The 116466-nt window shown below is 38.8% G+C and overlaps 2 protein-coding genes across 2 annotated transcripts; both read right to left on the bottom strand.

Moving 5' to 3' along the window:
- Positions 1 to 12123: 12123 nt before the first annotated feature.
- Positions 12124 to 40730, bottom strand: LOC139708791 (inositol oxygenase-like). Its single transcript, XM_071620740.1, has 7 exons — positions 40572 to 40730; positions 18384 to 18524; positions 17658 to 17747; positions 14794 to 14886; positions 14193 to 14330; positions 13139 to 13479; positions 12124 to 12313 (listed from the first exon to the last, which is right to left on the bottom strand). The coding sequence occupies exons 1-7, from the start codon at positions 40728 to 40730 to the stop codon at positions 12205 to 12207; spliced, it is 1071 nt and encodes a 356-aa protein (XP_071476841.1). The 3' UTR covers positions 12124 to 12204.
- LOC139708805 (serine/threonine-protein kinase unc-51-like) lies at positions 40638 to 111791 on the bottom strand. The gene is made up of 26 exons (XM_071620756.1): positions 111240 to 111791; positions 101675 to 101767; positions 100221 to 100262; positions 82808 to 82877; positions 79551 to 79601; positions 73524 to 73649; positions 70037 to 70110; positions 68996 to 69156; positions 66975 to 67057; positions 66165 to 66218; positions 63383 to 63648; positions 62025 to 62067; positions 60301 to 60361; positions 59099 to 59221; positions 56046 to 56178; positions 54355 to 54459; positions 51595 to 51667; positions 49551 to 49748; positions 47836 to 47975; positions 46592 to 46793; positions 45586 to 45767; positions 44416 to 44582; positions 43560 to 43678; positions 42836 to 43029; positions 41725 to 41815; positions 40638 to 41117 (listed from the first exon to the last, which is right to left on the bottom strand). Exons 1-26 carry the CDS (start codon positions 111327 to 111329, stop codon positions 41035 to 41037), a joined length of 3024 nt encoding a protein of 1007 aa, XP_071476857.1. The 5' UTR covers positions 111330 to 111791; the 3' UTR covers positions 40638 to 41034.
- Between the last annotated feature and the right edge of the window lie 4675 nt (positions 111792 to 116466).

Here is a 116466-nt window from a genome sequence, read left to right as displayed (position 1 = left end):
TGATCTAGCATTATGTCATGCTCTGGCAATGAATGAAATGATGATTTGTAATGGTGCATGTGAACTTAATGGTATTAGTACTAGCACTGCTCTTTGCTATTTCACATTGTTCTCAGCAAATAGAGACTACTACATGTAGTACCTTCTGTAATAAGCCGTGTACTTGGGAACTGGTGGATGTTATTGAGCAGTGTTGCATGAAAGGAGTTCAGAGTCCTTCTGGCAGAAATACATGCAGTCTTGGCTTCTACCTACGATGACTTTGGTTCTTGTGTAAAAGTCACATATTGGTGATGAATGTTAGAGGCACATGGACTCTTGTGCTGTGAGCTGATAATAAGTAGTGCTATGTCTTTCAGTTCATAGTGGCTGTTGTCAGTTTGCCCAGCTGCATACATCTAGCGGATTGGATCCATCAGTCAGTACATTTCACTTTGGCTCGCAGTTCTTCAGAGCTTCAAGTTAGTGGTGGACTGGTGCCCTGGTGGCCCAGGGCCATTAAAATTGATGTGGGGCCACCAAATCTTTTGGTGATACGATTGAGCACTTAAGATATAAAATGGATCATTATGTTTCCATTTATTTCAGTCCACCAAAATCTCAGATTAAAGAATTTTGGCCACCAGAGAGGGGGAAAAAAATTGACATCAAGCCCTGCCTTACCCCAAAAATACACTTGTGGCTAGGTCGCTACAGAAATATTGCATTCTTTTAAAACAAAGAATATTGATTTATATATTTCAGTTTACTGTAACATATTGACATTATGATTATTTGTTCAATTTGTCTGTGTATTCAAAATACTGGATATTGTAGAATATTATGTATATATGTAGAAATTTAAAAAAAAATCAAAAGTGTGTACAAGAAGTATATAGATTGTTTTAGAAACGTGCTCATTTAATCCATGTTTTGCCATAATTCATAAAACCTAATTGGATTATTTGTTTATAAATTGACAAATTGAATGATTGTATCCTTTAAATTGATTCCTAATTTTTCTCTCTATCTCCATGTTGTGCCTGAGACAAACACATCAGACTTGTACATTTGGTAAGGTTTTCTGGTTATAAATTCTTCTGAAATGCTTGCAACTTTGTGTATGCAAACAGCTGACTAACTAAAAATTAATGCAAGTGTGCATGTTTATCCCATGGTTGTGAACATATTTTACATTCTCACGTAAGTAGAACAGTATGTTATCTTCTTATGTGCACCTACAGCAAAGAAGACCGCAGTTCAAGGGTCTGAAGGTGCTTGTGATGAGATTCTTATCTATGTAGGAGAGAAATTAATCCCTAAACATAAACCCAAATTGCCCCAAAGTTTCATCAGTAGGAAACATCCATGGACTAGAATTGAGGGTTACATACAATAAGATCACTGTTCAATGAGACTACATATTTTAGCCAATAAGATATCGTAACCCTGCACGAAAATTGCACAAAAACACTATGAGTAATCCCTCTCAAACAAGTACTTCAATCACAACTGTCAAATATTTTGTGATAGTTTTCTCCTAATTTCACCAACCTATGAGATTTGATATTACAACTCTTTGAAATATGTGTCTCTCTGCATTTAATCCTCTTATCATGTGTATGGATCACAGCATAAAGTGTCATAGCTTATATACATCTTTCACAGTATTACACTGTTATCCTGTACAGAGTACATAAATACGACTTACACTTATGTAGAGAATCCAATGTATGTGCATTAAATGCTACATGCTGAATTCAGCCATGTTGTGTCATTGTCTGTGCATGTCTTTGCTTTCTTTCTCTACTCCCAGTTGTCGCTGATCACTGTTTCAACAAACCATATCTATGTAGCCCTGCATTTTTTTATCGTTTTCACCATTAGGTGTGGAGTACAGTGCCCGTCCAACCACCTGCTACCCTTTTATGCTTACGATCTCACGACCTTGGCCCAGTTGCATAAAACCATGGCAACTTTTCAATTAATGGTAACTATACAATCAATTATGACAACTACCATAGCAACTCTATTTCATAGCCAATCAAATCCGAGAACTCACTGACGGTTACCACTGATTTATAGAGTTACCATTAATTGTAAAGTTGCCATAGTTTTACAATGGGGCCCTGGTCAGGTTAATAATTGATAATCAGTCGACATCATTGATCACATTTCAGAAAGGAATCCAAACATATTTGTGCAATTTAACTGTTTGCATACATGCAGCGTCCAAAGAACATACGAGGCAGAAAATTCGAAAGCAACAAAGGACGCCTCGTCTTAGAAATTGAAATATCTATGTCTGAAGTATTTACACATAGTCACACACATGTGTGCTTGTGTGTGTTTGTGTGTAATATCATACCTATAATTGTGTGTATATATGCAAATAATTATGTATACATATATATATATATATATATATATATATATATATATATATTGTTACGACCAAAATCACTCAGAGAATGATCGCACAAAAGAAACAATCAACTAATGTTCAGGCTGTTTATTAACAGTGATATTGTGGGTACAGACTCGTAATCGGTTTTCACATCAGAAACAAATATACTGTAAGTCAGTAATGGAATCACACGTATTCCAGGCAAATCCTAAATCACAAAGTCCCTATAGTTCCCTGGTAGTGTATAGATACGATGTTCGATGCACAGGTGAATGGTCCTTGATGCACCGATGAATGACACCTCCGACGTAAATCCAGAGGTGCAGGTTATAATACTCCACGGTATAAATCCAGGGTATATGTCCACATTATAGGTTCACGGTATAATGTTCACAGCGAAATGTGCAGAATCCAATGTTATGACGACCACGTCCAGTTGATGCGGTGAATGATGATTCGCTCAATAATGTTCAGCTAGGAATCCAGCCCGTTACAGCTTTTCCGTAGCAATGTCCATTGACACAAAAATGGAGTCTATCTCCAATGTAGGCAAATTAATTATCTGCAGGCAAAATGTCTCCCAGGCCGTATCTCCACGAACATAACAGGTCAGCAGGTAACACAGGACTGACTATAACAAGTCGCTTCAGAGCCAGAAGTGACGTAACTCTCAGAGCAGTGGTGTTAGGTACTCTGCCTACTGCAGAATTTCTCTGGCTTATATACTATCCATTCACCCCCTTCTAGCACATTCTGTAACTCTCTCCAACCTGGGACCACACACCTGAACATACTGGCAAGTCCAAGTTCCAGGAATCCTGGATGACTCACTGCATAACATCATTGCCAAAATTAACTACCAATCACATTGGGCTACAGGGACAGTGCCTCAGCCAAACATGTAAGCACTTCCTAGAACATTCTGGAATGGGTGGAATCATTCTAGATTGAGTGAGCTATAATGTATTTCCTGTAACATGCATGTACTGTATAGCTACATTGTATACCACCTAGAAAATTCTCCACTGATCTGGTCAGCCTGTATGTACTATATCTATACCACATAGAATGTTCTCCATTAATCTGGTCAACCTGTGTACATACACATTAAAACAACCATATATACAGTACATCATACATGTACATAACTACTAGTGTGTACATTTGTGACAATATATATATATATATATATATATATATGTGTGTGTGTGTGTGTGTGTGTGTGTGTGTGTGTGTGTGTATAATACATGTAAAATCGTATAATTTAGATAGAAAGATAGATAAATGAATAATGAATATTATATATTTACATGTATACAAGTATATTTACTTTTACATGCATCGTCAATGGCTAGCAGCATCTCCGAAGCAAGAAGGTTTTGGCTTGATAATAATGAAAAGAAAAAAGAGAAATTAAAACATGGCTTCATTAGAAATCACCATGATGTGAACCTTCATCACGAAGACAATAAATTATTACAACAGAACAGGCGATTTCAAACGCATGAGGTGTGTAGGGATAACACTGTCGTTTCAGCAAGAGAAAACTGCCCCGTTAATAAAGTGAGCACTGCCCAGTAGAGGGCGTTGTCTAAATGACTCGCTGAGAGTAGCCATGGGCACTGGACTCGATCGCCTTGAATTTGATCTAACCCACTGCGTGGCCGGCGGCAAATAAAATGTTACAATTATATTCCCGTTTAATTGTGCGTTACTCTTAGATACTGTACATATACCTTTATCTGAGATAGATCATTCACCCTTTGACAGACATGCCATCGCATATTGTAAATGTCAGGCTTTATGTATTAATTAATAATTCATACTAACACAATTTCGTAGTTAACAATGATCAAAATGAAAAAAAAAGAGATTATTTTGATGCAAATTATTGGCTATCGTACGATAAGGTCGTAATTTATAAACACAAAGACTCAAACACACATCAATTAGTTCGCGCGCATACACACACTCACACACACACACACACACACACACACATACGCATCCAGGGCCTATACGAACTCATTGTTTACGCAGGAATCAAGATATCATTATTTTTTTTCTACTCCCTATGTATTGACTAACAAGGCCAGAAACGAGCAATGAATATATATTCGATTTCAATAATAAAAAAAAAAGACCACTCGACGGCCGAGAATAATGTTCTGATCCCTTTTTAGGAAAAGACTAATATTTCCTTTCTGCTCATGGCTCCTTTGTTTAAAAGTCATTCAACTACATTTTTAGAAGCTGAGTATAAGTATGGCAGAATGCAGCCACACACACACACACATACACACACTCACACACACACACACACACACACACACACACACACACACACACACACACACACACACACACACACACACACACACACACACACACACACACACACACACACGCATAATTGTGTATCAAGTACTCGTCGGTTGATTGTCTGGACGCACGTTTACATTTACCTGGCACAATGTTTAGCTTTTCGAGTTTCTATATGTTCCAATTTTTACTATTTTTTTCAGCCCGGCCACAAATCGGTGAGGACTGGTTTCAACCGGTATGACCGTCACAGTGAACCGCCTCCATACAAAAAAAATACAAGTGACGTACTGTGAATTAAAGACGCTATATACAGTCACTAGAGAAAATGTTTGCTTTCAGAGACTATGACGGTACAATATTCAGTCAATATTGTTATTCATTGGCTTCCGACTTACACAAGCACATGATTGCTACCGAAAGGAAATCTCTTGGCGTTTTGTGTACTGTTGTACCTTAGGACCATCATTATGAGTAATAAAAGCTTTGTTAATGCATTATTACAAGTTTTTTTTGTGTGTCTGTTGGTTTAGTACTTTGGCGATACACTTCGACACTGTCTTCTATACGTATATGATAATATAGGAAAATACGTTAAGCATGTGTGTTGGTGTAACTTGTAAAAATTGATGTAGAGATCAAAAAGTAATAAGATTTCTTGAGTAATGTCACTTACTGCCTGGGTCACTGACGGGAGACCTAATTGTGACGCGAAGTGTACTAATACATAATCTGTGGACCTTTACGTCTTTCTTGGAGCTAGGCCTGTGCAACAAAGCTCCATCTTTAGGCATTGTATATCGATTATGACAGGGTGTTGGGCAGTGTCGAAGGAGGCCATTTCTATTGGTTTGTTTGTTTATTTATTTGTTGTTGTTGTTTTTTTTGGAATTGTAGCGGAAAGCTAAAAGAATCGGTTTAAAAAGTCAGCTACAAAAGTGACTCAATAATAACTGTTTTAAATACACTTGTTACATAGTGTACTATCTATAATAAACTTGACGCCTTCGAACGTAGGATTTATATATATATATATATATTATATATATACACACACACATGTATATTTATATTTGTTGGAATGTGTCATAATAGTTGAGAGACACACAAAAATGTGTTACCAGCACAAGTGAGGTGTTCTTGATCTCCCTCTCTCTCCCTCCCTCCTCTCTTCTCTTTATGTATGCATATATTATATATATTATATATACATATGTATATACACACATATATATATATATATATATATATATATACACATATATATATATATATATATATATATATATATATGTATAAACTTTTCTCTGTGGTGACCCGTTTGGGCCACGAAAATCTTTAGATATGAAATTTTGTTGACTCGGAAAGAAATGTAGTGGACCGAAATAAACGGAAACATAACAATCCACTTTTTTTAACCTTAAGTGCCCGATTAGGCCAACAAAAGATACCTTTTTGAAACACTGGCGTAGCCAGGGGGGGGGGGGGGGGGGGCGATGGGGGCGGTCGCCCCCCCTAAGATTTGGACCGGGGATTTGGGAGGCGGAAAAAAAAATGCGTGTATACTGTATGCATGCACATGAAGCGGGTCTCCTTTGCAACCTTTCATCAAATAAGATATTTTTTTTTGAATATTTCACTCAAAGTGTGCACCAGATCGTTGAATTTCAATTCAAAATATGCAAAATCTCTCGTGCTTGGGAGGGGGTATCCCCCTCCCAAACCCTCCCCCTCTGTGCCTCTTTCCCTAGCTAAGTACACTTTTTAGATTTACAAAAAATTATGAATAATTCTGAGTGCACAAGACTTATCACTTATATTCCGAAAACTCAAGGTTCCCTCATGTATTAGGGGAATTTCCCCTTTTAATCGACCCTTTCCTCCCTCAGCCCCCCCCCATCAGTTTTTTTATTTTTTTTTGGTGATTTCCCAAATGTTGATTCCATCAAATATGCGTATACGAGATATCTCAATTTCAACCTTCAAAAGGAAGGGAAGAGTGGAGATAACACTCGCCCACGCCTTCTCCCTGCTCGCCCCCCCCCCCCCCCCCCCCCCGCCATGCATAGAAGTAGACTGTGGCTATACCCAGATCGCTTTATTTCAATTCTAAAAACGCAAAAGCTCCACGAGCGGGAGGGGGAATCCCCCTTCCCCTAAGCTCTACCTCACTAGACTTTATACATACACACAGATGGTGCACATTCGGAATAAGAGCTAAATTCCATGATTTTAACACTTCGATGAAAAAGTATGGCACCAAAAATTTGCACCAGAAAACGCAAAATTACCTTCGTGTGGCAGGGGATATGCCCCTATCTACACCCTCGTGTGCATGCTTTTTCTGTTTGATTGCTGAACAGACAGCGTTCATGATATTCAGTGAATACAAGAAGACTAGTGTATTTAAATTATACCATTTTATAGGCAAATTGTTCAATAATAATCTACACTAAAATATACTGCAACCTTAAACAAGTGGGACTGTTTCAACTCGTTAAAACACGCAAAAACATGCATCAAATTGCACCATTTGCAACATCAAAATGCAAAAAGTTCTCACCGTGGAAGGGGGGACACTCCCCTCCCACACCCTCCCCTCCCCCCTGGCTCGCTCCACCCGCTCGGGTTCAGTCGCGTTCATGATATTCAGTGAAAAGAATTAATACAAGAAGTGTATTTAAATTATATCATTTTATAGGCAAATTGTTCAATAATAATCTACACTAAAATATACTGCAACCTTAAACAAGTGGCACTGTTTCAACTCGTTAAAATACGCAAAAACATGCATCAAATTGCACCATTTGCAACATCAAAATGCAAAAAGTTCTCACCGTGGGAGGGGGACACCCCCCTCCCACACCCTCCCTTCCCCCCTCGCTCGCTCCACCCGCTCGGGTTCAGTCGCGTTCATCAGTGAAAAGAATTGATACAAGAAGTGTATTCAAATTAGATCATTTAATAGGCAAATTGTTCAATAATAATCTACACTAAAATATACTGCTACCTTAAACAAGTGGGACTGTTTCACGTCGATAAAACGCGCAAAAACATGCATCAAATTGAACTATTGCAAAATCAAAATGCAAAAAGTTCTTACCGTGGGAGGGGGGAAACCCCCCTCCCACACCCTCCCCTCCCCCCTCGCTCGCTCCACTCGCTAGGGTTCAGTCGCGTTCATGATATTCAATGAAAAGAATTGATACAATAAGTGTATTTAAATTATCCCATTTTATAGGCAAATTGTTCAATAATAATCTACACTAAAATATACTGCTATATACCTTAAACAAGTAGGACTGTTTCACGTCGATAAAACGCGCAAAAACATGCATCAAATTGCACCATTTGCAATATCAAAATGCAAAAAGTTCTTATCGTGGATAGGTCCCCCCTCACCCTCCCCTCCCCCTTCGCTCGCTCCGCTCGCTCGGGTTCAGTCGCGTTCATGATATTCAATGAAAAGAATTAATACAATAAGTGTATTTAAATTATCCCATTTTATGGGCAAATTGTTCAATAATAATCTACACTAAAATATACTGCTATATACCTTAAACAAGTGGGACTGTTTCACGTCGATAAAACGCGCAAAAACATGCATCAAATTGCACCATTTGCAACATCAAAATGCAAAAAGTTCTTATCGTGGGAGGGGGGACACCCCCCTCCCACACCCTCCCCTCCCCCTTCGCTCGCTCCGCTCGCTCGGGTTCAGTCGCGTTCATGATATTCAGTGAAAAGAATTAATACAAGAAGTGTGTTTAAATTATACCATTTTATAGGCAAATTGTTCAATAATAATCAACACTAAAATATACTGCTACCTTAAACAAGTGGGACTGTTTCACGTCGATAAAACGCGCAAAAACATGCATCAAATTGCACCATTGCAAAATCAAAATGCAAAAAGTTCTTACCCTGGGAGGGGGGAAACCCCCCTCCCACACCCTCCCCTTCCCCCCTCGCTCGCTCCGCTTGCTAGGGTTCAGTCGCGCTCATGATATTCAATGAAAAGAATTAATACAAGAAGTGTATTTAAATTATACCATTTTATAGGCAAATTGTTCAATAATAATCTACACTAAAATTTACTGCTATATACCTTAAACAAGTGGGACTGTTTCACGTCGATAAAACGCGCAAAAACATGCATCAAATTGCACCATTTGCAACATCAAAATGCAAAAAGTTCTTACCGTGGGAGGGGGGGGGGGGGGACACCCCCCTCCCACACCCTCCCCTACCCCCTCTCTCGCTCCGCTCGCTCGGGTTCAGTCGCGTTCATGATATTCAGTGAAAAGAATTAATACAAGAAGTGTATCTAAATTATACCCTTTTAGAGGCAAATTATTCAATAATAATCTACATCAAAATAAACTGCTACCATAAACAAGTGGGACTGTTTCACGTCGATAAAACGCGCAAAAACATGCATCAAATTGCACCATTTACAACATCAAAATGCAAAAAAGTTCTTACCGTGGGAGGGGGGACACCCCCCTCCCACACCCTCCCCCCCTCGCTCGCTCCGCTCGCTCGGGCTCGGTCGCTTCGCTCCCTCGCAGACTAACCGCCCCCCCTAAGATGAAATCCTGGCTACGCCGTTGTTTTGAAAATTTGGTGGCCCGGCATGCAAATGTCGAGCCCTGATATATAAATTGTAAGTGCGTGTGTGTTTGTGTGTCTGCATGTGTCAAAAGAGTGTTAGAATATATAAACGAGCGTTAGAATATATAAACACTCCATCACTCAATATTCAAGATTTGTTAGTTCATCCAAAAATATTTTATTGACAAAATGGTGTCAAAAGTATTTCATATTATTTACAAAAAGAACAAACACAAAAAGAACGGTTTACATTTTGCCATGATGAATATCAATCGTATCAAATACCATAGATATGTCCCAATTAATGGCGTATAAAAATACATGCAACGTATCATAATATATCCTCATGATTTTATATAAAGTTATTCCTCGATGTTATAAATTTTAACTTTCCAAACTGCATATACTCGAACAAACTGTGGTACACAATTTATACTTTCTGTCCTGAGCAGACGGAAAAGTTAGTCCATATTACACTCATAAATAGATGTTTCGTAATGTACGATATTATCAACAAGAGATAGAAGGTGCAATGTTACATACAGAGATTTACAAACCATTGAATTGTTGAGACATATTACACAGTAAAGTGTTGTTTGTATTCCTATTATTCTATCTCTTAATAAGACAGCTACGCGTACAATCTGGAAAGTTTTAACTTCTCACAGCAACAACAACAACAAACATAATTCAACAGCGAACAATATGGGGGCAATAATATAAGATGCGGAATGACGATCCTATAGCTAAACATGGATTGCATGCGTAAAAAACAAGTCAACCTTGTCTAGCCAGTGATTGTTCAAATCTTGACATAAATAGATTTATTGGGTACTACAGTACTTTCTATTGTAACCTGTGTTGCTGCTATTGCTGTCGTTACCCAATTCTTACCATGACTATCATTCGTCATAAATCCTTGCACTTGTAATTCACTTTGTACAATTAAAAACAAAACTCACACAGCTAAACATAGACAACACAGGGAAAGTATACGGTTTATTTTCTGCGTTGAAAGTGCAGGGTATAGCGCGGGAAACGCTCAATACTAAAAAGTCGAAGCGTGGACCGTATTAGTCAACGCGTAAGTGAAAGAGATATAAAAAAAAAATCATCTCCCACAAAACGGATCCGAACTAAACGGACAACCTTCTTGATCTAAAGAGGTGCCTCGTTCTGATCCAACACCGATTGCTAAATCAGACGTAGTGGCAGTAGGCCTACACTAACAGTAGGCCTACACTAACAGTAGGCCTACGCTGTATTTTCAATAAATTTGCTGCTTTTTTTTCATACAGTACATTGTATTCTGATTTTTTTCCTGAGGCGATCACAGAAAGGAAAATCATCCGCTTCTTTGAAGAAATTCATATATAATTCGATTTTTCACCACGCAAAGCGAATTTGTGAATTTAACCCTGAGTATTAACAATTCCCCGAATCGCTAACACTGTGTACCGTCATCACACACTTCCATGAAATACTCGCTTGCAAACTTTGGTATCATGCACACACATAAGTATTTCAAAATGGCTGACCAATAGTGAAGCCATTTTTCTCCTTTTATATTTTTATCATTTTATAAAAGATTTTATCATTAATAGGTCAACGTCTTCTTTACATGATTACAATGGCCATAGGGCAGTAATTAAAATGTCCATACAGTAGACACACACACACACACACACACACACACACACACACACAAACACAAACGTGATTATCAATGGTACCCTGATTTACTCCGTACAGGTATAAGAATGATTCAACATGTAATATATTATATAAACCTGACATTATTTAGCAGCATATTGCCTAATGTGTTATGTACAGATATCAGTGGAAACAAAACAGATCGAATTAGTACGGCTTCAATACCCACACTTTAACTCGCAAGACAAGAAGACATGATAAAGGTACAAATTCAATAACGAAGACAAAACATCATACACCTTTCTTGGGTAGACCAGGGTCTTACTGAAACAAGACATTTTTAGACCAGATTTGGACCTCCATTTTGCGATCTATGGGTCCAACATGAGAGTTGTCTGCTTCTTGTATCCCATGTATGCAAAAATAAATAAATAAACTTAAAAATGATTACAAGAGTTTTTTTTCTTTTCTGGTCAATTCACTTTCACACAATAAGAGACAAAACAATCAGCCACTTAAACTTTACACTTGTCTTCTTTCAAAGAGAAGAAGACATATTCAAAGTACCGAGTATACCGGTATCGTGTGGGGCCATAATATTAAACTGTGTTTAAAACCCAGACAACACAAACGTAAGAAAACCTCAACTTTTCGAGAAAGGAAGCATACTATGTCTTATCAGCCAGGGTTTTTGTTTGCTTTTCTGCGTTTTTTTTTTTTTCAGGCACGTCTGCCATACAGAAGGGCGTGGTGGTGTCACAAAGTTTTCCTGTTTAGCCTGGCAGGAAGTTCAGAAATGGTTAATCTCTCTCAGAGAACGTTACAAGACACATTGTGGATGCCTGACCGGATACTACGGAGGTACTTGTATTATTGTAGCCACACTCGTCTGCGTTGGAATCATCAGGACAGAATGTTGTAGACTTGTGTAAAAGCGAGCTTTAGACCGGCAACGCGAACGCTATAGACGGCGCAGCCTCCCTGGTGTAATACTGGAAACAGCTGTCTCGCGAATGTACAAAACACCATTATTTTAGCCTAACAGCGCCGCCTTTAGCGTTCTCGTCCAAATCTAAAGCTCGCTAATAACTGTGGCAGACTATAGGTGCATAGAAGATTGTGTCGACGCTGATGTTGTAGACCGAGGCTTGTAAGAATTGGCAGACATGTACGTGCATAGAAGATTGTGTCGACGCTGATTTGGAGGAGCGGGCGAAGTGTTGCGGAATCTACCACTTGAGCTTCCCGGGTAGGTACTTGTCGACGAGGGACTGATAGTACGGACGAAGAGCGTCAATGTCCGGGACAGAGTCAGATTTGGAGTACAGATCAAATTGACTGCGGGACAAAGAAAATATGAAAGGAGACATTATGAGACATTTGTTTATTGAGTCCATTGGAAGAAGTACTTACAGTAGAAGCTCACAAAATACAACTTGCGCAAGACATTATTCAGGCATTGATTATGGTTTATATAAGTTGCCATTTCTGGACTTTTTTTTGGCAAGCTCCATAAATTTGAAGGAAATGCCGCATCATGATTGTCTCACACATGGCAATATTATTGTTTACAGGTCTCTACATAACTGTTAAATCTCTCTCATGCTAAAGTCTATAAAAATCTTATGTGTCATTGAACACTACGCAGTAGGACGAATGAAATCTACAACAATCGCCAGCTACCGTGCATCGAATGGACAGTTGTGGAACTTGGTCCCCAAAATTATCATGCCGAGTAGAATTGTTGGCAAAGATGATTATATAATCAATCCAGGTTGTAGGTAACGAGTGATCTCGCGACAATCTGCAATCAGTGTTGTAATGCCTCTACAAGTTTTTTTTTTTTTCAAATTTCCAAAATTATCATGCCTAGTAGAATTGTTGGCAAAGATGATATTATGGTAATCAATCCAGGTTGTAGGTAACGAGTGATCTAGCGACAATCTGCAATCAGTGCTGTAATGCCTCTACAAGTGTTTTTTTTTTTAATCTTCGAGCTCTTCTACTTCAAAACGGTGCTTCTCATCCATCAAAGATTGTTCAGCAACTGGATGAGGGTTTGCAGTGTGGTGTTCCTGACAGTGGATGCAATTTGCTTTTTTGTACTCTTTCGGGTGTATAATTCTTTACGGGACACTACCAGAAGAGTGGAAGTCAACTCACTTGAACTCAAGAATCCACTTGAGCATCTCTTCGTCCCTGTTGTCCATGAGGTACGTGTACTCGCCGCTCCGGTGCCATGGGTAGAAAGAATGGAAGCGCACCATGTAGAGCCCCTCCTCCGGTAAGGTGGTCTTGTTCTTGATGAGCACGTGGTACATGTACTCGTCGTGACCCCATGACATCATCACGTTGTTGAGACCGCAGTTCTCCTTGTACATGCCGAGGCGCGTGTTGTAGCGGGGGTCTTTTATGTCCGGGTTATCTGCGAAGCTCTTTAAACCGTAAGCCACGGATTCTACCGGCCTGCAACCCACGGGGAATGTGTCGCCGACAGTTGACCACTGCACAAATACAACCCAAAGCAATGATATAGCATCGTAAGGTCAAATCTACATTACATGAAACCCACATTCTGCCCGAAGATTTTAAATAGGCCCACCCAGGATAAACAATAATTAAGCGTAAAATTTCCAGACTTAAAATGGTCATACAGATACACTTCCTTTCCGTCAACTTTAACCCAGTTGAAGCCATATATTTTTCTACATCAACAGCAAGGGAATTCTCTTTGCCTACACAACTTTGTGTCATGTTCGACGTAATATCGTTCAGGCTACTAGTGGGAACCTAAGCATCTCAACATTCCATGCTTGATCCTAGTCCTTTCCTGAAAAGACAGCACAGTCGTCACTCGACACTGTGTAGCTTGGTCTTTGAGATACTCCCGATCGAGTCCGTTCATTTAGTCGTAATGTAGGCCTATAGCTGGAAATCATACATTTGCCTTCATATGAGAATGAGAATGCGAAATACATGCTTTCGATATATTCAAGTCAGATGTATATTATCAAGAAGGTAATTAATTTGCTTGAAAGTTCATCCCTGCGCGTAACAGGTTTCAATTCTCAGCTAGATCACAATACATGCATTATGAAATAACTTAGCGTCGGACATGATATGGAACAGATTAGATGACGGTACAGATTGTAAGAGTGAAAACTATCGTAAAATCTGACGAGTGAACTGACGATGCGATGGGTCATTCCATCCTCACCTGTGGTTGACCATCCATGATCATGACTTTGCCCAAATCGTGAATGAGACCAATGAGGTGGAACCAGTCCTGATCCGGGTGCTTCTCCCGAATTCGCTCGGCCGTCTGGAATGCGTGGTAGATGTTTGGCAGCGACGTCTGCAGGAAAATACGATAAAATCGGTTTTATTCAATCCAAAGAGAAATTTGACGTGTAGAAAACTCGGGGGCAACTACACGCAATTTCAACAATTAGAAACACGCAATGACGACAGGTCATACCAATGAGGCTTGTTGATACAACACTACGATCCGTATTCTGTTCCCTACGTCGTCTGCTTAAAGTATGAAAGGCGAGAGTCGAGCGAAAATATTGCGAAAGCAGGAGCGGATTCAGGAATGCCGTAAAGGGGAGGCGTCTTTACAAAATTAAGGGGGCGCACGCATCCCCATTTTTCTTTTTATTTCTATTGTTTTAACAACAAAAGAGGGGCGCCCCCCCCCCCCCCCAAGATCCGCCACTGCGAAAGAGTCGTGCGCAATTCGTCGACTGTACAGGTATTGGCGACGCTACATACTGGTGCCACAGTTTAATGGACTGCGATATCGACATCAAACTTACATCGGGGTCGCTTTCATCGACGACGCTGTTGAGGAACTCCAGGGCTTCCATGACCGTCATCTCCTTGTGACTGAAGCCGAGCCATTTCTCGTGCTGTCAATGGGAAAAGAATGTTTGGATGAAAAAGGCAGAAAGGCAGCGTGAATACACTTATCCAAAACACTCATTAATAACCTTTTCATGATTATGCACTGTGCATAATCATTCGCTAGCAAAGGTTACAACATAATGTCAAAGTTTACAGCATTACCCGTATTGGATATAATAAGATAAGTGTGCGAATATTTCTCAATGCATCGGGAACAACAGTTCGGTGCATTATTAATGTAATGTTATTTGATTCTGAGATAAAGGGGTTTTAAATTTAACGACTCTGTGAACTCAAACGATCTTTCTTCATAAATTTGTCATTTCCGTTTCTCCGGGAAATTGATATCGAAAGGATGAATGAGGATTATTAGTGATGAGTATTGCATGGTGTTAGAAAATGACTCGTGTACATAAAACGCTTATTATCGTCATGATACAACATGAATCACATACTGTACAGACAAACGATGTCCACACGAATCCCAGACACATGCAATCTGAATTCATAACGTGTCATAAACCTATCAGGTACTATAAAGAAACCACATTCGTGGTGCTTTGGTAATGTTTCCGTTTTTGGTTCTACTTCTTACTTATCACTGGTGGGTGAAACAGAGTAAAATGCTCTCTTTCATGTTAATCTTTTGTTGTCCATAGACAATAATTCTGTTTTGCTCACAGTATGTATTCAAAAACCTTATTAATGTCAAGTTTATCACAGATTTTGAAATGAACAACACATTTCGGAAAAAAGAAGAAAGTTCCAGTTTTCCCTGCTATATGAAATTGCAATGAAAGGCAACATAAGGGTTACACCGTTGATGGCAACTGAGATGGTGGTAAAGTGCACTCCCGTTATAGCGAACACGGCTGTAACGAAATTCTCGTTACAACGAAATAAAAATTCAGGTATATATCTTTATGCACTATACTGTTTGCAGGGCTCGACACAAACGGTGGCCCGTGGCCCGGGGCTACCAAAAACGCACGTCGGGCCACCAAAATTTCAGAAATTAAGAATTTGTTGGCCTGATCGGGCCACCAAAAAAGGTCGGATGTTTGCCTTCGGGCCAACAAAAATAAAAGTTAGTGTGAAGCCCTGCTGTTTGGTTATAACGATATATCGATACAACAAAAGAAAACAACCGGTACCGAGGACTTCGTTATCATGGGAGTACACCGACGTACTCGGTCGGTATACCTTAAAAAAAAAAAGGAGTTTGAGAGGAGGGGTGCAATACTGGAGTGATGTCAAAAAGTTATGATGACTCATTTATGCGTTGGGATGGGGGGGGGGGATGACACACGAATAATCCATGTAAATGATAACTGAACAAGAACGGTTTCCATGGCAACACCTTTACCCCGTGTGCACTTTTAAGTATGATAAAAATGGTAAGTCTGCTATTCGCTGATCGTTCACAAGAAGCACATCGATGATGACTATTATCATTTATTATCATCAAACGCGAAAAATACTGATTCATTTTTTCGCTTTGATAGCCTGCCTTCGAGATACTACATAAGCAGAATTTATATTTACACTTAAATTTATAATTCATCACTCTTATGGTCTTTCTGTTTCTAAAGGGCATTATGATAGATTTATTTCCAGCTCGTCTTACCCGAATGGACGTATACAGGTATAGGCTCCATACTCCTTTAAAACCAAGAATGATTGTTCTTTCACTTGCCCGAAAGCGAGTTTTGATAGCAATGACAAGCGGGTAAATCGGTTTGCATAGCACGCTGACCCGAAACTTAACAAAGTCCCTCAGCGTATATGCTTATAATGGTGCTAAAAGATCGTGAAGTGTGCATGACCTTCTATTCGTTGTTATGGAAACGCTCTGAACTTATTGTTCTCCCTTCCAAATTTGTGTTCTTCAGTGGTTTTTAACCACCAATACGCAATTACTCTGAGCGCTTTGGTGAAGTTGCAGACGACCAGCGAAAAGCAGAATTCAGTGCCACACATAGAATCTCTGAAGCTTACAAAATGACTAACAGATGCATCCCGATGGAAGTATGAAATTAACTCGGAAATTAAAGGGATGGTAGAGTTTCGGTTGAAATGGGATTTTGAGATTTAAAACGTTTTATGATCATTTTTTTTTTTTGGGGGGGGGGGGGACAATGAGAAAGCTATGTAAAATAGTATGAAGGAAAGTACAATTTAAGAGGAATTCAAAGTTACTTGATGAAAATTGGTTTTGAAATGGCTGAGATATCTAAAGCAAAGCAATCCTAATAAAAGATGGGACCCACCCTTTATTAAGACTGCTCTGTTGTACTTTGTCTTCGGATATCTCAGCCATTTAAAAAACTATTTTCATAAAATAGACTTGGAATTCCTCTCAGAATTGGAGGCTTCTTAACATTTCATAAAGTGATTTCTAATACACGTATCTCACAAAAAGTTGAAAAGCTGAATTCTCACTTCAACCAATACTATACTATCCCTTTAACTATGGTATATATACCTTGATTCTGAGTATATTAAGCACTGGTCCTTTCCGCGCAGGTACTCCATAACAAACTAGCTTCCAATTTGCTATTTACATATTCCACACCACCGATCTATAACTGCCAAAAGACATACAAAATTTTCTTCGCCGTCAAAGTTCGAATTGAAAATTGACAGGAAGAAGAAAAAAATTGACAAGTCCGAAAAATATAGGTGTGAAGCACAGATCTTTTTGCAATCTACCGTACCTGAGACTATACAGAGGAGCTAGAGGGAAAAATAGACGTCATATTGACGATGTATCTACTTGTTTCGTAACGTAGTCGACCGTCTGGTGGGTGTGCATCTGGTAGTAAGTCCTCTTCACCGCAGCCATGACAGGATCAGTCTCATCATCCTGGGTGACGAAAAACAACAATATACTTTCACCTGAAAATTTCATCTAAAACCGAGTAAAATAAGTTTAAATATACATGAATACTATCGTTTAGATAGTAAAACGAAGTTGCATACCATTCGCTTATCACTCAAGTGAGCACGGAAAAGGGAATTTCTTATCATCTCTTTTGGTTAGAACGTTTACAAACTTGCTGAAAAGTTTACATGTCGGTGGTCATTTCGAGACTCGACTTTTGAATAACAAACGGAACATAAAGAGAAAGGTTGATCCTAAATATTTAACAGTTTTATGTACCACTCGCACACTCCATTAGGTAAATCTTATAATCCAACAAAAGGTGTTTAACAAATACATCCCTTCTGTATAACACATCTATCAAAAATTCTGGTAAGTACTGGCAAATCAAACTGACACAATTTTAAAAACTTTAACATGAGGATTAAAAAAGAACATGAAAAAGAAGCAAGTAAAGACACCCTTCCCCTCCCAACCAATTAGAGCAAAATAAAGTAAACATAGGCACTGCTATTTACAACAGAAATTCATAGAACTGTTTAGCTTCAATCGCGGCTTTAAGACAGCTCAGGCACCTTACCCACCTTTTGGGGCAGACACCCAGCACAGTCTACTCACCGCAAATACTCTAAAATCGTCTACTTTCTTGCCGGGCTCAAAGGTTCTCTCGATCCCGAGATATTTCTTTTCCTCGTCCGAGATGTCCGGCCTGTAGATCGGTGAGGGATCGATGATAGTCCTTGTCTCAGGTGTGTTCTCCTGCATGATGTGCACAACAAATTGGGGTAAGACAAAAGAAAAATAGGGACAACTTCCAGAATGCGTTGAATATTAAAGTCGCGGAAAACAATGAGATTAAATAGCGACGACCGGATTCAGTGCTACTTGTGTAAGAAAGTATATGACCGTAGTTCCCCGAACATCACATGACAACCAAGATGTCAAAGAAGAGACTGTTTTTCGATACCTGTGGATGTTTTCTTGTTGTTTTGTTTTCTATTCCCATCTGAACAAGGGAGTGTGCAAAAGCAAAGTGAAAGAAGCCATAGTGTGGCATCTTTGTCACAAGTAAAGCTTTAACCAAGGAGTTATACTCGGCTCGCCTTATTTATCTCCTTGCTTTAACAAACACACCAGTACGCGGTCTTTAAGATATTTCCAGGTGAGCAAGGTCAAATTATCTCTCTATTTTTTTCAGCGACTTTTATAACCGAGGAAGCCATGAGCTTGCATGCAGTATTTGGTCGTTGCTGTTGCTACTATTATGCTGGTATGTTTAATTTGTTTTCTATTCACGAACCAGCAACGGTACGGAACAGGTTCGAACCGCTTCCCCGGGTGAAAGAGTGTCAGTGATCACTGTCTTTTAAACCCCATGAAGTGCGTTCACACTTTGCCGAAGACGGGAACAGACAACGCACACGTTGGCTCGTAGGCCTACACTGCAAAAGTTATACACTGTGACTGTACTACTCATGATCTGAAACTCTAAAATCGGGTATCGGAAATTGCCGCACAACAATGAAATAGTGCAGTTACATAGCACTGCCGATAGGTCTCAGATAATGACGTTGCATTTCCTTGACATGAGGGAGCCACCATTAAACAAACTCGATGATCATTGTTTCACTGGAATTGGGAACAATATATGCAACAATGTAAAGTCATGCACCTTATATCGTAACCTTTTATATCCTAATAAATGTCTTCACACATCGGCAGCTTATGATAATGCAAAGAATGACAGCTCTAAGCTATAGCTATATACCCACGCTCAAGAGAATAGACTTGACGTACCATGAAAAGATGATTATTTGCATTGTGTATGACATCTTTCATAAATATGAATTGTATTTGTATCTCTTATATCAGCTGGATTCTACATTTGGTTGAATTATCAAATCTATCTGAAAAATATTGGCTATTATTCATCACACCACGAAGACGTTTTATACAGACCTGGAATCTGTTTATAAATTCAAATTCAAATTCAAATTCAAAGGTTTTATTTTCACTTCTTTCAACAGAATGTACAAAAAATATAAATTCGACATACGTTTGAAGGAATGATACATAGATAGCAAAGGATAACATTTGTCAATAATCATTACAAATTTCTGAAAGGCATTTTTCATACAGACATATTTATACATTCTGCCAAAAAAAGTGGAGGTACCCACTCAAAAGACTATGCTTGTACAACGTGGGCACCTCACAGGAAGAAAAAAAAAGGTGAAAACTTAACTACAAGTGTGCAGGATGAAAAAAGAAGTGGAAGGGGGAAAGGGAAGAAGCATAAATACAAGTAAAGAGACGAGACAACTAAGAACAAAAAGCCTAGATCAATCGGTACATTCAAGATCAAACCAACAGAGACTATTAGCCATATTAGAAGTGTAGAGCGTTAAAAGCGACGAGAAAGTGATATATACAATTGTATGGTATTGCTGATAGCAGAACACATTATCTGTTCTGTGAAGGCACGTAAGTTTGCAATAGGAAAAACAGGGGATGCAATGCGGAATTCCGCGAAAGACGCGACCTAACAAGCCTATGAAAAATCAATAGCATCCTGGTGCTTACAAAACCTACTTACTGAAAAAGATAAACAAACAAAATTAATTTCTTTCTGTTACATTATAAGACTTAAGAAGGAATGATTTCAATCTTTTTTTGAATGAAAACAAAGAAGGAGCATTTTTGATGTCTGGACTAAGGGAGTTCCAGAATCTTGGGCCTGTATATATAAATGTCTGCTGAGCTAAAACCGTTCTAAGCAGGGGCAAATGAAATTCATTAGACTGCCTGTTGGGTAACTATGGTATGTCAGGTTACGAGGAAACATAGAATCGAATATAAGCGGAAGACAGTTATTATTATAACTATACATAAATTGTCCTAAATGAAATAAAAACAAATCCTTAATTTTCAGAATCTTATTTTCAGAAAACAAAGAAGCTGTATGAGAGCAAGGAGCGGCATTACAAATGATTCGAAGTGCCTTCTTTTGTAACAATAAAACCCTATCTATATGTTTGATGCGTGTTTCCCCATGCCAAGATTCCGTAATTTAAATAAGGTAGTATCAAAGACGAATACAGTATGAATAATGAATGTTGGGGAAGAAACAATTTGAACCCGTTAATGACGCCTATATTGCGTGAAATAATTTCACAAACATAATCTATATGAAATTTCCAAGAAAGTTTATCATCTACTGTGATTCCAAGAAATTTTGTATATGAAACACTTTCTAAAACAGTGTCATCAAAATAAATATCCATATTCAAATTATCTAAAGTGTTACTAAAAAACATATACTTGGTTTTATTGATATTCAGGGACAGCTTATTAGCTCGTATCCAATCTCGTAAATTTTGTAACTCCGCATTTACTGTGTGCACAAGAATATTTGGATCTTCATGTGAATAAAACTCATTTGAGTCATCGGCGAAAAGTATGAATGATAACACTTGGGAGGAAGCACATAAATCATTAATATAAACAATAAACAACAACGGCCCCAATATACTACCTTGTGGCACGCCACACATTAATTCTCTCATATCAGAGTTATAATTGTTTATTGAAACATATTGTTTACGATCAGTTAGATAACTCCTGAACCACTCCAAGGCCTTCCCACGTATACCATAGTGGGACAACTTATAAAGCAATATATTATGATTAATAGTGTCGAAGGCCTTGGAGAAGTCCAGGAAGATACCGATCAAATGAGAGTGATTATCTAAAGCATGTGCTACTTTATCAATAAAATTCAAAAATGCATGAGAGGTGCTATGCTCTTCTCGAAAACCAAACTGGGAGTTTGTCAGAACACAATGCGTCTTCAAAAAATTCATTGTTCTTTTATATATAATTTTCTCTAAGATTTTTTATATACAAGATAATAAAGAAATAGGTCTATAATTACTAATATCCAGGTTGTCACCATTCTTAAATATAGGAATAACTTTTGCTATTTTCATTTGTTCCGGAAACTGACCGTTTGACATTGACAAATTGAAAATATACACCAAAGGATCCACAATAGAATATATTGCTCCTTTTAAAATCATATTGCTTATATCATCATAACCTGCACTTTTTTATTTTTCAAACCAGAAACAATATCAATAACCTCATACCTAGTGGTAGGAGTAAAGAATATAGAATGTGTATTATACTGATTCAAAAAATCAGTAAAATGTTTATCAGTATTGGGAATTTCTTGAGCAATATCTTCTCCAATAGTTGTAAAATATTTATTGAAAATATCTACAATATCTTGAGAATTATCAATAATCTTGTCATCAAATCGAATTTTTGATATACGGGCAATTCCGTATGGGAAGGGCAAAAACAGCAAAATTAAAAGTTAAGTAAATGCTCAGAAATTTAAGTTTCCCGTACAGACGGATTGTTGTATTTACGGAAACAAAAAACCCTTTACCAATAACTTTCCTCGTTTTTGTTGTACACACTTTTGAAGTTGGAAGACTATTTATTGTATTTATCTAAAATCTTACAATATTAAATGAAAATTTAAAATGAAACAACTTAAATATCTCTCTGCTTTATCCATACTTCCACATTTTTATTCCTATGCTTCACCAATCACATTTAATGAAGCATTCAGTCACTCTCATATGATATTTTTTGGAGAAATGTTCAAAATCTACTGACAAATTGACGTAATTCCGTTACCATAAAATTGAAAAAAGTTTTCTCCTGAACAAACTAATCACTGATTTTTTCTCCCCTTGTAAATTTTTTCTCTACATGTGACTCCCTGAAAAGTCACAAAACATTTTGTGAAATATCTCCTTCAGTTCTTCTGTAATTGTGGTAACGGAATTACATGGTAACGGAATTACACGCACATCTAATATGGAAGATAATGACATATCCTACTTTCGTGCCAATATGTATGTGAACTGTCCATGAAATAGCTTCAGGGCATTATTATTGAGCTTAACAGTGTTAGTGATTGGCAGTAAAGGAGTGAAAGTTGAAATAGATGTATGGTATGATACACTGACATGACTCAGCATACAGTGTAGCTGGATACCTCTGACAGTAAGTCCTGACATCAGGGTACACGCTTGACAAGACTTCTTGTGCTGAAAGTCTCCTCCCTTCCTTCACCTTCTCTCATGTACAAGAACTACATGTGTACATGGAGACTGTGCTAACTGATAACTTTATAGGGTTTGCTACAGATACTCATTCTCAATACTGAATTCTGAGATATCAATTTGTATATTTTCTTGCTAAAAAGTCTCATGGTTTCATACAAAATCTAAGTATAGTGATGAGGGACTATTAAATGGGTGTGATGCAGCATAAATTGAACAAAGGTTACAAAGAAGAGGAAGGACATAAAATTTCTTTAAAAGGAAAAGAGAGCACTGCTACTGACAGAGGGAAATGATTTTTGTGAGGAAGGATCAAGAATTTAAGAGAAGGATCATACACAATGTGATAGAAGTCATTACTTGACACGGGATGCCCACTGAATGTGACACCTTTGATCTTTATGTATGCTAAAGGCTTTATTATCACCAAGTCGATAGTCTGACCTTTTATTGAACATGTCCTGTTTTCATCCTCAAGTCCTTTATCTTTAATGGTAAGTGTATGACTATTACCTTCTTTCATTTGTTTCTTAGATCTTTCCTCCACAGAGACATGTATTTTGATTTTCATGCCCATTTGATACAGAGCATCTGCTACCCTTTGAAATTTGTTCTTTAATCCTTTCTTTTTAAAAGGAATAAAGAAAAAAACACCATTTGTGATGAACATTTACCCAGTCAGTAATTGTGATACAGCTCTAAAATGTAACATTTAAGCCTATACTTTCCAATCCTAAGAAGATTTTAAATATTAAAGTCAATGGGCTTCTGCTTCTACCTTTACTCTTCATGTTACCATTTGCTGTACAATCCACTTTCCTTTCATACAAGTGCCATTACAGTGTATTTACAGTGTATTTTATAATTTGCTTTCAGGCAGTCAAAATACAACTTACTGCAAAAGAGAAGATGCACACTTCTTGTGAGTAAATATATAGCAACACTCAGGATGAGAAAATAGACAAAGTCAAAGAAGAAAGACAGAGACAGGAAACTTGTAGGAAAATTATAGGCTTAGTCATGATTGTGTTTCTGAAGACGTCATTTGGAAATTTTGTGTGGTCAGAAGTAAATACTAACATTATTCACAGGTTGATTAATCTATCTTTAACACAGTGAGCTGCAGATGGATAAAAGAGGCCCTCTTACCTTTCTATGAATTAACAGAATTTGGTGGACTCACTCTAATGGTTCAAAGAGTTGTAGTTTGTCAAAGTTATTTTGCTGTTTTCTATTTCCTTTTAGTTTAGTTCATTTTATTTTGGTGGGCTTAAGTAGGACTTACACTGTAAGGGAATTATCAAATTATGCACTACATTATATACCAGGGGGCAACTTCAGCTATTAGTAAAATGTCACAAGTTTTTAGTGATTAATATATGCCACAACATATAGATGATAATGATTAAGCACTGGTGCAGTACCATATAAGAAAATTTTCTTTTCTATTTATGATTGAATTGTAATTTGTTATACTTGTCATTGAACCACAACTGCATCTCTTCACTTTCCAAATTAAAAGTTTCAAGCATCTTTAGCGTTCATCCTTAATATTAAACATTGTGTTCAATGATGGGGCTGCACATTGTGCTCTTCCACTGTAAATTGGCACTTTATGATTTAGATTTAAATTCAGTGTCAATCCGGACAGTTTTTTATCATTTTCTTATGCATGTGCACATCATATTTATGTAGAATACTTGTAAGTAATTCACACATATTGTCAATTATTGGCATATTTAGGAAGAAGAAACAGAGAAATCTGTCTTGCATGATATCAACAAAAGAAATACAAGAAAATTTGAGTATTGTTGACTGGATTTATAGAATTGTACTTGTGTAGGGCTATTCGAGCGTAATTCCGTTACCATGTGTCTTAGATGTCATTTACCTGCAGAGTGTGAAATTCTTAACTTAAAAGTAGACAAATTTTGATGGATGTGGTACTTAGAAGTTACGAGATCTTGATTGACATAGTTACAACTTCAATTCACAGTCGTTAGCATGAACATTTTATGTTTTTTGACAATAAAAACTCATTTGGCACCTATACACTTGTAGCAGTTCAAGGTCAAAGGCTAGAGAGTACTTATTTAGCGGTTATATTATAGCTAAAGGCATAAGCAATCTTTATCAAGACATTTCAAAATACATGAGTACCAAGAATGTGTATTTTTTCCAGTGTATTTCAGAAGGAGTAATTCCGTTACCATTTGTGTAATTCCTTTACCACTGACTTTACAGGAAAAAAGCGTGCTGCTTGGAAAATGTGATGAAATATTTGAAAAACAATACAACCGAATTGAAGTCGACACAATCAAAGATGAAATCAGATAACAAACTACAGTGTATGTGTTATAGATTTCAGAGAAACAACTCCCAAAGTCAGAGTTTGAGTTGTGACTAAATTCTCTGGTAATTCCGTTACCATCGCACATAGACCTCCTTTGTAACCAACCAAGTGAGAACATTTAACAAATTTGTATTTGGGGTGACAGTGTGAGTACCTCTGCATCTTTTAAATGTATCAAGAGAAGGCAAAGTAATCAATCCTGTATACAGGGTGAAAGAATATGAGCCAAAATTCTCTAATTTGTAATTCCGTTACCGCGGAATTGCCCATACCTGAGATTTCGGTAGATGTATTCATAGCTTGTTTTAACACATTCCACGTACTTTTTATATCATATCTATATCTCTGCAATTGCTTAGGATAATATTTTTTCTTTTCTATACGTAATATTTTTGTGAGGGTATTTTTATATGAAGTGTATTTCAAACGTGCTTGCTCAGTTTGATTGATTTGATAAAGATTGAGCGTAAGTTGCAATCAATCGCAAACTACGTTTCATAAACAACTTTGCGATTGATCGCAAGTAATGCTAATTGTACTGAAAGTTACTGATTTTTCTTGAAATCAAGCGTAAGTGTCTTTATGTAACAGGACTTACGCCCAATATTGAACTTACGCTCAATTCATCGAGTTTAGTACGCGGGCGTAAGATCAATCGCAACCATTTATGAAACAGTCCCCTGGTATTACCAAGGAGGTACTAGGCAAGCTTGCCTAGTACCTCCTTGGTATTACTTGATACCGCCCATAAGTTGGTCTAATCCAGATTTACTGAGTCAGAGTATTCATCATGCTTTCAGCCTAAAGCGCCTAAATTTATGATCATTTAATATGCCTGCATGATGAGGCGTAAAACGACAAAAGACAGCGCAGCTGCAAAGGGATGAATGGCAATACACGTAGAGTCTGATCATAAATGCAAAAGGTTAGAATTCCTAGACCTTTACATCATAGGCCTTCGCACGTTTTCACGTTTTATAACACAAATTGCATTGTGTATCAAGTTTTGCCCGAGATAAACACACTGTGTATCAAAGGGAAGGGGCCCTGAACTCACGGTGAGTTTCCGATACTGGACTCAGTGAGTGAGGCAGAAGAGATCTCTTTCACTTCTCTGCTTGAATGCTCATGATGGGATATCTCACTGAAATAGGATCGTTTCCGTTAATTTTGTTTACGCAATCATGCAACTTGGTAAAACCAGGGAACCACAGTCAGTTGGGGTCGCCGGTGCGGTTAGTGCAAAACGAGACGTATGCATCTTTACTCCATTCGTTTCGTCTCGTATTGATATCGACAGTCCTATTATCTATATAGATCAATGATTGTGCAACTCTGCATCCATGAACTGACCACGAACGGAAGAGCATAACCTGGACTGACATTGCCTGTTCCAGGCCTACATGATAGTTAATAACAGGAGATCAGATGTCTAACTATAGGCATATTAATATTTAACACATACGCACACAGAGCAAAACACTAAAATATAGGCCTAAAATTAGTAGACGGTGATGTCATTTTGGCCCTAGCTTTCACGACTCTTAATAATAATCTGATCCCGCATAAACATTCTCATACGCCATGATTTGGCGAAAAAAAATCCCTACAGATAATTTGATCACCAACCAGATTAAAGTCCACGTACATCAACATGTCGTATATATATCCCCTCCCTCCCCCATCAGAAAACATCGTATACATTATTATCGTATACACTGTATCGTCAGACCATCAAGGAAGTACAAAGAGACTACTCGCTTAGTTGGCATATTATATACCTCAATGGTTAGACCATGGAGCTACTAACCCTGTTAGTAGCTCCATGGTTAGACGAAAAACAAAATTGAATTTTGCATGCAGGTTCATAGGGCGGCCTACTACATGTTTTTATATGCTTATATGCCGGGGCAGGGAGGTGCCTGCACTTCCCTGATAGGGGAAGCACTAAATGCTCAGGTAATTCTCTCTCTGCATGGTCAGTACATCGGTCATCCTTTCTGCGTTTCGCACTTGGCTGCGTCACAAAGCGACGGAGATACTGAGCTCTGGGCAAAGGAGGTGCACCCGTACCATACCATGGAGCTACTACTAGTACTAGTAATCCATGCCCGTATAGCATAACTGGGCATCCTTCTTGGTCTGTAGTAGCTCCATGGTCTGAGCAGGAGGTGAGGTCTGAGCAGGGAGGTGAGGTCTGAGCAAGGAGCGGAGGAGCGTGCGTGTCCGTGCGCTCCCCTTTCACCCCCGGCCATGCCTCGGCCTCGGCCCTACTAGCTCAGCTGTAGTGTATACATGTTTATTACCTATGATTTCATATGCTGTATAGGATATGCCGGGGCAGGGAGGTGCCTGCACTTCCCTGATAGGGGAAGCACTAAATGCTCAGGTAATTCTCTCTCTGCATGGTCAGTACATCGGTCATCCTTTCTGCGTTTCGCACTTGGCTGCGTCACAAAGCGACGGAGATACTGAGCTCTGCGCAAAGGAGGTGCACCCGTACCATACCATGGAGCTACTACTAGTACTAGTAATCCATGCCCGTATAGCATAACTGGGCATCCTTCTTGGTCTGTAGTAGCTCCATGGTCTGAGCAGGGAAGTGAGGTCTGAGCAGGGAGGTGAGGTCTGAGCAAGGAGCGGAGGAGCGTGCGTGTCCGTGCGCCCCCCTTTCACCCCCGGCCATGCCTCGGCCTCGGCCCTACTAGCTCAGCCGTAGTGTATACATGTTTATTACCTACCTACCCCTCCCGCACAAAGACAAACAAAATAAAACAAAGTAAAAACGGGTTTGATAATCATTGCGATAATTTGGTTCTCAACACACGACCAACATCTTAATTCACAGGCCACATGCATTTATAGGAGAGAGTTTCGTCTGATCTGTGGTATAATATTCGTGTACACCATTTTCTTCACACCCATCACAAAAAGGGGAGATATACGTTAACGCTGCGATTTTTATGAGGATATAATCGTGTGGTATATATATTCCATATGCATATATGAGTACATCAATTTTCTTCTCTAGGTTTATGACCGCAAGCCTAAAGATCAGTATTATAAATTTAGGTAAAAGCCCGGAAATACATATCGAGACTCCTGCTAAACAACCAGGATCCAAGGAGTAGGAGGTGTTATAGCGGAGGAAGGAAGTATATCTCTTGAGGGTCAGGCTCAGTCATACTGCCTCAGTAACTGTACATACGAATGATATTTTCTTGACTCGAGCAATATACATTAATAAAATAGCCTGACCCTGTATTAAACGATAAAGATACAACACTGAACTTACCATGGTGTTACTTTTGTGGGATTCCAAGGGATTAATGGCGAGAAACGGTTGTTGCTGTGCGCAGGATGCTATTTAATACTGATCACGTACCACTGGCGCGGTGACAGGAGCAGTGCTGATTATGTATCTCACTGTAGCGGTCCTTTCTCCGTTATGCATGCCATCTGCAGTGAAATGTTTACAGTCGATCTGCCAATTACGATGCCAATCGGCGGCGACGAGTGTGCGGCTGCGCAGACTTTAGACGGGCATTCCGATCCGGAACCGGTTTTTTCTGGTTCTGTGTGGGAGGTTTCATTGGGCGTCGGGTGTGTACGTACGTACCATATTGACAGAATATAAATCCTTGGGGGTGGGGGGGGGGGGGGGGAAGCATGCGGCGAGGGAAATAAAGTGAACTGAATTGAAGGAATCATCACAAAGGGATCTCTCCGCCTCAGTACTAAATTATAGGCCTACAATATTTTGACATTATCAGTGGCGGATTCAGAGGGGGCGCAACCGGCGCACGCCCACCCCCTTTATTTTTCGTGAAAAACAAAAAGAAACAAAAAGGAAAAAATGAAATTTACCCGGAAGTGCCACCAGAAATATTAGTCACGCCCCCCCCCCCCCCTTTACAGAATTCCTGGATCTGCCCCTGATTATGGTCGTGGAATGTTGCTGCATTTATACTGCACTGTGTTTCACGAATGAGTCTATATCATTACTGTACTTCCATAGCAGGGAGGTGGAAGAGAGAACCCTCCACCTCCCTGCATGTCCATATAGTGAATTCTTGTGGCAAACCCATATCGCCAGATAACGAAGACTGCATTGTAAGCCTGTTCATATTATTCTATATAAGGCTACAAGATATCACTGTACACAGTCATCAAAGCATGAACGATTGTCTACTTTTTAAATGCACGTGTTCATTACGGCGTTCAGAAGGGTGTGAAGGGGGCGCAACCGAGTGTCACGAATGGCGCGATTTGATTGGATATTCGGTGTCCACTCATGAGTTATCATGTTATTCACATAGAGCTCAGCGGTCATAATCGCTTCGCGCAGGGTGCTCTCAGTATTTTCGCGGCGATGAAATTTTCGTGCATTCTGCGTAGCCAAATGCTATAAAGCGCAGAAAATAGAACACGCAAACATTTTTGCTTGCCTCATGTTCCAGTATTTGATGTCTTGATTCCGCTCGAAGCAAACCTACATTCATGCAGAATCAGTTTAATCATTATTTTAATCGGATCAGTATAGCGTACTATGATAGGCCTACACTACAGGTAGGGCCTGTACTATAGGCTATAAATGGAAGGACAAGGAAAACATATGGCAGACATGATTGTTGATCACAGACAAAAAAAGCATCAAGAGAACGCGGAATACCTGCCATTTTTTCTCACAGGAAAATTGCAAAAAATTGTCCCATATGTTCATTACCTGTCTCAAGTGTATTTGAACAGTTAAGTATATGGCATTCAGTTTGTTCCTGTGGTGTAAATGTTACTGTTATAGCCGCTATCTCTCATCAAAGAACAAAACTAGATGGAACCCGGCATTCAGAACCATAGTCCCCAAAAAGAAGTTTGTAACAATGGATAGCAAAACGGGTGCATATGAAAACAAAGAAAAACAAAAATATACCATTTTAAATGAAAATTAACTATCCCAATTAAATATATCAGCTGCAGAGAATCGAACTTTGTGTGATGTAGAGTAGTTGACTTGGAAAAACAAGTACTCTCACACAAGATTTCATCATGATTATTTTCATACACTATTTGATAGGCCTATGTATACCCAAGACCAGAGTTAAAGCAGGGAGTGGTCCTTAATTAGTGCAAATCTGGCGCTTACGTTACACAATCACGGACACGCTTCTCTGTTCTTTCCGGGGTTTGCGCACTCATGTCGTCTGTCACGAAGGTACGTCGACCGCGTGGTTGAGTCTTATTTAACATTAATCCAGATGTTACGTAACAATGCCAGAAACCGGATAATATGCAGGTACATGTACTAGCAATTTAATTCCTTTAGGATCCGGTCGTCTTATCATTCCCCCCCCCCCTCTTCTCGTACGTAGCCTATATTCAAGACTGCTGCGAAGCTAACAACAGGAAAGTGTGTGTGTGTGTGTGTGTGTGTGTGTGTAAATTTTATAGATTCGGATTTGTATCTGATAAATTATGTTCCTTTTGTAAAAAGGAGGATGAGACGTATCCACATGATATTTCTGTTTTGTGAACAAGTTCAAAGAACTTGTCAAGAAAAAATAGATTAGATTTGAGGGGAATAGATATTGGTGATTGGAATCAATTTTTTATGGGGATTCAAGGAAGCTCTCATAGAATCAAAATGTGTTATTCCATCGTTTTCGTCATAAAATATATATAATATACATAAAATATGCATAAAATATGTATAAAATGTATCTACAAATATATATATATATATATATATATATATATATATATATATATTTCCAGATCAAAAAGAGTGCTTCCTTCAATGAATTAAATTTTAATGATGATTACAGATTACGAAGATCAGGAAAAGGAATTAGCAACTAAAACTTGTAAAATGGGGTTACATTTATTGAAACGGGAAGAGTTAATTATCTAGGGAATGTAAGTGTAGTATTGTATTTTTGTTGAATTTATTTCTTATTATTCTGTTCGGTGGTCTGTAGGATGTGAGTGTTTGGGTTTTCGTTGTTGGTTGTAAGTTGTTGTTTTTTTCACCTTCCTACACACCCATAACTATTGCTTCCCTGGCAGTATCAGCACTGTAACTTTGTGATTAAAGTATGTGAGTGAGTGAGAATGTGATCGCGTTCACCGGACATAGGGTTGGGTGGGGGGAGGGAAGGGTACCTTGTTCCCTTCTGTTCGATGTGTTTGCCTGTTCTTTATGATTTGTTTTTTATGTACAAAATTCTTTCTTTTTCGTTCGTAATTTTGACAATGTGGAATGAAGTTGTCATAATGAAATTTGTATTATTTTGCAATTAACTAATTTGTGTAATGTTATTGTTCATTATTATGAAAAAGAAAGAAAAATAAGATTGACAAAAACCGCAAAAAAAAAAAGTGTGTGAGGGTGTGTGTGTGTGTGTTTGTTTGTATAAACCTTGACTGTAACTTTGTATACCGGTATATATGTTTTCTCTTCACTTGCGCCACAATAAGTATAACAAACATAGGCCTACATAACGTGCATGTTTTCCACAAAATCATTCCAAACACACACAGCTTCTTCCACAACATAAATGTACCTAATACTACTGCATGCCTCTTATAACTAGAATGCCCATACAACACCCAACTTACAAGCAGAGAAAACAGTGAATGATCAACACGAACACAAAAGTTAATTTTATTCCTCGATCACGTTTATTACGCCTGTGATTATTTCGACCATCGGCGTCCACCAAAAATTCGAGTTCATATCGCAGCAATGCGAGTCAGCAATGCTACAGAAGAAAAGATTGCCTCCGTTCTAATGGTAACATTTAGATAGCCACACACACATGATACATACAAACTCAATCTCTCTCTCTCGCTCAAACTCATTAACATCTAAAAATCTCGCTTCTAAACATCAACTTTTTGTATTCACAATAATATAATACACAAAAAATCAAGCAAACATTGCATAACACACGCACATGCGTATATACGCCCATATTACATTTCAAGCTGCATAAATAATTAAATACTCTTTCATCTTAAAGTGTTTACATTCTACAGTATTTATAGTCAAATTATTTGTAAAACACAAGCACCCCGAAAACTCTCCATTTCCGCAAGTACCGACTTAATTTACATCATCCAAGAATATACAGATTCGACACATAATGTTTTCAAAATAAAACAAGACGAAAACAGGACGAAACTGTACATCATGAACAGGGCAAAATATACACAATAACTTTATATAAAAGAAACCATCATTCCATAGCCTACACAGCAATCATGGACACAACATAAAGTCATTACATACTTATATCCCTGTATACAACGCAATAATAACAAACTCTTAAAGGACAAGTTCACCTTCATAGACATGTGGGTTGAGTGAATGCAGCAATATTAGTAGAACATATCAGTAAGAGTTTTAGCAAAATCGGACAATCCGTTCAACAGTTATGAATTTTTGAAGTTTCTGCTCAGTCACGGCTGGATGAAAAGACTACTATAGCATGTGATGTCACATGAGTACAACGATATAAAGAAAGAATAAAGAAAATTCAACATATTTCCATTTTTCTCGCATAACAAAAGAACACTCAACTTCTCTCTTTCAGAAGGCAGGGGGAATAATATTACCCTTAACATACGTCAGTACCAAGTCAAAGAAATGTGCACTTTATTCAAAAAGTAAAGTTTTGTGAAATTCTCCTTTTATTTTCCTTATATAGTTGTACGCATGTGACATCATACACTGTAGTAGTCTTCTCTTCCAGCAGTGACTGCGCAGATACTTGAAATATTCATAACTTTTGAACGGATTGTCCAATTTTCCTCAAACTTTCACTGATGTGTTCTACTAATATTGCTGCATTCTCTCAATCCTTATGTATATGAAGGTGGACTTGTCCTTTAAGTGTCAAAATCCCATCATGGATAAGAAATTACGCTTAAGCAGCAAGAAAGGTGGAAAGTGACAAAAATACCACCTATTACTTGAAGTATAACATGTCAGGGAATAACATGGGTTGATTTATTGGAAATGTCGATCATAACACAAGAGAAATCTGTAGAGCACAAGACGGTATAGTTAGCTGGAAAAAAGAGATGCCTCCACGATTGCTAGCACTCAAAAAGTCAAGAATATGAATGCAGCATACAATGGCAAGCTTGAAGTGACGAAAAACGAAACAAAACAAAACGCACACCAAAATAAACCACGAAACTAGTTAAAGATAACGTCTATTATGAACCCTGGTGCTTTACCACACTTCCGGCAGTGTATCGTACATACGCACGCAGGTACATTAACATAAGTAATCCCGATTCAATTCAATTCAACTTTATTTTCACTTCCATCAAATAAACAAAGAAATATTTGTAATACTTAGGTAATCCCGATGTCGTACACAGCATGTATACAGTAGTTTGAAGTCCTGATGAATATATTCGCAGAAGCAAACACGATAAGTTCAGACACATACAAATGGTTTTTCTTCAGACACATCCTTCAACTTGATGCAACATTTTTCAGTTCCTATCTTCAAAAATAAAAATCCTATGCCTTTCAGGCAATTTGTTTGCGTAAACTGGTTTGTTGAATGATAGTGCCCTGCCCACAACACACTATTAAAATAAGAAAGCGCATGTTAAAACTGCTGTCAAACACGCAGATACTGCAGACGAAAAGTAGACATGCAATTTTAGTACATACAGTGTACATCAGAATGGAATATCTTCGCTTGTAACCGGTAATAGTACATACAAAGTTTCGCACATTGATTAGACATTGATTGATTGACCTACAATCCTTTACATTGGGATTTTTTGTCCTTTCATTGTAAGAATCTTCACGCTGTCTACACGTCTGCTGGCTTGAATAATCTTTCTTTGCCTTGGATAGTCACAGAACACTGAATCTATTGTCTGTATTGGGTCGCAAGCCCATCTAGATTCTAGACTCTATACATCTCTTATCCCCCCCCCCCCCCCCCCCCCCCCCCGCCACTGACCCCTAACCCGGGACGTAAGAGACAAGAACAAGAACAAGAACGATAACAAGAGGAACAACGATTATTTGTGGGAGACTACTAAATATTCGAGGGTCGCGCTGACACATTGCTTCATCCAGTGAGTGTCACATTCCTACGATGGAAAGGCTGACATTAAAAAAAAAAAAAAAAGTTCTGGTGGACACTATGCAAAATGGAATTTCCTTATGATTACCAGTAAGATAATCTATGCTTATCATCAGATTACTTGACATGGATTTAGATATGTGGGACAGTTATTGTAGTAGGCCCTACCCTATTATGGGATAAAAATTGATATTTCAGTATTCATTACAGCAGAGTTCTGCACTGACTTCCAACCTCAATCACACCTTCTTATATCATGTTCAGCAATTATCTTTAAAAATAGGTACAACTTCTCATATTGTAATTTAACGATGTGTCCTGGAGTATTACCTCATCTCCGTCCATCGCAATAAAAATTCGACTATGTTACCATGACACCTAAAAGCTTGATAAACAACACTGCAGTCAAAGTGTTGTTTGACCCTTCAAACAATACTGAAAGAAATGAGGCAAATTAAACTTATTAAATTAAACAAATTAAAAGTGAGCTGCTGTTGGGCTTCTACTGTCAATATGTTGTGTGTTATGAGAGTATGATGCACAATTATAAGATGCTGAATCAGCAAGGTTATGATATAAGTGCTGGATATCCTCCATGTGTGTGTGTGTGTGTTTTTTTTTTTTTTGTTTGTTTGTTGTTGATACATGCGTGGTGGTACACATGCTTCTCTGTTTACACAGCACTTCAAAGGCCTTCTACAGATATACTGTTGACTCAAGCTCTCATCCTCCACCCACACACACACACACACACAAACACACACTTGTGCCATGTCATTACATTTTGGCAGTTTGTCAATGCAGGTTCCATACACTGATGAAGCGAATGCAGTCTCTTGCGAATGCACTAACTAAAAGGCAGTCGAATTCAAATTTGCGATCAATGAACTGAATAACATCTTTACCGCTATCGAGTAATGGAATAATAGACAATCGCATACTTCAAATTTTGTGTGGATCACACTTATACTTGCTATAAAAGTGAGGCCCAAACAATTAAAATGGCTGGTTATAACCACTGAGTGATACCTGTACTACACAAAATTGTGAGTTTGATGTGGGTTTTGATGGCATGTATTATCTTGTGCTGGGAATAAAAAGGTTTATAGAGATATATTTTTTTTTTTCTTCAAAACCATATTTCCTTGTCTTGGACAAGGGAAAACTTACCAAATATGTTGAAAACATATAATTTAAGAGTCCTACGCTTGATTCCATCAAAAGTGCACATCTTGCAGCTCATAGGGATCCCACTTCAAAACAGACCAGTGCAAATCACTTAACCTTTATACAATGATCGCAGCTACCCTAGTGATATAACGGAATGCCCCCTAGCTGATTTGTAGTTAGGCTTCTTAAGCTGCCGTCAGGGTCACAGCACAAAAAGTGTGCAATTGTTGTCACTGATCAAAGAGGCAGAGTCCAAAAGCACACTGCCAGAGTTTGCCCAGGGGATTGTAAAAGGCATTAATAAGGAATTATAGTATGGAAATCAAAGTTAATGTTATAAAAGTACTTTTTTTCACACGTACAGAAACATGAAGCAAAGTCTAAATCAGGCAGAAACCAGTAGGAATCACCAGAGTGAAATAAAAACATGAGGGACTTGACCCTTGAAGCCATTTTGCCTTGGTACCTGCCGTGGCAGGATGTTAGTGCGAACACTATAAACAAAGAACAGAAATGACTACTAGCAAATTGAAGGTTGATAGACGATGCAATGTGCAGTTATTTTAAGACCATATGTCCCTAATGGACTGCTAAGATAATCTTTGCTGTGCTTTAGTTCTCAAGTTGACACAGCGTACGAACACAGAGAATGATGGGTGAATGACTTTTCAATTCCTTTCCCTACATCAAACTTCCCTGGTGACAAAAGCAATAAAGGAGAAGACACTTTCGTCACGTTTCTTCAAGCACAGTTCAAGCTTGGTGTGACACAGTTGAGCCATGTCAAACACAGTTTATTCATGAGCTAAAAGACCTCTTCGCCGACACTTACTAGCCCACTACTTTCAATTGAACTTTTCTCCTTTACGCCCGCACTTTTAATACTTTTCAACAATTAGTCCTTGAGGCCTATCCAAAGCCTGCTATAAAACACTCTTGTCTTTTACCTCTTCTACCTGTCCTACAGGTCAATAAATAACACACCAACAAACATAAATACTTCCACCATTGTGCTATATGCTTTGGACAACCCATGCTTGTATTTCATACAAACCCAGACAGTTTCACACTGCTGGCTGAAAACAATGCGAAAACCAAACATACAGTCATTTTACATAAATTACAGGCAATTGCATATTGCAGGAATACTGTATGTAGTATAGTCACAGCTAAAAATATCCATCTTGTTAATCTCATCTCCTGAGCTCCTCTCAATCAGACCAAGCAGTTCTCTGCACACACGGCTCTTTCTTAGCTAGAATTATCTTAAACACATCACAAGAAAATAAAACAGATACATACTTTCCAATGTGTAGGGCCATGTAATACTGATAGTACTCAACTACTATACCTTGTTATGGACGTGTGCATTGTAAGACACAAAAACTCTAAAAATGCAGCCATCCAGCAAATACACTGGAGATCAAACATTTGCAGGTGAGCAACTTTCAGCAAAGATCATAAATCTGTAAAAAGTCTTGTTACCAATCGGGCAGTAAAAGAAATCTATCATAATCAAAACCAATAAGAACATAAGAATCAGTGTCTATAAGTCTCAGGGCATTATGGAACAAACACATAATCACTTGGTACGGCTCTCTGGGATAAATAAAATGAACAATATATAGAATACAAAATCTCACTTGTTCCAATAGATATATGCCAAAAAATGCGACACTGATTTCAAATTCACAACTTTTTGATGATTACAGTTCAGTTTCATAAATAAGCACAGAATTTCACCTTCCCTTCCGCTTTTCAAGTGAAGTATAAAACAGTTTTCACATTATAAAGAGAGAAAAAATTGAAACAGAAATATCAACACCATGTGTGTGTGGTTTCAGGACAGTATGATACTTCTATCAACAAAAAATAAAATAAATAAATTAACAAAATGATATGCCCTTGTATACTTGTAGATCATTGTTCTGGCAAGTATTCAAATCCTGCTATCTACAGCATCTCATCACCCTTTACAAACTGCGCCATAACTTGTTAACCTACGTGTACAAACTCTCATTTTTATCTCTGACATGGGCAATCGAGAACTTTGCGTGCCTACTGAACGCGGACTTTGAGATCTCTCTATGAACGTAATTTGCGTCTTATCACACAGCAGCTTTCCACGTAACAAGCACATCCTGACATTGAAGCTGGCATCATAACTTTGTGCAAACATTATTTATCACACTGGATACACAACAGAACATAATTATGTCTCTTTGGCAAAACTAGAGCAAAAGCGAAAGGGCAGTTTAAACTTCACTGATAGGTTAAAACAGTGCTAGGAAGTAGACAGAGAGCAACAGCAAAACAAAACAAAACACCGAAAATATCAGAGGAAAAGAGAAGAGTCCAATAACTTACTAGCATTATACCTTTATAAGTATAATCATACAGGAAGAAAATGTGTAATCAGTCAGTTGGGAACCTCAGCATGAATATGTTCCTTCACTGTCAAGTAATATTACAATGTTAAGTTAGACATCCTTGCACATATGCTTGGTGAAATAAATCTCACTCACACATACAGTATTTTACGCTATCAACTTGTCCACGCTAATAACACACAAACGAGAGGCGCCAGACGTACATCGTGCATCGTGGTGCATCAAAATTCATTCAGCGAAACACCCAGAAAAGTGGTGGAAGGAGTAAACACACATAGGTTTGATATTGCACAAGTGAAAGATTTAGTAGGCCCCATGATAGTTGCCCCACTGCACATGCTGGATGGGGTGTACAGCAAGAGTGACTTGACAGGAACAAGAATGAATGTTTGTGTGTGCTCTGTATTGCATGCCATTTCAGTGGGTGTGCATTTTTTTTTTTTTTTTTGCTCTTGATTCTGTGATGATCCTGCTTTTGAAAATCCTTTGGGTAGAAGTAAGCACAATTTGTTGGATTAATGACCTTCTGCTTCTAAGATGAAGACTGCCATTGTCACGAGACCTGTATAGGGGAGCTACACGCCCTCATCAAAATCAGCAACTCTTGCTGAGGTGGACTGGACGTAAAATTTGAGAGGAAACCCAAGCCTCTTTCCCTACTGCCTCATCCAACTCATCCAACTCAGAAGACACAGATGATGGAGGTATTGGTCTGACATTTCCTTCAAAGACGCCTCAGAATGCTGCCTATTACACCCTTTCCTTCATCTCCTCTATGTAATGTCTGCTTGGATAAAAACACAAGCCTGCTTTGGGAAGCTATCATCTTGGGAGACACAGGTCTACCATTCATCATCTATCTTATCATGACATGGACGACTCAGCAATTCCAGATCATTTTCTCTTCACAGATGATGACCAAAGATTTCAGTGACTCAATTCATGACACCCTTTCTGATTTCTGATTCTGAATGACCATAAAATGCAAGCTGCTGCAAACTTGTACGTTTACCTTCACCTCACGAAAAAAGAAAAGAAACTAGAAATGTCGCTATGGCGACTGGTATGCCTCCGCCATAATGCATGATTCTCCTAATAGGTCTATAGTACATGTGGACAATGTGTGATTACATTTTCACAAAATTGGCAAAATATTAAAATGACATGTTTGTCACAAATGTATTGAATGTTTACCTTCCTTGACCTATGTTTAATTGGATGAATAGGAGAGCATGTATTTGGGGATTTAAGAACTTTAACTTGACTTTGACCATTTCATAAGTTTATGCACTGAGTAATTTTCAAGGTATGGAGAAAAAGCGCAATTTCTGTATTGAAAGTTAAATTGTTATCATTTTCATCTGGCCTTTGATTTATAAGAGAAGCACTGTCAGGCAGAACATACATAAATTCAGCATGTGCTAAGTTTCAAGATAACTTGAGCCACTTCCGAGATATGGCGAAAAAAGTAAGTTCAGCACTTTCACTTGATCTTTGACCTTTTGACCTTTGACCTTCTTGGCAAAAAAAAAAATCCCAGAGAATCTCTATTGGGTTAGACATGCATACATCAAGTTTAAAAAAAAATATATCCTGCTGGCATTGCATAAATATAAGGAAAATAGTAAGATTTTGAAGTATTGCCCTTGACCTTTGACCCCTGACCTTTGACCCCATGAACCCTAAATTCCCTAGATAACCACTGCCAGTCAGTAGATGCACATACACTATGTTCCATGAAGATACCTTGAACAATTTCCAAGATACAGAGAAAAAAGTGAAATTTTAACATTTTACTTGACCTTTTGACCTTTGACCTTTTGACCTCATGACCCCAAACTTTCACCAGAGAATCTTAATTGGGTAGTACATGTATACACTAAGTTTCAAGAAAATATCTTCAGGCATTGCATAGATATGGGGGAAATAGTAAAATTTTAAGCATTTGACCTTGACCTTTTGACCTTTGACCTTGAGCATGTGCACCCAAAAGTTGATAGGCACAACTTCACCCCCTAATACACATACATGCCAAGTTTCATTAGGATACCTCAAAAGGTTTTGGTAGTTACCCTGTCCACAAAATTCATTACGGACGGACGGACGGACGGACGGACGGACGGACGGACGGACAACCCGAAAACATAATGCCTCCGGCACCACTTCGTGGCGGAGGCATAAAAACTCGGTTTGGAATCTGTACCGATGCAGCTGGCACAGAGAGAGACCCTTTTAGAAGCAGTGGAGTATAAAGCATAGCAGAAATGTGAAGAGAAAGGATTAAAAGTAGCAACAAGCCATGATATCCTTTATGTAAAGGTAGAAGGTCACATCTACCTGAAACGCCATGACTGAAATCTCAACTTTGGAGGCCAGGGGGTTAAGTACTGCTTGATGTACATTACAGCACAGTAGCACGCCATACCCACTATGTGTACATTGCATACAGAGAATACAGCATAAGTAACGTTATCATCCACCACATGGTACTATACCGGTAGACAGTTGTTAACATGTGCCTGCACTTGACACAAGAGGGCAGGAGACTGGCATAATGATGTTCACTGGATTTGGTCCCTGAGCCCCTTGAGAGCAGGTCTGTGCACAATCCTCCATCAATTTTTCAACTGCCTACAAAATACTGAGATGCGGGCAAATGGAACATGAACAAGACCATTTTTCCTCCATGGTAGTCTGAGGTGAGGATGGAGTTCCAGGTGGAAGCCTTTCTGGTTGCCATCTCCTCTTCCATCCAATAATCCTGGCACCATCTTGGGAGTGGTGTGTGCTCCCCCATCCATACTTCAGTGCTCTTCGATGCCACTCTACCAGATCTCCAAGCACACGTCCTCTCCCGTTCGCCTGACAAACCCACTTCACATTTAGACCTCTTCGGTCCCTATCTGCTCTGCACCTCTCCTTGAATAATGGCATCAGCGGGTGAATTAACTACCGGTAGTCATCATATCCCCTGAATCCTGCCCAGATCCTGGTATGAACAGGCCATGGGGGCAGAGGATTGCACTCACTGTAATGAGTGGAGCATTCACGTCCACAGTTCACTGCACACCTTGACAAGAGGTGGCGCTGTTTCTTCGAGACGTCCTATTGCACCCGTCCACTCACGGGACCTGCTCCTACTTGCTGTCGCTCCAGGAAGAGCAGTCTTTGGTCAAGGGCATTCTTATCTGAGATAAGGAGATAAAAAGATGAAATATTACCAAATTATGTTTAAAAGCCTGACCCAATAAGAGGCAAAGACATACAAAGCAGGTTTTCTTGCTGATGCTACCAATGTTTTGAGTGCCATTATGTGATGAAACAATGCAACATAGAACATAAATGTCTAGTAATGATAACAACACTGACAATGATGATAAAAACAACACCCTTGACACAACCTTTGTGTCAAGGGCATCGAGACGGGAATAACAGCCCAGCCAACACCAGGTTTATCTTATTTTTATCTCTCCATCCATCCATCCATCCATCCATCCATCCATCCATCTACATGTGCCTATCTATCTAGCCAGTTATTTATTTATTCACCTATCTATATGTTGTATTTATTCCTTTACCTTCTACAACAACACAAGCCAATTTAAGGTAAATCAAGAAGACATATTCCTGCAATGTGCAACGCCTTCTTCAAAACTTTCTTTTCTTTGGAACCTCCTTTTCTTCAAAACCTTTCAAACTCCTTCGGAAGCGACATAATAATCAGCTGGTTGATAGCAGTCACTCACCAGGAAGAAATGAGAACAGCAGACACCATGAGAAGGTAATGGTACTCACATTTCAGGAGTAGGTTCCTGTCATGCTCACTCCCAGCCTGTAGGCACAGACCATGTAGCAACATCTGAGCTGTACGGTAGCGACTCACGCACTGTCAACAGACAAATGGACAAACATACCTTTCATTACTACCTACCACTCAATGCCTCGAGTGCTACCAAAACAAGGACTAGTACCTTTTCAGTTCCTTTCTCTTTTTTTCCCCCCATCTTTTATAACAGTATGCTTCTTTACTTTTTGCAACGGCTTGTGTTTCATGCCTGAAAAATGTGGCGTAATAGAAATTACTCCAGCTGCTTGTTATACGAGCAAACATTTGAACTCTACATGCAGAGCCAAAGTATTTTTTTTCTATTCAGCAAGAGTTGAAAAAGCTCACTGATAGTAGGAAATATTCATAATTTTTCTATCAATCACCAGTACCACATGGTTTGATGTAGTAGCAGCGCTTAAAACCATTCCAAATGTTATTAATTTCAAAGTGAATTTGGCTGATCTATCAGCCACGACAATCTATTTCACCTAGGTATTACATTACCTTTGAATCAAGTACTTATTACACTTCACATAAATTCTAAGAGAAATGCACACAAATAAAGACACATGACATCTACTCTACTGTAGTCTTGATTTATACTTTCTACAGTCAAGCTATATCCCAACTGATCTAATTTCTTTCTTTTCTTTTCTTTTTCGAGCAAAACACATGGGCATCCATGTGACAGGCACTTCTCCCTGCTTCTCTGACTGTTGCCAATAATGGAATCAGCCAGGTGTTTAACTTCTGTTATCTTCTTCAGGTTCAGGATATTCAGGTTTAACTTTTTGTGAAATAATTACAAACCACTTATATGAAATATTGGAAAATATACAATTCTAGGAGGAATTAAAAGTTTCTGACACATATCTCAGCAATTTCAAGACTGATTTTCATCAAATAAACTTCCTCTTAAAATTGTATGCTCCTTAATATTTCGTATGAGTGCTTCTTAATTATCTCGCAAAAAGTTAAAACCTGAATCTCCATCCCAACCAAAACGATATCATTCCTTTAAAAGATCACTGACTTGTCCCAGCAGAGAGATGATGGTTCAGCCTGGGTTCATCATACCTCTTGTGAGTTGCCAAACATCTCATCCATGCCGGCCGACTGGCACTGCTCGATGGCGTAGCTGTACATGAGCTTGTCAGCGGTGATGAGGGCGGAGTCGAGGTCGATGTCGAGGGAGGAGACAGGCGTGCCTTCACACAACTGGCTGCATCGCGAGAGACAGCGGTGGTAGATGGCCTTCAGATCTTGGAGAACTGCAGAAAGGACGAGATAATCAGGAGTCAAAGGTCATGACTTTTTCTATTCAGGAGGAAAAGATTGCCATGGAAGGTGATATTCACTTCTTGTCAATTAAAAAAATGCTATTACTCCACAATGGATAGTGCAAATGTTCAGTTTTCCATATCTGTAAATTGAAATCCATTGCATTTTCTTCCTACAAATGAGGAATCTGGCATCCATATCATAGATTAACAAGGGTTTTAGAATGAGGAATCCTTTCTCTAAATTCATAATGGCTGGGAAATTTAAGATAGATAATGAAAAAAGGGACCTGTGGTGATCTGTATCATGGCTTTTTATGGGATCCAACAATGACACTGCATTTTTTCATGTCACATTCATAATCATACAGTATGTCTGTACCAGTACGCTATGTAACAATTGTAGTTTATAACATTATTGAAGGCACAACTGAACAGAAATGCACAAATTGCTACATTGATTGGTAAACGCTTGTGACAAGACCTCTCTGAATCTCCAGCAAGGCACGGAGCAGACTCACCTGATCTGACGGCATTGGAAGGTTTTAACCTCCCTGCGCTGATCTCCTCTTTCGCCATGGTGAGGGCGCCGTTTAACAGCTCCAGGGACCTGGTGTAGAGTACCAACTGCTCTGCTAATCTGCAGTAATTGTGAGGATTTCAAGAGGGAAGAGGTGATTAAGTTGAAATGTGACTCACGTCAAGGAGAGAATTCTCTTCTTCATCTTGAATGTCTCATTACAATGCCTCTTATATTATTCATTTCTCTTAAAAACATGAGTTCATGACTGAAAGAAAAATATGAAATTGGAGAATAGATGCATGGCCAGCGGAAACGGAGGGCCAGGGGGGCAAGGACCCCCACTTTTTTTGCACCATACAAAGGAATACATAAGGTGTCACCACTTTGGGCCCCCCATTTTTTTTCCCCGGAAATGCGTAAGTGGCACTAGAAAGAAATAGATAGAGACCTTGAAGTGTGAGAGAGGTAAGGTTATGTTTTTGCGCTGAAGACCTTTTTTTTTTTTTGCTTGTCAGCTGAAGAGACCCGAAAGTGGCCCCCCCCCCTCCACTTTTGAAAACGCTCAACCAGCCCTGAGATGCAGCACGTGTCCCAACTGCACTGAAAACCAACAGGCTTAGGAATAATCTCTACATGTGTATCCAAGCTTGCCATGCTTAAAGAGAGCATTTTGCTTTCCTCATTCTGCACAAAGATTTCCAAGACATCATTAACAGAGCAATATGCCATAAAAAATATTTTCAACTCTTCTTTACCCATATTACTTTTCTTCATTGCATTTAGGAAGACCAAACTCTACCAAAAAAAATTCATTTCTCTCAACCAAACTCTCAAACCCCAGTGAGATCAGCTACCTGTAGTTCTCACTGACGAAGCACACTTGGGAGTTGCTGAAGACCGAAGGACCCCTGTTGTACACAGACTCGGCTAGGGGGATGCTCCGTGACTCGGCAACCTCCACTGTCGCCTCGACAATGCCTAGGATGACGTTCAGCCTGTCGACTGTCTGTGTGTGCTCCGGCTGGAAAGATTGAACATGTGAGTGTGTGTGAGGGAGTATAAGGGAGAAGACAAAGAAAGAAATGAGAACTGAACAAACACAGTTAAAGAATGACTACTGGAAAAGCTGTTATTTTCACAAGGTTTTAATTGTCACAAATAGCACAAATCATGGTTGGGCCGCAAATTTAACAACAGGCAAAAACATTGCCACCTAATTTCGATCGCTTTTAGTTTACGGACAGGCATGCGTAAATTTACGATAGCCTCTTAGTCAAAATCGTGAAAACAGTACATCTCACGAAAATGTTTGTGACCTCCTCATTTGTGAAAATATCTGTACGCAAAAATAAACTAATTTTTCAGTATACCAGTCTAACAAGCTGCTATGATATGATTTTTTTCCAAATTAGACTGTCAGTGGGTTTAGAAACATTTCACTGATTATGGAATGCTGTATGCTACAAGAAAAAAAAAAGGCATATAACCACTGATGTGTCACAAGTGTGCCACAGGAGAAAGTGACGAGTAGAAACAACTCATGATGCCACAACTATCGTACCTGGTATCACACTGACAACGGCAATGAGAATGGCATCCTTTTAATACTAATATTATTACTGTGCTAACAACAGCGACTACTGCTACTACTACAACTACTACCACTACAGTAGGCTATACTTCTACTGCCACTACTAATAGTACTACTAATTGTACTGCTATCATTACTATTACAGGAGGTGATCATTGCTACTACTAATACCACTAATAACATTACCACTACTATTGAATGCTGCTGCTTTAATCCTACTGATATCATTAGTTTTAATACTTCTATTACTACCATTGTTATCAGTACTTCCACTGCTGCTACTACTACTACTACTACTTCCAAATCTCTCATTTCAGTGACTTCTATCAATATCACTATCAAAACTAATTCTACTATTACAGGCTGGATATCTCTCTCTAACTAAATCTGGGAGTCACATTAAAATCAACATGTATGCGATACTGCTACTCACTGCCAGCAGCGTCTCCTCAGGTAGCTCCGGGGCGATGAAGGAGATTGGACCCTCCATGTTTGGGGGTGAGGTCGCAAAGGTCAGCGACCCTTGACTTGACGGCGAACCCTCCGTCAGGATGGAGCTGCGCCGGGACTGGCTGCCGATGTAGAAACCAGTCTGGTAGACGGGAGGGCTGGCAGCTGAGAGTGACATTTAATATGCAAAAATACAATAGCAATAGCTGGGATTTTTTTGCATCAACGAAAAACACAGAAGAATTTGTTTGTGTTGAGGTTAACATATCATCTCTCTGATTATAACTGTAAAACCACAAATTTTCATGAGTATGAAGCTTTTGAAAATTTTGTGAGGAGCCAAGATTTGCAAAAATGTTTGTCTACAGGGTGCACTGAAGGGTAGTGGTGACTCGTGAAAGTTCCATGCCTCGAAAAAGGCCGTCTGCTCCAACTCACAAAAGTTTCATGCTGCGAGTGCTTCTGGTTTTATAGTACCTCAGCTATTTATTTGTCTAGATCAGTTGGTGAACACCAATACGCAAAGCAAGTACTCGGAAGTCATACTTCCCGAGACTGTATCCACAAGCTTAATCCCAAAAATGATTTTAAAGAAGGGGTACAGCATGAATGTAATGGCTATATTTTGCAAGGGTAAAAAGCTTGAGTGTCCACAGTGGATTAGTCCCCTTCACACATCTCTTAATCTCTTCATCTCAACCACAGAGCACCAATCCCCTCACATACCATCAAATTCCTTAACTCAATAGTCATAGTAAACAGAAAACATGATGTACAATACAGTATTTCACTTGTAAAGGCACAAAAACAACAATAGATTCAAGGGGTTTTTAAAAAGATGGGAGGCAATTAGGTCTTACAGTTATTAGACAATGATGTCTCTTTTGTCCTTGAAAATATAAATCCACAATTGATATATCAAAAGTATTGGACACAGTTTGCAAATGCTGGTCATGATGGCAAGGGTCAAAGGTTAAAGGTTTACACACCTTGGATACCTTCAATGCTGCCCCCTGGGTTCATGGCCAGGCTGTCAAAGGCTGCCTTGAGGGAGAAGGGCTCTGAGAGCCGGCCGTAGCTGGCGCTCCTTGGTATGAGGGCGTCCTTGCTGTGTAGCTCCGTGAAGTCCTCGTCCAGACAGCAGGAGTAGGTCCGCGCCCGCCGAGACCTGGCAAAGGGCATGTTCAGGGGCTGTGGATGGTCACAAGAAAACACAGACAATAAGAAAAACAAGAGAAAAGGATGAGCAGAAAATGAGCCAAAGTTTTAAAAATTGCTGACTGATGATGTGTGATTTTTCTTTTCTTTCTTTTTTTTTACTCTAAATAAGTTACTGGTTTGGTAAATAGTCAATAGTTCTGACTTCATAGGGAAGACATGCAGACGTTCCAGGAAGTTAAGCTCAAATTTTACTTGGTCCACAATTGTGTGTAAATAGCCACACGAGGGTGACATTTTCAACACTGACACACAGTACCGTATATAAAGAGAGTCTGGCCAACTCGTAAATTGGATGCCATGTCATTGCCCAGCATATTTCGCGGTAAAGGGTTAGCGTGTACGCCCATACGTAATAATGAAACCCTACCAAATGGGGTAGTGAACAATGGGCACTGCGTATGAGCGCACTTTGGTAACGACATGGCTCTGCAAAGATCACGGGACCACTTTTGACCAATCACAGGCTTCAAAACTCATAAGCTGAAAACCGAGTCGGCCAGACTCTCTTTATATATGGCACTGCACTGACATGGGAGTTCTGTATTCTGCTGACAGAGTTCTACCTGACACAGTTTACAGTGGCAAATCTGAAATCGTCTTCATCATCATCTTTCTTCTTTCCACCACATCTGAAATGGATTTTAATGTCCTCTTTCCACACAACTTACCAACAGGTCAAGCAAATCTTCCTGCTCTCTTGGAATAATCCTTCCTACATTTCCTTGAAGCATGGACAATGTCAATCATGAGCTGTTGTATACATTAAAAATTGCATCCTAAACCATGTTGACATTATGCAAACATTGATCATGGTACCAAAAGGTCAAATCCAACTTGGATTTAATTACTCTAAATCAAAAGGAATCTAATTATTCATTCAATTATTTATTCACTCTAAATCAAAAAGGAATGCCCAACATTTCCTCTTTTTTGTTTTTCCTCCAAAATAGCCATCCCAAGAAGACACCCTTTTGTTTTCCTCCAAAATAGCACATCCCAGGAAGCCACGTACCTCGGATGGGCTGATCCCACTGGGGTCTGTGATGAAAGTGAGTTCCTGCCGAGAGCTCTTCTTGGTGGGTGACCCGGCTATGGGGGGCAGGAGGGAGGGGCTGGTGAAGAGGAGTGGGGAGCCCCTGGCCGGGGAAGACACTAGGATGGGGAAAACAGTCAACGGAGGGAGGTGATACATCATAACATCCAAACACATTATGCATATGATGGGCAGATGTTCATATTTCTGAAGTGGTGAAGGTTCATTTGTAGTCACATGGTGTTTTGCCATCCTCAAACACTTTAAGGAATTGAATACAATTACAGATTAGTAAGTGCAATTACCGGGTACTGTAAAAGTGGAAATATTTCCCATTTCATGCAACATGAAACTATATAGCAAAAGAGTAAAAGCATGCATAGTTTTTGCTTGAAATCATTCTACATGTATATCTTTGCTAAATAGCTAAGCACATTGAAGGGTATAACTTAGTAGTTACTTGTACTTTTCTTCCTTTTTTGCTAGTCCTGTTGCGTGAGTGAATTTGTCAACGTAATGTGGACCAGTTACTTTTTACCACAGTGTGTGCTGATAAAGGTCATAACCACTGTGGCAGATGTGAGCTGTTTAAATAGTCATGACCATCTGCAAAATTAGAAACATGCAAACTTGATCTTACCTGGTCGAGTGAAAAGCTTCTGCTTTTACAGTTATCTCTATAAGTACATGGCATAAAAGTATTACACCCCTCATCTGCATGATACTCACTTCCTTCCATTCACTATCTACTCTTAATTATGTGATGGTTCATCTCTTCTTCTTCTTTCAATAAAGTACAGGCCACTTTATGGTGTATCAGCGTACTGGTGTCTAATCAACTCTTTGTTGAAATGAGACTACCGTAAAACACGATATATTCGCGGCATGAAAATTTCGCGAATTGGAGCCGACGGCCTTTCTTGCAGCATGAAATTTTCGCGACTTGCCACTGGCACCCAATGCATATTGTGTAGGCATGAACTTTCGCGTGCATTTTAATTTCGCGAATGCTGCCACTCGCGAAATTCGCGAAATTTAAATGCACGCTAACATTCGTTTTACAGTATGCGATCTGACAGGAGCTGTTTAACATTCATGTTAGAGCTGACAACATAACTCAACTTTACTGTTAGATAATAATGACTGTAAGTGAATGAGGGTCTCAACATTTGAGCAAGGCTGTCTAGCATTCTTTAGAGTGAGGCTTGAAGCTGGGGACATCTTCTTAAGAACAGCATCAATGCGGCATTCAGTGCGAAACTGGAGGAAAATGAGTTGGCTGGGTTTTCTAGATTGAATGCAAACTTGTTGTTGTCGAGAAAAGCCAGTGAGGTGTACTGATGGGCAATTCATGTTGATAGTACAGGGCTCCTTTTAAGTACTTCACATAGCCTAGTAGTATATCGGATTTGTTAATGCGAAAAATGATTTAAAACTTACATACATGCAAATCAAGAGATTGATTAAAAATCTGGATTGAAAATTGTCTGGAAAGAATGTTTATATAATAAATGTGGAAAAAATCTAAACAACCAATCACTTATGAGAAGCAGTTTGCCACAATTGCAATACATAATAACAGCAGTTCCCATGGTAGTAGCTGGATGACAACCAATCAGCTTGGCATATTTTACTCATTACTATGGTAACTATAATTACTGCCACCTCATTGGCCCCTGAGAATTCAAACTCACATCTCCTCCTGGCTGGTGATGGAATGTTTGTTGGTGAGACGCTAGAGCCCTGGGACAGCGGGGAAGGGCCCCGGTGTATCCCCACCCCCTGGGGGGATACGGAGGGGTCTGCGGCCACTTTGGTCACCAAGGGCGGAGAGGGAGACGGGGACGTGGGTGAGGTCTGGTACTTGTAGAACTTGTGGACCACGCCCGGATCTGATAGGAGAGAATGAAGGCGAGGAATCGGTGGAATGAAGAGGGAACATATTCTGAGAAATAGCCACAGAACATCATCAGGATTTTGAGACTGCATTCATTGCACATTGGGCAAGAATTCTGAATTTAAGTCTGAAATGCTCTCTTGCTTGTGTCTTGACTATTGAGGGCATTCAGAGCATGTGATTGGGTGCATGTGAGCCAAGCATTGCTGAGAAGTGCTACATCCACACAGAACTCACATATTGCTCCACATTTTATTGGCATACAATACTGTACAGGCTTTATATTTCACAGTATTTTCATTTTCATGAATTTTGCTAGTTGACTGATATTTGCCAAAATATTACCTCCCATGATGGAAATGTAGGGTATATCATAACTCAAGGTGGGAAATCACTAATCACCACTCATTTGTTGCTCTGTCACTTAGGGTCTCCATTAAGAATTCACATATTTGCAATATCTGTATATATATCTGCATACACAAAGTACATTTGCATTGCAGTTATGATGCAGTGTTCACACGTTATACTTACAGAAAATACTTGTACATTTGGATTCAATGGAGCCACAAATTTACAATCTCAGATTACATGATTTAACCCTAAAAAGGCCGGGCGGGGGGTTCAATCAACCCCCCCTCAACATTTTTCGCGACTACTCCGCCGCGCGAAATTTTTTGACCGCGCCGTTTGCTGACTTTTTACTTTCAAGTCTTGCGCATCTTTTGACACCATTTTCGCGAAAATTGTGCATACCGTTACAACGCTGCATAACGTTTTTTACATGCCTGTCAGACCAAAAATGGCTCAAAAACGTGATTTTGTGTATAAAGTCTATGCAAATGGAGTTTTCCCTTCTTATTCATAAAGATATGATTATTTTCACTTTCATAGGCTGAAACTAATTAATTTTAGCATAATTATGCTTGAAATAGGTTCTGTCATAAATTTTGCGGAAAAAAAATGATAAAACAAAAGGTCGAAAAAACACAGAAATACATAAGAAATTCATAAAACAATAAAATACATAAGAAATTGATTTTGATACCAAGTTTTTTTTTTTCAAGGACATTGTTAGGAATGCTACAAAGAATGTTTTCACCAAAAATTAGGACTCTAGGAGCTTTAATTTCTGATTTAGAGCAAAATGTATGATTTTATGCATATATTAGCATAATTAATAATCATAATGAAAATTTCCATTTTTTTTTTGTATAGCTTGGTAGATTACGCCACAGGTAATGCACGTGCCAAATTTCATAGCGATTGCGTGATTGACGGCCGAGATCTCGGGGGGGGGGGGGTTGAATCAACCCCTCCCCGGCCACAGAACACCAAAAAAAGCCCGGCCTGGTTAGGGTTAAAGGCTTGAGTGATTAATTTTAATTTAAAACCATCCTCTGCAGAATAATTCTTTGCAAAGATCCATGGTGATTAGAGCAGGGCTGCACACTAACCTATTTTCCCTACTGGTCCACAACCCTGAAATTTACTGGCCCTGTACTTTTTTTCAACTGGCTCGACAATGTATTTTTTTTTTTTTACCTATCATATCGGACCAGTAAATCTAGCAATCCCTGAAAAGTCGCTGGTCCGACAGTGATTTTTACCGGTCTGGGACCGTCGGACCAGTGCCAGTGTGCAGCGTTGATATTAGAGTGAAAGCTTTTACTGTAGTTCTATTTCTGCTGAATACAAGTAAGTATTGCTGTGCAATGTATCATTCGCAGCATGGACGCCCTATGAGCTGATTTACAATACAACATGCCGGCGCTTACTTGGCGACAATGACATCATTAAATCACTGTGTGTCTGAGTGAATTGGTTGACCGTATACTCACTGTACTGACCACCTGGTGGAGACAGACCCACGGCCTGCACTGGGCTCGAAGGCTTGGGGTCAAGGGATACACCCTGAAAACAGACAACACAGGGACAAGACTTAGAACACAACTCAAGTCTTCACCGAGGACAGGGAAAATACAGTCTACAGTTCATATCAATCAATATCGGAAACATGGCTGTGTAAGTTCTCATTTTGTTCTTTTCTAGTTGCTTTGTTCTACTCTTTTTTTTTTTGAGGGGGGGTGATGGTAATATCCATTGTCAAGGAGACTCTTGGATATGACTCAACTCTGAAAGGGATGGAATTTACAGAGACGATGACAAGAAAATCCAATATATCATTCTGGCAGAAAACAGTGAGATATTATTCTCATTAACCTTTGACAAGCAGAAGAAAGTCATTTGTGGCCAAAAAGACTTTTGGCAGCTTCATATCGATACGGGGAGGTGAGTATGAATGCCAGACCATACAGACATGGATGCAGAGAAACTTTGACACAAGGGGGTTGACTGACCTCGGATTCAGGTTTGTTTGTTTGTTTTTTATTCATGTTGTGTGTCGGTTTCTTTGCTATCAATCACTGAAGACTTGCACCCTTACTGTTATACATTTCATCTGTCAACTATTCATTGTATCTTGAAGATGATTTCTTAGTGTCAAGCAAACTGTAAATCACCATACAGAACTCTCTCTCTCTCTTTTCTCTATTTATACATATCTATCTTTTTTCTGTCTGTCTCCCCCCCCCCCCCCCCCCCTCTCTCTCTCTCTCTCTCATCTTGGGACTACCTGGAGTCTGGGGATAAATATCAAGATACACGACATTGAAGGATATTAGATTTGTCAAGAGTTACAACAGGATATATAAACATTAAGACACAACAACACAAATATGCACTGATATGCCGATGCAAATTATACTGCCACCACCAGGAAGACGTACAGGAATGTCCAGGAAAGAGAAAAGTGAGAAGCCATTCCATGAGAGGAAAGCCAAAGAAAGAAACCATATCAACATTGAGATACAATCCCCTGATGTTCCTGCACTGCTTGGTTTGAAATTGCTTTTATATTTGTTTGTATTTAAAGGGTGAAAATGCATCAAATGCATGCAAAGTCTCAAACATGGCCATGTCGTGTTTTGTATGACGACCAACACATAAACATCTGTGTACATATGAACTGCGGAGTTTGTTTTGCTTTTTACCACTGACATGCATAACAATTTTTCTCTCCTACTCTCTGTGTGAATACAACATTCATGATTTCAACGACATGTATTTCAAAATGTAAAACTCTAGAAATTTCATTGTTTTGACTTTGATGAGGAATCAGGTTCCTTGCTATATTCTCTAATACTGAATTATAGTCTAATTTGAATCTTTAATCCCTGAAATAAAGATTAAATTAGGAGCTTTGCACATATCCATCGTGTCCATTTCTTTTTTGCCTCATATTAGAAGCACTGAAGCTTTTGTTTATTTCCATTTGCCTTTTTTCTTCTCTGGTCTCTTTTCCAATGAGAAACTGAAAATACAATTATGCCCACAGACTTCATACACTGTATGACCTTCACAGGGTGTACTGCATATGGGAATGGATAATTTGATCTGCACCATGTGTGGAGTGGGATGCACAGAAAACACACAGCAAGAAGACATAGAGAAGTAAGATGAGAATAACTGCGACATACTTAAGTGCACACCAATCACTTGATGAGGAGATAAGCAACAACAACAAGTTCGATAGGTGGTATTCACAAGATATTCACCAGATACTCAAGTGCTACAAGAGGCAAGATTAGCCAGATATACAGGACGGTGACGTAGGCTTGCCGACAAAATGTGTTGTCATGGTTACGAGTTCATAAATGGCTTTATAAGGCTTTCCACAGAAGTTTGATATTGGAAAGACATCCATGCCTAGTTAAGCATAATTTTGGAGAAATAAGATCACACGAAAGCAGATTCCACCAATAAAATGTCTAACATCTTTCAGCCCACAACATGTCATGCATGTGGTTTACGGGTGCTTTCTGCACATTTTGAAGCAAAGATGGACTCAAGACATTACCCTATCGACTAACTGTATTGTTTTTTTTTCTACATTGTGTCAAGAGATGAGTAATAAAACCTTTTCATGAGGTAAAAATCTCCAAGAATAACACATAATACATCACAGATGTAAAAAGGCAATAGTAAGGAGCCAGATCTAGTTGAAAGGGAAATAATTTGTGAAATTCCTACTACCAAGCCACAACAGCCCTAACTTAAATCCCTGATGCTTTGAGCAGATAAAGCTTTTGCAGTATGTTCATCATAAAAAAAAGGTGAAATAATGGATGCTGAGAAAAATAAAAATATATCCCTTCTCTAAAGAGATAGAAAAACAAATGAACACTCTTCACACCAAAATTGAAGAAGAAAATTCATGTCCAGGTTATAAAAGGCAATAAATAAATAAATAAATAAATAAATAGCTGTTGAACTTGGGAGAAATTCAAAACAGACCGAGACAGAAATACTGGCACTGTGTATTGAAGCAAGAATAGAGTGAGATCTGACGTCAAAGCATTTGGGTAATATGAAAAGACTGAGCGAGAATACAATACACTTTGTACAATGCACTTTCAGAGTGGAGCAGCTGCTACATTGTGCGGTGCAGTGGAATCATCTGGTATATATTCAAGTCGTGAGTGCACAATAAAAGGAGCTGGGCAGGGAGGGGTGAGACACTGCAATGGTGTATAGTATACCTGGGCTAGAATTCTCCGTCTAGCCACGGAGGGTGAGTGGGAGGGGCTAAGGAGATGCCTGCCCTGAATCGGGCTGTGGAGGGGGCTGTTGCCGCCGCTACGGGACTGCCTGATCTGTGTATGGATCGCCGACCCAACGAGGGCGCAGTTCCCGTGGCAAACGGGCATGGACCGAATGCAAGAAGTTTGGATGCATGAATAAATGAATGGACAAAGAAGAGCAGGGACAGCCCAGTGATGATTATGAATAACAGAGGAAAAATACCTCCACATAGAGGACCATCAAGTTTTTCCCATGAAAGGACTAATCTAATCTTGTATGGTAGACAAGGAAGTAACAGGTGAATTCTAGTTGCCTATAAATGAAGATTTCACAGATAGTAGCCATCTTTGCAAGCTCTCATTTCCACTCTAAAAAGTAGACAAAAAATTTGCATGTCAGCATGGTGGATGTGTAATTCTTTGGAGCTGCTGTCCGAGCCACTGGTTACATGTATTCATATTTGCAATTAAGGGCTATTCCATACAGACCATCAAGAGTGAGTATTTGGCTATCATCTAAACTATAACCTAAAATGGAGAGTTTGCTGCTTGCAGTTTTATTGCATACTTCTCAGATGATCAAGATATTTGTATATGTTTCACGAGCTGGAAGCACAAAGAGATAGACACGTGGAATCCCTGATGAAGCATTTTCTGAATTCGGAAAGTGAAACCATGGAATGATTTGTCCGGGATAGAGAATTTGAGCTGTGTGGATGAATAAAGAAACCAATTTTGGACTGCACTATGTCTAGAGTGAACCAAACAGGAAAGGGAGATTTCTTCTTGTTGCTGTCGTTGTTGTTTTAAATTTACAAAACTTGTGAAGCCCTGCGAGAGAGACAAACTTATGTCATTTTGAGGAAGATAACAAAATTCTCCAGTGATTCCTAGTCACAAACTATTGGGCTATGCACTTTATAAAAATATTTTGGATTCAACCATCAAAAATATTAAACAAGCAAAAAATATGTTTCCTTTATTTTTAGAGTGATTTTATTTCAAGGAATTGTATCCTTGGATTGAGGAAAGTACTGTTCACATTGCCAATAATTCAGTTCGTGCAAATCATTTAAAAAATGGATATATTCATGTGCAAAAAACAACAACAAAAAAAACACATCATATTAAAAGCTGGCTAGAACTAGAATGCAAAGCAGATTATTGGGTACAATATGCTTGGGAAGCCATGGCAGACCAGCACTAGAACTGATAGTGTCATGCTAGTGACTTAGAGCACTCTATGAAACATATAGCTATACACTGTATCTTTCATTGTTGATAATACATAATAAGCTTGGTCCATTATGTAATAGCTGTATTGAATATAGCATCAAGGTTTACTAACTAAAAATATAAAGGGGGGAGCAAAAGAGTCTGCTGCATTTGCTGTACACTCAGCTAATTCATTCAAGGAAAACATTGAAATACACTACCACTGATTTCCACTAATGTTTTGAGTAAATGGACAGATAATTTCCAGGTGGAATCCAGCAAGGGTGGTATGGGGTACAACTCTAGCACTGCTCGTCAAACTTACGGTTATAATGTAAGTCTCAAAACTGTAAGTATGTTTGAGGAGGGTACAGTATCAGCATGTCTATTGGTATCTATTGGACAGCGTCTATAGTCAAAAGGGTGTTTAATGCTTGGCTGGTTCTTACCACTGCGTGCGTCCGACTGGGACTGATCACCGATGCTGGTGAGTGTCGGGGGCTGGTCCGCTGTCTGCTGCCCTCTACGGGGCTTGACGGACTGGAGGAGATGGGCAAGCTGCTTGGCCTGAGGTAAATGAACAATGACAAAAAACAAAGCACTACAACAATCTATGTTTTGAAACATATAGTGGCACAGTATCAACTTCACATTACATGTAGGACAGTGATTCAAACTCGAGTATGATTCTCTCTTTCTGGCTTTTTCACAAAGGGTCTTGATACAGGACTAGCATATCGCATTATACAACAAGAGACCCGGGGGTCACGCGCTCACTGGAGTATCGCAGTTTCACCTTCCATGCATTCTTGCATACTCTTACCTCAGAACATTGGAAATTTAGGTCTGCATATGGATCCCCCCCTCCCCCTCAACTCCAGGGTGGGGGGGGGGGGGGGGGGCAGGCAGCCCTGGATCTGCAATGAACAAACTTGGAACTAAAGTCATCAATGTACAAACTCATGGTATTAACTTTGCTTTATCATTTCTGGTTCTAGAGTAGAAGATTTTAAATATTCCTTAATGTGGGAGGGGGGGGGGGGGGGGGGAGGGGCTCCCCAAGTGGGACATGGTGCCCATTTGAAGGAATTGAGATTCTATCCCCCTAGGGATGCTACCTGCCACGTTTGGTCAAAATTCATCATGAGGTTTTCAAGAAGAAGATGAACATGTACAATTCAGGCCCCATTACAACTGTAGGACTTCTCCCCATCCCCTCTCCTGGGTCCCAAGGGGGGGGGGGGGGGGGGGGGGGGCACCCCTGATTCCGCCAACCCCATGAACAAACTTGAAACTACAGTCATCATAGTATTATCTAAGCCCTATCACTTCTGGTTCTAGAGAAGATTTTTAAAGATTCCTTAATTTTAAGGGGTTTGGGCCTCCTGGGGGCCCCAGGTGGGCCATGGTGCCCATTTGAACAAATTGAGATCCTATCCCCCTAGGGATGCTACCTGCCAAGTTTGGTGAAAATCAGACATGGCGATCTCAAAGTGAAGATGAAAATGTACAATTTAGGCCCCATTAGGACCCCTCCTTACCCCCTCCTCTGGGTCCCAAGGGGGGCACCCCTGATTCCCCCATGAACAAACTTGAAACTACAGTCATCAATGTACTTACTCATAGTATCAACTAAGCCCTATCACTTCTGGTTCTAGAGAAGAAGATTTTTAAAGATTCCTTAATTTTAGGGTGTTTGGGCCCCCTGGGGCCCCCCAGGTGGACCATGGTGCCCATTTGAACAAATTGAGATCCTTTTTCCCCTAGGGATGCTACCTGCCAAGATTGGTGAAAATCGGTCATGGGGTTCTCAAGAAGAAGATGAAAATGTAAAAAGTTTACCCACGACGGACGCCGGATGAAGAGCGATCGCAATAGCTCAGGTGAGCTAAAAATGTAAATACTCAATCTTGAGTGATGCACGCCATTAAAACCAAAACAACCAAACCAACAACCACTACATGCTAATCAATCTGATTGAGTACCAATATACTCATCAAGCTACAGTGGTATTTATTCAGAATCTTTTGTCCCAGCAGCTCTTCATAGCATTGCAGCTGTTATAGCAAGCCATGAGTGACATGCAGTGTTTTTATAGCTGTCATTCACTTAGAATACTTAGAATCACTGCCACCTTTATAGCCCTATTCAGTTTTAAAACAATGTAACTAATGTCTGCCATACTGGGGGGGGGGGGGGGGGGGGCTTCCATGATAAGAAGAAAAGATGATATAATGTATGGGATATGCAATGACTCAGGTGCATTGCCAGTGCACAAATCAAACTATTCTGAGGAACACTGAAGCCCCCCAGTTATGGCTAAAACAGACAGACTTAACATAAAACTAGAAATGTCGCTACGGCAACTGGTGTATGCCTCCGCCATAATGCATGGTTCTCCTAATAGGTCTATAGTACAATGTCTTGACAATGTGTGATGACAGTTTCACACAATTGGCAAAATATTAAAATGACAGGTTTGCCACAAATGTGCTGAATGTTCACTTTCCTAGAACTAGGTTCAATTGGATGAATGATTAAAACGTCAGAGTGCAGGTATTTGGGGGAACGGATGATTTTTACTTGACTTTTGACCCTTTTATAAGTTTATGCATTGAGTAATTTTCAAGGTATTGAGAAAAAGTATAATTTCAGTATCAAATGGTAAAATAGTATTATCTAAACCTGGCCTTTGACCTTTGACCTCACAGTTCCAAAGAGAATCACTGTTAGGTAGAACATGCATAAATATGTAAGTTTCATGATAATACCTTGAGTTACTTTTGAGATATGGAGGAAGAAGTGCAATTTAGCACTTTCACTTGACCTTAGACCTTTTGACCTTTGACCTTTGGGCAAGAAACTTCCCACAGAATATATATTGGGTTATACATGCATACATCAAGTTAAAAAAAAATCCTTCAGGCATTGCATAAATATAAGGAAAGTAGTGATATTTTGAGGAGTTGACCTTGACCTTTGACCCCTGACCTTTGACCCATGACCCCCAACTTCCCTAGATAATCACTGCCCATCGGTACATGCATATATACTAAGTTCCATGAAGATACCTTGAACCATTTGCGAGATATGGAGAAAAACATGAAATTTTAACCTTTTTTTCACAAAATAACCTGTGACCTTTGACCTTTGACCCCGTGACCCTAAAATCCACACAAAGTATCATTACCCCAGGATATACCCTCATACCAAGTTTGATGCAAAACCACCTCACGGTTCTTGAGATATCAACAAAAAACAAAACGGGACGGACGTACGGACGACCCGAAAACATAATGCCTCCGGCCACTTCGTTGGCGGAGGCATAAAAACCTCACCCAAACTGAAAAGTTCTTCTGACAATGAAGCAAAAAGAGGACAGTGGAAGTGTGTACAAGCAGCACTAAGGTTGCATGCACACATAAACTGGAGGAACAGTAATATGACCAGCCCTTCAAGGCATCATGCTGTGCAATAAAAGTCTTACCTTTCACTGGGGGAAGGTGGCTTCTTCAATTCGGACATGACGGGCCGGTTTGACCCTTGACCTCTGCTAGGTCTGCACACCTCTGACGTTCCCCTGCTACCGGACATGATGGGTGACGAATTACTGAATACATAAAGAGTGGATAAGAGATAGACAGACAGGTATATACATAGGTATACAAAGTGACAGATAGATAGATTAATAGATAGATAGATAGATCAATAGTTAGAGAGATGAATGAATGGATGGATGGATAAATAGATAAGAGATTGATGGATGGAAAGATAGATAGAAAGATAGATAGGTAGAAAGAAAGATGGATAGAAAGATAGATAAATAGATAGATAGATAGATAGATAGATAGATAGATGGATGGATAGATAGATGGATGGATAGATAGATGGAAGGGTACAAAGACAGATTGGAAGAGAAGGAACAAAATCACTCATTGTGACAGCATGATTTTTTCTCGAAAACTCCTATTCTGTATTACAAATCCAGGTGCAGTTTTGATCAGCCTCTCGTTGTCGTTGTTAAACAAAGAATGAAGCAAAACAATGAAATTAGGTCAGAATAGGAGTAAGTCGCTCTTACTTGCACAAACTCAACCGAGTTTAAACAACTCACTGTATGTAAGAATTATACACACAGAAGATGTATTTCAGTATTCAATGAATCGACATAATACACATATTATAATTTTCACAAAAACGATTTCCTTCAAGCCCTTAATTGCATAAAAGTGTTCCAGCTGCACTCTGGATTCTTGATTATTGCATAATTCACACACAAATGAAAACTTACAATTCAGCTGTTATGTCTTCAATGTAACATGGGACATATGGCACACATCAATTTATTGCTATGTATATGCCGTTTGATTTCATATCTGAAGATGCTGCAGCATTGAAAAAAAAGATAAAACTCTGATTTTAATTCAAGTCACTATCACTGTAACATTTTTATCCCTTGAATCTTTAGATTTTGCTTGCAGGAAAAGGATTGTATTACAACAGCAACATAAATGTGTATGCATTATTGCTGCTCATCAGGCCTCTATGGATCAACTGGCATGACGAGCATGTAGTTCTTTATAAGACACAGCTAATAATGAAGGGAAATTGGTCAGCCTGGTGACCTTGTTAGAGCAATGTGTTCCTTTCCAATACACAGGAGCATGACCGCTGACCTGGGGAGCTTACCTTCTTATTGTAATGACGTCTGTTGTAGTTTGCACATTAATACTAGCACCACTGGTTTCATCTGCATACAAGTTCAAAGATAAAATGTGAGAGGTCAAAAGTGAGCTGATGGAATGTAATCTGAAAGGTGTCACTGTGAGCGGCCAACTGATGCCGTATGTTGAGTGTGAAAAGATCATGGCATGGAGATTATATGATGAGCAGCAACAGCAACAAAAACAACAACAGTATGCCACAGTGGTATTTCACTGCCCAAATAAAGATCAGTAATGGGTACTGATAACAAAACCACAGCGGAGTATAGTGGACTCCCGTTATAACGAAGTCCTCGGGACCCGCAGTTTTCTTTCGTTATATCGAAATTTCGTTATAACTGAACAGATAAATAATACAAATACTTATGCTAGAGTCACACATGGCTGGATTTAGTACCGCGTCCATAAGGAATTAAAACCGTATCTACCCAGTTCGAGCCGTAGAGACCCGCATTGACCGCATCGTAACCCGTGTCAATTCCTGATGGATTCCAGGGGCAACGATACGGCGGTGAACATTTTTTTGTCATGTTCAAAATTTTCTCATGGATTTCAATTCTGTATTGTTATCCAAATTGACCCGGTTCGCACCGCATTGACTAGTGTCAACCCGCTGCAACCCACAGCGTAAAACCATATGGACCCTTGCCATATGCCGCATTGCCTTCATGCAATGGATGATGACAAGGTTTACATCTGAGTCGGTATGGGTCGAAGCGGGTTGACACGGGTCGATAGGGGTTGAAAAGGATTCATTAAGGATTCAAAAAGCGGATTTTTATACGGTTCGATACGGGTCAATACGGGTCTCTACGGCTCGAATCGGGTGAATACGGTTATAATTCCTTATGGACCCGGTTTGAAATCCGGACGTGTGTGACTGTAGCATAAATTACCCTCCATTCCCGGACTATTCCGGCTCATCTTCACCCGGATCAAATCTGTTTTGTGACCCGGCTGTGTGTGACTCTAGCAATAGAGTGGACAATGTTGCGGCCTGAAATTTGACTTCGTTGCAACCAGAATTTTGTCATAACCGTGTTTGTTATAACAGGAGTGTACTGTACCATCATGGTCAATGAACTTTTCGGTAGAAATATTAAGTCTCCTAAACACATCCGATTGTTGTATTTACCTGTGACAGTTTCAATGGCAGGCTGTCATCATTCAATCTAAAATGAGGTCTAGTCAGCGACTAATGTCTTGGTGCCAATTAGCAATCAGCTAGGTGTGATATCCGAGTAGGAGTGCCATCATAAATAAGAGAAGTCTATATCTATATTCATCAACCATCCTCATAAACTTATTTTGCAATGAACTTGTCAGGGTTTCTGATTTGAGTCAACATTCCAACAAGCACTTACAGTTCCTCGTTAAAGCATCAAAGCACCGACATAAAACCTGTTGGCAGCAGTTTGCACATGACGGATATATCCACAACACGCACTCAATCATAGCATTACTACCTTAAAAGACAACTCCTGTTTGTATTATCTTAAAATGTATTTTACAGAGAGTGCACACAGCATACTTACCCATACATGATGATTGCGCAATAACATCCACTGAAAACTAAATGCACACACAAGGATTACACACACTCAGTAATGATATGGCTACTTTCAAGGGCCGCTCATGTTTATTTTACCTTACGACAGATTTTACTGGAAGTGCACACAGCAGACTTACATGATAACTCTGAGACAAGACCCGGCTGTACGATGACAAAGTCCTGTGAACAGGAAGTAGAACGAAAGCATGTCAAAACACGACAAGACACAACGAAAGAGACAGAGCTAAGCTGGGAAAAATGATTTCCCCAGACAGGGGTCAACACGAGATCATGCAAAGAATGATGGAAGGGTTGTGTCGGATGGTCCACCAGAATGAAACCTGCACATGCAGAGACTTACGAAAAACACAAGAAATGCTTCCTCTGTGATGAAAATCCTAGTGTGTGACTCAGCAGGCCTTGATGTAGTTTCTGACTTTAAGGGATTTTCAGGTCAATCGTAGATCAAGGCCTTTTGTTGTCAGGGTACACAATTAGCTCCCAAAGCAATTTAAGAATCCCTGAAACTTGAAAGCAATAGAGTGCCATTTCTGACTTTTTGATGATTTCCACAAGTTAACATTTACATGACACATGGGTCTTTGTTTCTGATTAGCAACACAGTGCTTCTCTGTGAGCCGTAGTACTTTTGGTTCTCATTGAAAAACTGGAGCTTCAGGTCAAAATGTCATAAAATTGTTTTCAGGGTCACACCATTCGTCAAACATACGGCTCAGTGATTGCATGGTTGCAAAACTGACCATGAGGAATGGAGCAGTTTTACATATTTGATTGCCAAACACTCAGGTTCTTTTTGCTGTTGGCAAGGGAGCAATCACATAGTTTGAGCTTTTGAAAAATGGTCAGCAGTCTTGTTTAGGTGTGGAGGGTAGAGCACAAGAAATTTGGGGAGCAGCAGTGAGTGGATTCATTCACAGATTTATGATGAATCAATTTCATTCATAAAGAGCTATCATGAATGAAACCCTGGCTTGTTTTATCTTTAACATCACTCATTTATTATAAGCACTGCTTTAACAAAAGTATGTAGGATGGAGCAATCACTACTATTGATTTATTTTCTGTTGATATTTGACATGACTTACAGTTATCTCTGTTGCATTGTCTGTCATGTATAAACACAACTCGACTCTAAAAAAGGCTCATTATGACACACATACACCTACAGTTCAACACAGTCAGAGACGAGGAAAAAAAAATGTGGGGCTTAACTGCATACTGAACTTCAGCTTATTTTGTGCCAGTATGCTTTGACATCTCCCCAAGCTGAATGCATTAGCCTTGCACACAATGACACACTATGAATACGCAAAAAGCTATGAAATGATATGTTCTGTGATATTGCACACTTCTGCAATTTTATTTCACATATCACTCACTTATATTCAGGCTCTTTGACTGTGATGAATATTCATGTCAAATTCTGAATGGTATCATCTGAAACAAGAATGGAAATCTGGAGTGTTCTACTCACGTCTACCACAAGATCAGAGGTCGTCAACCCAGACGATGTCCCTAGCTTAAAGCCCTTGGGGATGGCCCCTCTGGAATCCGGTGCTGGAGCGGCAGCTGCCTGAGGGCTGGTGCCGTACTTGGCCCCCGGGGGCGGGACCGCGGAGGGCTCCTCTGGGGACGAGATGGGCATGTGTCCCGAGAGGGGTGAGACGGAAAGGGAGCGCCTCTCACCAGGGGAGTCCGAGCTGAAGCTGTAGGTCCTGGTGGGTACAGGCATGGGGGAAGCTGTCCCGGGGGTGGGGAGGAAGACACTCAACATAGTCACTGGTGTACAGTGTCTCTAGACACCTGGTACTGTATACATTAAGCAAGTCAAATTTTTAAGGAATGGGGACGTCCCGCCAATTCTGCGAGGGGCTGCATTAGCCATGACGATACACAGTAACGGATGGAGGAATGTAAACAAGCACATCACATTTACATCAAGATAAGAGTCAATATATTTGTGTTTTCAAATTCATGAAGAGCATCCAACTACCAAAATTTGCAAAAATAAAAACCCCAGGAAATATATATGGTGTATACAGTATTCTTCACACATGGTATGTACTCTATCAATACCAGAGTTTATAATGCGTAATTGTACATAACCACATCTTATGTGATGTAGAGGAGTTCCATGGATGAAGACAGCATACCATTTGCAAGGCATATTTGGGACTTGTAGCTCCCATAGAAAAAAATACAGTATGTCTTTACCTCTTCAGTCTTACTTGTGTTTTTTGTTTTCAATTCCCCCCTCCCCCACAAAATGATGATTATTTATCCTCCAGACATCAACAACGCATGCAAACACTTGGCTGATGCAATTTCACACTGGTGGGGAAAGATCATAAGACATGAACCCATGGCAAGGGTCAAGGGTCAGATCCATACATGATACGAGTGACTTCCTCACTACAATTAGGAAATTTGCAAAGACTGACCCAAACACTTCAAACTCACCCCCTTTTTACTAAAAGGTGAACAATACATGTTCTACTAACTCCCTTGTTTCTCATACAATCATCTACAACCCTCTCCTTCAAAAAACAAACAAACAAACACACACGCAAACAGAACAGAACAAAACAGAACAAAAACAAAACAAAACCAAATCAAAACAAAACCAGAGGTTACTCAAAGAAGAGCAGGTATACCAGTGAAGAATAGAGCATTGTATTCCCTTTAAAATGGGCAAAACCATTTCCTGTCCTAGCTTCTCTTCAGCAATACAGAGAAAATGAACTCAAGCCATTTTCCTCTCACAGAGCGTCAAAAATGTTGAAAGAAATGTTGGCAATCATGGGAGTGTATCTTCGATGCGTTCTATCCCGTTTGGATTCCATCCAAAGACAAGCAACCATATGTGTTTCCTAATCCTATTAAACTCCTTTGCTGATTTGGGAAGTGAGGGGGAGGGGGGTGGATTTAAAAAAAAGAACAAGGGGGAAGGGGGACAGGAGAAAAGATATCAACACATTCAATCTGGATAAATCAAATCACTTGGCACTGTTTGTGTCCATGGGCATTCCCCATTACATTACCTCTGTATCCTCTATTCTTTCTCCGTGCATTCTTGCTGGTGGATGTGCTACTCTTGTAATCATGTTTTTGTTCATGGTATCCACTGTTCTCGCTCCAAATTCCACAACATTGTCGGACCAACTTGGCCTATTTGTGGTCCATGTTAATTGTCATGGGCTATGAAAGAATCTGAATCCAAAACTGAATGTATGTCACAAACATGATTATGTAGCTTACATGTACATGCTTACTATTTAACTTGTTGTGGTGTTTTTGCTGTTGTTGCTATTTTGACAGCAGAAGTCACATTTTTGGCATCTCTGCAGGCAAAGTCCCCCATCCCCCTCCCCCCCCCCCAAAAAAAAAAAAAAAAAAAAAGAGAGAGAGAGAGAAAAAGACAAGGGCTTTTGCACAGAAGAAAATATCACAAATATGTTTATATTGAGATGTAACTTTGACAGCACTGGCTGGATATTAGCTCTCTACAATATGTACCACTATGTGACCCAGCACTGCAAAACCAGTAAGTTTTTCCATTCTGTATTGGTGAAATATCAACTAGAGAAGCACTCTGAGAGTGCAGACCTCTGCCAAGCATGCAGCTCATTTCCATCACTGATCTTGTTCTTCCATAGAGATATCAGTGATTTCCACCCATATGTACATTGTACTTATACTTCATGCTGAAAGTGTTTATAATAGATTTCCACCCATACGTACTTATAGCATGCCGAAGAGTTTATAGTGTGCTGAAAGTCTCCTGATTTCCCAATATATGTAGTAGCCTTTGTTACGTCATAAACCCTCAGCTGCACAGCGCGCCTCGCCCTAGCAGAAACTAGAGCACGCACTTTAGTGTGCGCATGCAAACCTGAAATACGCGCAGCCTGAACTCCCAAGTTCATTGACTCTACCTACCAAAATATCAAAAATCCTTCATAAATTCCCCCAAAATTCTCGGATCACTACCATAAGTTAATCGTTTGGTACTTGTGTCATTCTCAACCTTTCCTGCAAGTTTCATCCCAATCCGTTAACTACTTTTTGAGTTATTTTGCACACGGACAAACGAACGAACGAACGAACAAACCAACAGTAACGAAAACATAACCTCCCCCCTTGGCGGAGGTAATGATGACCAACACAATGGATAAAGGAAGCAGCTCAAATGAATACTGAGGCAATGAAACAAAACATAGCTGTGTCAAACACATTCTCACACTCATTCTACTTACTTGATGAGGTAGATTTCAAATTCTTGGCTAAAAATTCATGGCTGAAGAAATCATCTGTAATAGAGAAAAGTTAAAAACAAATCAAATCACTAGTAAACAGTCTAACAAAATGTTAATAAAAATTTCAAAATCAGGTCCTGAAGAGAAAGTACTTGTTCTCCTAGGATTATTACACTGTTTGAATTTCTTTTCCTTTAAATAACAAATCATTCACAGCTTCATATGGAACATGAACAAAATATATCTCTGGTTTCCTGTAAACTCACCTATGCAACTTCCCTTGTTATATTTACACTGTTTGACTTGAAAACAAAAGCAATAAACAGTGACAAAGTGATCCTGAAACTGTCTGTAGTCATCCTAATGAGAAATCCAACCACAAAGGGGAATTTGAGAGAAGGAAATTTATGATCACATGTGGAATCATGGGTTTTCAATCATATCATGTTCCAAATGGCTATCATCATTCCTGATGAACAAAATACATTTGTCAAACTTCCAAGCATTTGGCATTTACTACAGACCACTGTACGTGTGGCATATTTCAGTGCTTTCAATTTCAAAATTTCGCAAGTCACCCACTATCCACAAAACTAAAAAGTTACAAAAAAATAACACACAAATGTTATATATTTGGTTGTACTGTGAGGAATTGTTGACTTTTCTCTTGAAAATGATACCGGTTATTTCTCACTCCTCCAAAGTGCTTCTTCATGGTGAATTCAAACACTCAGATATTTGTTTTGTTTAAGTCTCCATATGCAAAATATACGGCGTATGAAATACTGATCCAACTGTGACGATCCTTACCGAAGTCTATCCTGTCTTTTTGATTCCTTTTGAGTAGTCTCGTCAACAGGTTTTTCAACGCTCTCGACGTCCCAGGGGGTATACTGTAACACGAAAAAAGTATGAGTTTTGACACCACAAGATTATTCAATCAAAAGTAATTTGAACAACTGGCTGAGATGCCTGGAGGTCACATTTGTCTAATTTTTATAATATTATGGGGGTGCCTGCAAGAGCTAGCTGTGTCCCGATGTATGCTGATGGGTGAACTAATTCTTTTGTTGATGTATTTCCTTCTGTTTTTGTACTATTTTCATTTCATATATAATGCATAAGATTGAAAGAAATATACCAGACAGCATGAAAAGGTAATGCATAATTAGGTTTAGTGCAATAATATATTCAGGAGTGCATAAGTAATCTTTTGTTATGGTAAAATTTGATAATTTCTTTTGGCATACTTCTTTTCATTTGACGTGGTATTCTATGTGCACAATATCATGTACATACATGTACATGTACAAAAGACAATAATAATGCCTGTATATATGTACGTACAAAATTGTGTATGGCGTGTGTATGTATGTATGTATGTATGTTTGCACAGCGTGTATGTTTGCATATATACATGTTTTTATGTATACATAAAAAAAACCCTGACAGATAGATACATAGACAAATGGATAGACACACATTTTAGAGATATATCACACGGACACATAGGCACATAGACAAAGACAGACAAATGTACATAATGCATGTATACCAAATCAATGTCCAGCAGGTTATAAATGACAGCCTATCAGCTAGCTGCAAGAGTGCTCTTTGACACCTACTCCAGAACACAATAACGTTAATCTCAGCCTGATTATAGTGTGTCTTTGGAGTTTCTTATCAGGAGGTCTTGAAATATATTGTTGAGTTGGTCGACCCACTTCTGAGGGTGCTTGCGTAAATGTAAAAAAGGCTTTAAAAAGCTCAATCCAGCTTAGAGTAGTGATACATCAGACTGTTTCCATTGAGGTAAATGGGCACAAGCACCAATAAAACACACAAAAATAGACATGAACTCTGTGACCAATGACTGACAGCCACAGCTGTTTTTTTTTTTGTTTTTTTTTTTGTTTTTTTCATAGAGGAAAGACAATATCAATGAGTGATTTCAGTGAAGGTGGTTCGTTTTGAGGTTAGGATTAACCGGGCCCAGACAAAATGTCCCTGAACTCTTCGGTTCAAACTTGGAATGTGTCTGGGGTTGATTGCATCAGTGGCTATGCCCAAACGATTCCAGGGTGAGTTTGGTTTTAGGCTACCAGCAAAGATGAGTGAGAAAATAAACACACAGACACAACACACGTGCATGGCAGTCTCACAAATGAAGAAAAGCCTCCTGGTAACACTAATCCTTGCTTTCTGGGAGTGGAGGAGTTTGTCTTTCAAATTCAAATTACTCAACCATCATTGATTGATTGATTGATCACGATATCACACGCATAACTTTTTGAGTCAAAGATTTAAAGACAAAATGAAAAGTGAGAAATGATATCATATCATTTTTAGAGACCTCTCAAAGCAAACAATTTCCTAATGAGTTGAAAAATGAAGTCAGCTACCTTCCATAAGGTCATTTTTTTTCTTTCAGAAATGTGTGTTATGACAGAAATATGGATCATTGTGAAAGATACAAGAGAAAAAAAAAAAGAGAAGTGATTCTAAAATATTGTTCCTCATGTCAAGAAATCTTCATTTCATTAAATTCAATCAAACCATAACAAGGTGCCCTCCAGTAGAAATTTGAATATGCTCTTTTCTAGGCTGCACTCATACATCCATATGTGGCTAATATTTATTGCGTTTGATACCCCCCTCCCCCTCCACCCCTCCAGTTAGCTCTTGAACAACACCCTTTTGGAGACAAAATTTGTCAGGTGCATACAAATTTAAATTTTGCCAGTAATGGTACAATGAGCATGACACCCTGACAGGCTGCATAGGTTTCGTCTCTTGATGACGCTCATTCGTATTACTGTACGAGGACTCACTTGGGGTCAAGAGACTTGGCCCTCAAGTACAGCTTCTTGAGCTCGGGCGGGTTGGGGGCCTTGAAGGGGGCGCTGCCCGTCAGACACTGGAAGAGGATGGTGCCGATACTCCACAGGTCGGCCTTGGCGTCGTAGTGCTGGGACGTGATCACCTCGGGAGCCTGATGTCGCCATCGTCATTGTCCGTCAAGAGATGGGGCAGAGGGAGGAGAGGGATGGAAGTGGGGAGAGGGGGTGATGGAGGGTGGTGGTGGAGGGGGAGGGGAACATGAGATGAATGTGTACAGATGGACGATGGTGATACGGTGATGTTGAGATGAAGAGGAGGAGGAAGAGGAGAAGGAGAGAGTTTATTTGGAAGGCAGAGGAAATGGATATGAGAAAGAGTGATTAAAGAGGCATGAAGTTTAGAGGGAAGGGGTTCAGATGGTATTAAAGGATTTTAAAAAAAAAAGTTAAACATGAGACAAGGATAATGAAAATGTCAACACTTTAGTGTATAGCCTACATATGTACACAATCTACATGTACCGGGCCTAGCATAAATGTGTAATGATTTGTGAAAATATCTGCAGCAAAAAGCAAATCAAATAAATTGTAAAAAAAATAGACAATCAAATCAAATTATCAGCTTTCTCTTCAAAAAAATAGGAAAAGCAATCATACATTGCCAACAGGCCAACTGTAAACAAACAGTGTAACCTCTGCTATGTAGGTCAAAAGGCATACTCCTGTGGGCAACACAAACATACATTCCCACAACACATACAAATGCATGTGCACATACTCACACACAGATATACCCTAACACACCCCCCCCCAAAAAAAAAAAAATACTCACACAACACACATGTACAATATACATACAACACCCACTCATACACATGTACACACATGTACACACACAAACGCCTCACAAATATAATGAACGTCAATGAGTGGACAGACAGACAAACTGAGAGTGACTGACGTCCTGGCCAGCTCTCATGACATAATGGTGAGTCAGCGGCCGTCGCCGAGGGGCAAACACTAAACACTCACCATGTAGAGTGGAGAACCACAAAGGGTAGCTGCCATCATATCCCCCTCCAGAAATCTGGCAAAGCCAAAGTCAGCTGAAACCATGAAAACATGACCAGAATACATGCCATTAACATATCATTGACATAGCATTAACACAATATTGACATATCATTGACGTAGCATAGGGCCTAGAACCATGATATTAACATATCATTAACATACATTATAAAGACTTCAGCTTAACATTTATGTTCTACCTTGGATTGTTCCTGTGTTTGTGAGTACATCTGTAATTACCAAGAGTAATAACTGCCTTTTTTATACAGGTAGTCATAGACTTTTCCAATATGAATGTATGAATGCTGAATATGAAATGTCACACAAGCCTCCAACATTAATCGCTGCTATGTACAATGTAGCATAGCAGGGCAATTACCCCCCTAGATAAATACTGGTTAGTGATGAGGTAAGAGTAAAGATAAGGGTGAGAGTTTGGGTTAGGATTAGGATTAGGATTAGGTTCAGGATTAGGATTAGGATTAGGGTTAGGGGAAGGGTCTGGGGGTAATTGCCCACAGGTAATTGCCCTAGAGCCACGATCAGTATCATACAACAGAGATCTATTCATTTGTATACCACAGTATCTTGTGCAAAGGCAAAACAATAGGTAGTTCAGGTGTCCCTACATCTAAAGAGTCCACTATCAGGCTACTGTAAAAGTGGATATTTTCACCTGAGTAGTTTTTCGCACTCGCCCAAGTGAAATTAATTTTCTGTGTTTTCCATTCCATGGAATGAATACATTACATAGCGGTACATACAACGTGCAAAAATATTAGCATGTTTTTATTTTCACGCTGGTTTGTGGTTGCACGAAAAGTGTGAAAATTTCCAGTAATCAAATTGTTTGGCGCTGCTCACATCTATTAACACAATTAAGGTTTTGTTATGTGTGTCTGTCTGAGGGAACATTAAGTGTAATTCCTAGAACATTGACAATTTCCTCCTTGCATTTTGATTTTCTGCCAAAACTGAAGAGAAGAATACTTGCAAAAAGTGGTTTTCGAAATGGGCAACAGGAAATGTGCACTGAGTGCGGCTAATGAGAGACAAGTCAGATATTACACACAGGGTCTGTCTAATTGTGTGATGTAAATTATAAGAAAAACCACAGGAAATTATGACAACAAAAATATTTTCAAAAAGAGGTAAAATGTGTGGATGAGATAAACAGGAAGAAATGACACTTTGCATAAGAACTTACAGTATAATACATGAGCAACAGAAAAATTGGTTTGGAAAGAGCTGGCTTAGCATAACTCAGCCAGAAACCACAAAGTAACACAATGTGTGTGTGTGTGTGTGTGTGGGGGGGGGGGGGGGTGCTTTAAGACACAACCTGTAAAACATTTTTCATGGCTCATGTAAATGTCTTTACCCTGATGTTGGTCAATTCCCAATTCTGGGTGAATGGATTCATGATGATTCATTTTAAGACTTCGGTAAAATCAAAATCATGGCAAAGAAACAGCAAGGCATGCTCAAGGAATAAAATAACTGATCAGGATTTGCCATTTATAACAGCCTGATTTCAAAGCAGATAATTGGCTAAATATTCTACTCCAGACATATATATGGTCCAATACTGTATAAGTTGATATTTTTGCGTACAGACATTTTTCGCAGATGAGGAGAGCAAGGACATTTTTGCGCATTGACAAGAAAGCTGTCGTAAGTGCACTATCACACCAGCGAACGGGTTACGTTTTTATCAGTTGTTGAATTCGCGGTCACACAGTGATTTGCGAAATTTACGAAAATTAAACCCTCGCAAAAAAAAGGCTTATACAGTATACACTCAAGGAGTAATAATAGAACGTGAATGTATACTATCCCTCAGTACATTGACCCCAATGATGATCTTGCTTAGAAGTGAGAGGGGGTTGCTACAGGCACCATTCTTTTGAGAGTAAGTGCATTCACATTTACCGTGAAATACAACGGTATTTCGTGGGCTGATTCATAATGTGAATGCAAATGCACCACGGAATATGCCATGAAAATAATACAAGGTAAAATACTTTCATATTCAGTGTGGTAATTCAAACTGTGCACAAAACACACATGCAGATGAGATATGAGAGAATCATAATGAAATACCACCAAACTACTGTAAAACGAGGAATTTTCGTGTGCATTTTAATTTCGCGAATTTCGCGAGCGCCAATATTCGCGAAATTAAAATGCACGCGAAAGTTCTTGTCTACACTATATGCATTGAATGCCAGTGGCAGTTCGCATAAATTTCATGCCGCAAAAAAGGCTGTCTGCTCCAATTCGCGAAAAATTAATGCCGCGAATACATCATGTTTTACCGTATGTATTTCTCATGTGAACCGACACACTCTCATGAATGAAAACAGTATCCGATGAATTACTGAAGTAGGTTTCCTATCCATTGCCATGATGTTTCACCAATTACAATGGAGCCAACATATTACCTTGGCATTCAATACCATAGCAAATCAAATGTGAATGTGCTTAATGAATAACTGTATAGTAGTATGTACCATGGCAACAATGCCAATATAATAAAGTAACTCAAGGACTAGAAGACTAGAAGTGAGGCTAGTAATCCCTGAAAAAATGAAAACAAACTTATAACTTGGAAAACATAAAATGCCATGTCAAAACCCGTTACACTCTTCCGAGACTCAATTTTGTCCTTGCTTCTGTTTGTTGTTAGTAACAACAAAGAGCTCCTTATAACCCATCCATAAACACTCTTGTTGTCTTATTGAGGGATTAAAGAACCCCAATGGCAACTTCCATACACTGGTTACAAGTAGAAATTTATATTTTTCAGGTGCACTGGTCTCTGTGACAAAGACAACTGAAAGATACATGTAACTAAATGCATCTTCTCATCTGCTGCTTTTATCAGACACAGTTTACAATTCCATGCACACAGTGTTTTTATCAATACAAGCAATTCTGTATTCTGTTGGCATGTTGCTGTCCAATCAACTACCCTACTTCTGCTACCTACTCCTATGTGAATTCTCCTCCTCCAGGACAGTTTGTTATGAGTCCAGTTTCATACCACTTTTGTTGTTTGTGATATTTAAAAAGGAAAAAAAAAAGAGAAACATAATGAAATTGAGAATTCCAGCTACTTCTTTTATGCCACTGTAAACTCGATCTCACTCTCTCTAGTGGCCTGACAGGCATCAGGCTATCATTGCAGTTGTCATGGCAACAAACTCACTACGCATGATAGAACGCATGTTTGTATGTGTTTATGTAAAAAAAAAAACATATATATATATATATATATATATGTCTGTGTCTGTGTGTGCATGGGAAGGAGGAGAGAGAGGAGACGGTATTAACCCATTGTGTGCTCTGAGTGCTGATTGGCACAGAAAACTCCATATCGCTGTAAATACACTGTCCTAAAGTCCCTGGTAGAGTAAGGGTTAACTGACATCGTGTGACTGCTCACCTATCTTGAGGTGGATCTCGTTGGGCAGGGGCACCTTGTGGCGACTGTTGTGACTGAGGAGAAGATTCTGGGGCTTCAGGTCCCTGTGGATGATGCCCTTCTCATGGATCGCTTTCATCGCCGATGCTGAGACGGAGCCGCGGCGGGGGAGGAAGGAGAAGGGAGAATGAAAGTCATTTTAATCTCACATCAGACTCTAAAACTTTAAGGCAACAATTGCTCTGAGACTACAGGGAATGAATTTATTGCAGATATGGAGCAACGGAGCAGGGGAGAGGATAAAATTCATTTCAATCTTATATCAAAGAGATAAGATCATATGTGACCGTGCACCTCAAAACGAACATAAAGTCGCACACACTGACTTTGCATGAGGACTGAAAATAAGTGAAGTGGGTCAACCTAGCCGAACTTGACTTTTTCATATTTTCTGAAAGAGAGGGTCTTCTTTTACATCATGCTAAAATTTGGTATCATAAAACGGGCAGGAAAGTGTGTTTTTTTAGCAGTTTATCTCGAACATTCTTGGCAGAATAGTGTGATTAGGTGTGTCTTTAGAATCCCTTTTTCATTTCTGAAAAACCATGTCCACACTCTTCACTTTCAACTCTAATAACTTTTGAAAGAATAGTGCTACTGCTTTGAAAGTTGGCAATGATTATGGACAGAATGTGTTGATGAGGCATGCTTAATTTCAGTTCAATTTGATAATCCCTTCATTGTTGTTACTCTGGTGGTTTACTTCCTGTTTTTTGTCCCATTCATTGCACAGCCAGCACGGTTTGGTAAAGATTAAGCGCTTGAATAAACACTGTACTTCAGAGCCTCTTTTCTCAGTTCACACTTTTCTGAGTTTGTGCTTTCTTTCCAATATTTAGATAGGTTAGGAGAGTCCATTTGATTTGAGTTATACATCATTTTAAAGCTTGAAGTCTGCTCTTCCAGAATCTGGTCTTAACTAAAAATTCATGTCTGGCGACTTTTTTTTGTTTTGAGGTGCAGTGTCACATATTGTCTTGAGAAAACAGGGATTGCCTTCATTGCAGACGCTTGGATGGAGTGGTAGCGGAGGAGGAGGGGGGGGGGGGGGGAGAGGGAAGGATGAGAAGGAATGAAATATACTTTAACCACACATCAGAGAGCTGAAAATCCCAATGATGGAAATGTCCTAAAACCTTTATGGACTGCTCTTCACTACTGAAAGTCATAGATGGTGGTGGTGAGATGGTGATGATAGAAGAGGAAGGTTGGAGGGAGGAAGAAGAGTAATGAAACTTCAACCTTAAATCATAAGCAAAAAATATGAAGCAGTGAAAATACTTAATTTGTCACGGATTGCTTTCATCACAAATGGTGACAGAACAGGGGTGTATCCAGGATTTTTTCTGGGGGGGTCGTAACCAAAATTTTTGGACCTTTACCTTTGCGAGGGAGCGGAGCGACCGAGTGGGGGGAGGGTGTGGGAGGGGGGTGTCCCCCCTTCCACGGTAGGGAGTTTTTGAATTCTATATCTTAAAATGGGGCAATTTGGTGCATACAAAAGTGACTTTTTCGGCATGGCAGTGCAGCTTAGAAATAAGGTAAATTATGGCATACTAAAACTAAGTTACGAAATTTACGAGGTTTTTGACAATTTGCTGGAACACCACCTGGTCACTTTTTTTTTCCTGTTGTAGGCCTATATAGAGTAAAAAGCCCTCAAAAAAAAATGTCTTTTACAAAAAGTGGACCTCTTGAAAATTTGGGGGGGTCGTACGACCCTCCCGACCCCCCCTTGCATACACCCATGCAGAAAGCACTGGAGGAGGTGCACGAAGAATGAAACTTTCATTCTTGCATGAATTAATAATACACATTGCACTTGAGAAATGTCTATATAGCTACACATGGTGAACTCATTCCACAAATGCATTAGTCTTCTAAAAAAGAACAGCAATGAAGATTATAATTGCATATATATCCTTATTCCCTTCCTACATTATCTACGCAAACAGGTATGCTTGATTGGACTGAGATGCATTTCTCTAAGCAATATTAACATCTGTTATAACATGTAAAATTCAAATATCATATGCACAATTATATGCATTAAACAGTCCAGTCGTACAAGCTTGCAATGGGGGGGGGGGGGGGAAGTGATTCCTTTCAAGGACAAGTTCACCTTCATAAACATAAGGATTGAGAAAATGCAACAATATTAGTAGAACACATCAGTGAAAGTTTGAGGAAAATTGGACAATCGATGCAAAAGTTATGATTTTTTTTTTAATTTTTGTGTTGGAACCGCTGGATGAGGAGACTACTACAGCTTGTGAGTCATATGCGTACAACAGTATAAAGAAAATGTAAAAGAAAATTCAACATATTTTCACTTTTTTCGCATAATAAAAGAGCACTTGACTTGCCCCTTTCTATAGGCAGGGGGAATAATATTACCCATAACATTTGTCGGTAACGAGTCAGGGGAATGTGTGCTTTTTTCAAAAGATGGAATTTTGTGAAATTCTCTTTATATTTTCCTTATATTGTTGTATGCATGTGACATCTAAGTTATTCATACACTGCAGTAGTCTTCTCATCCAGCGGGTACTGCACAAAAACTTCAAAATTTATAACTTTTGAACGGATTGTCTGATTTTCCTCAAACTTTCAATGATGTGTTCTACTAATATTGCTACATTCTCTCAATCCTTATGTTTATGAAGGTGAACTTGTCCTTTCACTACCTCCATCAACAGCACACAGACAGTTGAAAATGGGGAGAGGAACTACTATTAACATACAGTGACAAATACATCTCTAGAAATGTCAAGCACTTCAATTATTGTCAAACTCTTCCAACATTCACTCTTATCAGAGGAAGGCTGTGGGGGGATATGCTAAAATTAAGATGTCATTCTCATTCACCATCTGTGTACTGACTTGATGTCATCAACATCATCTTCTTTTTTCAGCTGCACTGCCAGGCCTGTATCCACAAACAGATTTTCTCTCTCCCGTCACAATGTAAGCACACACCATTAACTCTGGATTTGTTTATCGTTTCCTCATTCTCACTTTTTATCATTTCTTTTTCAATACGAACCTCTTTCCCCCATCTCTGATTTTCTGAAAGGTAAATGACCACTGTCTGTATGCCTAAATAAAGATTCGGTGGATCAATCCCACGCATGTAATCGATAATGATTGAGTGAACTTCCATTTCCTGTGTGGATAATGGCAAAGTTTCAGCATAGGGTTTTTTTTTTTTTTTTGTTTTTTCTGCTGAAATCAGATGTAATGACAGTGTGCAAAAGTATTTTCTTGCTCTTTTCTACATTCAGCCTTGGAGCTAGGGTAATGAAAACATCCTTGCTGCATAATGTTGCTGCAATTTGACTCAAATCTTGTTGATCGTTTGGGCTGCAAATCTTGATGGTTGAAAATGGACAGTCTCACTGGGAATAACAAAATTGTGGTAACAACTAACATTAAACTTTGTTTTGTTCAAGACATTTAAAAAAAAAATGTTGCCAGGATACATAATCAATGGCTCTGGTATCCTACTCTAGTCAGGTCCAAGCCAACTGAAGGTAATAAACAGCATGGCATCAATGACTTGCATGGATGATAATTGACAGCTAGTCTAACTTCAAGGCCAGGGGATCATCATTTTCACTGTTATCTGTTCAATTTTTCCCCCTTTCTTTCTACTTTCCCCCCAAAATTAAAATACAGAACCAAACATAAAAGTCATCTCTCACCATACATCATCACACATAAAATGTTAAGGTCTGCATGTTTACATTGGTAAATTATAATTTGATTAAGAATGGTGTCCTCTACTAAATCTTGGTTTGTTTTTGTTTTTGTTGTTGTTTGTTTGTTGTTGTTGTTGTTGTTGTTGTTTTTTTTTTTGGGGGGGGTGGTGGTATGCGGGTATGAGGTTGGGGTGGGGCATCATGACAACCACCTGCCACTGGGGGTAACTTGATATGCCTCTATCATTTTTTTTTTTGTGTGTGTGGGGGGGGGGGGGTGTAAATTGACATATCATCTTCAAAAGTGAGGGATTTCGCAACGTTCTGCATGCATGTGCAGTGATGCTTGTGGGTATAATCCAAGATTCCAAGTATTTCACGTACTCTTAAACAGAGATAAGTAATTTGTATCTCTCCAACCTAGATCCTCACAGGGAAAAAGGAAATCTTTGAATTTGTAGGTACATGTATTCACTCTTGGTCAACCGGCCTATTGAATAACTTATGAGTTCTCAGCCTAAAAGAAAAAAAAATGAGAGAAAAAGAGGTGTTCATTAATTTGAAGACCTTGAAGAGTAAGAGAGGAGTTCTAATAGAGAGGAGGATTCCACCTGAGGAGCCCTGAAGTCATCCTGTCGCTACCAGGATGACATCAAGCCCTGGTTGGCATGATTGCCATGGATTCCCCGTAATCAAATTTCCTCATCCAATCAGGATTCAAGTGTACCCATCTCGTGGTGTTCGTGCGAGGGATCGCCAGGCTACTACCCTGCTGGGTAGAAGGGGAAGATGACGGGCACCACGGGGATTGTTTACAATGAAATTGCATTAACCAGGAAATGGCCTTTCTGGTAATTTTGTATCTTTTACCCCTTTTTTTGTGCTTTTACATGAATGATGTTTGCCAACTTGCAAGGCCATGTGAATCATAGAAGCATTGTATGACTTGTGACAAGCTGTAAGAGTACAAATTATAAAACATGAATTTCATTCAAGATGCCAAAGGGCACTTTACAGCATGCTTTCACTCTTTTGGTTCTAAACCAATAATATATTCCATTTTTCCATGTATTATTTGTATACCACTGCCAGTTTTGACTGTATTGATCGATTGACGGATGGATTAACTAACGGATGGATAGACTGACTTAGAATGAGGCTACACAAACTCTGTTTACTATCGAATGCAATGTGTAAATTTATGAACAAACACATGTTAACTATCAAAGGTGATTTTTCTTAAATGTTCAAACTACTTTGCACTACTAAACTATTCGTTATCACTATGGCAGTACAAAAATAAGAGGAGACTGCCTTTAGCGCAGTTTGTTGCCAGTGAGGCCGTCATACAATTAATGGCCTTTGTTTTTAATGGTTACTGTTGATGGTTTTCCCTGTATGACATTGGTGAATTCTGTAGTAAAGTGCAAACCATGGCCAAATGTCTGTCAGCATAATACAACTGTTCCAAAGTCATCACTGACATGAATTAACTCTCCAGAGAGTTGATGAAGGTGCAGCACCATACGCTGTGTGGGTAATGAACACGTGTCCTTGATGTAAGGTTCATGACTCACACACTGTAGCTAAACACAGACTTTTGGGTGTGCATACCCTCCCAAAACACATTGACAACATAAGATTAAACAAGAAAATAAAAAGAAGGCATAAATAAAGTTGTCTGGGTTATTTCCACTTTTAGTGACCTGGGAGCATTTCATGAAGCGTTTTGTCAGATATTTTTTCTGACAAACTGTAATCTACTGAAATCCTTACATCTGATTGGCTGAGAGCAAATCTATCCCACAAATTTGTTGGTCAAAGCGTTTCATGAAATGCCCCCCCCCCAAAAAAAAAAACAACACACAAAATAACAAACTATTATAAGCTACTGAAATCCTTACATCTGATTGGCTGAGAGCAAATTTATCTGGCAAATTTGTCGGTCAAAGCGCTTCATGAAATGCCCCCCCCCCCCCCCAGTTGCAAGGAAAAAAGATAAAATATGGCAAAAGTGGATAGTACAGAGTTGCCACTTTTATAGTGTTTTCTATGACTGGAAAGCCATACAAAGTGCAGTATGCACATCCTTGATATATATATATATTTTTTTCATTGTGAAAGCATTTCGTACAGTCGCCTTTCATGAGGTTTCGCACAACCTATTCCCATTTCCCGAAGCTTTTCTCAAATTCTTTGTTTCAACAAGCTGAACCCGGCCTCCAACTCCAGGCACCTAAGTGCCTCAGCACTCAAAGTAATTAAATCATCTACCGGCATACATTACCTATTTGACCAAGGAAGAAGCGTATTGTGTCCTCGCTTAGTGTCCCTTTTACTGTTGAGTAGAAAGAAAGGAAGAAGGGGGAAAAAAAGACAGACAATAAGGGATGGGCATGATTACGAGACATTTCAAAATAGATTGAGCAGATACAGGAGACAAAGGAAGATGGATTGTCTAAATTGTGCATGGACTATCAAATCATATCCCATGACCCTGAATGTCTCAATATTTGATATAAACAATGAGAAAACAACCACATGAAATTATACATAAGTGGACATATGGTCTTTTCCATAAACTACTGACAGTATTGTTAAACTATGCAGGACATTTTTTGGTTGTTGTTGTAGTTTTAATATAACACTGTACACAATACATGACATTATGAGAGGGGGGGGGGGATGTAGTTCTAAATCACAAAATACAGCACTGTGCAAACATATGGTTTGGTGTGTGTGTGTGAGGTTTGAGTTTTGATCTGGAAATAGTGAAAACCTAAACAAACAACAGGAAGAAATTTAATCTGAATCTGTGAAATAATTTCATTAAGAACTTCAAATTGCTATCCCCAATTAATCCCACCCCTGTAAACACACACCCAAACACACAAACCATCAACCAATAACAAAGCTGTATCAATCTGAGCTACTTTAATAGAGACACAACTTGTGCTGTATAAATGAATTTTCTGACAAGCATCTCCTGAGACACTTGTTCCGAGGAAGACTTTTGAGGATGACTAAGCATGTAAGAGTGTCTGGGCAAATATCTTATAACTTTGGACTGCACTTCTCTGTTGTCAACACCTCTCTACCCCCATCCACCCCCCCCCCCCCCTCACACATACACATTTAATCAGTGTGTTAACCCTCACTATTAAGTGGCTTTTCATATTTTTCATGATTGTCATAAAATCCCTTAAAATGTCCATACAAATTTGATTTGCTCTAATTCCAATTTTTGACAATTTCTTGATAGGGTGAAAGAGCAGGGCAGCCAATGCCTGCAGATCAAAACACATAATCATGCATTATAAAAAGAAAACATAAAATTTTGAATCATATTTTCATTTACTGGATTCATTAAATAGAAAATTGCACTTGAAAACTAAGCATGCTATATCAAATCATAGAGAATACATTTTCTAAAAAAATAAAAACGTACTGGGAAGTATTGCATAGATGTAAAAAACATTCCATTTAAAGGCTCTGAAAGAGAAATGACAAGTGTCTTTTTTTTTTTCATTTTGCATTCTGAAAATATATCAGATCTGACATAATCAAAAACATCCTTATACCAGTGACCACACATTGTCACTGACACAACTGATATTGAGAGAATTTTTTTAAAGGACAAGTTCACCTTCATAGACATGTGAGTTGAGTGAATGCAGCAATATTAGTAGAACACATCAGTGAGAGTTTGAGCAAAATCGGACAATCCGTTAAAAAGCTATGAATTTGTGAAGTTTCTGCGCAGTCACGGCTGGATGAAAAGACTACTATAGCTTGTGATGTCACATAAGTATGATATAAAGAAAGAATAAAGAAAATTCAACATATTTCCATTTTTCTCGCATAACAAAAGAACACTGGACTTCTCTCTTTCAGAAGGCAGGGAGAATAATATTACCCTTAATATACGTCAGTAGCAAGTCGAAGAAATGTGCACTTTATTCAAAAAGTAAAGTTTTGTGAAATTCTCTTTTTATTTTCTTTGTATAGTTGTACGCATGTGACATCATACACTGCAGTATTCTTCTCTTCCAGCAGTGACTGCGCAGATACTTAGAATATTTTCACTGATGTGTTCTACTAATTGCTGCATTCTCTCAATCCGTATGTATATGAAGGTGGACTTGTCCTTTAAAGGGGATGGCTAGTAACCGATCAGTGGGAATCAGTGGGACTGCTGAGGGATGATTGTTCCAATCCTTGTGGGATTCATTTAAGAGTACATTATATATCTACTGTTGTGTGAAAATTATTTTCTTCAGAACAGTCTCATATTCAAGTAATGTGCAGATTAATGCCCCATCACTGACCCGGCACGCTAACCTGGAAACATTAAACTGCACATTACTTGTATACGAGACCATTCTGAAGCAAATAATTTTCACACAACAACAGATATATAATGTACTCTTAAATGAATCCCACAAGGATTGGAACAATCACCCTCCAGCATTCCCACTGATTCCCACTGATCAGTTACTAGCCATCCCCTTTAAAGTCTTCAAAGAAATATCAAGTTGCGGTGAAAAACACTGGGAGGAAGCTTGTATAGCAAGATAGCATTATTCATGACTACAACACAGAAGTATTCGTGAACAATTCCTTTCTTTTTACACAACCACCTGACAGAAGACAGCCCGTGTCATGTGAAAGAATTAGACAAAATCAAATTTCAACATTTTCTTAACAATGAAAAATCTATCTTGACATCTTGATATTTTCTATCTCTGAAACACATGCACACTCATATGCACATAAACAAACATTCTTATTCTCTCTCATCAAAAGCAGCGATATCTGAGTTGATGACTTTGTTAGATTCACCCATCTACGTATCATGGATACCAGGAATCGTACATCCTTCATAAAACATCAACCTGTAATTAGTTCCCGGTATACTTTACTCCACTGGGAGCATATCCCAATGATCAATACTTTCCAAACTTGTTTACAACATTCACAATTGATACTCTTGTCTTACCATTATCTCTCAGAATGAATATATCGCTAAAACCTTGTACAGGACGGCTCCATAGAAGATTTTCATAGTACAAGGGTATACGTACTGTATTTACAGTGTACATTAATTCTCTCTCTTCTTTCTAAAACACTCTTGTCTTAAAGGGACGTACAGTTTTGGTTGAGATGGGGATTCAGATTTGGAATTTATGTGATATAACTATAATCCACTTATGAAATATCAAAGAGCATACAATTTTACGAGTACTTCAAAGTTTATTTGATGAAAATTAGTTTCAAAATGGCTGAGATATCCAAAAACAAAGTAAAACAATGTTCTCATGATAAAAGATTGGTCCTACTTTTTATTAGGACCTTTTTGTTTTTGGATATCTAAGCCATTTCAAAATCAATTTCCATCAAAATAATAAACATTTAATTCCTCTCAGAATTGTATGCTCTTTAACATTTCACAAGTAGTTTGAAACTACCTCACAAAAAGCTGAAAACCTGAAGCTCCGTCTCAAACCAAAACAATACCATCGTTTTAACCATAAGAGAACATACTGTGAAGATAGTCGGCCAGGTCTCCACCATTGCAGTACTCCATTACCATAAAGAGGGAGGACGCCGTTTCCTGTGAAAGTAAAAAAAGATGTGAAAGGAGGGCATGATTTAGGCAAGAGGAGCTGAGGGAAATATCACAGGTAAAAATTGCACAGAATACAAATGCAGGAGTGGCCACAGACTTAAACAGCGCCTAGTGTTCAACAGTTTTCTGTCCTGTTTACCTTTGGGAGCAGTCATTTTAACAAAATGTTCAAGATATCACTTTTTGATGCATATGTGTAGGTCAGTTGTATCACAAAGCATCCTACCATATATATATATATATTTTTTTTTTTTGGGGGGGGGGGCAATAAAGCCTTATATAGGGAGATATCACAATTTTTTTCATTAAACCATAACTGTAGACGGTTTAGTCTGGAAACATTTTTATTTTAACTATTGTTCACATTTCATATACTGTATTTAGCAATACTTAACACTGATTATACTGGTTTAGATTTTTACATTGGTTATTTCTGTCCCTAACTCACATTCTAAGAACTATTTTGAAGCACAAATGCTGGGTTTTTGTTTAATCTGCAAATGGTAAATTATGCCTTTAAGAGATTTCCTTAACCTAAAATAAAAGGGGTTTCTCTTTTTTTTTTATTGATTGTAGAAAACTGTATTAAAACGACCCTGACAGATGGATAAAAATCAGAGGGATATCATTTGGTAAAAAACAACAACAACAACAACACTAGTAAGGTTCACAGCAAGTTATAGGTCAGTATGATACTTATGAAATGTAACAGATGGCAAAAGAAGATACATCTCAAATGCCTTAAAATTGTGAGGCTTCATGCAGGTATAACATTCACAGGTAGTACTTCTTACAATTGTACGATCGCCATCAACTTTTATGAGTGAACATACAGTTTATGAGGGAAAATGACATAAGACTGATTTCTCTGTATATAAATGGCCACTTGCATACCAAGGAATTTGTGACACATATGTAGGACCTAAAATAGTGCTTAAAAGTAGGAGTTATTCTTCTTTTGGAATCAATACCTACTCCCTTTTTCTCCTCTCTTCCTAGAAATGGCTAATGTTTGCCAACAGAACGCAGAGATGTTCATGACATTTATCACTGATAACGACAAAATAATGTGGAATGCCGACAAAACAAATGGTGACAAGAAAACGTGGAATATAGAAGTTAGAACCGCCCCCCCCCCCCCCCGTATGTCTAGTAGGCTAGGCCATAATATTGATTACCCTAGGACAGTCTATATAAACTACACTTTGTATGCTGCTGCCTCCCCCTCCCCCCCCCCCCCCCCCCCCCCACCTTACAAAACACTTGACTGGACCAAAGTTCACTCAGGCTTCCTTAAGTGTGCATCTATTGACACAGCTGAGCGAGCAAGACAGGGCATTGTTGCTCTAGTCTGTCCTGACACAGTCTTGATTTTGGGAGGAAAAAAATCCATAATCTGCCAAGATCTGGATTTCATACAATTTCTCATCTTTTCATTGGCGTATTGTTTGTGTCTGTGTGTTTGTGAGCTATGAATTACATTATCTCTTGCACAAAATGCTCAAGAGTACATCAGTCACTGCAGTCAGCTTACTTTAGATAAAAAGAGTCTGGAAAATATAGACTATAGATATCATAAACAGGTGGTCTGGTTCTGGGAGACCTGGCAGTGTCATGTGGATAACATGTGCATGATTATAGTGCAGCTTGAACAGTACAAGGTCATTGTGACCCAGATGGCCACCCTATAAACACAAAGAACGACAATATAGACTTTTATGTGTACATATAATGTAGCTCTAAAGTACAAGGGACGACACTGGATACATGCATCATCCTCTCAAAACTCCTGGCAACCTTGCTGGAGACAATAGTGGCATAATTCATCATTACATCATGTTCCACATCATAACATTTTTGCCACATGTGGAAATGAATACCAGTAGATACATGTATCTCATCTAGTAAATAGGGTAAGCAGCATCGCGATCCAAATCCCAAGAAATCTTGCAATCATTTGAGAAATAGCATGACAACTTGTACCACAATGAGAATTTGAACACTAGCAAAAGATATCAAGATTTTCTATCCCATCATTCAAACACATATCACAACTAGAGAGGGGCCGTCAAAGGCGACAGACCCACGCCTAAGTACAAAGTCGGGGTAAACATAATGTGCATTCGGTCATCTACCAGAATTCGGCCACTTAATTGCCAGTGTGCTTTATCACCAGCCAGTGAGTTCTACCAAAGATCGTACACTGAAGTGTACGATCTTTGGTTCTACAGTCACATCACACGCAAATCACATCATTACACATACGGTATTAACACTCATTCACGTACAGGAAAGTCCTCAAGTCTCCTCCAAAAATCCATCGAAAATCCCAAATTCCACAGTCAAAAGTGCAGAATCAGAACTTTTCCAAGCGCGCGCGAATTAAGTCCAGTTTTAAGAGTATTGTCTATGCGACGGGTCACGGAAAAAGCGCTAAAAATCGAGAAATACGCCGTTTTCTTGCGGGATATTTTGATTATAGCAAGCCGAGAGTGTGATGATATCAAAGGTCGTATGAGTGTACGATCTTTGATGGTACGATTGTATCCACAAAAGCGCAAAAGAAAAACAAAATTTACGTACCCCCTAGGCAATTACCCCTATGATTAGTGTCTACGGGAATTATTCAATGCAAGGGTTGAATGCAAATGTCTACTGCACCAGTATTCGGCCACCAACGAGCGCCGCAACGTCCCCGATGCAATTTTGCACCAACAGTGTAGAGCGCGATGCATTTTCAGCGGCCTTGCACACGCATTGACATTGAGCACGCATATCGTGTAGTGTGACTGCGACCGAGCAAATGCTCCTCCAACGAAAAAAACAATCAATGTTAATTTGAAAAATCATCAAAATACGGGCCAATTTGTGATGACGGAGAACGAACTTTCATAAATCTAGAAGGACATAGTCCCTCAAATAGGCCTAAACGTAAATTTCGGAATTCTTACGAACATTTGAGCAGCGAAGTCGGATCGTTTGGGAGTTTATGTTTTCGTATGGTAGCGGAAAATCGCAAAGTGAGAAACGGGAAATTTTCGGAGTGGTCACTATACCATGGGGTCAAAACTTCAAGGTCACACAGAATTTGCAAGGGTCAACCAATTATCACCAAAATCTAATCCTGCCATTATCCAAACATCCCCATAACATTTCGTGCAAATCCGTTTACCCGTTCTCTTGTTATCTTGTACACAAACAAACAAACAAACAAAAAAAAACAAACAAACAAAAAAAACAAACAAACAAACAAACATACGGAACCCTTTACATAACCCCCTGCCGATTTTCATCGGCGTGGGTAAAAAGAAAAACAAAATTTACGTACCCCCTGGGCAATTACCCCCCTACGGCAATTATTCAATGCAAGGGTTGAATGCACCAGTATTCGGTCACCAACGAGCGCCGCAACGTCCGCGATGCAATTTTGCGCCAACAGGGTAGAGCGCGATGCATTTTCACCGGCCTTGAACACGCATTGACAATGAGTGCGCATATCGTGCAGTGTGACTGGGACCGAGCAAAATTATTTCATGATTGAGGAATGCTCCTCCAACAAACAAACAAAAAAAGAATCAATGTTAATTTGAAAAATCACCAAATACGGGACAGTTTGTGACGACGGAGAGCGAACCCCGAACTTTCATAAATCAAGAAGGACATAGTTCCTCAAATAAACGTAAATTTCGAAATTCTTACGAATGGTGTTGAGCAGCCAAGTTGGATCGTCTTACGAACAGAGTTGCATGCAGCGAAGTCGGATCGTTTGGGAGATACGCTTTTGTATATGGCGCGCCGATCGACCAACAACACTGTTTATCGGCGATAAACACTTTATCGAGCGATAAACTCTGTTTATCAAGATGAAGCTCTGTTTATCACACCTTTATCAACTGATAAACTGAATTTTTCTCGATAAACACCGTTTATCATCGGTCGATAAACAGTGTTTATCACAAAAAACTCTGTTTATCGGTCGATCGATAAACATAGTTTTTCCTCGATAAACACTGTTTATCACTTGGTCGATAAACATAGTTTTTCTCGATAAACATTGTTTATCACTTGATAAACAGTGTTTTTCGTTCGATAAACACTAGTTATGTTCAGACGGCAGGCCCTAACCTCGAGGTTAGGAAACCTCGAGGTTTAGCTCTTGCCCCCTAACTACGACGTGTGTCCACACGACGAATCTTAACCTCGAGGTTACGAAACCTCGAGGTTAAGCTTCTGCCCCCCGTAACTACCAGTGGGTCCCACTCGATGTTAAAACCACAAAACCGGAAGTTTCAGCCCACACTGATAACAAGGCGTCTATTTCTTCTTTAGTCCAACCCTGTCGGACTCGCTTACAGGTACTCTTTTTCTCTGTCATGGTATGCAGAGATAGCACTGCACTGATGACTTTATGCCTTTATGAAGATATTCGTCGAAAACATTTTTTTTAGCGTCGGAGAAGAATATAGAATACAGTAGCGAGTTCGACGTGTTCAGTTTCAGAGATCAAGCGCATGGGAAGAAAAGATGATGTTGTTGTGTCGTGCGTCATAGGTTTTTCACGTGTAGTGTATTTGTGGTGGACGTTTGGGAGGTTGACCCGGAAGCAGAGGGAAATTGTGGGGGCTGGAGTTTACGGCGAGGTCACTCTTAACTCTGAGTTCGTTGTTTTTTGTGTCCACACGGTGCTTAACTACGAGTGGGGACCCCCCGCGGCTCGTGGTTAGAGCGCTAACCATAAGATTTCTCGTGGTTCGAAACATCGAGCAAACCTCGAGGTTTGCTAACTACGAGTGCGTCTTCACGGTCCCTAACTACAAGCTCTAACCTCGAAGTTTCGTAACTTCGAGGTTAAGGGCTCCCGTCTGAACGTAACTACTGTTTATCGCCAATAAACAGTGTTTTTTCAGTGTTTATCGCCGATAAACAGTGTTTTTCGGCGATGAACAGTTAATCGGCATTATTGATCAAATGGCGCGCCATATTTGTATGGTAGCGGAAAATCGCAAAGAAACGGAAAATGTTCGGAGTGGTCACTATACCATGGGGTCAAAACTTCATGGTCACACAGAATTTGCAAGGGTCAACCGATTATCACCAAAATCTAATCGATTCTTTCCTGTCATTATCCAAACATTCCCTGAACATTTCGTGCAAATCCGTTTACCCGTTCTCTTGTTATCTTGTACACAAACAAACAAACAAACAAACAAACAAACATACAAACAAACAAACAAACAAAAAACAAACAAACAAACAAACAAACAAACAAACATACGGAACCCTTTACATAACCCCCTGCCGATTACATCGGCGTGGGTAACAAAAGTGCTCACAATCCAACATAAGGGCAAAGGACATCATTTCGGTAGGTTTCAAGCATGTGCAGTTTTGTCAGCAAGTCAATCAGTCCATATGAAAAAAATCTTGGTACCCTTTGGATCGCAATCTATCTATAGACATCCTGCCATTTTGTCTGTGTGTAATGCACAGATGTCGGCAGGATAGTCAGATGCTGGTTCACAGAGAATTAACTAATTCAGTGACTAATTGTTTGCACTGATCCCTCCCCCTCCCCCCACACACTTCTGTACATTTACAGAATAATGCAAAATTTACACATTTACAATGTCCTAGTTGAATGGGTTCTCCATACATTTAGTTAAATTGGTCTACACGTTACACGGCACAAATAACCACTATACACTAAAAACGAGAACGCAAGGCTGAATGTACATCTTAACCCGTTGAGGACGGTTTGATTTTGCTACAACACGCATTTCCCATAGACGCCTGCCCGAGTATACTCGGGACTCGTCCTCAACGGGTTAAAGCAAGATATGGTACATTATATTGATGAATACTGTTAAATAAATGATTCTTGCTAGGCTGTACGAAAACAAACATCCATGAACTGTAATACATAACACAAATAGTGTGTAGAGTAACAATCAATGCATCCAAAATTGGATTCAAAGAGCTACTGGTGTTGAAATGCACTGAGACATTTAACGTAAACTATGGACTAAATAGCTTGTATAGTAGATCCAGAGGTTACTGTAGATTTAAATGACTTGGCACACCATACAGGCCTATGATGTCTGCTACACTTGGTGAGTCATGAGATTCACTGGACACACAGATGAGTTGGAGAGGGAACGGCTGACAGGATGGGGTTGACATATTACATGTATGTTGACTGATGGAAAACCACGCGAGCAAGTCATCTTGTTTACAATGTGCATGCATATACACACTGTAATATGTTATACAGCTAGAGCACAATCTATGAATCTTTAAATTTAGGTCCTATACACATAAAGAAAGAATATTTTGGATGCAGTTTCTGGTGGAGTAGTAATATATCTTTCTTTTGAAAAGGGTCTTGATATTTCTGCTATGATTTCTGTCAGAAATAGGGTGAGATTTTGACAAGCATCACCATCATAATACCAACAGTTCCAAAGCTGTGACATCCCCCCCCCCACCACCATTGCCTGTCTACACTGCAGCAGTAGTTTTCCATTCCCATCTATTTGTTTACAACTCAGTCAAGCATAGCATTAGCCAACAGTCAGTATACACATGCTAGAACTCCACTCTAGGGTAGATTTGTTTGGATGAGTAATCCAACAGCTCTACTCCTACTCAAGCTTCACAAGAAAGAGTGGCATGATCATTCAAACTGCCTGGTAGAGTAGTAGAATGAGGGGGAAATGCCCGTGAAAGATCTAAGCTATTTTATACCCAATCCCGCTCCTGCTCAAATGCACGTAGAGAACGTATTTAGCTTCTATGTCGGAACCTCGGGACAGAAATAGACTCGAGGGTTGACCTGGCTGTTGTCAATAAAATAAAATAAAAAATCCAGGGACTGATGATACACAGCTCCTTTCTCAATATACAATGTACGGGAAAATCATACAGCTTTGCATGAAATAGCAAGGAGACTTGCACTTCGACTTGCTAGGCCAGGAAACAGAGAGTATTGTTCCTTTATGTAGGTCATTACATGCACAAGTGAATACAAGGGGAAATAGAGAGTGTTGTTCCTTTATGTAGGTCATATAAGTACAAGTGTGCATATCATGGCAGTAATATTCATTCTTTCCTGTCATATTAAGCAGTTGTGTTTCACTTTCAATGACACAAAGATGTGTTTTCGTCGCTAATTAATATCAGAGAAGACCTAGAAAAAAAAGGGGAGGGGGGTGAAGAGGATGTTCTGCTCGGAGTCCATATGACCACACATGGAATACGTCATGTATCAACAACAAATAAAAAGTGCCTGGAACAGACTCTAACTGACCAATGAGTGACCCCTGGCCTGGTCATTTGTCAAGAGACCTTGGACTTCTAAATACACCCTGATTAGTGACACATGATGGTAGTCTTGTTTTCAAGTAGACTAAAAATTCGCTACAATCAAAATTCTTCATCTGTTGCATTGACTGTGACATCTATCAAATATACCACATAGTTTGACTTCTTAGACTAATAATAGTTTATATGACTTGCCTACACATACCCACACTATATTGGTAAGATTACCTTTATACATACACTTTATGAAGATATGAATCTATTACACGACAAGGCAAAAGAGAAATATTTGCAGCTATGCATCGATATTGGCTGACTGCCAAATTACATTTAACAAAGAAAAAAAAAACATCATACGATCACAACTGGCAAAATGAGGTTGTCATCTGTTTCAAACTGAACTCAATCAGACTATCATCGCCAGTTTCTGATTGCCATAAACATACAGGAAACTTAAACTGTTATGATATTGGCCAGGGTAATAATCTAAACTTTGAGAGCTTTAGATGCTGATCTCAGGAAAATCTACAGGGAAAAATGTGAATCGATTGAGGACATGCTTTTTGATACACTTTTTCTGTCACAATCCAAAACCCAACAATGCCATTACCTCAGTCCGCCTAAAATTAACATGAAGTGAGTATACATGAGAGAAGTCAGGCATATGTCATATTTCTCTGGATGTTAGCAGGACCAAAGGATGTATTGTGTCAGGTTTGTTAAGCCAATTCAAGGTCCACAACAAAGCACAATGCTTATTCATACATTCATATTTTCTTTTAATTATTGGTTTTAAGGGTGTGGGAGACACATACAAGTGTACGAGCGACCCTCATTGTGTATTGACCCGAGTCATTTGTTTCTCTATGCCTTGTCTACCTTTGAGAAAAATTTGAGTCGATGAAAGTGTCTTTCATAGTTCTTTTTTTTTTTTTTGGGGGGGGGGAGGTGGGGGATTCTATGTGACAACTGAAAGAGGGCAAGTTGTGGAAATACAAACACAAAAGGACCTCACTTCAAGCACTCCAACCTGTCAGAAACAAAAGGCTAATGAACGTTCCTTGAACTCAGCGATTGACCTTGGCTGCTATGTTGAAATACGGGCTATAAACAAGCCACACCTAATGAGGGCAGGCACAGTGGTGTTTGTGTGAGGTTTTATGTCCGTGTGTGCCTGTCTGTGTGTGTGTGTGTGTGTGTGTGTATGTGAATGTGTCTTTCAAAGGACAGAAATGATTATATGACCCCACAAAAACATTGTGTCGGCACTGGCGCCTCGCATGCATTGGTTATTTTATCATGGATATTCCATGGCCATTCAGGCGGCCAGCCTCATTCACAGCCGCACCGATTACTGGGGAAGGATGGGAGTTAACGTCCTCTTCCTTCAATATCCCACGTCTGCCTGATCATAAACAATGTCACCGTCATCATTTTCATTAGTACCGGGCGACTGATAAACACTGGAACCAGCCCTCCACAACTGCTCTTTCCCATCATATTTTATTGCATCACAGTTTTGGCAGCAAGCATGCAGAGCTGACAGCCAGCTATCTGTGGGTGCCTCTGGTTTGGCAGTGTTCATTAGTGTTTGATATTATAAAACAGATAATGCTTTATCTAAATGTAGTGTTTGATATTATAAAACAGATAATGCTTTATCTAAATGTAAATATAACCTGGCCCTGTCAAACAATAAGGGGAAACTAAGTTGTCGCTCAGCATCATCTCAAGTAGGGCATTACAATTCCAGTTCCAGATCATTGTGTTTGTTTGTTTGGTTTGGTTTTTTTTTCCATGATCAAAAGCTGTTGTTTTCCCTCTTTTACAGCTTCTCCAAAGGTATTCCAAACCCTTCGTATAACGTCAACAGGAAAGTCATATTTCAGGTGGAGTCCATGCAACAGACTCCAAGAAAGCGAGCACATTGCACATGAACCTCATCATGAGCCAAGTCTTATATTTGATGAAAGAATGGGATGTTTGTTTCATTGCTCATCACCGCCATCAACTACATCTTTACTCCAACCTCTCTTCAATACAACATGTATTTTATCTTTTATTCATGTGTCTATATGCACACAATCAGAGAATACACAAACCCATGAACAAATCAGTTATATTCTGAAGGACACTCTTCATGTCGTCCTAAACTAGACTATCTCTATTTCATCTCCCTAGTATTTAGTATAAAAAACACACCTGATAGCATTTGGTTCTAATTTGGATTGAATGCAAAACAATCACTGAATTGGAACAGGACATCCATCCCATCACAGTTTGCTGAAAACTGCTCATCACATGTGACATGATATCTTGCTCATTAAATTACCAACCAGCACTACGGTGGCCTCAAAGTCTTGACCTCAAACAGGGCATGAAAAGTCATAATCTTCCTCCCGTCTGACTGGGGGTTTTCGCAAGGCTCTCATACATATAGCAGGCAAGTGCCCTTTCATCTAACTTGCCTGACGGTGGATTCTAGTTGCCCCTTGGGCAAGGGTTTGTAGCACCCAGATTAGCAAGACTGTTCAACAGTGCTTCCAGATTTATGAAACAAACAAATAATAACAACAACGAACATCTGAGCTGCAAGGTTCTATACTCTAATAGAGTCGCTGATGAAAAAAATAAAATAAAATAAGGGTGAAAACCAACTGCTACACAGTTCTAACAGGTGGAAATTGGTGAGTGGTTTGGATTTAGGCCCTACATATTTCCCATCTTAGACAGAAGTGTTTGAATAAACCAATATATCTAGCAAAGTTTGTGAGCATGGTGATTTGTTCATTGGTCATTTCATGGTGACAGCATAACACTCACTATACATGTTGCAGTGTTTTGCATATTTTGCACATCATTATACGAGTCAGTTGGCAAAGTCTGACCTATTTCTGAAACTCATCCGCCACAATGTTGAATATTGGCTTTAAGAGTAATCTACCAAAAGAAAAAAAAAATGAATTAACCAGAGCTACTTGGGTCTCTCTCCTATTAAAGGGATCGTATAGTTTTGGTTGAGACTTAATTTCAAGTTTCTAACATTTTTTTTTTTTTTTTTTTGTGAGATAATGAGAAACTTCTTATGAAATATGAAAGAGCATGTAATTCTATGAGGAATTCGTTTATTTGATGAAAATTGGTTTTGAAATGGCTAAGATATCCAAAACAGAGCGATTCTAATAAAGTGTGGGACCCACCTTTTATTACGATTGCTTTGTTTTACTTTGTTTTTGGATGTTTCAGTCATTCCAAACCCGATTTTCATCAAATAAACTTTGAATTCCTCTTAAAATGGTATGCTCTGTACTATTTCATAAGTGTTTTCTTGGTATCTCGCAAAAAGTTAAAAGCCCAATTCTCATCTCCACCGATACTGTACCATCCCTTTAAACTAATTATCTGGCACAGGCACCATAAATCAACTAGCCTGCTTGCCCTTAGCAAAGGAATATTTGCTCATTAGCAAGGAGAACAAGGGCATTTGCTCAACAAAATGTTTTCTCCATAAATTACCCAGAGCACAGAAACAGGCCACCACAACAAAGGAAATTGATCATAACTTGTACCAGTTGTGGTGTGAGCCACAGACGGTGCATCTAGCATGTAGACAGCCACACAGTAACGTACAGTACCTCTTTTAATGATCCTTGTTAATTATTTGCAACTCTGCCATGTGTGGCTTTTTGTGGACTTTTTTTTTCTGATAGCCAGATTGTCTAACAAACAAGCTGCTTGATTTTCACCTTTTCCTTTATTTTGTGTTTTTCTTCAAATGCATCCTGCATGATATTTCAAAATGTTGATAAGAAGGTTGCCAACTTTTCCGTCATGAACCACTGACCTTACGTATTCTTGGCCAACATTCCATCATGTCACGCATGCTTTATTGCATCATTACCAGTGATATCATGTATTTCACTCTGGAAATTCCATTTTGGGGTAGCAATTCCAGAATAAATTTAGCAGCTTCCTTGTTGGAAATGAGGAGTCCTAGGCAGCTGGACAAGAACCAAAGGGAAATTCCAGGCATATGAGATCAACTGTCAAACCAAAATGTGGTTTATCCTAACATCAGCAACAGTAACAACAACAACCATGAACCCCATCCCCCCCCCCCCCCCAAACAGGTGAAAAAGAACATGTACTGCAAAACGAGGAATGTTTGCTGGCATTTAAATTTCGCGATTTTCGCGAGCGCCAAGATTTGCGAAATTAAAATGCACGCAAAAGTTCTTGTCTACACTACAATATGCATTGAACGCCAGTGGCATTTCGCGAAAATCTCATGCCACGATAAAGGCCGTCGGCTCTAATTCGCGAAAATTTCATGCTGCGAATATATCATGTTTTACAGAAGATGTTCTAACAAATCAAACTCTGTGGGGAGAAACAACATGCCCCTTCACTGAGCCAAACTACGTAGTGAGCTGTATCATTGCCACAGCGGAACTTTCAACCAAGGAGCTTCTGTTTGAAGCTCCTTGTTTCAACTAACAGTAAAAAAAAATGATATTGTCCCCACAAAATACAGTGAAGACAACCAGCTATTTCTTTTCTCCTTTTTTGCCCGGTTGAAGCCTTGTACCCCCTGTGCTCCTCTGGCATTGCATGGTATATTTGGTACGAGTAGCTTCACATGAAATTTATTCTTCATGATAGGCCAAATTCAGTCAGAATTTCTGGTGCATAATTTTGCAGATGAGCACACAATGTATTGTGTGTCTGTCAGGACGTATTCTGATATATTTCCAAAATAATTCATACAAGTGTGAATGTTCTTATTTTCATGCCAGCTCCGGGGACCATGATATTTGTTAAAATGGACATACCATGAAATATTCTAGGTTCAAATACAGCACTATGCTGGTGTACACTAAATATGCTATGTGGATAATCTACAAGTCCATCAATAGACCAATTCAGGTTTTAAAACACTGTAGCTTATAGTCTACATACATGTACTTATCATGAATGAATGGGTTAAGCAATGAGCAAGTGCACTGCTATGTCAGTGCATAAATTAACCCGTTGAGGACGGACTGATTTTGTTATAACACACATTTCCCATAGGCGCGTGCCCGTTATTCTCGGGACTCGTCCTCAACGGGTTATCTATTGCTAGGCATACTGAAGCCTCCCCCCCCCCCCACCCTTATGACTGAAATAGACATTGGATTAACATAAAAAAGAGCACCTAAACTGAATTGGTCTACACTTAAAAGGATAACTTCCACATCACACTTTTCCAGCCCTGTTAACTCTACATCCTTTTATAGCTCCCTCCAGGGACCTGGGTATTGGAAGCGAGTCAGGTATGACGTTGTGCAAAACACGTAGCACAGCACGCAGTAAGCTGACTCATTTTATATCTGCTGTTGGTCATAACAGTAAACACAGGTCTTGCGTGATTGTGATGCAATGTACAGACAGACCATGTAAGTAGCTCCATGGACAGACAATGGTTTACTCCAGTAGTAGGGATTCTCTCTCCCGAGCTCTTTTGTGACAATTGATGTTTTACCTAGAGCACAACTGGACATGATCAATTCCCATATTTGGCGGTAAAAAGAGATTACACTATGGAGCTACTACTAGTAACTCCATAATTACAGCTTAGAGAGAAACTGCCGTGAAAACTGCCTTCTATTGCATACAGTACAGCTTTGACTGGTGCAACAGACAGATCCTTACAGTTTATAATGGCAAAAACTGCATATTTATGCTCAGAAAAGATTTACCTCTAAAGGCAAGCTTTTGGGCAAAACACAAGATGGGTGATTGACAATTTCTATTCAATTTTAGTCATTACTGAAAAAATTCATTAAAATTGCTATCTTAAAAATTGCATTGTTTGTACATGATATACTATCAATGATTTTCGCACTAATATACACAATGTACGTATGATAACATACAACTGCAGACTGCTTTATTGCAATACTGTGGAATGGGGGGGGGGGGGTGAATACCCATGATAAAAAGTCATACTCTAGGCATACATAGGCCTACTCAGGTGGGAAGCATGTCCAAGATTTTTTATTTAATTCTAATCATAGCTTAATTACTCTAAAAATACAATAATCGGTATTTAATACATTACCGTGATGAAGGCAATTTGTCTCTCAGTTGCAATAAAAACAACTCGAAGCAAGAAACATTAATTTGAAGGAATAAGAAAGAGGCTTTTCCCACATTTCCTAGCTGTTCACAAAAATCTGCAATACAATCTAATGTTCTACTTTATCACATTTTAATACAGGCACACACAGTGCACAGCGTACAGTGGGAATTTTATCCCACCCTCTTGTTCTTGTTGTTTTGGCATCGTTCAGCAGCACAGCTCTGTGGAAGTTCCTGCGTGTACAGACTCTCATTTGCTTCTTCCCAGGCTAGTCATCAGCACCTGATGCTAATGTATCTAGCACATTGCACAATTATGTACCGTATGCCACAAGGAAAAATTTGAAAAAATAGCAACAACACAGAATTTACAGAAACAGAAAAGTGCACATGTACGTGTTATGTGCAAATGTGTACGTACATTACATGCTGAACACAACTTCGCAGTGCATCTCTAAGCGAAGGTAACAAAGCCAACTGTCTCTGGCAATGAGTAATTATCAGCATTGCTTCATTGCTGTCCACCACGTCTAGGTGCCATAGTGCTCCTGATTCAAGACTCCTGCTCACGTATTCTGTATCACGCATACTGTAAAACACAATATATTCGCGGCATGAAAATTTCGCAAATATTCGCCGACTTTCTCGCAGCATGAAATTTTCGCGACTTGCCACTGGCATCCAATGCATATTGTGTAGGCAAGAACTTTCACGTCCATTTTAACTTTAAATTTGTGAAATTAAAACGCACGCGAACATTCCTCGCTTTACAGTAATGCATATGTGCTGACAAAATTGTGTGCATGCAAGGTTGAATGGGGTCTGCTACTTTTTGTGACAATCTGTCACGGTGCACGTCGTCTGCACAAGGCATCATACTTCTGCGACGAAATTTTGTGCAGAGTGCATGGCAAATTCTGCAAAACAAAAGTGCTGTAAAGTGAAAAAAAAAACTTCAAGTGTCAAGCTGACCTTAGTCATGGTTGATGTAATGCAACACCTTATTAGTTTGCAATTCAATAAAAGTACATATGTTAAAGCAAATTAACCATAAATGAAAGGACAATTTTTCAACTTTTATCCTGTTTATTTGCTCAGAGTACTTTCTGAGTCACGCATACTGACATCTCCAGGCTTCACTGCATTGGGCACAAAGCCAGAATTTGCCATAAAAAGAAATTTACCTCTTCTCAAAAATTGGGTTAATTCTAAATTGATGCGCACATGCAATGAAAGTAACAGTTCGGCAGTGACTCACACAAATTCAACACACATTTACAAAGTTTACAGCAATTCAATTACATGGTAGAAAATCTGCAAGTATTTCAAATATATATGGCTTCCACTGAGGAACTTGAAATACATTTCTCTCTATCAAGATGTTGCATGTACAACTGTAGTACTGCACAGAATTCTGTTTATATGATTGTATGTGAGTCGTGCATGATTATGTGTACACCTGTGTGTATGTGCATGTTCAAGTATACAACAGGTATGCATGTATGTCTGTGTTTGTGTTTAAAAGTATGTACAGTTTGTATAATGTATGTATAATGTTTTGTATCAGTGTGTATATGTACATTGTATGTGTGCACAAATCAAAAATGGCTAAACTATTATCAGATAAGTTTGAAGGCATCAATATCTTCAATCTCTGAAGAAGTGATACAACACAACAGCCCGAGTAACTCTTTTGCAGAGAAGTAACTTGGAAAATACTGGTTCAGCCGTATAATATGTCTATCAAACACTGTGAACTTTAGCGATGCTTTTTGCATGTCGAGAAATGAGGGGCATCGATCGCGCTATAGCCCTTACAGTAACATGAACAAAATGCCTCTACTGAAAAGCCAAGTGAACGTTGTATTTGGTGCATTATAGATTCTTACACAGTCTCAAATCAATCTGCACTCATCTGATTTTGCTCCAGTGTTCACTGACCTTTGCTTTTGTTCTTGTGAATTCTACCAGCCACAAAACATATATATAAAACATCTACTTGCAGTACAGTCCTGTTCAATGGCATTCAATTGAATATGGATTGGATGCATTGTTAAAGGGTGTGTACAGTTCTGGTCGAGGTGAGGATTTAGCTTTTAATGTTTTGCGAGATATTCAGAAACCACTCTATGAGATGTCAAAGAGCATGCAACTCTAAGGGGTATCAAAAGTTTATTTGATGAAAATCGGTTTTGAAATGGCTCAGATATCCAAAAACAAGGTGAAACAAAGAGATCCTAATAAAAGGCATGGCCTGTCGCCTTTTATTATTATCGCTTTTTTTTTTGGATATCTCAACCATTTGAAAACCAATTTTCATCAAATAAACGTTGAATCCTGAAAACAAATTTTCTTCAAATAAATGTTGAATCCTTCTTAAAATTACATGCTCTTTCCTATTTCATAAGAGGTTTCTCATTATCTCACTTAGGAATGTTCAAAACATGAATCCCCACCTCAATCACTACTGTACAGTCCCTTTAAAGGACAAGTTCACCTTCATAAACCTAAGGATTGAGAGAATGCAGCAATATTAGTAGAACACATCAGTGAAAGTTTGAGGAAAATTGGACAATCAATGCAAAAGTTATGAATTTTTACAAATTTTGTGTTGGAACCGCTGGATGAGGAGACTACTACAGCTTGTGGTTTCATATGCGTACAACAGTATAAAGAAAATGTAAAGAAAATTCAACATATTTTCACTTTTTTCGCATAATAAAAGAACACTTGACTTGCCTCTTTCTAAAGGCAGGGGGAATAATATTACCCATAACATATGTCGGTATCGAGTCAAGGGAATGTGTACTTTTTTCAAAAGATGAAATTTTGTGAAATTCTCTTTATATTTTCCTTATATTGTTGTACGCATGTGACATCTAAGTTATTCATACACTGCAGTAGTCTTCTCATTCAGCGGTTACTGCACAAAAACTTCAAAAATTCATTACTTTTGAACGGATTGTCCGATTTTCCTCAAACTTTCAATGATGTGTTCTACTAATATTGCCACATTCTCTCAATCCTTATGTTTATGAAGGTGAACTTGTCCTTTAAGCTTATATTGCTGGGGTAACCATCCTGACCCTTAATTAGTTGAAATGATACAGACTTTTTATACAACACAGAGTTGCCTCAGGCACATAATCACAATCATACTCTGGGGACATGACTTTCCTGATGGTTGTCCATATTCAATGACCATTATTGTCAAAAGTCAGAAAATAAATCACAGGATTATGCATTTTGTGAAAATCAAAATTTTATCTTAATGAGCAATGCTGTGACCTACTTCAGGTAATTGTTTTTGCCAACTAAAATAGTGATTTATCTATTAGGTCAACGTGTTATCGCTGGTACCTGAGCATGGAGCAGATTATGCGACAAAGCTATGATCATTTGCACGGGTCCATAACCATTCTTGTGAAGCTACCACAAGCATGCCATATTATGAAAAACGACCTTCATCAGAAGCCTGGAGACAAACAAGTGGCCCTAAACCTGAACAATCTGATGGATGTGAGCCAACATGCTCCGTGTCACACAATGATGTTTGCTGAGCGGCGACCTCATCTGAAAGGATTCAATGTCAAGCTTGACGAAAATGTTACATCACTGCATCTGAGATGACATGGATAAATTTATAAAATGGTTTGATGAAATTAATTTAAAGAGTTCAGCTGCATCTCTGCAGCCATTCTTTTGTATGTCCGACTCGGTGAAAATTGATAGTCGTTTTTATCAACTGTCAAGCTAACTTAACAAAAAACAAACAAACACACAAACATGTGAGAAATCCTCTCGTGGTTGCTCCAGCACAGAACCAGTGATATGGTTATGTATCAAGGTGGCAAGCAGTAACAACCAGATGTTGAATAAACTCACCTTAAAGTGGAGGAGGGAAACCACATTGTCATGATGGAGCTCCTGCAACATGAAGAAATATGATCATAGTAAGACACAGTTACTTTGAATATGCACAGATTGGTATACTGTAAATGTCAAAACAGTTTAATGTCATTATTACTGGCCTACATGTATGCAGTAGGCAATTATATACTCTATGTTTCAGAGTGGGTGGTACAGATTGTTATGAATTTAAAGCCCGGTAGCATATAGGGCAGGATTCACGGGTGGCCCGATTCATTCGCTGTCCACCGGGGTACATTCGAAAATCATGAAGAGCACAGTTAGCAAATAATAATGTGCATCAAGGCATACGCTCATTGGTAACAGTCCAAACCAGTCAAGATTCTTCAGCTGTGTGTGTATTCAAACAGAGATCAGTATCAAAGGTGTACATTATGATTTGTTATGAGGATTCTCAAATATATCCAGACCGGGCCAGCCTTCCCCACTCCTTGGCATCCCCACCCTACCAGCGTACCAACTCACACACAGAAATACATGCATTTCACAGCCCATAGTACGAGTAGTATACTTTCTAAAATAGTAATATGAATAATACACTCATTTTCTTTTTTCTGCGTCTGAGGATCTAATTTCTTTCCAAATGATCTTGTAAAAGAGAAATGTTCACTCTACTGTAACCCTTTTTCATCTGAGTACAAAATGCCCTTGGTACAATGTAATTCTGCAAGGAAGAGTCTACCATTATGAGATAGATTTTGGGCATCATTCACTTGTATCCCCTGCCCTGCTCATTTTAAGGATATGAAAGTTGCCAAAATGAAACATGTCTAACCACAAAACTTTATACCATAATAAAAAATGTTTGAAATTTCATTTAACTCCAATATATCTCTTTCTATTTTTAAATAGGAACCCATTATTGCCGAGATACAGCAGATGACATCTAAAATCATTTGTGTTAAACAATGACAGAAGGTACAACGTACTCTTACACATGAGGCTGGAGCAATTGCTACATTGAATCAGGATTTTTATGCACACACTGTGGCTGTGAGTGAATGTCACTGCGATAGATTAACATATGAAAGTGGCAGCCATGCATACTCATCACCTTGACTGTCTATTCAGAATTCCTCCTGAAATTTGAGCCTCATCAACCTTCAAAGGTACCATAGCTGACAAAATCCCAATTGACTGACATCTCAAACTCAACTACCAGTAAATTGATGATTGAAAAGGACTTACATGGTTTGTACATTGTAGGTGTCATAGACAGTCCCTACTTTTCTTTCTCAGTATCGTTTGTTAATGACATTTTTCTTTTTCTTATCAAATTCTAAATTACATATGTTCCCCATATATTCCATGGTTCAGTTTCCGCAGCATAAACTGACAAACTGCACATCAATCACAGCACTGTTGGCAGGACAAACTACGATCCCTTCAATAGGTACACTTGTACATACCTTTAGGATCTCAATCTCCTTCTCAGGAAATGTCTGTGACTTTGACAGGTTCTTCTTGTTAATGCACTTGATGGCCACTGTTTGATCCGGTCTCTGAAAAGAAACAATGAAAAAAAAAAAAAAAAAAAACCTGTTTCATCAAACAAAGAAATTTCTTGGATCAAAGAGAATGAAACTGAAAGCATTTTGTGAACATGTACAGTGCAAATCCAATGTACAAAAATCACACTTTCGGTCGGTGCACTTGTACAATGTATGTCAGTTAAAAATGAGAACAGCTTTACAGCTGTACCTTTCACAAGATATTTCATGAGTAGTGAAATCCACTGTGTGATAAATGTCTCATGGTTGAAGTTCTGATACATCAACAAATCAAACAGACAATTTCTGTTCAACAGAAAAACTAAAGTTTTACCAGTTGCATATAAAGATATTGTAAAACCAGAGATTTTTGCATGCATTTTTTGTGGAATTAAAAGGCACATGAAAGTTCTTGTCTACACCATACAGGCCTACGCACTGTGTGCCAGTGGCAATTCAGGAAAATTTAATGCAGCGAATATTTCTGTAATTAACAGTACAGTACATCGTTGCATACAGTACAACGTACAGCCATGCTGCAAATGTACGCTCCACAAGTTTACTATCCCTTGATAGGGCATGCCAGTGATACACTGGAAGGATGTCAATTAAAGGCATTGTTTACCATATTTGCAGATGAAACAAAAATCCAGCTTTAGTGCTTCAAAATAGTTCTAAAATGTGAGTTAAGGATAGAAACAACCAGTGTAAAAAATTTAATCAGTATAATCAAAGTGAAAAGTAAATTGTTAAATATACAAAATGTGTACAATAGTTATAACAGAATTGTTTCTAGACTAAACCGTCAACAGTTATGGTTCAGTAGGAAAAATAATAATATGTCTCCTTATATTTTAGGCATTATTGCAAAACTTTTATATGGTAAGAGTAAGAATGTTTTGTGATACAACTGACATACACAGATGGCACAAGCATCAAATGTGATAACTCAAACATTTTTAAAATCACTGCTCCCACTGGTAATCAGAACCTTTAATCTAGCTTATGCATACATACATACAATTGTACATGTACGTAAATCAAATGAACCAAAGTTTCAGCAGGCTGCACAAGTCATGAAATTATACTTCATATTTTTATGCTTGGCATGATTAGTTCTTACATTGAAGATCAACAATTTCACCATTCTAGTAGTAAATTACAGTATTGCACCAGAATGAAGGACTGTGCCATGATATACAACTGTATCATGCACACATGCACACATTGTACGTACGTTGTACATTGTATCTCCATAGCATGTTTTTGTCATGATCTTCCCTTACCGGTACAAGAAAGTGTAAAGTATAGCTGTAACTTGACCGAAAGATTGGTCTGTATCTTGTCGTCCCATGTTCCACAGAGACTACAATGTATGTCTGGCTTCACAAAATCCCCTCCTATACCAAGAAGAGCTGTACCTGGTACACTGTAATGTCAAAAAATGATAAACTCCTCCAGACAGACAAGATTTTTCTGTCTAAGCTTTAACTACAAAATCCTTGCTGCACAATCTAAACAGTGAGGAATCCCCAATATTTATGACCTCAATCATCCAAAATGGTGCCATGTTGCATAATTGCATATATGCCTGCCCTAGGACAAACTCGGGTAAACTAAAAAAGAATGCTTAGACCCCGTTTACACTGCAGGGCTGGGCTGAGCCCGGGCCGAGCCGAGCCACGGCCAAGCCCGGCCTCAATTGCGGTACTCAGCCCCACAATTTTGTCCGTTTACAGTGGAGGGCTCAGCCCCGGCTTTTAATTCAAACCTTTCAATATTTTGTTGTAGTGGCGCTCTGCTTGTAAACAAATGACTATTATTGGGAGCGCGCCGGTCGTAATTTGGTACCGGATTTGGTCCAGTTTGCGTTTACAGTGAGAAAAGGCCGAGACTACCTCCAGAGCTTGGCCAAATGTGCGACTGATTTTGGTACCGCATTTGGCCTTTTGCGCGTTTACAGTGAAATGAAGGCCGGGCTTGGCCGCGGCTGAGCCCAGCCTTCATTTCACTGTAAACAGGGTTTTAGATGTTTACAGTACATTTCAGACACTACTCCGTCACTACACATTGTATTTCATGACCTATGGTACGTGAACTCCCTGGTAGAAATGTTGCCATCAACAAGTTTCTTCAGATATACTGCAAATTTCTGGTTTATTTTCTTTGCTCACTGCAGGTACACAGCAATGGCAGACTGATAAATACAGTGTGTATCACCCACCACCGATAGCAACTGCAGAGAGTGGCCACTCGTGTGACCAACGTACAGGAAGAAGAATTTTTGCATCTCATCCCCCTGCTCCCATTTCCCCTCATATCAATTTTGTCATGTGTAACAGGCATGTTCAAGCACCTATTGTCTATTCATGAAGTACATTGTACACTTTATTTTTCTAATGCAATTGTATTCTTGTTCGCATCATGAATTTGCAGAAATATCATGTGTTCGACTCTATTCATGAGCTTGTGTCTACACCACATGAACTTAATTCTAATGATACAATATTGCTGCATATTGCAATATATGAGAATAGACCAACAAACTGAAATGAATGAGGCAGGAACTATCACATTTGTTTTAATGAGCACTTGTTAATTAAGAAAGCTTGTGCACAGCTTATGGGAGAGAAAACCATAACAAAAGTACCCTTCAAAGAAATAAGCCCAATATCAAAAAAGTGTAACAGGGCAACTGGATACAAGTGTACACATACTGCTCAGAACTTTGAACATACGGTATATATCGCAAGGAATAGACAGAAGAACATCTATTGAATTTCATAGCTAAATGGCCTTTTTTACGATCAGTGGTGTAACTTTTGTACTCAGAGGGTCAAAATTTCAAACAAAATATTTTTTCATTATTCTATTTGATTCTTGTTTGAAAGTATTCAAATTTTTGAAAAAATAACATTTCAGACCTTAAAGCTGAAGGGTTATTGGTGTAATTTGAGGAAAACCCTGGCACCTGAAGTAAATTTAAGCAAAATTTTGCTTTCATGAATTGCACCATATTGACAAAACTCTGTATTCAAACTTCACCATGCAAAGTTTATATGGTTAACAACAATATATAGTTTGTGAATCAAAACTATTTGGGGGTTGAATATGAAGTGAATTTAAAAAAAAATACATGAGATTTATAAATTTTTGCTAAAAATACCAATTGACATGTAATTTTTAAGATTTTAACTATTTATTGGAGGGCAGGCCAGGTCAAACTCTTCCTATAACAAGTCTTCAAGAAGGGCTACCTTCCAATGTAGGTTAAATGAAATTCCAATCATTTCTTTAAAACTTGGATTTTTCACACATGGATGTTTCGGAGGTGACAGTTAACATATTAGAATGTTTCGGAGGTGACATTAATATTAACACCCACTTTTTTTGAGAATAAGTGACAATAACACAAAAACTTCTTCTTTTTATCAATGTTTTTAATAATTATAACTTGAGAACAAGAAATTAACTCCTGTTTCAAGCAGATAAACCACACAAAACAAGTGTTTTTTTACACTCCATTAATTAGCACGGGTACCGGTAGTTTGCCTTCCATTTGGACGAAGGATGTAAGCTAAATATTGTAATCTGAAGAAACATGGCATTCCATTTTCTACCTTAACTTGAGATGAAGGTGTGAGATCATTTTAGTAATGTTTCTTCGCTCTCAGAACATTTTATTCCACAACACCAGGGAAGAATCACTTCGTTTCGGAGGTGACATTCAATGTTAACATTGTGTTCAAATATTCATTTACAGTAAGAATATGATGGACATAAGCTAGATATTGTAAGCTGAAGAAACATGGCATTCCATTTTCTACCTTAAATTGAAATGAGGGTGTGAGATCATTTTAGTAATGTTTCTTTGCTCTCACAACATTTTATTCCACAACACCAGGGAAGAATAACTTTGTTTCGGAGGTGACATTCAATGTTAACATTGTGTTCAAGTACTCATATAGTATGTCCCCCCAAAAAATTTACAAATTTACTTAGACTTTTGCATTGATAGCACCCAATATGATTAAATCAGCTAAATTCTACTTTGGGGTCTTAAATTATAACATCTTAGCTCTATTTTGCAGAAAGCCCCAGTGAAATTGGTTAAGTGATCTCAAAGAAATGTGGATTGTTATAAAGGATGTCAGGAGTCTGATTTTTCCAAGTTCAGCACTTCGATGCTCTTGGAACTGCATATTAATGTGTAAACACATGCAGAACTTGGAGGGAAGGGATTCCTCAAAGGCTCTGCTACAAAAATCCTCAATTCTCTTTGACCTCTGAAGCAATTGAATGGGGTTTTCTGTAAGGTGTGGGCAATGAGTTATAGTTTCAATCCCTCAAATTGTATTTTAGATTGATTCACTATCTTTTAAAGTTATCGTTGCGGAGGGTACCACTGTAATTTTTTGGCGGGGACATACGGTATGAATACCAAAAGCAAAAATTCTTATTTTACTTGTGTACGTTTTTGTTTGCACATAGTTTTATAAATAGATTAATTCAAGGATGTTCATGAATTCTTCATCATCCTTGATAGCCACCATACAAATGTTATAATACTGGTGAAAGGTGTTTGGTTCATGTGGGATAAATTTTCTATACACCAGATTCATTTAAACTGTTGACATTACTAAAATATATTTTACGTATCATTCTGAATTGATTGAAAATTACCTGAAAATCATGCATATTTAACAGTCACTTTTGAGAGTAAAAAGTATAAGATAAGAAAAACCATTTTAATGTTTTTGAGGTGACACAACACAGAGACAACCCAACTTCTCAGGTGTTAACTATTTAGTGAACATTCATGTCTTTCCTCATGGCTTTAATTTTCAAATATAAGCTCTTTCTTTCAGTTCTTACTTGTTATTTTGTTTGGTTATTCTCTTTCATGATAATGGATACCAGCTCATATTTTGTTTGAGATTGTAATTCATACTAATCTTTAACAGGTTTTTACAGTTGGGTTAAGAGAACAGTTTGTGTTTCCCAGCTGAAGAGAGCAGCATAATGCTTTTCTGTGAACTTGAGGGGAAAATTTGTTTTGTTACAGTAATTTTCCCCATCAACTTCACAGAAGGTCCCGGACACAAACTGGTCTCAAATAAACCTATAAGGGACCAAAACTGGAAAAGGACAAGTTCACCTCAATAGACATGAGGGTTGAGTAGATACAGCAATATTGTGTAAAACACATCAGTGAGAGTTTGAGGAAAGTAAAGGCAATCCGTTCCAGAGTTATGGATTTTTTAAGTTTCTGCTCAGTCAAAGCTGAATGAGAAGACTTCTATAGCTTGTGATGTCACATGTGTACAAGGATATAGAGAAAGTATTAAGAAAATTCAACATACCGGTACTGTATTTTCACTTTTCTTGCATAACAAAAGAACACATGACTTCTCTCTTTTGGAAGGCAGAGTAAATAATATTACCCTAAAATACATCAGTAGCAAGTTGAAGAAATGTGCACTTTTTTCCAAAAAGTAAAGTTTTGTGAAATTCACTTATATTTTCCTTATATCGTTGTATGCATGTGACATCATACACTGTCGTAGTCGTCTCATCCAGCAGTGATTGCGCAGATACTTAAAAAACCCATAACTTTTGAATGGATTGTCCAATTTCCCCCAAACTTTCAATGATGTGTTCTACAATGTTGTTGCATTCACTCAATCCACATGTATATGACAGTGGACTTGTCCTTTAAGAAACCATTTTCTTTTCCTTGAAATTCCAGTACTTAAAGCCAAATTCTAAGACAAAACATAATTACAAAACAAGGTAAACACCTCATCAAAATTATACTGAAATAGAACTACAAATCTTGTTTTTTGATCTTTCCCTTTCCAGTCCTGGGGACTTGTTCCTCTGTTCACTTTAGTTGTCACATAACTTCAATAATCTTAAAAAATACAATGTCATATACAGTTGGTTCAACTTGGAAAATGTAATAATATTGTCATATTAAAAAAAAAAAAATCACATAATTTTGTTTATGATCACCACGTTGTACATGGAAATACAACAACTAAGAATTCAAGAACAAGTTGTGCACCAGCTATAGGCATGTGGCCTTTTTGTGGAGTTTGATTATTTGATTATTATTTTTTTTTTACATTTTTTTTAAAGATTGTGGACTAGGGCATGCATGAACTGCCACATGTATCACTTTGGTATCAAGGGAATTCTGGAGAGCTATGTACTGTATACAAAAGTCACTTCTGTTGTGATGATTTTGTAGATATTAAATGTATTAGAAAATGTTAATAGATAGTGAAAAGGAACTGAAGTCTTGCCTTTCACTATCACATAACAATATGGTGTTAACAAACAATGTCACCTCCGAAACACATGAAAAAGCAACCTACATGGAAAGCTATGATTGGTAAATCTTCACAACTAAATCGCTTGTTGGAAATCAAGCTTCTAAGATGAAAGCATCTATATGTTTACTTAACTAAAGCAGGAGAATTGATCTTGATTACAATATTATATATACAACAGATGGGTGTATTTTGTGCATTCTCATTGTTAAAAAAAGTGAAAAAATGTAAATTTGCCCTAAAACGTACAGTCTAGTGATAAAAAAAAAGAGTGCGAGTGTTGTAGTTGATTTCTCCACTTTGAGACTTATGTCATTAAAATAAATGAAACCATTGGTGTACATGATACGGTTTCTCTTCAACAGAAATGAACAAAAAATCTTGTTAGCAGTGTTTTGTCACCTCCGAAACAGTAATTTTTAGTTTTTATTGGATCTTTTATCAATCTCTAGAAAATTCTCACTTCCTGTTGCCATATTACTATTGTCATCCAAAAGAGATTCCTGTCAATTGGACAGAATCAAACAAAATTGCTTTGTCTTCGAGAAATTATCAAATATAATATGCTTGTTGTTTCGGAGGTGACAATTGTTTCGGAGGTGACAAGTGTTAACGGAAAATTGTAAATTGCTCCGAAATGAAAACAACAGGCTATATTTCTACTACCTTCCTGCAGAGATAATGTGAGGGGATATGTTACATTTTTGCAAATGTAATGTATAACTGATGTCAAGAATAAAAAAATCAAATACATAAATCTGTTGTCTCGGAGGTGACAGAAATGTTAACGGAAAAGTTACATAAATTTATAAACGCTCACCAAAAAATGATAAGTTATTTGAATTAAATAATTTTTGGATCAAAGTTAAGTCAGATTGATTACTATTCTGTTTTGATGGAAATTAGCAAAGTTGAATTTTATAATTGTGAACAAGAGCCAACTCAAAAGAGGGGTTAATTGTTAACGGAAAATGTCACCTCCGAAACATAAAGTTTGGACAATTTCAGTATTTAAAGAAGACAAAGCAGAACCTGGTAAACATAATAGTTCTTAATGTTGGATACCTGTCTATCACAACAGCAACAAAAATAATGAAAAGGAATAAACAATTTAATTTGCTAGCTCTGACAAAAATACTATGTCCGAATGAGTACACCAAAAGTGTTGGATTTCAAGCATGTAAGTGCCTGCCACATCTGAAAGAAAAAGAGAGGAAAGTTCATTAAGGTACCCAAGGTAGACACTGTGGGTGGTAAGTTTATGAGAAAAAATAATGCATATCTGTCGGTGTATAAGAAAGTTATACACCAATTAGTGCCAACACTGTGTTTTACACCACTGATTGTAAAAATGGCCAAATACAATTTGTACTGTCTACCAGCATGAAAGTGGAATGGTACTACCGGTATGCTAAATATTGCCATCATACCTCAGCTATTCTCAGTCATCTATTTCATATACTGTTGACTTTTTATGTGCAAGGTTCACACGTCAAACTCAGCTGAAATGGATGATGGTGTGCCAAGTTCGCATATTTTGCTCAAATGCAAAAACCCTTCAAAACGATAAATCGCCAAACGTCACAGTACAATGAAAGCTTCACTCTTGATTCCATTTCTCACACAGATACACCGCGTAGTTTCCATGGCATGATGTGATTGAATATCAGCGTTCTATATAGGGTTTCTTTTCGAGTAAGTTCTAATTTTCTGTTGTGGTTGTGCATCTGCAGAAGTCATGCCTCCCAAAACCTGGAAAAACACCACTGGCCATTTGCAAGAAAAATAACCACAGCTTTGTCATAAAATTTACATCACAGCAAAGCTTTGGTAATTTTCTCTACAACTTCGCTCACTGCATGTGGGTTAGAACATAATCGATTCTATGAAAAGTTACACATCTGGCTTTGAAAAAAATAATCAAAAAGTGCTCATGTGTTGCAGTCTCAGAATAATGTGGCAAACTACTGGAGGTTTTCACTGTGGCACACACAGAGTTAATCATGTATGATAAGGATCATAAAGAGCAACATCACCAAATGTTTTCAATTTCAGGGAAAAAGTGGCTTCAAAGTATTAACATCAAGAAATATTTCCAACACTGGATGATAATAAATCTCTCACTTAAACAAGCACAGGCATTTGATACGTCTGGAGATTTCAAATGCAAACTTGTACCAGTTGATGTTACTACTCTTTTTTGTGTGTAGGTTCTACAGTAATCCTAGAGTCTAACATTTACATTTGGCAAGCATAATTCAGACAATTTTTTCAAATGTTAAACTTGTTGTTACTTTGTATTTTATTACTACAACTCTAACATTGACAACAAGATGTATGAGACGACAATTAAGCTGTTGAAACAGGGCTATGTATAAATGTAGTCCTATAACAAGACGCAATTACAGTAAATATCAAAATTTACTTGGTGAAATGTCATTACCTTTTACGGGGATCCTCACATGTACTGCATACGCCAAATATTTCTTGAGGTTTTTATTTTCGCAAATTTAGGGAGTCAGGTGCTATTCGCAAAAATTAGACATTCGAAAATATTGACTCTGATCACGCCAGGACTGTGACGTACAGTACGAGTATACAAATGTACATTTCTCCGTTCGGTACACGACTCCACGATCACAAATTTAACCACTAGGGAAATCTTCGGAAAGTTCCAATTCACGAAAATTTAGACTCACTAAATATTAGCCCCAGTTTAGCTTCGACGAGCTGCTACAGGGATTATCATTTCAAGATTCAAGAGACCGCGCCGCTATGATGCGGCGGTAACACGCTGCACTGCACGTTGGGGCTGGTCGCAGTTAACTAAATATATGCCGTAGGCCTATACAGTATTGACCCTCCCGTAGCTCCCCCCCCCCCCCCCCCGAAAAACGTTCTGCTGCCCCTGCAATTGGCAATAGTATACCATACCATGACTACACTCTGAGGTACTCCACTTTATTCCAAGTTCATCCCAAATCCTCCAAAGGAAATAAATTGTTATCAGTCAACTGTCCTTACATGCAGAATTCCTTTCAACTACAGAATGTAAGCAAAACAGATCAATTATCTTTGAACATCCTTCAATGGCTTAGCCATGCAGGGCTTGCCTTCACTGGCTTCAGACAGAGAGAATGGGATCTTACCCTTCGCTCTCTCCCTCTAAAGACGATGGCAAAAGCTCCATGTCCAATGATATCTTTCCGGTTGTACTCATATTCATCCACAAACTCCATCCTTCACTGGTATCTCTGTCACAATGCAGTCAACATCATAAAAAATGTTTGCACTCTTTGTTTTGTCTTTTCTACGGTCAATATCGAGGACGGTGCGCGCCAAACGATATGACAAAAACGACCCAACGAAACCCACATGAAAGGCCTGTGCTGTGTTTTTGTTTGGTTCTCCTATACGGATTACCAACACACAAAGGGCTGATGTTGACAATCACCCGCCGCTCTCCTAGTCCTAGCTGTCGCTGTTGTGTCGCGGTGAGGATGATGAAATCGCGAGAAAGAGGTTGAAATCAAACCGATGCCATAAAGTTCCACCGTTCTCGAACTAAATGAGGGAAATGTGACTGCATCATTTTAATCACCATATGAAAGAACATCAACAAAGAACGAACAAGACGCGAGTGGCGTGAAGACGGTCGGCTGTTGACGTACTGTACGACTTCTGTTTTCGTCCTCAATCTACAAAACATAACATCCCAGCCAGCTAGCTGCGCTATAGCATACGCTCTACGTACGACAGCCTTGTTACGAGCGAGCCTGGGTACGGTACGAGGGAATCTATTTCGTAATGCATTCCTGCAGTCATCCGGATCCGGGCCGTGCAGCAGCCTGCGCCGCGGGTCAGTCGTATTTCCATGTCGCGACCAGCTGATCATGACGAAACCATTACAACGATGGGGTCTTCCAAAAGAATTGGCAACAATGGCTTGTCCTTGATAGGACTGAAACCTAAGTTTTGGCTCTAAAATGTAGTACATAAGCTCACTAAAATACACAAATTTAGCTTTCATGTGTCTATTCCTTATAATCAATTATTCTGAAATGTATTTTTTATGTACAAAAACCTTTTTATCTAATGAATACGTGCGTGCCTTTTGAACGACGAGTGACGTCATTTGTTTTGGTTTTATCGTCACATTCACACGGCTCATACCGGCGAAATTTTAGGTCACATCCCAGACGTATCCCAAAAATGATAATTAAAAAAATATTCTACATTGACTGGGATTTTGATTTTGATTCAAATGTTTGATAGTGCATGTACAATCTCATCTGTCATCATGAGTTTGCATCTGTGATCTATGGAATACCACGAAATTTCCATAAGCAAATTATGACAGGGCCTTTATTTCTTTTTAAATCATAGAATTTGAGAATTACTAAATATTTTTTAAGAATGAAATAATATAAATTTTTTAATGATTTCAAAATTAAATAATCAGCGTTAATATTTGATCTTTAATCCAAACAAAAGCTTTGAACTATATCAATTTTAACAGAAAGTTTAGATAAGACTCTAGAGCCTGTTCTCTAGAGAAAATTTCAGGCGGGTGATCTACGCACGTAAGCGTGTGCCATATTTCTCGTATGTCTGCGCTAGAGTACAAAGTACGCTGCATCATCGTACCACTATGAAAGCTCCACTAGCAAGCGTATATGTATGCTAAGTGTAATTGTGCTAATTGTTATGTGCTGAATGCAAGCGTCTATATTATTTGCAGCATGGATCCAATATCCCTATCACCTGTGTCTGTCTTTATATGCTTCAGTGTTACTTTGTGTTAAAAAATATTGATTATTATAACAGCGTTCATCTATTTGATGTTACTTACTTTCATTTGGCTCTGCTTTCGACCAATTTTTAGTGTATAGGGTTAAGTTAAAAGACCGGACGCTGGATCACTTCTAACTCGATTAAAAGTTATGTATAGGGCCTATACACACAAAAATGATTACCGATGTAAAATCAAACAAACAAACTTCCCGGGAACAAAACCTCCAAACCAAAATTTTGTAATACTGTAGCTCTACTACGATTATCTCATTCACAATGACCCTTCATTATCAACGCCAGCTGCTAAGTTTTCACCCTATCAGAGATATTGAAAGAAGATGAATCATATTAGACAAGTAGAAATACATTGTATAAAAATATAGGCCTCTATAACCTGGGGTTGATAAGGATGATAAAAAATCTACTCAGTGGTCATGAATTGGTGTTGTTCATTATTCCGAAGAATCTATCATCAAAAAAAAAAAAAAAAAAAGTGAGACAAGGTTGTCGTTAATCCGAAAATAAAAAAGAGACTAATAGTGTGTATACTAATAAACTTTCGGAATTACTGACCTTATTTCGTTTTCTGATTGACAAACATTCGGAATAGAGAACTTTTTTTATATATCAGTTTATGCACCAACGGAATAATGAACCTTATCTATATTTTTACAGTTACAAACCTTCAGAAACATAACCTCCTCCCTTGGCGGAGGTAATGAAGAAATGTAACTGTCGGGACGCTGGGCGTGCTATTCGGAGCGGGGGATATGGAGGCAGTTGTTTCTGGGGGAAAAACAAGAGAAAAAAACAAACAAGCAATGACAAGAAGGCATCAAACAAATTAACCCGTTCCGTACTGGAACCTGGTGGCCTGTGATAGAGTAAGTCTATGGTGTTTTCAGAATATAACGTATGGAACGGGTTAAAAAGAAGGAACATCTGCTTTTAGAGACCCCGTACAGAGTTTAGCATTCCCTCACCCTCACCATGAAAAATATTTGTCCAAACCATCAATATAATATCATCAAAGGTTTGGAGTGAAACGCCTGAGATTGAATTTTTAGTGATTTTGTCTCTATACTCTCTCCAAATTTTCAAATATTCAATTCAATGTATTTGTTACGTTGGTTCCATACATACCCCTTGAAAAAAAATGGTGTGTATATAGAATACGTGTTGTTTGATCTAGAATCAAACTTTGCGGGAAATGATACAATGAATGTACGTACAAAATGTCGATTGCGGCATAAGCTTATTCAACTTGCCAACGCTGATGGCGTAGTTCTACCTACAAACACAGAGCCTTCTATAAGGCTCTGTACAAACATTACTGGTGGATATAATGTTGGATGGGCGTCTAGGGTTGGCAGGTTTGGGGCGACCGAATTCCCCATTTGAAGCCTGTTTCACTGTAGGCCTATGTAAGCCTATGCATGGCACGGCATGGGCGGCGATCGGGGGGGGGGGGGGGGGGGGGGGGGACTTGTCCCGCACTCCCGTGTAGATTTTTTTTCTTTAAAGGGGATCATCACCCTTGATTTGTAAAGCTTGATATTCTTGTTTTCAATCTTGTCAGCATTTTTTGTTATATAGAGATATAGATAGTACCTGCGGACCTGTTCAAAAGATGCCACCAAAGGCGTGTATCAATAGATCATTGCATATTCTAAAATGCAAAAGCTCCCTCGTGTGGAAAGGGGGACACATCCTCTCCCTTCTGTTCACCTCCATAAACGTATAAATGAAGAGTTTTATTGCAAAATGAGCGAAGCGCCATTTTTAAACATTTCAAAGTAAGTTCATCATCAGATAGAGCAAAATTAAACCTCACGTGTGACATAATAAGGAATATTCTAGACAGTATGATTACGATACTTATTATCCTGTATTTTTTTTCAGCAGTTTTAATCACAGATAATTATCTCAACCTAACAAGAATGGAGTTAGCTCGTTTTGCGATGAAACTCAGAGTCAAGTGCACAGTGAAGACGTATACACAAGAGGATCAAGAGGTGACGGATACTGATTTATAGCTATTCACATTGTCCATATAATTATACAATGTACTAATTTTCTTATTTTTTTATGCCTCCGCCACGAAGTGTAGCCGGAGGCATTATGTTTTCTGGTTGTCCGTCCGTCCGTCCGTCCTTCCGTCCGTAATCAATTTTGTGGACAGTATAACTAAAAACCGTTTGAGGCATCCTAATGAAACTTGGCATGTATAATACTATATGTATGAGTGGGCGAAGTTGTGCCTATCAACTCTAGGGCACACATGCTTAAGGTCAAAGGTCAAGGTCAAAAGCACAGAATTTCACTATTTCCCCCTAAGTGTATACATGAACTACCAACTAAAGATTCTCCAGAGAGAGTTTCGGGTCGTGAGGTCAAAGGTCAAGTGAAAAAATTTCACTTTTTTCCCCTATCTCACAAATGGATTAAGGTATATCTTCATGGAACTTATTATGTATGCACTGATTGACAGTGATTATCTAGGGAATTTAGGGGTCATGGGTCAAAGCTCAAGGTCAACTCCTCAAAATTTCACTATTTCCCTCGTATCTATGCAATGACTGCAGGTTTTTCTTGAAACTTATAGTGTGTGCATGTATTACCCAATAGAGATTCCCTTGGAAGTTTCTTTGCATTAGGTCCAAGGTCAAACGGTCAAAGGTCAAGTGAAAGTGCTAAATTTCAATTCTTCCTTAAACTTATGAAAGGGTCAAAAGTAGAGTAAAGATCCTCAAATCCCCAAATACCAGCACTCTTAAACAATATAGACATTCATTTTATTAAACCTAGTTCAAGGAAAGTGAACATTTAACAAATTTATTTTTTATGACAAACCTGTAATTCTAATATTTTGCCAATTATGTGAAACTCTCATCACACATTGTTAAGATATTGTATACTATATGGACCTATTAAGAGAACCATGCGTTATGGCGGAGGCATATACCAGTCGCCATATCGACATTTATAGTTTATTTAAAATTGCAAATATTTCACCAAAGTGTTCACCAGATTATTGAATTTCAATTCTGAATATGAAAGCTCCCTCGGAGATGGACATGCACTCAGCTTCGCACACATGCTCTCACCCTTCGATCCACCTCATTAAGCTTTACCATATAGTCAACATTGATGCAAACGCAGATCAGGTGGTGACAGTTATCACGATTTAACCATGCACGTAATAATGTTCATTTTCTTATAATTTTGATTGAAAACAGTATTTTCTGCATATTCTTCACAGAAATTGTATACTAGATTGTTTAATATCTGATATAGTTCGAAAAATACAAATGGGTGCACGTCACGAGACCGACACCCACGAGTCATACAGCCCACAAGTCATACAGACAACAAGTCATACAGCCCACCAGTCATACAGCTCACAAGTCATACAGCCCACTAGTTATACAGCCCACGAGTTCGACACTGAGTAAGCAAAGCCCATGAGTTCGACATTAAGTAAAATAAGCCCACGAGTATACAGCCCATGAGTTCGACACTATATACGCACAAAAGGCTCACGAGACCGACACTAAGCAAAGAAAGCCCATGAGACCGACA

Source organism: Diadema antillarum, unplaced genomic scaffold (genome assembly GCF_040938485.1).
Source record: "Diadema antillarum isolate AM-2024a unplaced genomic scaffold, OU_Dant_1.0 seq00001373_RagTag, whole genome shotgun sequence".
NCBI lineage: Eukaryota > Metazoa > Echinodermata > Echinoidea > Diadematoida > Diadematidae > Diadema > Diadema antillarum.
This window is presented reverse-complemented; position numbering and strand designations above follow the sequence as displayed.

Bases quoted from the DNA above. Each gene is read 5' to 3' on its own strand.
- LOC139708791 (XM_071620740.1), bottom strand. From the start codon at position 40,730: ATGGATGGGGGAGCACACACCACTCCCAAGATGGTGCCAGGATTATTG. The intron at 14,887-17,657 runs GTAGATACATCG...TCCCATTGACAG, and splicing joins TCGACTACGTTACGAAACAA to CACGAGAAATGGCTCGGCTT. The intron at 12,314-13,138 runs GTGAGTTGACTT...TTTGTCCCGCAG, and splicing joins AAGTGGATTCTTGAGTTCAA to TCAATTTGATCTGTACTCCA.
- LOC139708805 (XM_071620756.1), bottom strand. From the start codon at position 111,329: ATGGAGTTTGTGGATGAATATGAGTACAACCGGAAAGATATCATTGGA. The intron at 82,878-100,220 runs GTGAGTTTATTC...TTACTTTCACAG, and splicing joins TTTCCCTCCTCCACTTTAAG to GAAACGGCGTCCTCCCTCTT. The intron at 73,650-79,550 runs GTAATGTATGCC...GCTCCGTCTCAG, and splicing joins CTTCTTCCTTGGTCAAATAG to CATCGGCGATGAAAGCGATC.